Source organism: Centropristis striata, chromosome 12 (assembly GCF_030273125.1).
Source record: "Centropristis striata isolate RG_2023a ecotype Rhode Island chromosome 12, C.striata_1.0, whole genome shotgun sequence".
NCBI classification, from domain to species: domain Eukaryota; kingdom Metazoa; phylum Chordata; class Actinopteri; order Perciformes; family Serranidae; genus Centropristis; species Centropristis striata.
In genome coordinates, this window is record NC_081528.1 from 24,369,528 (window position 1) to 24,480,479 (window position 110,952).

Here is a 110,952-nt window from a genome sequence, read left to right on the forward strand (position 1 = left end):
CAGCCCAGCGTCAGTTATGATGCGCAGTGACGGCTGCCAGTGCAGCTGTCACACTGAACACCAGTGCAGTTCAGGTGGCCACTGGCCGGATATGGCTGACTGCTACCAAACATTACATTTTACAAACAACACTATCACACCTCACTAAAACCTAATTTAAAACAGATAAAAACCAGGTGGCATAAAAGTAAATGCATTCAAAGAGGAAGCCAGACGCTGGCTGTTATTCACATAGTGTCAAAGGGGGCGTGACTTTATGTCTAAAATAAAGTAGACATTTATGCAAATGGTTGCTTCGTGTAACGTTTAATTCAAACCGGTGCCTGTATCCTTATCACATATTCATAGGGCCACTCAGCATGCTATGAAGTATTTACATTAAGTCCCTTTGAAAAGCATTCTACATACTGGAGCACTTCAAGTTAGTTGCACCGCCTGGGGCAAGAGCAAAGGCAGGAGGTCTCTGCAGATGCCACCAACTCACTGATTACCAAAAGTCCACAAAAAATAAATAAATAAACCACTGCTGCCGCTCGAAAACAGTGTGTGCTCTTCATTTTGTTGCACACATATTACTTTGCAGTCTGTCTGTCTGGGGCAGAATCTATAGGGCAACAAAAATTACCCGCACGCAGATGTTTGAGTGTTTCTCCGAAGCGTTTAAGGCTTGATGTATGCTATTATAAAAGCAGTGTGACGGCGGCTGCATTGTCAGCACTCTGCTGTTCTGCTGGCTGATGGGGGCTGGGGGCTGTTTGAGAGCGGGCTGACTGAGGATATGACAAGATAAAGAATATTAAATTACACACTTCCAACAATAATTACTTTTTAAATTAAGCATCTATGTATTAAGAGATATTGGTTAATTTTTAATGACTCTCTTGCAACAACTTATACTCCTCTTTTCTCTCTATTTACATTTGACATGATAATGGGAGCATCTCGACATTTAAATGCATTTTATTCGTAATCTTTCAGCTGGAAATAAAAAATCTGATTTACAACAGGACTGAGTTGCTGCTGAAAAAGCCCTGCATACATTTACTGATCCAATGCATGACAGACAGACTTGATATCATCATGTCTGTCAGATCATGCTTACAAGAATCCCATTGGCTGCTTTTAAATTGAAGATATGTCTGCAGCGTCGTCCACAAAGCAGTGTGAAGTAGTCCTAATGAGGCTGAATCATGTTGTAATAGATGACTTCATCCTAAGCCTATTTCTGTGCGACGGAATCAATCTCCAAGAGAAACAGGATAGGACTGTTGGTGTGTGTCTGCGTCTGTGTGTGTGTGAGCGATGCCACGACAAGTTCACTCAACCCTTAGACGAATTTAATAGTACTCCCTCCCTCTACTTTCATATTGAACTGTCGTCCATATTACACAGCCTTCGAGGAACACGGAGCAATCACGGCAAGAAAGCAGACACTCCTGAGGCACTGTTCCAAAGCAGAGCCTCATTTTTCTGTTGTTCTGCACGCCGCTTCATCACGAATACAGACGGACAATCACCTCGATTCACTCGCCCTGTTGCTGGAGAGGAGGAGAGGGGGTAAATGTGCAAACCAGAGTCAACATTATGGGTAGATAAATACTCCCTTACTGATAAATACTGCTTCTCAAGTGTGCATGATGACTGAAATCAGGCGTGGAGAAGAGCACCAGGTCGCGCTGCGAGGCTGAGTCGAGTTCATGGCACCATCACCACAGAGAAATTATTTAACATCACTTTTAATTAAGTCAGCCTACACAGCAGCTCATTACAACGGAAGGTTGATTTACTCAGTGAATTTCTAGCTCGGTGCAGTTCAGTGGCGTTTACGCGTCCATTCAGGCTCACCCCATGCTCAGGGGTGTCACACTGCAGGCCTGCAAACATTACAACATACATGACAGCGGTAATATGGGAAGTGACAGCAGAGTAAGAATAGCACTGGTCTTTTGCGGTGCATTAGTCTAAATGACCTCCAAAGAGAGAGTAAGTAAAGGCTGCGTCTTGTGTGTGCATTGTTTTTGTGAAGGTTAAACTTCCCCCTTCATGGAATTAATTTGTTGTGAATGCACCAGTCTGGTCCTCCAAATGCTGTTGAGCAAGGATGATGCGTGCTCCATGCACAACAAGTGAGAAACTTTTCTCAGCATGAAAGGATTACTGCTGTTGTTTGACACTTCAAGTAAAGTGCAAAACAAGGGTGCTGTGGTTGGAGATATGAATCATCATAAGCCTTTATCTGCAGCTTCTAAACTTGGGTTTAACTCCCAGCATGCACCATGAGTATTTTATTATGCCTGAGGTGGATGTTTTTTTAGTAAATTATTTAACATTGACCAAAACCTGACATTCACCTTAGTCAAACCTTAAAGGATCATGAGAATTGTTCAGGCAAGCCTTAGTTTAGACTGACTTCAGCGCAACAGTGTGTCATGTCATAAAGTACAGGTCTGTATATATTATTAAAACAGATCACAATGAGCCACACTGCTGTTATTTAGCCTTTTTTATGTTACAATATACTGCATTTGTAACTTGTCAAAGATTTATATCTGCAGATATGTTTTGGTCTTTGGGCTGACAATAAGAAACAAAAGTGAAAATAAAACCAGACGAAGGTTAAAATAAAAGTGAATTATTCTTAAAGGCAGCATGGGAAGGATTTAGCTGTTATGGTTTGCATTATGGTTTGGTTGATTCTGTTCTGCATCTATGGGGTCATAGAGCAAGCACACCAGAGACTCCAGCTACATCCGGTTCTCTCTCCGCTAACTTGACTGGGAATTAAAGGATTGAATTGACTCCTTTGATGGTAACGGAGTCATTCCATTGCAAGGCTCCTAAAATGATCAATAGGGAACACCAGTGCTCCTAGTGTAAAGTTCATCTGGAGCCCAGGGGTGTAACGATCATTGATTCAATAATCAAAGATCCAATATTATTGATGCAGAGGGAAAACATCAATACACATTATAAGGACTGTATTGGTAACCACATTACCACGGCCATGTGACAACACATTGGTGGAGGCATTTATTGTTAACCACAAGTGATCACAGTGATCAAAAATACACAGGATAGGAAGATTGTTCATATGAACACCCTTGTTCACCCGTGTATGTATATGCTGTCCCATATGTGCCATTATGAAAACTTTTTTACACAATATATAATGCAGAAACTGTTAGTGTGATTTAGAAGTGGTGTCAGCTATTCATTTATTTTATTAATCTTTTATTTCATTTCCTTCTTATGTATTCTTTATTTTTCTCAGTTATTATTTAGAATTGACTGACATTATTATGCATTGTCTGTATAAGTTACAATAATGTATGACATTGTTATATATTATTTAATAAAGTTTTATGCTTGAGAAAGTAGCTCACTGGGTACACTTGCAGAGTGGTGAGGAATTGGTGCACAATCCACATAAAAAAGGTCTATTTTCATTCCAGCTCACAATATGACAATATCGATCACCATGTATAAGAATTTTCTCTTTCTAAAATCAGTATCTGTCTCAAAAATCTCTCAAAAATCCCATATCGGTTGGGCCCTATTTTAGATACAACCTTTAATTTGAAATGCAATCTTGTTCATCAAGTTCTTTCCATTTTGATCGATCTTCTGCAGTTCTTGTTGCATTATAAGGTGTCATATTCGTCCAACTTGCAATATTCGAGAACCAGTTTTTCGATTCCGTCCTGCGACGCAACAGAAGACGCAGCCGTTGTTAACCCAGGCCACAACCGATCCGCTATGTGGTCGTCTGCTGAATCAAGTGTTTCAATAGACAAGATAATCTCTTGATGAGCTCATCGGCCCTTTGACAGGTCTTATTTTTCCGTCCTGCTTTTGTCCTCATCAAGTTGAACCTCATGGGGTTGACGGTTTAGTCCACGTCAATTAGACATGCTATGCAAGGCAAGGATGCTTAGTTCCTTGAGGTGTTAATCCACCCACATACCCATTTCTTTTTCTTCATTCTTGTTATTTAAAAGAATAGCTTTCTACATTTGGCACAAACCAAATAGCGACCATAACTACATTTCTTGTGGTTGCCTACACTGAACTAATGCTTCCACATTCTCCACAGACTAAAAATGACTTGTCCAATTTATATTCTTGCCATAATCCAATTTGTGTTGGAGGAACATCATCTTCATTTAATTCCTGTCCACAAGAACTAATTTGCACCACAGAGTTTTTTGAGACTTCTTTGGAAGCATTGGCGTTTAGCTCATTAAATATTGAAATACACATAAAGTGTTAACTCCCCACCTGAGGGCTGCATTAGGCACTTCCATTTGGTTGCAGATAATTTAGGCCAACACAGCAAAATAGCTGCTTATAAAGTTGGCAGAGAACGCATTCTTAGTGGGGGAAAAAATACAGAATAAACAATTCCACCAGTGTAGAGGGACAGGTTTCACAGCAGATAAAGTTGAGAACTGAGGAGGGATTATTAAGTGAATAATAAGCCGGGTGCTTTGCTGCTGGAGCTGTTGTTGTTGCAGGTCTCGCTTATGATAATTAACATGTGACACCAGCAGTACGCAGCATCATAGGGAAAGCAACAGACCAATTAGTGATTTATATCTCCACTATCCCACTCCATCACTCCTAATTCTGGCTTCATCAGAAATGATTCGAGACTAATAAATTGGTTGTCATGCGTGTTCCTGGCTGAATGTCACAACTTCACAGGTAACCATGGTGACAGAGGCAACTGTTCGATTGGTAAATCATCTCTGAGAAATGCCACAATGCTGCTCTCCCCTCTGGTGCAGCAGTAACTCCACGACATGCTCTTCTTTTCATCTGCCCACTGTATGATATGTGATAGGCTTTTCTTCCTGTCTACAAAGGAGATCTGGTCCCGCTGTGCTTTGTGGCCCTCACCACCGGCCAACTCGATGCCCCCGAGCAAACATACATTTTTGTGGTCTAACTAACTCTCGCCCTAATTAGCCACAAATCACTGAGTGCATTTGAAAATCATCACTAACCTTACCTATAAAGAACACCAATAAAAATGAGCAGGTCTTCGATTAAAGCATTTAAAGCCCATATGTAGAGTGGGGCAGTAGAGTACATTAAGTGATTGTACTGGATTTCTATTGACATTATGCTATGAAGAGAGAGGAATGCACACACACCCACACAATGCTGCACCATGAACTATGAGGTCCACGGTTCCTCTGCTAAATTACTCTATTATGTAGTGCTAGGCTCTCTGCCTCTCAAAAACAACCCTCAATCAAAGGAATTTTTTTGGTTGCCCTCCTTTTTACTTTCCAAGGTCCAGAATAATAATCGTTGCCTTAAGAACAAGTTATCATTCAAAACACTGTGTGCGCTCCGAAATAAAAGTTTGTAATGTGTTTTTGAACAATGACAGGACATCATTTTTAAGCCTTTCTGTACAGTCTAAAACACCCAACAGAGATGGATTTCAACAGTCCCCAAGTAAAAGTAACTAAATGTTGTTTCTTTCATTTGTTATCGTCATCTGTAGTTGTTACCAGTACAATAAAAACATTCAAAGGTTGAGGGAATAAAAGGAACATTTGTGTTGAGCCCAAGCAGCATGTATGACACTTCCTAGTATAGTCTGAGAGATATATCTGTTGACTGATATTATCGGCCGATAATGAATCTGTATCAGGATCAGAAAACTTTATTGTCAGTCATGACAGAAAATCGTCTTAGACGAGGCTGAAATACAACAACAAACAAGCAAAAAGCAAACTCAATAGACATACAACATGTGTACATAAAAACAGAATAACAATCATAATTAATTTAATTGATGCAGGATAAAAAAGTACAATTTACTGTATGTGCAAATCAGCAAAGTGCGCGTGTGTGTGTGTGTGTGTGGACCATCACCTTTTATTTAAGATGGTTATGCCAGTGGGAATGAAGGACTTTTTATAAGTGGTTTTCTTGGCTAGGGGAACTTTATAACACCACCTCAATGGAAGTAACTGTAAAGATTTGTGCATGGGTTGTGTGGGATCTTTTGTAATGGCCTATCAATCTGTAATAGGTGTATATGCTGTCTGATTTATTTAGTTGTATTTTCTTCCTATTTATTCTTCATTTTCACTGTTATCATTTATATAATTATCTAACAATGAATTAGATTGTATAATTAATAACAAACTGAAATATTATTAAATAGAGTTTTATGTTTGAGAAAGAAGCTCTCTGGGTGCATTTGCAGAATTATTGAAATCGGTGCACAAACCACATAAAAAGGTCTGTTTTCATTCCTGCTCAAAAAATTAAGATATCCGCCACCATATCAGTTACTTATGAATTATCCCCATTCCGTTTTCAGACACTGAGCTGTGCTTACCAGCTGCAGACTGTTCCCAGTGTTTAACCAGGTCGAACCACGTTGCACTTTGATGGACACAGTAAAAAACTGTCCCTCCCATCCATCGCCATCACTCAGAAACTACTATTCAGGGAACTGCAACTCCAGAGGTGATAAACTAACTAGCCAACTAGCCAGTAAACAGTTCCGTCAGCTGTCAAAGTGCAACAATATTCAACATTTGGAAGTGGTGGTTTCATCTAAATTAAGTTAGAAAAAGACTGTTCCACCAGTAAAAAGTGACCTTAACACAGCATCTCACCTGGATTTTTAACGGTATTAGAAATAATTCTAAATAGCCTGATTTACCATAATACCTTGAAACCGCCCCCCTCCTCCCTAGCCCAAAGCACATATCTAAATAACCTTCATGTTGGCTCCCTTTCAGAGCTCTCTGCAATCCTCCTGACCTGCGAAATCTGTGTACAGTAAGTGCGAGACGCTTACTAAACAAATAACTGTGCTGCTCGCAGCCTGTTACCACAGCAGACGACATGTAGGACACATTCCCTCAATCTCCAAATGCGGAGAATATGTCTGGCTATTTGATTAATGCTGCAGCTGGGAGCGAGATCTAATTGTAAAAGCAGGATAAACACTTAGTCGGAGAAAGGAAACGGTGCAAATCAGACCACTCCCCAGAGTATTGAGGACGGAAATTGGTTTAAGGATGAGACACAGGCTTGCGTACCAATGCAAAGCCCTGTCACCCCTCTCTCACTCTCTCTATCTAACCTTCTCCACCCCTCCTGCAGCACCTTTGATTCAAATTTTCACAAAAAAAGTGGGGATGTGACACAGCTCCTTTTATTTTGCCTCCCCTCTGAATTACCTATGCTTGTCCAGCGAGCACAAAGTCAGATCCTTGGATCTGATTGTAACTGATGACTTGAGAAGATATAAATCACACTTGAATTGCAGCCCTGAGATGTCAGCCATTAAAATACAGTGCTGGGTACCTGGAATACATATGAGATGATTGGTAGTCAGCAATGCTGTATGACACTACTGGATTACCTTATGCAAAGGTGTTCGACTGAATGTTTAATACCCAGGTCTGTTTAAAAAGCTGTCAGGATGTATTTCAGTGAAGCACCAGAGGGTATCACTGAGGGAATCTTAACACAGAGAATAAAGAATATATGTTTGAAGCAGTTCTTCCTTCGGGTTACAGAAATCACCTCCACACAAGAGAGCTGAGGAGCTAATCGAACAAGTCCGGCTCAAGAAACTGGATTTAGGTGTTTGCAAATAATCTACTGGCCTTGACTGGAGACAACACCGGGCCACGGGGGAAAACCTGATAGCCACAAATCACTCCAGCCAAAAGTCAATTAAAGAGCCAGCTAAAAAGCATTTTACATCTAATTACATCACACAAATCGTCCTGGACAGCACACACATGTACACCACAGCCATTTATTTGCAATACAATGACAGCAGCCTTCACTGCAAGGCTTACAGTATTAAGCTTTTTTCCCCCCCAAGCTTGCGTTGTGAAAGGAGTTTTTAACATAATTACCTATGTCTGTGCCACTGCTGATTCTATTACTTTTTACTGCCTTTTTTGTGATTCCTTGGGAGCTGATTATAAAAAGTGACTCGAAATGAAAAGATAGTGCTCTTTTCAATGCTGGCACCATTTCACTGGATTACATAGCATCCAACTCTACAATGTTTTTCAGACTCACAACCCCAGGGATAAGTACCCGGGGCTCTGCACTCACATTAGAAAGAGGTGATTGTGGGATATAGATTTTATGTGACTGGTCTTAGAAGCCATGCCATGAAAAGAAGAAGGTATGAAAATTGTGTTAAATGAGGCGTCCGTGTGTGAGGGTGCTATATGAGGGGAAAAAACCTAATGAATGTTATGGCTGGATAAGATATTTCCACCTGTAATTTACTTGTTTAACCTGGAGTCTATGTTTCTTTTCATAACTAGGCTAATACCAATTTCAAGAGCATCATATAAAAACTCTCATTTTGAAAATTCATTACTGTAGCATTCAGTCACTGCTTTACCACCAGCAGCAGTGTTGGAATGTAACTAAGTGCATAAACTCAACTATACAGAAGTGGGAATCATCAGAGGCCCAACAATACGTTTTTACCCTAATATTTGAGTCACGCCACGATATTATTATGATTTTAACCATTTTGCGTTTTGTTGAGTATTGCGATATAAAATATTGCGATTTAACTATTTAACTGCATTTTGTGTCCACAAAATTAAATTCATTCAAGAATTGTTTTGTCAAATTAGAGAAAATTCTCAGTCTATTCACCTCACTTTTTATTTCTCCACAATGAGAGTCAAACCCACAGACTGACCAACATAGTATTCAGTCAAACTGAACTGAACTGATATCAAACACGTATGGACGACAACAACTGCAGCATTTTATCAAACTTTTCTCAACTTTAAGCTTCACTGCTCTGGATTTTTTAAATGAAAACATAAAAAAATCCTAACTTTGCAGCATGATTTCGACAACTTCCCGACATGATATTCTGACCAACAGATGTCTATATATTCCTTAGATCTTCTAGTTTCATATGATTCCAGTATCTCCAGTACATTCCTTAAAGTGTAGTGTCCCACCACAGCCTCTGGGGGGGAAAAAACTGCGGAAATATTGATGGCTCGCCGGAACGCTAAATATCGATACTTGGCTGCCATGAAACAATATAATATCGCCACACAAAATATTGCGATACTATGCTGTATCGGTATGGTGCATTCATGTGCTCCTCAGATGGTCCCATGGCAGGTAAGCCATGAAATATAAAAAGGAATATTTCAGATTATTCCAACACCACATGAATGCAGCACAATTGCCGTATTGCAATGTTAACGAAGGTATAAATAACTGCACAGTGTTTTGGATCCGCTCCATGATTTCACAGGTTCATCCTCTGCCTGTGTTACAACCTTCCACCAAGCTTCATGACAATCATGCATCAAGTTTTTCTGAAAAACTAAACAAAAACAGACATATGCAATATAATTGCACAACTGTATTTCTTTGTCAGCTTAGATAGTTACTTTGCAGATTCAAATTAATACAAAATATAAATCAACTCATGTTTTATGTAAAAGTAGCAGTTTTAACATTAAAAAAAACTGTCTTTGCATATTTTTTTTTCAATTGAGATGAATGCATTCTGCTTTAGTTATGGGTTAGAGAACTTTTCTGATCTCCGGGTTGTACTACTAAGTAAAAGATTAGAGTACTTCTTGCATGACTGATAACAGTGCTGAGCAGCTGAGTGGAAGCACTGCATGTAATGCAGAACTCCTCCTGATCTGTAGCTATCATGGCCCGCCATTGGCAGACTCATGCCTATAAAAAGACTCAGCAGCCGTAAGACTCAGCAGTCACAATAAAAATCTCCGACTAGCCGAGAGGAGAGGAATTCTACACTTTATGAGATGAACGCTGAGGAGATTGAAAGCCCCATACCACATCACTAATTACACTACTACGAAGAAAAGCAAAATGAAATCCCCCCAAAGGACAATACTTCCATTAAACATGATAAGTGGGTTACTGTGCCACTATAAACCCAACACAGACAGGCCAATATACAATTCAGCACCTCACAACTGTTACCATTTCTCCAGCTGGCCCTCAGGTAATTAATGTTCTCCCAAATTCCCAGCTCTCAGCCCGAAGCTGTGGCTTTAGGGGACTTCTGGAAACCTTTTTCCTCCAGACAGCTCCTGGCGAAATTTTTTTTATTAATGTGGAGATGTCATTATTAATGACGCCTCGGAAAGGTTAAACCCAGAAGGTCAGGCGAACTGATGGAAGACCTTCAAATTGGATTAAGTACATGCAATCTACTCCTAACTTTCTCCTCTTCTCAGTCGCCTCTAGTGTTTGTTAAAGGGACATTTCACTGTCTGTGCTGCTGATACTGTTGAGTAACTCATCTGAATGAAAAGATTATGATCCAACACCTCGTTTGGTTTCATATTGTACATCTGAAAACGTCACCTGTCAAATTATTCCACCACAAAGTCTCTCAGCGCGGCCAATAAAAGAGCCGCTGTGATGTATTTGTAGGCACTGGAGAGCACTGAAACCTGGTCTCCCCGGGGTGTCCAGCTGAACTCACTGGCCTCTTAGATCCTGTGTAAAGCTATTGACATTTTAGTAAGGACTACCTTATTTGGCATGATTGCACTGTGTGGTGTGGTTCACTGGTCCTTTCAACTAGTCATATTTAACATTTATCCTCCAACAGAGCCAAGTCTATCTATCTGAGGCGTCCACCATGGCACTGACAGATTTGCCAGTCCAGCAGCCTGTGTTTATTGCCTATTCGCTCTCACTTGGTTCAGGGCTAATACTTCAGAAGCCTCTCTATTCCTGTGTTTATGTACAGCACGGCTCAGACAGCTGTAAGTCCACCCACCCCATCCTCAGCAACCTCCACCCACGTCGTCCCGCCTCCCCCAGCCCAGGCCCTATAATTTTAAAATAATGGGAATCTCTGGGAAAAAAAACTTACTCTATTGATTAAACTGTCACGCTTGACCACCGTGATTGATAAAACTTCATTCAAACATGTCATGCGACGACAGCAGTTTGAGTGACACAGCAAAATACAAAACGGTAGGGAAACTAGCAGGAGGGTGGGTTGATGTGAGGGGCCGGTCTGTGCTGTCACCTTTGCATCATATCTGCATTCAAATGTCTCGTACAGGCACACTGAATCGTTTTACTTTACAAAGCCCTGGGAGATTTAGGTGTCCTGTTTCACAGCAGAGGAGAACCCAACCTCTTATCTGTCAAACAGTCTCTGGGGACCAGCTGCTATATTTACAGATATATAGTCTGTGGTGGGCTCTGGCTTAAACATGAGGTGAGCAATGAAACCAGGTTGAGATTCTATAAGCTCAGCCACATACCCTTATGCATACATTTCTAACATACCAGACAACTGTACTGCTAACTGTGGTTTGTATGAGTTTTTCATTTAAAAAAAATCAATTTTCCTGTATAACTGTGATGGGAGATACAAAGCACAAACCATTTTGAGGTTATGCCCCGAAAACCTGTTCTGCTGTTATAAAACTGAAAAAAACTTATAAAACTAAATATTGCACTGCGACACTAGGTCTTGCCCATCAGGGCTGTAAAAAACTACCCATACACTTGATATTGTGATAATGCATCAATTCTCAAAAGCACTGTTCATTTTTAATTATTGGTTAACATGCAAAGATTTGTAGCACACAGATTGCACAAAAGTACTGCCATGATGTTGGATGTTACAAAGCCTCTGATGAATGGAAACACACCAAGCCTATAGTATGCTTTTTTTACTCCGATTTTATGCAGATGATAGTATATTCTTTATACTGTACAGAAGAGGATTGGGGCAAGGTGGGAGAAAAGAATAATGACAGGAGGATTTTTTATATTCATTATGCAGTTTGAGAAAAAAGTTGAAATGTTGAGAATCAAGTCAACTTTTTGTGTTCTGTAAAGTTGGAAAGATATTCACAGATTCGTTGTTCCCATGTCAATAAGTCATCAGAGGAACAATGTTTCAGAGAAATGGCACGTCTATCCGAACAGTTAGGTAGACTGCAGGCTATAACCTGATTTTTTATCAATGTCATAAAATGAGCAAAACCACAATATTTAAGGGTGTAGTCGTACTAAAATCCCCTTGGTAGTAGGTTAATACAATTCTGCTTCAATGTATTTATGTGAATTTTTTAGACATAAAATTTGACATATTGAGGAAAATCAGGTTGTAGCTTGGAGTCTAATTTACCAAACTTAAAAAGTGAACTTAATTCTCGACTTTTCAACTTTTTTTCTTATTTCATTTTATTTTCTTAAAGCAAGGTGTTTCTTTTTTGCTAATGTTAAATCAAATTTTACTTTTAATAATCTAATAATCTAACTAATTAATAACCTAATTAATTAATTAATTATTAATAACCCCCTATTCTCTATCTATTTGCCAGTATGGATAAAATCCTCTATCACATTACATGTAATGTTTTACAGAGTTGCATGTTTACAAAGTTGCAGAAGTGCTGATGTATTTCTTTGAGCTAACACTTGAAAAAGACAATACATAAACATAAATAAAGAGGCACAGTTTGGTTTAATCTGAAATAATAATTACTTTGCATAAAATGCACATTCATGAATAAAAATATTATGGCTTGGATCTAGCTTAATCTACCCATGTTTTCTTGATAAATCTCTTTAATCATTTGGTCAATAAAATGCCGAATTTTTTTTTTTTTTTTTTAAATATCCATCTGTTTCAAGATCTGTAAAGATTTGTTATCTGTTAAGAAAGCCAGCAAATATTCACCCTTTTTTTTGTCATTTTCTGCTTAAAAATGACTTAAACTTATTATCAAAAGTTGATGACTCTTAATATGACAAATGATTCTATGTGTATAGCTGAAGCTGTGCAATAGATTCATCCAATTCTGACTGAAAAGAAGTTACTCTGCCCAGATAGTAATCAGCACCACAGCAGACTGGACAGCTCCACCTCAAGCAAGGCAAGTTTCACCATAAGCCTAACATTAAATAGAGAAAGCAGCTTGTAGTACAGGGCTATATTCATCTGGGATTAAAGGTATAGTCCTATGCATGTGAAATAACCTACAGTGTGTAATCTGATATGAGCCTATATAGTAAACAGGGAGAGTTGTGCTGGTATGGAATTGCACATTTTACACAAGACAGGAACACCGGACACCTGCAGGGGAAATGAATTGCAAAGGCAGACAAAAACTACTGTAAGGGATTGCAAAAGTTATTTTAAAATCCATCCATGGCCCTACAGGGACTCCATAAAACAAGGACAGTATTGCAAAGTGTTATAAGTGTATGCAAAATGTGATGGAGAAGTCAAAATAATAAACATGTAATACATGTGTAAACATTCCCACTGTGACCTCCAAGGGAGGACACTGATGGGGCAGAACACAACAGCAAAGAGTGTTTATTAGAAATCAATCACATTTCTGGGTACGTTGGCTTTACAACATTGTCTGTACATTGTGTACTATTTTAAGTCCCTACAATTTCATTGTCCTGTTAAGTTTGTTACCCACCTCTGCACGGTCCAGTGAAAGTAATGACTTTGGACAGAGTGGGTTACTTTTTTTAGGTTGGTTTTGTTTTCTTCATGCTCTAGAACACTGTCAACACGAGTCAAAGGCTACGTCAACACACAGGAGTCACTGAAATACATGGAAGATTTATTATCACCATTAACTGATGTGTGAGGCTTTTACAATTCCAGATTTTACTGCTTCTTTTCCTACAGGCAGACTAGTTCAAACCACCCCGGATATATTAACATTGTAGGAAGCAGATTTACTCCTTATGTGGCTACGAGTAATAGTCAGTGAGGGCCCACTTTACACAGAGATGAAGTGGAAGATTTATACTTTAAAATTCTATTCATGATAATGAATATGGGTAATATTAAATGGGTCATTATGGAGCTCCAGTCCTACAATGAATTAAAGGTACAAGCCTAAATACCACGGAGACAAGTACAGCCCATGCTGACTAGGTCAGTCCAGGCATTTTCTTTTCCCCATTCTCTTTCTCTTCTTTTTTTCAGTCAACAGTGTGTGCATGGTACCCCATACTGATTCATTTTGTAAAGTAAGAGTTCAGTAAAGATGTCAGGCCCTGGTGTCAGTGACATTTCTGGTGTGAGGAGGATAGTTTCAACTTTGTGTGCTGGTGCAAGTAATGTTCAGATCCTTTACTTAGGAAAGCAACAGCACAAAACTTTTCCTTGAAGCCGTTTTTGTACGGTTCTTGTTTACTAAAGACTCCAACCTCATAGAATCAGACGCCGCTTTACTTAGCAGATGAACCAGATGTGAGCATCCCGCTCTGTGCCACCAGCAACAAGATTTATATGGAGGCTTCAAGGCTGCTGAACAAGGAGAAACAAGCATGCTTCAAGGCCATCACGGGTTCTGATATCAAATCAGAAATGCATATACACAAACACATCAAGCACCAACATGCATGTCCTTCAACTGCACAGAGCAATGTATACAGCACATTCACATTCAGACCATGTGAGCAAAATCTGCAACACAACAGCAGCACTGTAATACTAGTGTTAAAAATAAAGCAAGTTTCACTTATCATTGAGCAGGGCTGAGGGCAGTGAGTGTAGGTGTCGAACCATCTCAGGATCACATCCCTCCAGTCATTAACTGGTAGAGCTCTTGCAGGTAATGTTTCTCTCAAAGGTCAGCTGGACTCCCGGTTATGCAACCAAGCGGTCCTTCAGTGTGTAAAGCATGACTTGCTGCTGTTCAGTGAAAATGTTTTTTATGAGTTTCTAATAAAATTTCATAGAAGAAATGGAACTGAAGGTGTCCAAAGTCAGGCCATGTGTGGTCAGTATTCCTTGTAGGCAGGTTAGGCCCACTGATGTGAGATATGGAAACACAACCAGCAGCATTTCTGCCACAGCACTAGCGAGCCTGACAGTTATTTCAGTCTGTCTCTGTCCTGATTTTGTTAAAACTGTGTCTCCAGACGTGGTTTAGATTGTCTTATCTGTCCAAATGCTCCACACAGAGCTCACCCTGATGATGCTATGGGGTTGGTTAAGCAGAACCGACCGGCGTGGTTTCGTAACATCGCGAGATTTCAGCTACCATCCGTGACAGGTAAACAAGAGAGAGGAGAGAGTACGGCTAGCCATGGCGTTAGCTCCACTGAAACGTGTTTATACTAGCAGTTAACGTTGTGTTTAACTTACAGTAGCCTGAGGTCTAGGTTTGTAACATTTTACGAGCAAATGATCCCGGTTTTTCGCCACATGTCGCTGTCGACTTGCGCATGTCTGAAGAAAAACAGACTTGTCGAATGTTCATTTAGTTATTTTTCTAATAAAGTACACGAAAGCACTCAAACATACTTTGACTTTCATTGAGCTTTTGTCCTAAGAATTCAAAGTAAAAAAATGACTTCACACCATATGTCAAATCAGACATGTCCAGTGGTTGAATGTAACTAAGTACATTTACTCAAGTACAAATTTGAGGTACTTGTACTTCACTTGAGTACTACTATTTAATGTGACTTTATACTTCTACTTCACTACATTTTAAGGCAAGTATTGTACTTTTTACTCCACTACAATCAGCGATTAAAGTGATTATTATTATTATTATTATTATTATTATTATTATCATCATAATTATTATTATTAAATCTCATTACATTATTTTAAGTACTTTAAATGAACCCTGTGCATTAAAACGCTGCTTACATAACTGCATACATAAATCAATCCAAATAATCATATTATATATTTAGAATATATAAAACAATCTGATTGGGTCCAGTCTGCAAGACGAGTACTTTTACTTCTGATACTTTAAGCACATTTTGATGCTCATACTTTTGTATTTTTACTTAAGTAAGTTTTGAATGCAAGACTTATACTTGGAGTTAAATAATTTCACAGTTTGGTATTTGTACTTTTACTTAAGTAAGGGATCTGAATACTTTTTCCACCACTGGACATGCCATGAGTATGAATTATTTCAAATAGCATTATCCACTACTGCAAAATGTGCTTGCACAGACTGTATGTGTGCTTGTGAAGTCAATGAATGCAATTTGGCTTTAAATTATCAGCCGATAATCTATCAGCTATATTTCCATTGTCCTAATAATAATGTTTGTTGAGTCCTTCTGCATCCTTCAAATTCATTGCTGCAACTATACACCCAGTTACTGTTTGCTGAATTGAGATGAAATATCTTGTTTTGTAGTTTAGACACAACACTGGGTCACAGGGGATGTAATGACCTATAATCTTACCCAGGGATTTTGTAACATTTTCCCAAAAGACCTTCATTATTGTGCAATCCAAACCATGTGTGAAAAGGTGCCAACAATGGTCAGCACCCATCTTATACAAGTTGACAGGAGTGACGTACGTTCTATTTATAGTTGCACACCTCTTAAGTATGATTACAGTTTTCATTTTCAGATGATCAGTATTGCTGCCATATGTTTTCCAAATATCTCAACCTGCACTTGAGCAATTGAGTCAGTGTTTTATGCGAGGCTACTCTTCACCCCTGGCTTTGTAATACTTATGCTGATTTATTAGTGTCAGTGCATTTACATCTGATGTGATAAAACAATCTGTAAATTACATCCTTAAGTAAGGCAGCGTTCAAGAACAATTTGATTGCCAAAGTCATCAGGCCGGGGTATTAAAATATTCTCGCTCTATTGCCACTATGATGCTGGCCATCCATTCCATATCCATTTTCTGTGAGTTGTGCAAAGTTATTCTGGGAAACTTAAGAAATCAAAATTTAAGTGGATGTAGATGAGTTAGGGTAACTTAATAAAAACTATCACAAACATAGTGCTACTCAAACTGGCCTGCATGTGTAGAAATTCGCTGTCCTCTCAATGATGAGTCACACTGACTCTGATGTGCGATTACTACAGCACTTTGGGAAAAATAGACAATTTATCCCGAATGCTTCCTTGCTTACAGATACATTCATCTTCACATTGTGCTCATTCTCCCACTGCATATTCTTCACAGGCTGGTAAAGAGACACCACTGAAAACTGAAGAATGTGTTTGATGTTAAAAGCTGCACTTATTTCTTTTTAAGAGAAAACAACCCTGTAAACAGTAGAGCAAGCCAATTACAGAAGTTACAAGAGCACACTGTATATAGCCCTCAAGTCAGTAATGCAGGCTGTATGGGAAGCATGTACACATAATATAATGCCTTAATTATGCACAGTAGCATATTTGGGGTTGTGCTAAAACTCATTTTACCTTTGAGAGCGAAAATTATTCTTTAGGGCTTTCGCTTTCCTTGTTACTACGCCACAAATCTGGTATATTGCCAAAGCAAAGGATATAAAAAGGGTTCAAGGGAGGAGATTAACATTACCACAGTCCGCAGATAAGGAAAGAAACTGGTTTTGTTTTAATTGTTTATTAAGATATAAAGCAGGCACATGAATATAAGAAACGTGTGCACTAATAAGTCAGCTCTCAATAACAAAAAAATCCACAGCAAAGTAGTGTGATATCACTCAAGATTCAAATCCAAACTCAAATACAGCAAAAGACAAACTGTCGAAATGCTTGGTTCTACAGTAAAAAAACAAAAATTCCACCTGTCAGACAATCATACATGCCCATCCTGCTATAGTTCACAGATGTCAATCGAGCAAAACAAAGATTCATCCCCCAGACCAAAGCAGCAGGGTTTCAAAGCCTTGCTGAACACCAATGCACCACTATGCAGCAGAATGCTATGTATGACTGGAAAACATCCCACAGTTGTTACTCTCTCTCCCGTTTCATTTTAAAGCTCCAACTTCTGGCAACTTGTTTCTTGCTTTCTATAAAGATTGTGCCTGACAATAAAATCTTGATTAGTGTTCAAGCGTAGGGACAAGGAATATAAACAATAAGCAGAGTTTAAAGTCAGTGAAATCCCCTCCTCTTCCTTGCCTGCCTCAAAGCTGTGGAGAGAAAACATATTGATCCCTCAATTTGGACACATTCTTACATTGTGGAGGGGTTTGGTCTCATTGACAGTTAATGAAGCTTGTCGGTTTGGAGAGTAACGACACAGGGTCCACTCATTGTTTAGCCCACTGGGTTCTCCCAGACTCTAAGGAGTTGAGGCTTATTTACAAAGTTTGACTCAACTGGGTGGATCTGTGTGCACATGTACCAGTTATGCTGCAAAACAGAAGGCAGGAAAGAATACTCTGTCACCTTTGGTTTGCTGCATGATGTTAACATGGAAAAAAGACAGAAAACACAACTTGAGATGCCTAAATTATATTTAAAAATGACATTTAGCAGTCCAAATGTTAAAGGGGGTAAAATAATTAGTCATTCAGCACTGATAAGTGTTTAGCCCAGTATAACCTTTTATATTCATAGTGGCATAAAGTATGTATAAAGTAAATGCAGGCACACATGGAAATATATCGACTTTGGTTCCTTAACGCTGAACCAAAGCATATTTAAAATCTTACCAGTTAGCCCAGCACATCCAAATGAACTACAGTTATTGCTCAAGTTAAAATAAGGCAGACAGATTTTTGCATAGTCGATATTTGCAGTACAGAAGATATTTTTTTACCATAATCAAACATTGTAGTGGAAACACCAGCGACGCCATTATAAAACTGGTTAGAATACAAAATAATCAAAAGCCTCTTGGAATTAGTTCTTAGTATTTCTATGAAATCCACTTCCCTTACTCCCATAAACAATGAAGTAAAATAAATGGATAATATATTTTTTTGAAAAAGAAAAAAAAAAGAATGCATTTGTCCAGTTGATTTCCCTCTAACTGCTTTTTCCAGAGAAGAGACAGTTAATGCTACAGACTAAAGCAAATCTGAACTTATGGAATAGAAATGAGGCAGTGTATGAATATAATTGGTCAAACAGCCAAGCTGTCTATATGCAAAGGTGGAACAAATATGATAAACCTTTTTCTTTTTGATAGAAGGACAAGCTCTATCTATATATAAACTCATTGGTCAATATTTTGTGTTCTCTTGAACCAGAAACAGGGGAGTTTAGATGCTATCCATGGCTTTGAACTCGCTCAGAGCCTGCACTGGGTTGATGTGCTTCTTGTGAGAGGATCTCTTCACCCTGTTGGTTTGGCCGTCGTCCTGCTTCTCTCTCTTCACCAGAGGTTTCTTCTCGGGAGCTTTCATCCTCCAGGAGATAGCCGGCATGTTGAGGGCCTCCATGTTTTTGCTCTTCTGGTACTTAGTAGATGCGACGTAGGAGGCCTTGACGGTGGACACCACTGTGTTCATCAGGTTCTTGGCGGCTTGGATGAGCGACATGGCGCTGTCCAGCTGAGTACGTGGAAGAGACGAGACAGAGCAGAGAAACCGTTAGCCTCTTATTTTAAAACTTTCATCTGTTTTGAACTTGTGTCGAGTGAAACCATGATGTTCCTGTCTTTCTAATGTCTTCCAGTTTTGTACTGCAAGTTTTCTAGGAGACTCGAGTGTTTGTACGGATGAGTTAACGACCTTTCTGAGTTTTTCTGGCATACAAACAGATGTGAGAAATTTGAGAATATTGAAAAAGGTCACACTAATTTAATCTGCACAATTTAATAGCCTCAGAGACACTGGTGACACTTGACTGGAGGTGTTGGAAACACGGGCTCATTTCAGCCCTACAGAAAGGAGGGAGGAATTCATTATTTCCTGCACACAGCGACAGCCTATTTGTAATCATTCCCTGGCAAGTAAGTAGTTAATAATGTTTAAAGGGTCTGTAAACACTGAGATTGTACAGTCTTATCTTAAGTAGTAAAAGGTTAAGAAACAATTGGGCAATATTAGTTCTTTCCTGTGCAGAGAAAGCTATTATGTCTCTTATCTGTTTATTCAATATAAAATATAAGCTGCAGATTACAGTCCAGAGAATAAATCATTAACTAATCACAACCAAAAGTCTAGTCTTAGTATTTTTTTAATTTATGTGAGCAACACCAGATAATAAAACTTTAGAAAGTACCTAATGCATTCTATCGATTTAATCATGTTTGGAGCTAAAGATTCCATTGTTAACAAACTCCAATTGTGTTTATATTCATTGTTTCCCATTGTGTGCATTCTGGAGGCTTCAGGGGAAAAAGACAATGCACTTCCTACCTTACTGTGCATGTTTACCTTTGTTATGTGAATGCTTTGAAACCTGCACTGTTTGTGGCAGCTCTCGGTCTTCTCGCTCTCCTCTTTTATTGCTATGTTGCCACCTTTGAAGCTACATTACTGCGAACAATTCTCACCGCCCGCTGAAGTCCTCAAAAAATAGTTCAGCACCCCATTTCGACTGCTCTACTACCCTTTAGTTACTGTGGGGGCTTTGGAAAAGTGAAACCTATAAACAATACACCTCGTGCAAGAACTACTTGTAGGAACAGATTTGTTTTTAAGTGGCTTGTATGGGTGATTTAGAAGAACTTGCACCAATTTTCTCTGATTAAGAATTTTCTGTTTAGCACAAACACAGTGAGTGGTCCAGAACTGCTGTAGGAGTTATGCACAGTTTTGCACTAATTGATTGTATTTCATTACTTTAAAGCAATTTTAGGTTTGAAAATCAAATATAAATCTTAAGTAAGAGAAGGTTATGTTTCTGCATTTGTCTATGTGTTAGAATGATGTTAAACTTACCCCAGAGACAACCAGCTCCCCTCCCAGGTTCTGCACCTCTGCCTTGACTTTGCTGCAGATGTTGAGCTGGTGGCAATACAAAGCAATACGCTGCAGGTAGGCCAGCAGGTCCTGCTTACAGGTAGAGTCTGGGCACTGTGAGGAAGAAAGACAGCTCATGTCAACTCATGTGCACAAACAGGTTGGTGGTTATAACACTACCTTACTTGCAGGTTGTACAATCAATCAATTTAATCATTCGCTGGTACTACACACTATATCAGGATGAGTTAGTAGCAGTGTGACAGGTAAGGTAGACACCCACATTAGGGCCGTGCTCAGAGCCAAAATGACAAACGCACGCCCACAACCTGGTAGATTGATAACTCATCTTCACAGGGTTAAGCACGATCAAGTCACACAGAATGCAAATTCTATTAGGAGGCAAACACTGCTGTCAATCAATCACTTTCAGGTGCTAGTAAAAATTTTGTGTGAAGTCTTTTTGGAAGCAAAAAAATGCTTGATCCAAGGTGTAAACAGCAGCCCTGTTTCTAGATAAGAAATGTTTTAAAAATGTAACAGAGTCGTCATCTTGCATCCCGCCAGGAGTTCTTGCGAGAAACAGGTTTGTGAACCCACCATCCCAATAGCTTAAACTTTGAAACTTTGAGTTTAAAAAGTGCAAATAAACTGCTTAGGGTAGAAGAAGCACTCAAACAGGCTTCAATAAATACAATTAATTCTCGAAGGAAACAAGCAACGGATGAGAGGAAGCTTAAAATCCAAGTGGAATACAAGTTATGCCGTCTTTAGCTTCAGTACTGCGATACATTTCCCCTCTTAAACAAATATTGAATGGTATATAGTTGCAAGAGGGATTTAAATCAAATCCTTCAATTTTGAATAGACACAGAGGCTCCAAACAAACCTCCTCACCTGTTGTCAGACTAGAAGGACAACGGGAGAGATGAATGAATGAGACCTCCGCCACATTGTTTTAGAAGTGATATCCAAGCACACATCCCCTCGTGTTGCTCCGGTAGCTCACTACGACCAACAAACAGTGAAGTGCAGTTTTATCTGTCTCATTAAATTAGATTAATTTTTGTAAATGCCTGAGTGCAGGATGAGTCATTAAACACTTGAAACGGTTTTACAGGAAGAGAAAATAAAGAGATTTTGATGAAAAGAAAAATATTTGATACAGATTAATTTTAACATATATCTGGCATATAACAACAGATAAATAATTAACACTGGGACCGTTAAACTGGAAAAAAGTATTTGTCATTTCACAGTGTTTAAAATGCGTGGCAAAGAAAAGACCGTAGATTCAATACAAAGTTGAAAAAGCCTCTTATTCTTGTTCAAACAACGCATTACAATATTGTAAAAAGTCAGCTAGGAACACAGAAAAACAAAATACATTGGAGCCATAAAAAAATCCATCAACTTCAAGAAATCCAATAAATTATCATAAAACCCACTTAAAAGTGGCAGAATGCAAAGAGCTCCACAAATGCATGTCATTTAGCATTGGCAATCTTTCTGAATTATTTCATCTCATCATAATTAGACTCTGGTTTTACCTTGAATCACCATTTCCAGTCTCTTTCCCTAGTTTGCTAAACAAGCCCCCTGCCAGCATAGTAATTAGGCCACAGTACTCTTGTTAGCTGCTCATCAAATGAAAGATGTAAACAGCCTGATGGGGCTGTGACGCTTTACATCAGAGTGTAGATCTCGGCAGAGTGACCTGATACGCTAACGATATGTCAGTAGCGATCAGAGTTGAGACTGACTCTGTTACAGATAATCAGAGGCTGGCAGCTTTTCACATCGCCTACTAAACTAACTATACCTGTGAAATGCACCGGGATGACCATGTGAGTGAGCGTGCCAAGAGAAAATACTGGCTCAAACACCAGTATTTGCAGGTGCTTGGCAGTCTGAAGGAGGAGTGCTTTGGCAGCTGTTAATTCTGAATGGAGGGAAAAGGTGAAAGGGAGGCAATAGCAGCCAATCTTTTAATTGATGGAATTTCTGCAGGAAGGAGTTGGAGAGGTCAGTGCTGACGAACAGAAGAGCGCAATAGAGTTTGTGTGTGTCTAGACAAACTGGGGAGGCATTTTGTCTGGCTGTAAGTGAGGAAATGACACAGAGGGGACATCTCTCAATACTGACCATTACCATTATTAATGTGCACTAAGTCCACAACGGGTAAAGAAACCCCTATTGTTTTCATTTTTCTATACAAAAGGGAGGAAGAAAAAACACCTTTAGTATCAAGATTTTGACACTTCAAACAGACCAGGACTTATGATGCTGCTAATCCTGCTGAGCGCGTCAGTATCCCTGGTGGGAGTGTGGAGCGCTCTGCTGAATATAGTGCACTCACTCCCAGTCATACAGGTACGCCTGCATGCATTTACACAGCCAGCACAACTGTGCTCATTCATACACACCATACATATAGTGGGGTTCTATAGAAGAATAAGAACATAAAAAACAATACAAGAAAAAAAAATTTCCCCATCATACTCAAAGTAACACACCTTATCTACATTAGGGATGGGAATTAAAAAGTATTTCCAGTACGTTTGGAATAGCTTCCATCAGTCCGATCCATCAGAACCGTATGCCTCTGAGCTTATCAATTCATTTTTATCAATGCTGGTATGTTTTTCTGACAGCTGCGCATTACAAAACAATGGCGTCAAAGTTGTGTCTGCTGCTTAAAGAATTTCAACAAGAAAGAGTCATGGCAGAGAGTAAGAAACTGTTCAAAGCTTGGCTTCATTTCACGAATAAAGATGACGAAAATGCTGCTTGTAAAATGATCATTTCAAGTGAGGGTGGAAACACCGGCAATAAGTTGAAACATCTTTCACATAATATGGGCTTAAACTCCAAGACAGCTATGTGCTTGACAAACTGAGCTGAAAAACTGTGCATGCCTACTTTTTTCCCACAAAGGAAATTGATCAAAAATCAATAAGGCAATAAAGAATCGGACCAATAAGCAGAATAGATAATTGCATTGGCCCATCCCTGATCTACATCCATAAAGACAAAGTAAAGATCCCAAACACAAATACAACTAAGCTCATTGCAATTATGTCTTCCTTTATTGAGAGCTCTATAGATGTCCACTGACAATATTAATAAAACCCCTCCTCTGTCCCTACCAGCCACTCCTGATTAATAGAAGGGTGGGCTAAGTAGAGAGGAGGGAAATGTAAGAGTTGACATTCTATTAAAGAAAGGTATGCAAGAGGAGATGAGGGGAAAGAGAGCTGGAGGGGATGATCATCATACATGGCTGAGAGACTGGAGAAAATGGGAGAGGGAGGGAGGTTAAAAAAAGAGGAAGAAACCAGAGAAAAATAAGTAGTTGGAGAAAAGACGAGAATGAAGAGTGAGCCAGAGGGGGAACAGTATGGAGGAGTAAATAAGGGCGAGAAATCCAACTGGGGAAACGGGACGTAGACAGGAGGATTCGACTGTAGTTGGGAGGGGGTTTAAGTAAGTAAGAGAGAGCGAGCGTGTGTATGTGTGTGTGTATGTGCACAGACACACACGTGCAATAGCAGAGACCTGGGATGAGGCTGAATGCAGCAGCCATGCTAATGAGGGCTTGGGGAAGTATTCAGACGGCTGAGAGCAGGGCACTGTGAAAGCATCACTTGTGCTCATACTCAGCTCAGCTGCTGGCTTCACTCAGCACTCAGGAAACTCTGCAAGGCTGCTCTGAGTGTGACATGTGAATACAGAAGTTGCACAGAGAAGAGACAAGAACACCTTGGATTGTTTTTGGTAATGCAAATAAAAACCCCTGTGTGTGTGATTAACTCTGGAGTTATTCACAAGTGTCTCGCTGACTACCAGCACTGTGCTCTCAGTACATCCACAAACCAGATGTATCAGTAGGTAACTCACGTTGCACAAAGAAACCTTTTAGCTCTGCTTTTATACTCAATCGTATGAATAATTAATAATGCACGTAACAAAAAGGGCATATTATGTAGGTGTGTTTGTTCACTTTGTATATGTATATATGTTAATGTATCTGCAGGCTGTGCAAACACTATTACACAGCAGTCATGGAGAAAATCACATCTTGCGTCACATTATTCAAACAATTCATTTTCATTTCACAAAATAAAATTTGCTCCGGTGTGAAAAGGAAAAGGATCATCGCTCCTCTTCCCACTGACTGATGCTCTCCTCTAATAGTGACTTCAACTATTAGAGCCCATCATTGTCTCTTTCTTTCCTCTGGGTGCTGCTGTAATATGTTTCTCAAGCCTGATGATAAAGCCTTTTGCTTTTCCCACATGCTGTGTGGCCAGTTATGGACTGGGACAGTTAACCTTGCTTGGTCAGCTACTGTTGAGGAATGGCAAAGGAGGGAGCTGGCCACTGGGGATATCTTTTCAAGGAAAACTAATAGAAAAGGTGAGTCACCATCTTTCAAAGGGAGCTAGCAGTACAGGTAGAAATGTCAATGATTCTTGTGGAGTTGTCCTTGTCTCTTCATTGCTGGCTTCAAGTGCCTCCTCAGAAAATAAAGGTGAAACGTCAAAGTTGGGTCAAATGTTAGCAGTTCATTATTCTAATTTGCTAATTGAATCTCTTAAGGAGCAATGCCTTACATGACTTTTAGTATATTCCATATTCATGAGGGTTTCACTTCATAAGTGTCTGGGTAGCTCTTACTAATTTTGCATCCCTTAGCATTTGAGCTATTGCTCTGAAAAAGGCTCAGAGCACCAAAAAGTAGACCAAAGCAAAAATCTTTTCTCTTAACACCACACAGCCCACGGAATAAGAAAAGGAAATGAGGCAATAAGAATGACAGAGCAGGATGTTGAACAAAAGGATTTCACTGAGCTGTGTGTTGGGTAATGTCCATGATATAAATGATGATCAGGAAGGTCAGATCCCATCATTGGAAATGCCACGCAGTTTCGTTGAATTCCATTATACAGAGACAGAGCCACTGTGCGGCTGCCGCCCAGCGCTGACCTTTCAGAACGCATCACCCAGAGGAAATGCCAATTTCCAATATTTACTGACAAGGCAGCATTCTAATGTGGAGCTGCCAGCAACCTGTTGGAGGGTGCCACAGGGTGGTCAACACAAAGGTATTTTCTGATGCGCTTTGTTTTTCAGTCAATTCCTATCATGAGCAAATTGATATTCCCACTGTTCTCAGATCCCAGTGAGGTGATTCTGAGTGTTTTGGCTTTGTGTTCTTATTGGAGGGACTTACTCTGCCTGTTGCTTTATCCTCCAGACTTTGGCCCTGTTGTTGACAGTATGGCCAAACAGCTCAAAGGAATATGCCTTTTTTCCCCAAAGGTAAAGCGATAACTATGCCTCAAACCTATAAATCACCCCATGTCATAATGCACTGACAGCTAAATTTGTTCTCCTGCCACAGTTAAAAGACAAGTTCAAAACAAACACAAAACCTTCACTTAAGCAACCTTCACTGTGTGGTGTTGTGGCTGGATTTTCATAGCTCAAAGGGAAGGGAACAAATCCAAAACATTAGACCAGCCAGCACGTTTCACCACGTGGCTTTAGCGCCGTGACATACAAAACATCTACCAGGGGGATATAAAAAATAAAAAAACAGACATTTGTGTGCCTGTGTGTGCGGTAGAGGGTTGTGGATAATCAACTGTGCCTAACCCGAGAAAGGACCTTCAGGACAAGAAGCCATTGGGAACCTTTATCTGTCATTACACCTCACAACTGCCACGGGGGCTGCAGGAATGCAGAGATACATGTACTGTATATGTGAGTGTGCTGACTGGAATTGGGAAAAATACTGTGACTGAGATCCATGGAAGGGTTTAAAGGGACAGTTTACCACTAAGTCACAAATACATAATTTTCCCTCTTACCTCTAGCGCTACTTATCAATCTTTGAGTTGCATTGGAGATGTCCGTCTTCTCTCAAATATGTGGAACTACATGGCGCTTTGCTTGGGTCAAAAAATACATTTTAAAAACCCAACAGCCATATTTAGTGGGGAAATCATGACCCAGTTCTTCCAGAGAATCTACAGACCATGTAGGAACTATACTAGAAAGAAATTAGCTCTTCCATAAAACTCCTCACAACAAGTTCTATTGTTTATTGGGAAAAACTGAGTTGTGATTTCTGTAAAGAGACATGGCTGAGTATTTTTTTCTTGAAACAAAAGCAAAGCAAAGTTCCATTATATTCAAGAGAAGGCAGACATCTCTACTACCAATACCTCTAACAATATGCAACTCTCGACTCAACCCCAGAACAGCATAATGATAAATAAAACAGGTGAGGATTTTTTTTTTTTTTTTATCTATTTTTGATTTTGGGATGATCGTTTCCCTTAAGGAGATACAGGAAATAAAGCAGTGGAAATATCATTCAGTTACTTTAGGCAAAGACTAAAGTAAAAGCTGTGGCATCCCAAGGATAAGAAATGATCGATTCCAAGTCTGTAGACACTTCGAGTTCAATACACTGTAACAGACAATATTTTAATACATTAAACAGAATCGAAAACTTGAAGAGTTAGAAGTGACAGTGAATACAATGGTAAAAAAAAAAAAAAAAAGACTGAAAATTGTAAGTGAAGGTAGACAAGATGGCTTCAAAAGCACTGAGGAAAGTGAATTATAAAAAACCCTGCACTAAGAAATTTAAAAGTTCTACTGCTGGATAATAACTTCATAACTTTGAACAGAGCAGACTTCCTATTCACATGACCCCTGATGTAGTTCAGTATGCCGATTCTTTCAGTGCACGGCCTGGTTAATGGGCTTTACAGTTAATGTGCTGTACATTAGATTGTGTCAGTCTGGTGCTGATAATGTTCCTGTTAAAAATAAATCTGCCAAGCTCTACCAATATCAATCAAAATTCATTTCAAACAGAATGATGATAGCCAGATCTCCTCTCCTCACTGCATCTGCTAAAAAGATGCTCCATATTTGCGTGGGGCCAATTCAATCACACTGGCTCTTGGGAATGTTAATGTGACACTGAAGCAGAAAGAGAGTCTGGCTATAACAGGAGGAAATCGAGCTGGGAGCGAGCCAAAAAGACTGACTTTAGAGGTAACCACGGGGACCAATTAAATGGTCCTCATCAATTTTTAATGTTAACGCTGCACCTGTCAGTCAGACATTTGACTGTAGTACTTGTAAGCAAAACTGATAACTTAACACGGGTGCAACAGAAAAGGTAAGTACTTACAGGCATGTTAAAACATTTATACATTAACTTTTTCACATGCAGACTTTGACTTAAATGTGGCCTGACCCTGTACTGCTCTTTGGCTCAGTTTATATCTGACTGATATCAACTGAGCCAAAAAGCAGTGGAAACCTTAAAACCCTAGACTTGCACTTGCAGGTTAAAAGTTAAAAGACTGTACCCTAAGGCCTTTAAAGCTATAGCTATACAATATTTTGCCTTTTCAATCTATGGTCATAAAACCATCTCAATACAATGCTAGGTTATTCTTTTTATGTGCCTCCCAAATGTATATCCACCTCTGGGAGCACTTTTGTTAGCAAAGGGGAGCTCCCGCAAGAACACACTCTTTTTAATGGGCCTTCAGGATTGACAAAAGCATTAAAATATTGAATTACCATGGGTAAACGCCTTTCAAAACAATCAATTGGGAGTTGATAAATTTTCTCAACCAGCAAATAAGGTGGGCTTCACTTGGTTGGGCTGAACTGCAGTTTGGCTGAGGGCTGACCCTTGAACTGCTGAGCTGAGAATTTGTGGACTCTCTGGGTGATTTTGCTTCTCCACTGCAGTAGGTAATTTACAACCCTGTCTGCTGTAAAGCGTCTAGGGCCAGAGCCGGGATTAGACTGTGACCAGCAACAGAGCCCATGGATCACCATAAATCTCCACTGATTGAATGCAAATTGGAAAAGTACACTATGTATGTCAGTATACATCATGAGAAGAAAGCTCGCACAACAAACACACACAAACGCAGATTGCACATGCCCATTCTCTAAATATGCAAGCCTTATTTTATGTGCATGTGTTTGTATGTGTACATGCAAGTGTTTATGTGGTGAGCAGGCAAGCAGCAGAAATTTATGGGCTACATAGTGGCTAACACATTTGCATTATAAATCTCAATTACATAGCATTATTTGTTTACCAGCCTGCTCAGATGGAATTCTCATAAGGTGCCCTGCAGAGGAGGGTCATAAATTCTTAATAAACTGCAGTGCAGACCTTTGTACGGCACTGACCTACATCCTGCAGCTCATCTCTGCACTACACTCATTTCTTTAAACTTTAATAAGGCTCTATTACACATATTTAACTGTTTTCCAGTAACCCCAAACTAGACCATGTCAACCTAAACATCTCAGTTGAACACAACATGCACATAAGAAAACACGCCATGACACAGTCTTGCAAAGGAAAATGTGTTATAGGATGCTGTGCTATCAGTCTGGGACCATCTGCCGATGTGTTTTATATGAGGAGTAAACCCTCATGGGCCCTCCAGGCCAGAGGCACAGAGCACAAGTGATTAATATGCCTAGGTTAATGAGCAGTCCCAGCATTGCCTTTGCTCCTCTGACTCTGTCAGTATGTGTGCATCTTAGTGGTGATTCACTTAACTGTGGCTGCTGGAGTATGTAGACCATCCCAACATGCCATGCCTTTGCTTTAAGTAGGCCTGTGGCATCTCCTGCTTTGTTAGAGATATGGCCCTAAATATAAACTGCCTGCGTAAATAAATAAATTGAAAGAAACCCTGCCACCTGGCAATTATACTGCTAATTAAAAGGCGAAGCACTCTTAATGGATTCATCTCTCAGGAGGGATGTTCCTCTCTCCACACAAATGCACTCCCCCATCTTTCTCCTATCTCTCCATCATTCTCCTCCCCACCCCATGTCCATCCCTGGGAGCCCAGTCTGATGTGTTACGGGTGAGTGTCGCCTGGTCTGCTAGTGTTTTGGTCTCTGCTGAGAGAGAAAGGCTAAGAGGGACAGCTGGATGGGTTCAGAGGCTGGAGGGGTCCTCACTCTTGGCAAAGACTTCTGTTCCAACAGCCAAAGCTCTTCATTTATTCATACTTTGAGTGCTTCAAACCCCCAAATCCCCTAATAGTGTACACACACACATACACAAACATACATATACACAGAAACATTTGCCTACAAATAGTTGACAATGGGAGAATGAAAGAGTGACACAAATCTAACACATCCATACACATGTGCTTGTGGAGAGGCGGGCCAGTCAACGGACGTGTTCACATGTAGTCATACACACAAACTCATACGCACACTCACACACCTGCACAGATGCCCATCTGTTTTCTTTGGGGGATAACACTGTTTTCATTAAAGTGAATAAGCATCTTCAAAAGCGGCAGTGAGGCATTAAAAAGTCACTTTCCAGAACGGCTTATTCCCTATTCAGATGATTCGGATGCAATTAGGTCAGAACAGATAGGACTTTTACTTTGTGATAGACGTGGGTTTGTACTATTAAGGATCTGAGGTCACCTTAAATAAAATATCAGACGTGCAGGGCTTATGGAGGCCAGTAGCTCATTATGTCAAACTATGAGGGAGAAATCTAAATGCAGATGTTTCCAGTATGTGTTAGCATAATTGAAACCCCTTGTCATGCAAAAGTGCTTAATATACCTCTTGAATGTATAACCATTTCTAACATTTTTTATAAGCGTGGGTTATTTTTACCAGAATCAGTACATGTGGAATATACTTCACCCCAAGTGCTCCATCAACCTCAAAACATCTCTTTTCATTATACAATAAAGACCTAGATAAAAGCTATGATGTAAAAGTACAGAATCCTTATATCAATTTTTAACCACTGCCTTGTGTAAGCAAACCTGGACTGTTTAGAGAAAAGTATTCAATTATGGTGCTAAATAGATTCAAACAGATTTGTTAATGACCAATGCATAGCATTAAAACCCATGTGTTGTAGTCAGCCCTGAAACATTCAACTCGAATCAGCTCATTACTTAACAAAGAGGCATTATGCTGTTTCAACGTTTTGCCAACATATCAGTAGAGATGTCAACAAAAGCAGAGCAAAAGAGACTGGCAACGCCTCCAATGTTATCAAAATTGAAATCTTACAACAAACATCTAAAGCCAGTGTGTGCCTTTCTGAGCGACTGTGTGTTCTTGGATAGAAATAGAAGAAACCCACAGCTGCTATATCTAAACCACAGAAGCAACCGATGTCTTTACAGGAGAAGACCTCAATCTGACAACCATGTCTTGTTGCAAACATCACAACTAAACTCTTCCATGATTTAACAACAAAATGTATACATATTGCAGACACTGAGCCCATAAGTCTCTGCCTAAGAGAAGGCAAATGAATAAGTTGGGGGATAAATCATGTACAGTGTCTCCCTGAGGAGTGGTACAGTGCAAGTATTTAAGTGAAATATGAGGCCATGGATAATTGAATGTGTGTTTCCCAATGTCAAGGACCATAGTCTCTGGGGTAAGGCATAGATGTGGAGAGATGATGGAATCGGGAATTGGGGAGTGGGAGATGGAAGAATGAGACAGAGGGAGTGAGTGTTTGATCCAGAAAGAAATTGGCAAAGACTGGTAAGGGGTGTCTCATGAATAACACAAATCATAGCAGTTGTTAACATCTGAAGGGCTCTGCTGCGTGAGTCTTTTACTTGGATTTGCTCCAAAAGGTTAAAATGAGACAAAATGTAATAATAAAATAAAAAGCATTTGTGCAAAAAAGAAATGACATGAACCGGATGTCAGTGCGTTACTTTCTTTTTGTATACAGCTTCTAAAGTAATAAGGGCACCGAATATTCCATGAGAAAAGTTTGCCTCCTTTTCATTGGTCTTTAAACCTTGCTTGCACTCAGTGCTGCTAAGGACAACATTTAAAAACAAAAGGAAGGGGTGTCAAGATGCAATCAGTATGAAAGCTTTGCTTTTTCAAACTCTGCGTGAGCACAACAGCACGCAGCAATGTCAGTTCCTTCAGCAACACAGGAGCGGAGAACAAGTTGTGCATTTGGGTAATGAAAAACTTGTGTACCGAAGTCAAAACATTCATGACTTAGTAGATAGTAAATGTAAGTTCCTTGCAGTGAATTAGTGACCATCACAATGATGAAATGCAGCCCTAATTGATATACAACTGATTCCCATTATGTCTCACAATTTGTGCAACAAATTAGTAATTTTCTCTTATTTGTCATTTGTTCTGCTGCACTTGTTGCTAATTTATTGTGGCCTTACAGTGTCAATATGGCACAATTCTAATTACAAATTGGGGTCACTGGCACAAAGGTGTAGTCTACATCAAACCCTTCGGGACAGAGGGTCATTAACGACTTACATTGTCAGCGATGGTGCGGCCCAGCTTGTCCATTCGTGATCCTGCCTCGGCAATTTTCTTGGCAGCGCTGATGACATCAGACGTATTCTTCAGTGGCCCTTTCCCCCTGGAGAGAAAAAGTGGAAAGATCAGTCACTGTTTCTGATCTACAGCAGCCTCATTCAATATGCAGGAGAAGCATCTCACTCATGAAGCATCTGTTTGTTTTGGAAGGTTGTTTTCTTCGGTCAGAGGCAAGTCTGGCTAGAGAAGCATGAATTATGGGAGTAGTTGAGGGGAAGCGTCACAGAAATACATGTGTATGCTGGTACACAAATGATTCCACACATAGAAAACATTCTGGCACCATATTACTCAGTCAAAGCTGAGTACATTTCATAAGCCAGGGGCAGCCTTCACTTTCCAGGCGGTCCTTAAATTCTGGGACCATGGTGCCGTACTATCATGTGCTTTTGTTGCAACATCTACCCCCTTACAAAATCAGGTGTTTCTAATTTTTTCTTGTAATTTGAGGATAATATAGATGAAACATGTATGCAACATGCTTTACCAAAAACCAACAGCACTATCATATTCAGGAATGATTTTGATTTGACCAATCTATCACCCAGAGTGGCAGGTAAACAAAGGGGGCATTTGAGAAACGACTAAATTGTTCTGAGAAAATGTCAACCTAGTTATCAGGAGGCCAACCTAAATCTGGAATAGCAGGTGGCAACATTGCACCAATATCTTGGATGGCAACCGGCGTAAATCTAGGAGAAAAGGATTAACAAAGATATGATGGGCTATTTAAACAACAATGTGGGGTATTATTGTGTGCGTAAAGGAAGCAGCCCATGAGAGAGGTTATTTGCAAGAGGATACTATTCACCTACCAAAAGTAAAAAGGTGATTTTTCAAGTGAAGACAACCCCATGGTGGGGAGTTATATGAGAATTAAAAATGGATAAACATAAGTTTATATATCCACAAATATTAAATGAAATTTTTTTTTATGGGAAAAAAATCATTCGTTTTCATTGGTAGGGGGTAAATAATACAAGTGGCTGGTAGAATCAAAGTTAATTCCCAACACTGTTTCTGTCACAACAGAAATTCTCAGTTCAATCTACTTGGCCCCTTTAATTCAAGCAGCTTTGAAGGGTTTATTAGAAGGCTAAGACACAAATCCTACTGGTTTCATGTCTGTTGGCAAATAAATTTGCCCCTAAAAAATGCTACACACACATTCACATAGTCATTTGTATGGGACAAAAGGAGGCGAGCCAAAGAAACAAATTAGAAAAAAAGAGATTTTAAAGAAGTGGGATGAAAGCATATTTCTATTTAAAACATTGGTCATTGTCCTAATATTAAACATCCATCTTTGACACTTGTATAGCCAAACAAAGCCTGTCCCACCACAGGTCAGTCCAGCCTGACCTGACCCACTGTAAAGCTTGTCAGCCATTTGGGTTTTTTTCTGCCCCCACAAGGGACTCTGGGACACAGTTGGCAAGAGGCACAAATTGGATTCAAAGCTGCTCTCTCCAGGCTAAAAAATGAGCCATCCAACCCAGAACAGATGGAATTTTGTGTTCTGTTCTCTCGCTTCCTCTTCCCTCCCCTCCCATCTCCAACCCTTCCCCTCTCTTGCTCTCCCTCTGCTGCTCTGCTGTAAAGCAAAAGCAAGTCAGGGTCCTCGTGGAAGAGGCCACGCGTCAGAGCACAGACTGGAAGCTCCCCGGGGACAAGTCAACCCCTGGAGACAGAGCTGGAGGCATTGTGATGGGTTCTGGGGGAAAAAAGCCTCAATGGAGTGTGTTTAATAGAGTGTTGCTAGTATAATATTGTAGTTTGCCTCAATAAAAACAGCACATCACAATGCATAAATACAGCAACCACTGATTTCTCCCTAACCACTGATTCCCCTCCTAAAAATATCCCTTGTTTTAGCCTTGAGAAATAAATGGCCAGCTGCTCAATTTCCTTTCCAGTCCTGCCTAAATGGCTAAGTACTAATAGGGAAAAGAAAAAAAAGGGACACAAAGATACAAAAGAGAACACCTGACAGCACAACACCCTTGTAAGATTTTTCATAGTGGATTTGTTTGTGGAGAAGAAACTGGGGACTTCAGGTCTGGTGACAGCTGCAGGCCTCCAGATGGGTGTTAGCCACATCGGACACAACACTCCACAGTACAGGACGCTTAAAGACAGGTGGCTCCCAAATATGTTGCATGTTTCCAAACCACACATGCCTTATTCATGATTGCCGCCATACAGCCATAAGGGATGCAGGAGTCGAAGAGAATCGCTCTCACTCTCTGCAGATTTGTCAGGAGAGAGGTCCAGAACAATTACCTCACACAGCATTAACCTTGGCAGGGCTTTGTGCCAGCTCAAGGTTCAGAGGGGCAATAATTTGGGCCCGGCTGAATTAGCCAGCAACTGACCTTCCTTGTGCTACTGCCGCATATGAGAGTCAAGGCATAATGTGAAGATATATATTCATCCTGACAAACATCTGTGTGTGTCAAGTCAAACACTCACACTGGCATATACAGGCTGCAGCCTGAGAGTGCCAATAAGAATAGCCACAGTACCAAGTTGTGGTATTAGTCCATAAATTCAAACTCTTAGAGTAACTGCATTATTAACAACACAAGCACAAGAAATATTCCCACAACTATCTTTAATAAACTATTTCTTGAGGCAATAACTGGGCATCGAGAATATAACGTACTTCAGCATTGAATGTGGCTTTATTAACCATCACTAAGATCAAAGGCATTAAATAGAGACATATTATGCTCATTTTCATACTTTAATTTTGTGTTTCTTTTATAATGTCGGTCTGAATATACCTTTATTCATCCTCTGTCTGAAACACTTTTTAAGTTTTAAGCCCCCTCAAAAAAAAGACAGTTTGTTCTGACTGGTGACTGCAGCTGCACTCTCTGCACCATCATTGCAGCAGGTGAAAGACTGTAGTGTACTGCACTGTAGTGGAGCTTTCTGTCTATATTCAGTATAGGTGTGACATCAAAACAGAAGTTACAGAAGTTGTCAAAAGCCATAAGATGTGTGCATTTCTCCATGGATTGAGCTTTTTGATACAGAATTTTGATATAGCACCTGGACTTATAATTTAAAAAAAAAAAAAAAGGACTTTGTAATTATGACGAATAAAGAAACCGGTTATGCATTGCCATCTTAGTCAGGATTTTAAAATGGATGTCCAGATCCTAGAAAATAACATACATATTGCTCATTAGCTTGAGACCTCAAATGGTTGCAGTTGCTAGGTGACAATACCACGGGTTAGCTATGGCGCATTTACAGTACACATTTAATTCAGAAAACATTAGCTGCTGATATCCAACTACATAAAGGCACTCCAAATTAAAAACACCAGTTTTTTCCCCAAGACAATCAAAAGTGTTGGTTTGTTATTAAATCCTAGATGTAATATGCAGTAGATAAGAGGGTTGGATATATTCATGGATTAAGATACAAATACTGCCTATACAAATGCTTTGTTGGGCATTTCTCTTCTTGTATCGCTCAGATGTAAGCTACGGTGAAGTAGCACACAAGTAACTACTCTCTTAAGCCCAGCTGGCTAATGAAAATAGCTAGCTGTTGGCCAATGACGATTGCTTGGGGACACCGCTATGCCACGGCAGGTGTATTGTACAGGACCAAAGAAAGCACAATGTCAGCTGTTAAGTTATTTGGATGAGCAGTTCTCAAAAAAAGTTGCAAGCAGCAATTCTGTAGGCAAAATAACAGGGACGTTTGGATCGGGCACTGCACTAGTTTAAGCAAAAGAGATACCTGATGTTCAGTGCTTACCCAATATCTTTGTGATTAGTATAAACAGCCAAAATGTGACTAAACTTTTGTATCTTGCATTCAGTGCTTAACAGTTTGATACCAAATTGGTTGTTTTTTTTCTGCCAGTTTAGCTTTGTTGTTTTTAAATTGGAAAATGTCCAACAAAGCACAGGTTTAAACTACACTTTGAATCATGCAAAATTAATTTATTTACCGTACTTGATAGGAAGTAATATTCAGCCAGTGATGGTCAGCCTGTTATTGTGTACATGATAAAAATGTTTTCCAGTCAATGCAGTATGACAGAGCTTCTTCGGGCTGTTTGATCTTTTTCATTTGAATTCCGTGGGTCTGTTTTAAGTTGTAAAACTGAGCGAGTAGCAGCCTTCATGCTGATATAAAGATGTCACTGCAATCAATAACCTCTTAAAAAGTATACACACAGCTGACGCCGTCTAATAAAGAAACATGGATGGTACTCTGAGATGGAAGCAGCATCATTTGCATTCCATTTACATGCGTGTCTGCAGTGGATGTACCGCAAAAGGCAGCAATTTTTTTTCTTGTCCTTGAGATGAATAAGCAGCAACTAAAAAATTGCAGGGTTCTGTGTGACCCCAGTCAGATCACTGGCTGTGTTAGTATTTCAAACTCTGCTGCAGCTTTCCAGTATTGTCCTCCTTTGGCCGAGGAGACGGGATCTTTGACCCATTCAGCAGATGAAGACAGAGAGGCAGCATTTCAGAGTCATTACGGATGTGACTCAGAGTTAGGCACAAAATGTCCTCTGAGTAATTCACTTGAAAATTTAAAAAGGCACAGTCATACGAATACAGTCAGGCGCAAATAGAGTCAGCTAGTCAAAATGTTTCCTCACGTCCTCCACACACACCAACACATAAACGCACTCACACTGTGTGAGCTAGACAATCATGTAGAGATAGAAAGGGTGTCCAACTCTTATCAGAAAGTGTCAATATCACCACATCCAGCGACAAATTCTAAGGCCATGTACACAAACTGAATAACAGAACTAATATATCCCAAATCATTTTAAATAATGCTCATCCATCTTGTATTTTCTTGTTTTGTTTTTAAGGGGTTTTTGGAACCGTACGTAGGAAAACAAACATTTTACAAGAGCAGAAATCCTTCCATAAATGTTTTCTGGGCTTGAGTATTGATTAATTTGGGAGTGACAAATTGGTTCCAATCCTCTGTTTATACTTTGGTGGTGGTGCCATCCTTTCGTTTACATTTGGATCATTGATGTTATAAAACCTTTGTGACGCTGATTAAATTCAAATAAATTTTTCATCCCTCTCAAGTAGTTGGTTACACTGTCGAGATCTGCCAAACAACAGCTTTTCTGCAGAAATCAATACTTCTGAAATAAGTTTGCAGCAAATACCCTGCTTGTAACCGCAGACTTCAGACACACAAAGACATATTTTGAAGTCATGTTTACTGCAAAGATGTTTCACACAATTCTAAGACCCATCATGATTGCGAAGATGTTTTTGCTTCAACCATTTCTCTACCATCTTAATTTTCCCAACAAACCACTGGCAGGGGTGAATATGACCACCTTATAGCAGCTCTGCTGATTGGGACTGTCCATTTAAGATTTACAGTGCACACCCAGCTTTATTCGTGTACCAGAGAGAGGAAGATTTGATGCACTGCTTATGGTTGTGCATATTAAGATTAGGGGAGGAAGGAAAAATAATCAAGAAGAAAATCCTACCTACAGTGCTGCTTAAGGAAAATGAAGAGCGTTGATGCATGAACAGCAGTGTTAAACTGGGTGCATAGTTTTGTGCAGATATGGGCAAATGTTGGGAAACAAATGTAGGCTTATTGGGTAATTGTGTTTGGCTTAACTTAAACGTGCATTTCTTCTTGGGGGCATTTTGCTTCAATTGCTATTGGAATATTGATGTGAGGAAGGTAAGATGACATATGCATATGGGCCCTGTGACACAGACTGCAAACTTAAAATGTGCAGCCACACTACAAACCATTTATTCAGATGTCTTCTTAGGCAAGAAAAATGTCTACAATTACAAAATGGACCATCATTTGCTCGGTGAAGAAAAATGGCTCTGGGTGGGAGCCAAGCTGTTAGTCCAAACTCACCTGGTGAAGTCTGTCATCTCCATCATGATCATGCACATCTGTTTAGCCAACACAATGATGTCATTGCCGCTGTCATCCCACTTGGATACTTCAGCATCCAGCTTGTTCTTCTCTTCCTGGAAGCTAGCCACCTGTTCGGCAATCCTCGCCTTCTGCTCCTGGGGCAACTGTGCCATGATAGCCTGGAGGAGGAATTATGGGAAAGCATAGAGGGGTTAGCACACTAGACCTCAACATACTGTTACGGAGGCAATTTTCTGTCTTGAGATCAAAGCAGAGGACCACTATGGTCATGTTTTTCTTCCATAAATTCTTACTTTATTTTTGTTTTACAAATTAAATGATCACTATACTCCCTGGCCACTTCACTGGGTACACCCATACAATCTAATGTAATCCAGTACAACAGCACTGCCATAAAGTTCAGTCTTTGTTAAAACCTTCCAAGACGTGTTTAATATAATGTTTATTTCTGAGGTTGCAGTTAGTGTTGGACTTGCATTGGACTGTGATGGATTGAAATGCATTTTTAATATTCTTCTATTATGGTTGTAAAGGCAGAAATAATAGCTACTGAATTGGGTTGCATTAGTTTTTACAGGTGTACTTAATAAAGTGTCCATCGAGTACATATTCATTATAACAGCCATTTGATTTTTTAATTGTCAGTGTAGAAATTTAGTTCACAATGCATAATAAGCATGTGTGAGCGGAATCCAAAGACTGGGGGGAAAAAAAGACGACAAATTTTGATGTTGTTTCTTTAAATTAGTCATGACCAGCAGTGATGAAAGATAGACACTTTGCTGATTGGTCCAGGTTAAGTGGGGACTGTTAATTTTTTATTTTATTTATTTATTTATTTATTTTAACAACACAAGCCGAGTTCAAAAAGGGGTTCACAGCCACTAAGCAGTATTATGTGACATCATCTGGAAAAATATACATTCATTGAACTCTATGCCTCTGGCCACTGAAGTAGATCAATATAAGGGCATTTGTTTAGCGGTACTTAATATCATGTGCAAATGTGTTTACCACCATTTCTATCTATTCTCTTGGGCTTGACGGTTAAAGGGCAGTTTCCAAAGAGGCAATCAGACATTCAATGAATGAGCTTGTGAGGCCGAAGTGGGCAGACACTTAAGAGCAGGAAATCGAATATCATCGCGAGAGCGGCCATTCCATTACTGGTAAATAGGACTCTCGCTCTCTAGAGTCACCTAAGCTTGAAAGAGCTGTTTAGCACAGTGCAAAGATGCAAAGCCCTTTCTTAACAAAAGCAGTCAGATAATCTTCAGTAAACAAAACAAACAACGTGGTCAAGTGCTAATGGATTGCTCCATAATTAGGGAGTTTTTAATTTATTACTTTCTTCTGTGAAGAGGGAAAATAATAGAAGAATCATCTGCTGAGAGTCCTTTTAGGTAAAAATGTCAAAATTGGACATTCAACAGATCAAACTGCTAGCACAAATTTACTGGTTCAGAAGAGGACATGATATTTGGTGAAAAAACAAGACAAAGAGATGGCACACATAATTGAAATTTGTGTTTATTTATTTACTAAATATATAAAAAGTGTAAATGTATTTTCTACAATTACAGCCTTGATAACTGCTCTTCTAATTATGCAGTATCCTGAATTATATTTAACTGAACCAGGCAAGTGATTTTTCTCTAATACTTTGTAAAACATACCACATGACCTTACTAAAAGTTTGGTGGAGATATTCAACTCCATAATTGAAGCATACCACACAAGCTTGTCAGTCAATATTGAACAAGGGATGGGAAATTATATGATTTTTTTTCATTACGATTTCTGGTTATGGGTCCAGATCTGCATCAATTTCCTCACTGATTTGATCTGATCAATTTTCTGTGTGGGAAATAGTATGCCTACACAGGTTCTCAGCATTAAGCCTGATCACAGTGTAGATTAAATCAAAGAACATTTGTAGAGCATTTATTTGCAAGTAAGAAAACCCTAGTGACACGCAACAGTCAGAAAAACATGCCGGCGATGACAAAAGGAAGTTATAAGCTCACAGGCATACAATTCAGATTCCAATTTGAAAGCTCTTTTCGATTCCCATCCCTATATTTGACCATGTTCAAGTACTGTGGTTCACTAGTGAATGCAATCTATATGGAAAATATTAAGAATATAAATGTGTGTACTTTCAACGTCAGTTTTTTTCCTTTGTTCTTATCTCCAATTTTTCATCAGGTATTGTTGATGCCATTTGACAAGGCAGGAGATCATTTTCAAGAATGTCTGTAAATACCACAAGAAGTGATGGACATCTTACCCGTGCACTCTGGCCGGCAATAAGCTGGTCATCCTCTGTCTGCACGCTGGTCCTGCTGCGAACATCAAAGTCTTCAGTCTCAAAGTCAGAGTCGTCCAACTCCTCTGGAGTCTGTGATGGATCAACAGAGAAGAAGAAAGGGAGCAAAGGAGGGGAGAAAAAAAACAAGAGAAAAAGGTCAGAAAAAACAGCCAGTTGTAATTGGAGAACATAAAATAATGTTGGCACACTACAGCCTTTTGAGCACTATCAAATAACCAACCTGCTTACTATCTATGAGAAATGCCTTGACGCTGCCAGCCAGGGCAGCATCAGATAAATGTCCCACCCCCCCACCCCCCATAGCTTGGTACAAGAAACTGTAAACTCTAAATGAATTTGTAAATCAAGTGTAATGTGCTGCCTGTGCATTTTGAGAGGGAAAATGAAGGTACAAGCTGGTATGAAACATATTGGGAGCGAAATGCTTCAGAGTCCCATCTGTCGCTGCTATCTGTAGAAGGGCGGGTGAGGCATGAGTTGTGTTCTTCAAGAGTGTTCCTACTTCATCTATGATCCTTCACCTCTTCCGCAGCTACAAATGCAAAACAAGCTACGAGCACGCACCTTTTCATAAATATTAATAGTCAAAAGAATTTCTATCTCAACAGGTCATGCTTAAGGCAAAATACAATGCTGATTGACAGGAAAATGTATTTGGTGGCGATATGGGCACAGAGAAGATGATGTGGACAGATAAAGGTGCATTATCGCGCCTGTGCCGCTACTTGTGCTTATCCAGCTGTCTCAATACCTCCCTTCTGTAATGGATTTGGAGCCCTCACGTCTAAAAATAGCTGAAGGTCTCTGAACAACCTTACACTGCTTTATGAAATGTAGAGATGCTCTTGTTCTCAAGGGAATAGGGGTATGGTTTCAGATACAAAGCTGTAGTGACTCATAGGCATCTCTTTCAACCCAGACAATGCTGTTCAGTGGGGCAGAGATATCACCTCCTGTGGCCTGCGCAGCTGATAACCTGTGAATGTGGGAGGCTCAGAAATGATAGCTCATGGTGGGCACCAATGGGACACTACCGTAGAGATGTGACAATAGTCTGCAATTTAATTAAAAGGGGTTTTGTTATGGTAGTACTGTTGGCACAGTAAATTCAATTTTAATATTGTTTTCATCCTGTGGTAAATACATTAATCAATATTTAATTGGGTAAAGTCCAGACTATCCACTGCCTGTATCACCTTTACATGGCACATATGACCACATGGTATCTGCAGTGTGAAAGTAAAAAAAGGAGAATTCACAGATTTTCAACCTTATCTTAGTTAGGGATATAGTGTGAAAAACACCTGTAGTTCTTGCCGATGTTCTCTGTGTCTCTCTGCCAACAAGGCAATTAAGCTGGTCTTTGCTCAGTGGAAGAGAGACTTGAATGCAGAAGATATATAGTTCAATTGTTCTGTGAAATTGAAATAATAGTTTCATCCTTGACATTTTGTTACCCCTGTCTAATAAATAAACAGAACAAACAATAAACTCATAAAATCAGAGCAGGTGCAACATGGAAAGTCACAACTTTCAGCTCTCTCTGTCCATATAGTACGCAACTACAATGTTTTTTCTTAATTAACTACATTTACCATAAGCACTGATTGGATATCCATGTAAAAGGAGGGGGATTTTCCCTTTAAGAGAGGGAGAGACCTGAAATTACAGTTTTGTGGCTATGCTAGAAAGGATCTTATCTAGTATTTCTGTCTGCTGATGTACATGTGGACAGGGCAGTCCAGCCGTAAAATTGCCCATTGCCATTCTTTTTGTGACATTCTCCTCATAGCCTATGTGAGTCGACCAGACTTTTTTTTTTTTTTTTTTTTTTTTTTTTTTAAAGGACAGAGCCAGCAAAATCACCTTGGGCTGTGACGCACAGCACAAATCATAAGGTAACGACAGCTGCCCCCTGTATCTCGCTGTCAGCAGCTCCCTGACTTTGAGACAGTTTGATGTCTGGGAGGCATATTCTCTGATGTCGCTGTAGGTGGGGAGAGGGCTCTGTCCGCCTGTCAAATATCCAATTGACGTCCAACATAGGCTGCCGGTGCACCACTTACAGAGGTTAAAGACTTGTCTATCTTAAGTAGCCCCAGCAACACACTTGTCTGTTCTGATTTAATAGTAGGCCACTGTGCCACACATGCATGAGGGTTTGTAGAAAGATGGCTGGAGAGCGAGCATGTGTGCACGTGTGCGTGTGTGTGTGTGTGTGGACATGCCCTCCAGAGAAGTTGCATCATACTTTTCAACTCCGCTGACTTGCATTTCCTTTGGACTCGTTCTTTTGAGCAGAACATGCCCAGTTTCACATGTAAAGTGTGTCTCTAAAGGACAGTTCAGCCATGCAAAGGGTTCTCCTAGGTAGAAATTATAGTTCTTGGTACACTTGCCTAAACTCATTACAAACAACAGCCATTAAAAGTAAGCTTGAATAGACTGCTGTGCAGATGTTGCTGGAAATTCCTTAACTACGCTGCTGAGCAGCTGAGGCATTTCCCGCTGAATAAACAGCACACAACCTGTCAAGATTACCTCTAAGACCTGATCAAGAAATCCTGGGAAACCCATGGGGAACTGCATCTTTTTATTTTAAGATCATGGACAATGTTCGAGTTGTGTTGTCTCAATATTATCTCTCACTATCTTTGTTTAATTAAGAATTGCACAATTAATCTGACGGATTAATCACAAGAGTTTTCACAAGTTATTTTTAACACACGTGCACAGCGACACACACTCTGCCACCAGGTAGTGTTCAGCCTGCCCCACAGGCCCAATGTTAACAGCTTAATCAATCTGGATAACAAGAGTGGAGCTGGGGCAGATGGAAAGTGAATGTAGTTCTCTGGCTCGCAGTCCAACTCAAGAATGCTAATTAAAACCTCCATCTTAAATCAATTGCTTATTATAATGCAAATACTACATAATGGTCCCTCTCTCATTTGGTTCTTGTCTGTCTGAGCAGCATTATTCATGGGAGCCCAGGCACCGTTTTGGAGCACCACTGTCAACACAAAATGTGCTGTCAAGACTAATGATTCCTATTCAAAAAACTAAAGTGTTGAAAATAATGGAAGATGGCATAATACAACCAACCAGCACATTGAATCTCAGTGTAGTAAATACATAATTAGGTGCTGTTACACATTAGATGTGGTTTAAACAAATCTACTTACTTCTTAATATATACAAAATCTAATTTGGCAGTGTTGAGTAGTCAAACTAGTAATACTCTAAAGCCTTAAGAACTATCAATTTCTTTTTATGACTGGAATAGGTTTTGTTGTTAGCACATTGTCAGTCAATTAGGTACCCAACTACCATCTGTCTCAGTTATAGTTCTACTCAAGCAAAGGCCATTAACCCACAGACAACTAAGGCTGTAGTTGCACTAGATTGCAAGTCTGGCCAATTAGGTCTGCTCTTGCATGAGACAAGTTAATCATTGGCTTCTAGGACTGCACGCATATACAGTTTCTCACATACCATTAAAAGCAGCATCTGGAGCACAGACCAATGGCCATACATATATAATTAGATTACACTACAATAACCAAGGGCTTTCACAATGTTGTAGATTTGATGATTATATAGGGCTTATTTAATTTTCAGGGAGTGACAGTGTCTAAATGTGGCCAAAATGCTTTCTATACATGTGAAAACAGTATTTATTTACAACTGACAGTTTCATGCTCTTTTAAGTAAAAGGTAGAAAGCACTGCAATCTATCACAGAACAGAGAAAAGAACAAAAACTATTTGTTTTTAGCTCATTGCAGTGAGAAGTCATATGCTGCAGAGGCAGAACAAAAACAGTGTGACTTACTCTGATCATGAGAACAGCCTTGCGGATGTCACGGATGCCATCATATACCAGACGGGATGCGTCGATGAACTCATTCTCATCCACAGGTAGTGAGGGGTTTGCACTCAAGGCCTCCACTGCAGACTCCACCTGCTCTGTGAACCGTGGCATGACTGACGAAGGTGAGATGAAGGGTGGGGGGAGCAAGGGAAAAAGGAAAACAATATTGATGAAGATTCACTTCAAAAAAGCAGAAATAAAAGTACATAACCAAGGTAAGCACAGTGTAGAGGAACAGGCAGTAGCCTGAATAAGAAATGGCATGTGTTATGCCACAAGAATATTTGAAAAAAGGAAAAAAGCACATAGACCTATGTGTTGCAAAAACCAACTGTTCATTTACCACATACAACACAAAACCAACACAGAGCCAATGGGTTTGTGAAAACATTATCACCCAGAAGGTGAGAATTTACCAGAGCTGCTCAGCTTTCTACTTTTTCTACTCTATATCCATGACATTCCTCCTGAGATTGCAGGTTATCAACAACTACTTGACATGAACAATCAACATAATCAGTCTTCTGAGGAAATTATATTTGAGATTATCATAAATGATTTGCTCAAAAGATACTAACAAGGTCTTATTTTGTTCTGACAGAAAAAAAAGAACCTCTTTGTGTGCCAGTGAAGATAGTGGCCTCTGAATGATTAATTAAAAATGTACTCATTACATTCAGCTTTGACAGATGGAATTCTGCACTGTTGGTCTGCTTACTTACTGCCTTCTTGGGTTGCATGAGAAGTAGGCAACAAATGCTTGAGGGAATAGATCCCACATTTGGCATTACAGAGTCTTCCGATAGGAGGTTTTACAAAGATCTCCCAGTAGGCATGTACTTTGCCTCATTGATGATATAATAACAGCTCCAGAGGGCTCTCCAGCAAATCTGCATTTATAGCATTTCAAATGTAGTATTTAGGATTCAGCTGGGCATTCACGGCAGGATGGCATGAGTGTCAGGATGCAGATGTGGAGGCAGTGAGCAGCAGGAGCAAGAATGGAAAAAAGGAGGATTTAGTTTTGTGCTTGCAGTGCACCTGCAGGCTTCTGTGTGGAAACGATGTTTAAAAAAAAGAAAATATGGTAGGACTGTGATTGTTAGTCACTGCGATTACTTCCCTCAACCTTTCATTGATGAGTCTCAAGACAAAAGGCTGCAGCAACGCAGCTAATAACTCCAAGGCTGCAACAAACTTTCAGCCACATCTTTGTTTCTCAGAGGCAAAATCCTACTACCAAACCCATCACAATTTATAACATAAACACAAATTGTTTTTTTGCAAATAGATGCCTAGCGATTGTTTCACTGTGTACAATAGTTTCTATTCTATCAGCAATCTCATTCATTAATAAGCCTTTTGTCTTAATGAGATTGCTTTAATTGCTCTTTTTCCCATGCTTTGTATTTCTCAATGTAAGAGCCTTTTGCAAAAAGGATTCTTAATAAATTGACAATACATAAACAGGCATTTACATAAAATTACCACTCATTTTTATTCTTAAATTAATGACAAATGAAAGAAAAAATGTCTTTTGACATTGAGTCAGACAGCATTCAAACCTAGGAAATGTCTGACTCATGACACAGAAATTCTTTTGATGTTCATTTGATGCAAGTGTCTGAAACTTGACCCCAAGCATACCTAAGAAAACCTTCAAATTCTTGCAGAGTTACAAGCACAAATACTTGCCTATATCTGTCACACAGATGACGGTGCATGTCAGAGCAGAATTTCTGCATTAAAAAGTGACTCTGTTGAGTTTGAACTTGAATGCCGTCACTTTATTGTGGAGCAGAGAAAATCTGACAAAAAGTCTCATGACAGTCTATGTCTCCAGAGCTCAGCCACGGAAAAAAATCCAGCTTGAGCTACAGCCTGCATTTCCTGATTTTTAATGGGCCCAACCTCAAGAGAACCAAGGCTTTTCAAAATCTGACAACCAACAAATCGTTCTGCCATCTTGTTAGCTTGCTAGTGATGGAAGCTAACACAGCTCACACATGCTGGCTGATAATGATACAGCACATAATACGGACAAAACAACTTCTATGATCCAACTCGGGTTAAGATATTCAGGGCTATCTGACAACTGAACAGTGCCGGCTGTGCAGATTAGTAGTGTTGGTTGAGTCAGAGGTGGTTGAATCTCACAATGCAGCATTCATAATACATACAGGAAGGGCTGAAAACAAGCCTCAACTTTACTAAACAGAAAAATGCACTTTTCCATCCAGTTCTGGAGGTTTCTAAAAAGCCAATAACATTCAAACTAACAACAGAATTCGCAGTAGGGACACAGAGCTCTTTAAGAGCAGACTTGTGAGAAATAACTGTAGCTTTGGTCATGACACAACACAATGTACCAGGCATTAAGTGGACCCCAGTGTCACACTCTTCCCAAGAGAAATGGGTTCAGATAATTGGCACATTCTGAATCCATAATGAGCAATCAACACTTCGCAAAAAACCTTGAGGAGAGTTAGGTATGTCACCATGACCGCCTTACTAACAGAGACTTATGAGAATAGATAAAAAAAACAGATATGAATGTTTGAGCCAAAACAAAGTAGCCCTGGGAGCCCATTGTACTCTAGTTTAATATATATTTAGTTGCATGAAAATAAAGCATAGCACCTCCCATTTAAATGTATCCATGAACGGTCTTCTGTGTATGTCAATACAGAAATAAACATAACTATTCTTTGTCTCATTATATAAGTGAGTTTCTGTGGTACCTTGGTCAGTGAGGAGCTTAGTGGCCTCCAAGACCTTCTCTGTGTAGATTCCAGGTTCGTAATTGTCCATTTCAGAAGTGACCACATGGACAACTCTGGCAGCACGTCCTCGAATCGCCCCGGCGGTGCGATCCAAACCATCAACATCTTTCTCCTGCAGAGCGATGACACACTTATTCACATCCTCCAGGATGTGGTTCTCTGGGGACAGAAAACAGTGTCGCAGTTAGTGGTGCATACTTTGTATTACTCAAACACTTTAATCCTAACATGCCATCAGCCTGCCTGGATGCAAAGAGGTAAGTGAGGAAGTTAAACTTAAAATGGTATTTTCCTTTTTTTTTCATTCAAGATGTGCATTAATCGCAGATGAAATATTTTAATGTGAGTTACAATGAGAAAATGCATATAGTCAGGAAATCCTCCGCCTTCATTCTGTGTTTGCATAGCCCTCAAATTAAGAGGGCCACTGGGAAGCTCCAAGTATAGGATGGGGAGGGCTGAAGACAAATTCTCAGACTGCTTATTAATGGGAAGCCTGTAAAATGCAAATGTCCACTGTGTAAATTACAGTCTGTCCTTGGCTGGAGGTGAGAGAAGTCACTCTGCTTAATGCTTAACGAGAACTCTTTAAGGGTATGCCCGACAAACCATTTGTGCGCTTTAACACACGTGACAGGATGTCAATTTCAGATGTAGTGCTGCTGATGCTTCAGTGCTTTCCTCTGTAGAGCCCAATCAGCCTCTGTATGTATGGCTCTCATCAGAAAAGACTAATACCACAGATACTTTACAGCTATTTACCTCCTCTTAAGAATGGTCTTAAGTGCTTCCTGCATATATCGATCTTAATACTGACCAAAAAGCCCTGTCTACCGATCAACAGTGCACTGTCCATTTTCACATCGACAAATAAATCAACAATGATCATTCCAACAGTATGACACATTTATTTTCCCCCTGTATGGCAATGCTATGCAAATGAGTTCCACTCACCTGACACACAAAGGAAGTCATCAATGGATGTAATATCATCAACGGCATCGGTGAGGACGCGGACCTGCTTCTCCCACTGCTCCTTGAACAAATCCATATTGTCCTGGGCCACCTTACTGTTGGGCTTGGCAGCAAGGGCTAACGCTGCATTAATCACCTGTAATCACCCAATTACAGCCATTAAAGCTCCATTACAGCATAGCCCTCAGCCACAACATTAGCATAGGTTGATTGCGCGAAGCCCCCCACTCTCCCACCCCAATGTTGGGACTGCAGCATGAAGCCAATTCATTCCTGGGAGTGATTATAGACACTGAGTGTTTTGAAGGACTGAATGAAATGAAACTAATAGCTGCTTGTTTTTGGGGAAGAAACATCTGCGGATATCAAAGCTCAGGATGAATAGGAGTCATTAGATGAGATTAAAAGGAGGAGCAGCAGCAGCATAGTGGAGAGAGCTGGCAAAAGATAAGAGACTGGTAGTTAAACTGATAAGGGGTATTAAAAGATGGGCTCAATGGTGGACACATCGACAACAAGACTTGAGTTATTGATGTTTTTATATTTTATCTATCCAACTTCTACCCTATAGCCACTATAGTATGTTTGAAATTGAAACTACAGAAATGGATCAAACTATTTGCAGTTTTAAGAAGAAGAAGAATGCATGAAAACTGTTCAGAAAAAAACTTCTGAAAATAGGGATGGCAAATTAAAGACCCAATGGTGTTCAAAGTGTCAAGCACAGATGAAAGAAGTGACTTGGGGACGCAGGAAGTGAATTAATCAATACGTCACTTTTCTGTCTGTACCTTTGAATCGGCCCACTTCACTGAGTGGACTGCTTCATCTTGCATCATAACATGAAACATCAGTTTCTCAGTTGAAAAAAGGATTGAGCAAATGAGCGCTGCGGGGGGATTAACGCTTAGCAAATCAGCTCCACGGGCAGGACTACTGCCATAATCAAGCTGTTGTCAAGCTGTGCACCGAAACCAATGAGGACTAATATCAACTATTGAGACAGTCTTAGGCAAGATAGATGCTAATGTATGTGTTCAAAGTTTGACAAAGTCTATTGCTTGGTGTAAGTGCCCTAACTTGTATCATGCACAATATTTAGTAATGTAACTTATGTATATATTTATTTATACTCCATAGAGAAAAAATACACCAGTAATGTATTCCTATTTTGTGTGCAGAACCTCTCAGTTTCAAAGGGGAGGGGGGTAAGCAGGTTGCACAGGGGTAAGTTTCTACCTCGCCAGTACAGAGACCTGGAATTCAATTGCAGGTAGCAATAAAGTTGGCATGGTTGTGTGTTCCAACAAACAACAAAAGTCAGGTGGGAAACCAGTGGGGGATCCAGTCCTTGTCTCTGCACTGGCAACTCATTATAATTACCACTAGCTATGCCATTTTTTGTGTGCTGTGTTTGTGACCATTTTCCATATTCTATTTAATTTATGACTGTTTAAATGAATACAGTGTGGGATGAAAGACAACACCCACACGCAGTTATGTGTCCAGTTCCCTTCACCACCCTTCCAGCACAAATGCAGAATCACAATACTGAGAGAAATTAGAGAACAGTGTGCTCATACCACCCTAATTCAAAAGACTGAAAAGAAAAAAACTACATAATTAAATTATGCTAACTATGATTTAGACATTTATTTAATGTCTCAATTCAAATGTGAAAAAAAAAAATTAATATTGTCCTAATCTGGTCATAAAATACTTTGCTGCATGTAAGTAGGCTTGAATGTTCAAGTCTTTCCATAAAAATCGGGATTTGAAAAAATAAAAAAATTAAAACATCAGAGCAGCAATTGTAATTGCAATCTGCAATTAGTGAGCCACTTTGTGCATGAACTAAATATTTTATATTGGCAACGCCTCGTGCCCATATTAAAAGACAATGTGGAAGCCTCTCAAAGAGGCACACAATCAATGAGCAAAACAGCCAGGTACCTGGGGGCACAGAGTTTCCAGTTGAGAGGCTGCCATGCGGACCAGCTTCACTCCCTCTTCATTGTTGGAGATGGAGCATGCCAGGTTGGCCACCTAAACAGAAAACACAAAACATCTACTTTTAAGCCACATACAGGAACTCTGACACAATCCTATTTTGAGAGAATACAAAGAAAGCATAATTAAACTTAGAGTAGAATCCCTAACCCGGGCTATAATAATGAATTTATCTATCTGAAATGGAGCAGCTCTGCAAAACAACCAATCCCTGTGGAATACAAACCCACTGTTGAGGATTAATTTATAAAGCTGCTAAAATGATACAATATGATAGCACAGAGAGGGGGGGCAGGAGGAAAAACAAAAGCTAAGCTGTTGAATGAATAGATAAAAATGCATCAAGTTTTAATAAGTTTTATATTTGTTCTCCAAAAAATAGTACATTTCTCCAAATGTAAATGCAAGTTGTAGCTGATGACTCAAAGTCGTGGTTATTCTCCAACTAAATCACGAGGCTGCCAGATTGCCATTACACTCCTGGATCAGAGAGGCAAATATTCCTGACACTTTCAAAAACGAGTGAGAACATGAGTGCTGAGCTAAGCAAGTCTTCCTCACAGCTGCCAGCATTTATGGTTTGCGAGTATATTTTCTTGTATTGACCAACAAATCATGTCCTCGCACAATTATTTCTAAATATTCTTGCATCTTCCAGAGTAACATTATGCATCTACTCATATTCACAAAAATTTAGGTCAGAGACTTTGAAGATTCCCATTTGTTGGTTGGGATGGGCTGGCAACAATGCTGAAACAGAATGCCTGGGATGTGAGGAACTGTGCCAAAGTGGGATTATCCAATGGACAGAAAATGTGCTGAAACATAATCAATTACAAAGGAAAAAAAACAACAACAACTCCTGATTGCACTAAAGCAGGAACAAGAACTGAAAGGATTTCTTTTTATAACAACCTGGTTTCTTTTTTGCATAGTTTTTGCAAATCAATCTGTTATATTTTACTCAACAACTGAATTGCTGAGATCTGGGTCATGTAGCAACACAAGCAGCAGAGACTTTCACATGGAACAAACCTCTAGTTTAACCAGAATATTTAAAAACTATGTGCAACAGAACTGTTTGTATGATCGTACACTGCATTCAAACACTACATTCAATCATACTATACAAGTTGGATTGGACAATGCTAAAGTGGAGGAACATGTAATCAAATGAAACACTGACAACGCATAAAATCATAATATTTTTCTCTACAGAGGTGCATTTTCAACCTATGTGATCTTCTGATTAGTAATGTTTGCCCTAATGAACTCTTCTGGGGCCTGGGAGCTCCACATTTAAGCTAGTAGATAAAATGTTATTTGAAAGCATAGAAATGTGAAGCAAATCTATAAAAAAAAATAAGACTCTGCTTGTAAAAATTTTTTCCATTAAAGCACTGGTGGTAGAATGCATCACTGGCTGCAAGAGTGGCAGAGTGAATGAGAGTGTGAAAGATCCTCTCCTCCCCCTCAGTCTTTTCAATTCTACAAGTAGATGCCCACCCCCACCCTAAAAATTCTTGAGCAATGCTGCTGATGAGAAGCACTTATTCCACTGCGCTGGCGAAGCCCTGAAACATTGATATAAACACATCCTGCATCACTATGCAAACACATGCAGGGACCACAGGGAGAACATTCAGTAACCCGAGAGGAGGGGTAAGAGGGAGGTTACATAAAGGAAAAACTGCCACTTTCTGGAGAGAAAGTCACTTTCATGATCTTTCACATAAGCTTTCTCTTACTCTAACTGCAATTCCACTGGGAAAGAAGCCATTTCAGCATAAAGAGAGTGTAACAAGAAAATTCTACCCTCAAGTCAAGTAATGCTATTCCACTTGCCATGCTGTAGCTATACCATTAGAAGTGTCAGGGGAGTTGAAGTTTGTGCAAACAATTATCAAAATGCACCCATATTAATTCTCACTTTCCTTCCACAGAAAAACAACTTCATCAGGCTACAACGTTACACAAACCTATTTACTTTATCATTCAGTGCCTACTGGCTTAGTAGAAATGTTATGTGTGTGAGTCTATGTGTAATGGATATTATGCAAATCTAGACAGATGAGATGACAAACACGTGTACCACTACCACCGCATTATTCCAAAATTATGCAATAAAACTGGGTTCTATGATCCACAGTGTGTCTCAAATATTATTCCTAAAAGTATGCTATGAAATGCTAAGAAATGCAGACAGAAAGCTCAAGGAGATGCAGCCAAACAGTATTGGATACTAGATCTTAAATATGCAATGTAACAATTGCATTAAATAAAATCAGTGGTAGAAATCTAGAGCTGCATTTATTTTTTAGTAGCTCACCAAATAAAAAGGAAGCTTGGTATAAGGGCAGGTTTAAAAACTGACAAGGTTTCGTATCTTCATTTAATTCCTTTTAACAAAAGTCTCTTTCATTATCTTATCAAAGCAGAAAAGGAACTAGATTTCAAAAAATAAGTTATTTATCATACGACTCTATAAAGAAATGGATTAATATTTTATTATGTTGGGGCATTTGGTGTTTAAATGCATTGCAAACACAATAAAGAGGAGGATTCTCCCAACACGTTTCCACTGCTGATTACACTTCTCTATTGGATCGCTGGTCACACCTCAATGGAGGCATCTCTGCATCTTGACTTGTCATGTTCAAGTCTCTAAGACTTATAGCGGCTTTTCACTCTGAAGCCAATAATCAAAATAGGACTCACAACAAGCATCAACTTATGCAAATAATGTGAACCAACCCCCCTTATCTAATGTCACTACTGTGTCTGGTTGAGAGCCTCAAAGAAGACATGCTGCATACACTCAGCTGTTTTTCTAGGCTACACTCTTTCTCTGTTAACTCAGTGCTAAAATCTCCACATCGTCCTGAGCACCCTGGAACCTTTAAGAACATGGCCTTGAGGCAACACTAAGCTTAGTCTATTTTTTCCCCTGCTCTTAAGATGATGAATTTCACTGCTTAAAAGACCTAGTAACATGGGCCTCAAACACTAAACTACTGGATTTGGCAACAAATAACGTTTATGGCTATAGTTTTATGTCAGAAGTGAGCACATTTGAACCTAACAATATTATGAACAAAGTGAACAGATTATGAATGAAATCTCTAATATTGTGTCCTGATTCCTGAGAGTGAAGGGCAATGGCTGTGGCACTGTCTGCTGTCAAGTCAGATTATTTCGATTCAATACATTTTGAAAACAAATGAACTTCGTCATTATTCAATTACAAGCGGTTGTTTGATTTGACTCTTCAAGTAAATTAAATCCCTAAAGTACAACCTGTAATTATGTTATATTTAACGATATAAATACTAGGTTTCAAAAGCATGTTGTTCTGACAAACAAGTGTACAGGAGCTGCTTAAAGGGGCCAGCAAATGAATGTGGGTCAGTAATAATGTTGCTTTCAAACAAATGTGTGTGAACTAATGGACCATTTGCCTTAAGGCAGCCTACACGTGCTTAACTCATGATGTCATACAAACAGAGGGAGATTGGTGGCACTTTGCTGTTCCTTCCTCTGAAAAAGGGACATATTACATTTAAAACATTCACTCCCAATATGATAAGGAGCCAAACATTTTGTTGCTCCTAGCTGTGGACATTGCAACTCTTTTTATTTGCATCTGTAGTGTTTGGCAGAGGCTCATTTCCAGAGCAACTACAGTACCATTCAATAACCACTTTGCACGATGCTTTGCAGGGAAATGTCAACCATTTAAGTCAGAGGTGAAAACCAAGTCCTACTGTGTCTCACATATTGCTCAGACAAGTGTGATATTGTTGGCTTGCTCTACAGGAATGATTTTTCTGAAAAATGATGCAACGCTTGACTGGCTATTTTGGCAATGAATCAGCTTGTGCTAGAATAAATCTAAATGATCTAAAATGTAAATCAGGCTGCTCCCAAAAAACATTTCGCTTTTTTAACCGTAATTAAGACAATATGCTATCAATTATAAACAATTATAAATACATTTATAAGAAATAAATAATACTGAATTAGTCACTGAATAGGTGGTGAAATTTGTATTGAATCTATTAAAGGATTGTATTTTTCAAAAAAGAACATACATTGGTCAATTTGTTTACTACACTCTTTGCGTTTTTGCCTCAATTTACTGAAGCAAGAACAAATCACCGCCTGAATGCATCTGTGCCTGTCTCTGCATTGCTTAATGATTAATGATATGATCACATGTCTACAATTCACTTGTCACTGGCCAGGTAATGTAATATTTTTGACTAATCACCTGATAGTGAAAACTATCACTATCATCAACTACACAAGTATAACTGTGTGGTGGTTTTTGTATTCTTGCAGCACATCTTTTCTTCATTTCCATTTTGACATTTAATGGGTTGATCAAGGACAGTTTGTTCTTTTTGTCACTAACACAGCTGAAAATCACTTAAACAGCCTTTATCTTCTACGCTTAGATTGACACCACACAACACTGCCTATTTCAATGCTAATGTCTTCAAGTTCATTGTGTGATGAACTCTATCACCATTCAATAATGTTTAACAACTAAAAGGAATCTTTCCCATTCAATGCCATTCATACATAACGAGTGATTTTTAATCCAAGCAGTGCTTCTTTGTGCGTCTATTCTTTGTGTATCCCATCCAAGTGTTATAAGCAGATTTCACTGCCCGAGCATTAGGGGAGTCCACCAATGTCATGCTTTAATGCCACTTCTGACACTCAGGCCTTGAGGGTCGACTCCCCAGTGTGGTCCCCTTTTCCCTCTGATGCTTCAGTGGTTTCCCCAGTGAATGCTTGTGCTGCCCAACCGATCCAGATACACTCATGGTCATCTGCCCATGGGAAGAAGTCACTTTCAAATGTCACCATATGATGCTCTAACACAGACATTCAAGAAACTAAAGGAAATACCACAACTGACGATTACTCATATATTTGTTTGCTTGTTGCTCATGCAAGTCCAACATTTCCTCCAGCCTCTTGCATCTGCATTCTTGTTGCCGTATAACAGCACAGCAGACATAAAAATCCTTGTTATTCCAAGATACACACCTCTGATACGACATGAGACTGGCCACAACGAGAGCTAAGAAGCATGATGCACCAGGCCCTTTTAAATAGATTTATCTTTGTAAGTATCACTATAGCACACATGTGGAGTTGGCCATAAGAAATAGTACATCAATCTTTTGCGGCAAGGACAACACTTTCCCAGAGGTAGCACTTATCCTTGAGTTGTAGCTACTTAAGTTCTGCTTAAAATGTTGATCTGTTGCTATAACCACACATAGCAATGCCCTGCTTGTCTGCTCACTATAGCATCACAGAATCACATTAGAATCAGCATCATCTTCCATTTAGAAAATGTCTGTCAATAATTTCAATGTTTACGTCTTTGTTCTCATTAGGGAAAAAGATCCCAGATTGCTGTTCTCTGAGATGCTTTATTCCTGAAGTTGTATCACAAGGGAATCTCTGAGAAGAGAGTCACAGAGAGAGAAGAGAGAAGCTGGAGTGAGACAGATTTTTTACTATCAGCTCAGGTAAAATGTCCATAACCAATGGGATGACAGAAAACTACTATGTTCTGTATTTGGGTCACATCATGTTTTGACTCAGAAAAAAAAATCTAAATTCTACATTACCTCAATCAGCTTGTTGGCATGCTCACGGAACACCTGTGCATATTCCTTGACTTCTTTCTCGTTGCCATTCTTGGCAGCTTCAATCAGGACCAGGAGGGGAACATTGGTCTCCAGGAAAGAGTCAGAAACATGGTCCATGACAGCTTTACGCAGCTGGGAAGGAAGAATAAAAAATGGGGGAAAAGGGAAAAAAAGGAAATAGAAAAAACACAGTTAAAATAATAAATACATACTAGGACTGCAAGCAGTACTGAACGGGCCCTCGCAGAGTGGAGCCGTCAATATTGACACATGGGTGTGTCCCGGGCTGGACCCTAATCACGTGTGTGAAATTTGGGACAGATTGGACAATGTATGGTCAAGTTATACAGTCTCGTGTTTTATGGCGAGACGCCATATTTTGCCGCCATGCCACGCCCACATAGTGTGACCGTCGGTAAAGATTTATACAACTTTTGATCCCAAAGGCCTTGTGATGGTACTGACCAAATTTGAAGTGAAGGGGATTAAATCTGTTGGAGGAGTTATGTAAAGTATGCAACGTGGTCATTTTATGAAAGGGGGCGTGGATATAGCATAAGGGGCGGGGCTTTATGAAATATTGTCATTTAGAAGTGTTAAGGGCTGGACTCTGATGAAGCATGAGAAGTTTGGATCAGATCGGACAAAGAATGGAGAAGTTATAACAATCTCATGTTTTATGGCGAGACGCCATATTTTGCCGCCATGCCACGCCCACATAGTGTGACCGTCGGTAAAGATTTATACAACTTTTGATCCCAAAGGCCTTGTGATGGTATTGACCAAGTTTGAAGTTGATCGGGTAAAATCTGTAGGAGGAGTTCGTTAAAGTATGCGACGTGGAAATGGGCCAAAACAGCAGGAAATGCCATTTTCGATCCAAGATGGCCGACTTCCTGTACATTTTAGGGTATGAGTTCTTGAGGCTTTTTGGTGCGACTTCCCATGATCCATGTATGTACCAAATTTCGTGTCTCTACGACATTCCTGTGCGAGGGGCTGAATTTTCTTGACTTTCAAGGGGGCGCTGTTGAGTCATTTTGCCACGCCCATTCCCGGGACCACTAGAATACGTAAATTTCACCGGAGATCTATGTATATTCCAAATTTGTTGGGGTTTTGAGTATGATAAAGGCGTTTTGCAGGCGATTCATTTGGGAGAAGCGGAAGAATAATAATAGACGGACCAATTACAAGAGGGTCCTCGCACCGTTAGTGCTCGGTCCCTAAATATATAGGGGCAGCTTGTTCACCTGAGTACACATTTCCTCCACATTTTATTTCTGCTTTTTTCAAAAGAAAAAAATAACAAGCAAAAACACCTGTCTGCGAAGGTCTCTGGTCTTCTTTGTCATCCTGTCAATGGCGGTGTTCAGAGCATCACTCCTGTCCTTCCTTCCAGCCTGAAATATAAACATTGGAAAGGAATTAGTGAGTAGCATAGTGCAGTGAAAAAATGTTTTCTAAGAGTGTTTGTTGTGGATTCTCCTTTAACATGCAGTGTGGTGACCCGAAAGATGACATTGCATTTCAAGAGCAATTCTGCAGAAACAATGTAGTTTTAGCAGGTTGCAAGGAATTTCGATAAAAAATAAAAAAATTCATGTCAGCTGTAAAAACAAACTATCAATATATCAATATTTGGGTAAAAATGTGGGGTTTGTTGTGAAATAAATAATCAATAAGGGATGCATCATGTTCATGACCAGACATATAAAAAAAAACTTCATTCATCCATGTATTTGTATGAAAAAGTCCCAGTAAGAGTAAAAGCAATCTTCACATTTTAGTGCAGCTAGCGATTTCCAGATACCCAGCCTGATCCATTTCTGACCATTTTATTTATTTTCAACAATTGTGGTGCACCAGCTGTCAAAAGCGCCCAGTTGCCCTCTGTTGAAACACAGGATCATTTCCTAACTGATAGGACTACGAGCAAACCGGGGAGCACACAAACAAACAGTGTCCAACAGTTTCAATTAATAACATGCACACACACATAAAGCAAGCATCAGTAAAAGGCACAGCTGCTTTGGGTTAAAAAAAACAGCTGATTTGCATCTATATCAGTACCATAATTCATGGGCACCACACCCTCTTAAGTGCTGCTGTTGCAAACTGCATTAAAATTTGAATTTTTATTCATGCAGGGATCAAAAGAGGGTATCCAAATCCTGCTCAAGAACTTCCTGTCACACAGCTCTTTCCATGAATATTGTACAGATAGATACACAGATAGATAGAGCTCTGACATTCCTTTATCTAAATAACTATATCTGATGTCAGCCTGCTATAAATATTTAAAGACTCCAATGAGGATAAGGCTAAAATAAAATTTGATTCGGACATCCCTAATTTTTAATAGGTTTGTATTTTTAATCCACCGTTGCCCAAATCATTTCTGACTGCAGGAAGCCGGAGAACATTGTTCTCGACAAAGCAAGGTTTGGCTTGGCTTTTATGAGTGGACTTCCTAACATTTCTGCTCACCAAAAGCACTTTGACCATGTTGAGGAAAGGTTGACATGACATTCATGTCAGCATTTTCACAAAGGTCTCTTCTTCAGCACTTCACCAGGTCTTTGCTTTGTTCATAAATAAAATGTAGCTGGAAAAGGGTTAATTGCTGTGAGCACTAATACAGAAAATAATATTTTAATCTCTTTCACACATATATTTTTTTCTCATATCGAATGAGAAATTTGTGGTAATTAAAAGGTTCCAATTTAATACACAAGGCTAACTGTGTAAATTTTGTACAATAATATTGCAACACACTGGCTGTAGTCACAAACGCAGCAGTGACAGCCCTAAATACTGGTCCCCACTGAGAGCAGAGAGATGTTCTGTCACATTCTGAAAACTGCTCAAGCGAAATGTGGAAAATCTAAAACTTTCAAGAAGGATGTAGAGTTGGGAAGAGAGAAAGAGGATGAGAGACAGACAGATGGACAGATACTGGAGAATAATAAAATTAGAGCAGAATTAGATGAACAGGAAAGGGCAACAGAGAAAAGGCAAAGAAGCAGTTGGACTCAGGGCTGTTCATTCCCCTTATAATGCTCAAATCAACTGCGACATAACACCATGGAGGGTGGTGGCATTGACCTGCCCCATCCCCCACTGCCCTTTGCCCATTGGGGGGTTGTGTACATAGTTAGGGGCCGGGGGAGCTCCAACGGCACTAATCCACTGTGATTTTGTGCTGGTTGGATGCAGTGCTGTGGTAGGGCTTTCGTCTGCCCGTACTCTCTCAATCCTATTTCATTCACGCCTAGCCTATATTTCATTTCCACGCCAGAGGGTTCTAAAGCACTTCTTCAGGTGCTTATTATGAAGGCAGTTTCTCCGCGGCATCTTTTATGATACTCAAGTGAGTCTCTATCCATCTCCTTTAGGACAGATTTAGGAACATCCCTTTTCTACAAAACCACTAGTCCGCTGGATTATGGAAAAATTCCACGGAAATAAAGTATGCTCCGAGTGTCAGATGATCGCAGAGTTCTATTATATTGTTTTTTGATATTTCAGTGATTCCATGTTCAAGTTGAACGACCAACACGTTTTTTTCTTCTAAGAATGTTTTTTAAACATCTTGAATGCCAAATGGGAAGCTAGCACATATCAAATAGAGGGAATATCCATCATGCCCCTCGAGATTTAAGAGTTTCTTCACCCATGTTTTTCACTCTCACATTCTGCAGAAAAGTCCCAGCGGGAGATGTAGTCTAGCACAATAAATGTGGAGAATGACAGCAGCATGCTGGTCAAGTGACCTGGAAAGACATAGCTAGATGCATGTTTTGTCTTAAGACCTGATAATTATGTAATTAATTAGGAAGGTTACATTTAGTCACACTATTAAAGTAATACATATTAATTTAAAATTATATAAATGTTTTTTTTTCTGTTACCTTCACTATCATCTAGTGGAAACGTAATTCTTCGTTTTCATTTAGTAAAAATCAAAAGACTGCAGTAAAAGATGCTTGGGTGAAATACAGGATGTTAAAGTGCTAAAGTTAAAGTCAACTGTAACTGTGCTTTATGTTGTCTCCTTTATCTTGTCTAGTTCATTAAAATTGCCCTCACACCTATCTCCACCCACATCAAATAATTAAGGAAAAGTCAGCATTTTCATGCATTGAACGGCACACATCTCATTCAGTTTAGCACTGCTGCAATGTAGCCTCCTTTTTCTAAAACCACAAAAAAATCAATTTCCTGAAGAAAACCAAAAAACATTTAAAAGTGTTTCTTGGATATTACCTTGAGGTTCATTACATCAAGTAAGTATTCAGACTATTACATGTTAAAAGCTAGCCTAATTTAACTCCAGAGCAGCTGGCCATACATCACATGCCAGCACTGCACTCAGGATATGTAAATTATGAATATAAGCCAGACGTTCTATGCTAGCATTGCTATAGCATAATCACCCCTGTAGAGACGAATGCAGCAAATCTTTACTCATCCATGTTCATGTTGTCTAGAGCCACATTGCAAACTATGTTTTTCTTTCTCATGTTATTTTGTTTATGTCTCTGGTATACATTCATATATATATATATATAGAGAGAGAGAGAGAGAGAGAGAGAGAGTGCATGCAGAACAACAAGGCGAGGCTGAGATTTACAGCTGTGGTTAATTTCAACAGCAAGCTGCCGCAACACGTTCAAGATATCAATATTCTGATGGTGACGAGCCAGTGGGAGGGAAGCGGGGATGCAAGAGGGAGGTGGAGGAAGACTGAGGTGCACAAGCAGTGTGTATGAGGCAGAGAGCAAGTGACTGAGCAAGAGAGTGAGAGGGTGTTTGTGAGTGTGGGAGAGAAAAAGAGAGAGAGAAACAGTAGTGATGATCGACGCCAGGCTGCCACCACTCTGTAGCAGTGAGTGGCTGCAACAAAAAGCACAGAATAACATCCCTGACTCCCTGCTCTGCTTTTTTCTCTCTCCCTGCGTCTCAGCTAGCAGACGAGGGCTCCGCTCACAGCTCTGCAGAGGCTATGCCGAGACTGAGCCGGCGTCGGAAGCAGGATCTCTGGCTGCCATCAACAAGTTAGGGTTGGAGGACCACAACCATGAAAGAGGAACGCTTGATCTTCAATTAACCATCTGAGCTGACATCATTGCGGTGGAAGGGAAACAAAAGGGCAAAAAAAAGAAAAAGAAAAAAAGGAGAGGAGGGGGGGGTCTGTTCACCGGAGTCGGTCTGGATGCAACTGATCAACTTAAAAAAAATATATAAATATTTATTTCAAGGATTCGTGGGATGAAGGAAAAGATTCAACCCTTTCTTTGAGCTTGGATTTTAAAAGGACTAAACAAAATAACCGGAATAAACATCATCTTGGGACATGGAATTTCATATTTTGTTTCAATTGGGTGGGCTCAGAATTGCTTTACTTCCAAAGAGGCTGATTCCTTTTGTGCTTACTCAAAAGGGTTTTTTCCCTTTGGATTTTTCTTCCATCTGGTTGCTCCAAGAGTCTGCGGAAAAGGACAGTTGAATGCAGCCTCCGATGTGCACAAAAGAATGGGTAAGTTAGTCCCTTTATATGGCAGGTCTGGGCATGAATAGGGAATACAAGTAAGAGCGAGGGAGGCAAAGGACTAAAAGCTCTTCAGCCTAGTCTATTTACTGCAATTGTCCTTCATGTTTCCTCCTTCACCGAAACACGGATTGGGATTATATACATCTTAAATACCATTTGTGCTGTATAGCACAAATGGCAAGTGTTTAAGAAGACTTAAGAAAAAAACTCAATCAATTAAAATAAAACTATGAATTCAAAAGGACAACAGCATATTTGAGCTGCTAAAAGGGGGGAAAAAACAAAAAAAAAGATACAGCAGTAATTGATGGATGACAGTAATCGACAAAAATGTCGTATTTAAGCCAAATTACAGATCCTAAAATGTGAAGATTATGACTATATATAAATAGCAAGGGTGTGGAAACAAAGTCCAGCTAATGTATGTAATTAATCATTAAATGGCTACGTAAATTATATCTCCATTAAACTTATGCTTGAAGAAATCATGTTTATACACATTATGACAGTTGTCAATTTAAAATTTCTAAACTGGTGAATGTATGGGGGAAAATGAGAACACACTGAAAAAGCACAATCGTCACCATGAATTAGTAATAACTGCTCTGCAGTGATAAGCTTTCCCGCCCCACAGTTCATTTTGTTATCTTTGAACCCACCCAGGTTTCCATTCAAGGTGGCCATTGGTGGGACCTGCACCAGCGGCTCTGTGTCTGTGTGTGATCAGCATGCTTCTAGTGTGCCTGCTGCCTCCTGCATCGTGCACGACCTGCCCTCAAAAATGCCGCTGTGAGGACCTGCAGTTCTACTGCGACACCCAAGGGCTTCAGGCACCCCCAGATGGTGTGGACAAGGGGGCCCTGGGGTTGTCATTACGCCACAACAGCATCACTGAGCTCAGCCCTGACCAATTCTACGGCTTCAGCCAGCTCACCTGGCTGCATCTAGACCACAACCAGATTACAACAGTACAAGAGGATGCCTTTCAAGGGCTCTACAAGCTGAAGGACCTCAATCTGAGCTCCAATCGTATCACCAAGTTGCCCAACACAACCTTCATCCACCTCATCAATCTCCAGATACTGGACCTGTCCTTCAATCAGATGACTGCATTGGAACCAGAACTGTTTCATGGACTGAGGAAGCTCCAGATACTCCACCTCCGCTCCAATTTACTTCGCACCACACCTGTTCGGGCATTCTGGGACTGTCGCAGCCTGGAATATCTGGGCCTGAGCAGCAACCGTCTACGGAGTCTGGCCCGGAATGGATTTGCTGGGCTCATTAAGCTTAAAGAGCTCCACTTGGAGCACAATCAGCTGACCAAGATCAACTTGGCCCATTTCCCTCGCCTTGTTGCCCTCCAGTTTCTTTATCTGCAGTGGAATAAAATCAGCAACTTAACATGTGGCATGGAGTGGACCTGGACCACTTTAGAGAAACTGGACCTCACAGGAAATGAAATTCGTGTCCTGACATCTGACGTGTTTCAAACGCTGCCAAATTTAAAGATTTTGCTGCTGGATAACAACAAACTAAGCAGTCTGGATGCCCAAGTCATGGATATGTGGCAGTCACTGGGTACCATTGGGCTGTCTAGCAACCTGTGGGAATGTACCAAAAGGATTTGCTCTCTGGCCACTTGGCTAAGCACCTTTAAGGGAAGGTGGGAACACTCCATTCTCTGCCATAGTCCTGAATATGCCCAAGGTGAGGAGATACTTGATGCTGTTTATGGATTCCAGCTTTGCCAGAATTTTTCAGCGCCGGTTGTTCAAACTATTAGTACAACCACAGACGCTACTATAGCTGCAGAGATCACAAGCTCCTTGTTTGGAATTATGCAGCCGACCCCTACGCAGGACTATGCAGAGGATTTTGGGAGCTTTACCACAGTCACTACCACAACAACCACAACAACACCACGCACTGCTCAAGCAACTACCGCTACATTTGAAGAGGCAGCTGTAACGGAGGACTTCTCTGCAATGGACAACACTGTTATGACTCATAGGGTTATCATTGGAACTATGGCCCTTCTATTTTCATTCTTTTTCATCATTTTCGTTGTGTATATCTCACGGAAGTGCTGCCCTCCCACCCTGCGTCGGATACGCCACTGTTCGGCTATTCAGAACCGCAGACAGATGAGGACCCAGCAGCGGCAGCCTATGGCAGATCTAGCTACACAGGTACCCTATAATGAGTATGAGCCCAGCCATGAAGAGGGGGCACTCGTGATCATAAACGGCTATGGGCAGTGCAAGTGTCAGCAACTGCCTTACAAAGAGTGTGAAGTATGAACTCTTATTTATTCCTAGAGCATATGGTTTGCCATTTGACCATTTCAGATGATACAGGGTTTGCTTTTTTTATTTTTTTTCCAGTTTATGTAAAAAGCATAATTTCTACAAGTGAGATTTGAGAATATGTGCGAAATGTTGAATGCTACAATGACAGAGGTTGGACATGACAGTTTAGGGATGATGTAGAGATAGTCACAAATTTATTTTTCTATGAATGCAAGGTTGTTCATATCAGGCAGGGGCAATCATTTTAAACAAGAAAATTGTAAACTGTGAGATTTGTCTCCACATTGTCTCTATATTCTGCAGCACAGAGAAAATACTTAGCCAAATGGCCCTCTGCTAACAGAATACATTAAGTGGAGAAATGTGATTTATGTCTTATTTCTTTTAAAAAGTAAATATTTGAAATCATGTTTCTAACTGCACCACAGGCATTGTAAGCCAATCACTCAATCACTGGGGTAAATTAATTGGATACATTTATCAGATTGTCTTTGTTTTATAGTCTCATTGTTTTAAGAGAGCTATAATATACATAAAAGGCCTCTAAGACCAAAATCTAATTCTGAATTATAACTGAAAAATAAATGTCATTATTGTTATGTTATCAATAAAAAATAAATCCTCTCTTGTTGAGAGAAGAACCCTGAAATTCTATTTCGTATATACAAATGTTATTCCATTTACCAAATCAGATATGAGTCAGTTAGGCAAGTCTATGATCTTCCATCAGATCAAAGGCCTTTCAGTGTTTCCTGTTTGCAGAATTTATTTGAGGTGTTGGCTCAAAAGACTAAAGGGATTCTTTTGTTGAAATTTGGATTTCTTCCAGAATTTCTTCTGTGTGGAAATGCAACGGCAAATTTGTACTGATTGAAAAGACTGCAGAAATTGTGAATTTATGTTCAATTATATATAATGGAAAAATGACCTCTTTAATCAGATGTTAGCTCGTAAATGCATAGCTGTTTTGCAGCTTGTTGGATGTGGGAGCTCCTGCCCATGAGGGCCAACCACCACAAATAAATTCTCAACCTGTGGCAAACACAAAGCCTTGTTCATCTGTGGTTAATCTACAATATACTATACTGCTTAGCAAAAACACATGGATGTCTTCCCCATTTTGGACATCAAGGACAAAATTATTATAAACCTTTAAATGTATAACGACCTGTATACGGATTCTCTAGCCCCCCCCCAATGCCATACACACTGTGACCATATTTCCAACTCTTTAACCGAGGAAGTAGAGATTGCTGATTTGCTATTATATACTACGATCAATATACAGAGGAACTAGTGTGAGGTGTGAGGGTAGCAAGTGAAAGGGTAATGACCAGCGCAAATGCCTGATAGGAGAGCATTTCATTCTGTAAAAATAAAACCTTTCCCAAGTAGCCCAGGCTCTTTACTGCTTACACACTAATCAGGACTGACAGGCTCAAGATTGAACCAATTAAGGCAAGGCAAAAAGAATCTAATATTCTGTCAGCCACACCAGTGATCCAGCAACATTTAGCTTGTTCAGCCACTCAAAAATATTTCTCGTAGAATCGTCCTCTGTACCACATAAAAACATCATTGAACCTTTTACTTTAGGACGTTGTTCTTGTTAGGGACAGCAGGTTGTCATTCACAGTATTAAAAATGGGATTACGGTGAATAATACATATAAAGTTCCTTGGTTAGCAGTCACAAGTGTCAAGTTAAACTGCGGTCAATAGCCTGAAAGCAAATGGAGATCCAGTGATAAGCAAACAGCAAGCCTGGGTCAGGACACATTTGTATGCAGCAGGGAGAGGATGTGCATTAGCATCAGACTAAAGCTGCTGCCGCAGCTCCGCACTTCTTTGTGTTCAGTTTGGTGGTGGGGGCAGGGTGAAAGAGAGAGGGATTGAGAGGAATTGATGGGACGTTGGAGAGGGGTAACGATGGGGTTATGTCTTGGTTTATTAAAACCAACCAGTCTTTCTGGCCAAGTAAAGGCAGTAGAGAATACAATGATAAATACTGACTGACAGCACCTTGAGCTTGAAATGCACACTGACCACACGGCAGCAGTAACTAATGGGCTACCAATATTTGAACAGTATAACAAACCAAGTATTATTCTTAACAATGGAAAGCAAAATATGGCCTTTTCTTGAATTCTAAAACACTGGAAACCATAATATGGCATTTTCTCAACAGTTCAACTTTTCACCAAGTTATCAAAAACCTTATGATAGCACAGCACCTGGAAACGCGATATCTTGCTTTGAGCAATTAGGGTGAATTGTGTTGGCTTATATCCCCCGAAGGTAGCCAGGAGGTTCCATCCGTGGCTTTGCCCTTTTTATGAGGCTCTCAAAATTTGGCTTCAATCTTCTAAATGAATGCTTGTGTCAATGTCTGTGTGCACATGGTCATAGGATGCCTTCAACAACTTCTAAGAAAGTCTTTGTGTAAACCAAAATTGTTATACTTCACATTTGAATTCAATGAAAACCATAGCATACACTGATCGTACTGATTTCCAAAGTCAAGCACCTCCACTTTGTTTCTAATTTTGTTTTCTTCCAGCTTCGCACTGCTTTTACTACTGCCCTTCTAATCTGTCTTGCATGTTCAAAAGTCAATTGAGTTGAATATTTCTCAATGTCATTCAGCAAACATTATGGTGAGACCTCATTTTTGATAACTCCAAGAATGGGGATGTATGTGGAATTCCTATAAATTTCTGTCAATCATTTGACATTTCACTGTTTAAGACTACGGTTGTACTAAGTGACTGAAAATCCACAAAATTTGTAGAAATATGCATCCCTTTGCACTCTCTGCTCTTTGTAAATTGTTTTTGTTCCTCTTGTCATCCTCTAGCCCTGGTCCCCACCCTGCCTAAAAATAAAAAAAGAAGAAAAAAAAACAAGTGAACCAATCCCCTCTCTCTTACCCAACCTATTTGTGCAAATGAATGCTTTTCTCTTCCCATTTTCCTTTTTTATTGTAATATGTAATATTTCATATCTGTATAGTGGATAAGATGTGCCAAACTGAAAAAAAAAAACATTTTCCCCTCAAAACATATATTTTTTAAATAAAATGGTTATAATTTACAGAGTGTTTGCTAACTGATGGATGCTCACAACTTGGTTTGGTCTTTCATTACAGATTGGTTTAAGGCTTAAATACTTAGGCACCAAATCAAACCTAACCCTTGATGAAGTTTGATGCATTTGTATACCATAAGTATGTTTAAAATGAAAGAATTTCCTAGTCTTTCTAGGAAAAGTTCAAAACACTAAAGATTGTGGGATTCCTTGACATTTTAATTCCCTTCTGTCAGTATATGTCCACATCTATGATCAGATCATATACTTTACTTTATGGGATAGACAATGAGAAGAAGCTTGCAAGCCCCTGCTTTAGGCAGAGTGACAGTGTTTTTACACTTGGATATGGACATAATGGGTGATGCAGACAAATGCTGTCATTGTTATCTGTTTGTTATATATAGAAGAGGGGGGTCTAGAAAGCTGCAACTATTGATTGTTTTCAATATCAATGACTATAAAAAGAAATTCAATTATTTGGTCAAGTGTTGAAAAGTTGTGACGAATGCCTCTCACACAAGTATCAAGATCACATGGTGATGTCTTCAGATTACTAGCTCAGTTTAAAAAAAACATTACTCATTGACTTTGGAAACATCATGTATTTATGGAACTGTGAAAAAAAGAAAATGTCTTTTTAACAATTTTCTTAAACTTTAATATAATTTGAAAGAGGAGCCTGCAACACTGAAAACACACAAGCACTAAAGTTTCTGTAAAAAGTAATTTGATCTGCAGCTGTGCATCAGCATGAGAAATAACACTAATAAAGTAACAAGGGATAAGGACTAGGCTAAAGCCAACTCCCTATTGGCAATCATTACCCAGGTATTTTTCTTGCCAGTGTACCGTCTCTGGCAAACAGAATGGATGACCTGCAGCTGTGGATCACCACTTATGAATGGATTATGGACTACCACACCATGATTTTCACAGAAACTGGTTAACAATATAATACGAGATGCAAATTGCATCACTGTAAAGGAAAGGCTTGCGCTGGATTTAAAACAAGACAAAATGATCACTGCCAAATAAAATGTGGCACAATATTGTTTTATCTTGATTAATTTGTTTTCAGAATTGTTAAAAAAACAAAATTTTCATTGAAAAATGATATTCATCACCCACCACAGTTCAAACAGTCCAAGACTCAAATGTATTGATTTATAAATATACTTAAAAAGAGAAAAGTGTTAAATCCAAACATTTGAGATGTGTGTCTTACATGTCTTGCATTTCCTCTATTGTATAATGTTTAGTATAAAATGTCAAAGTCTGGAAGAATACTATGAACTTTGTAGTATTTATATATTTTTATTTTTTTGTAATTTAACCGACTTAAGGTTTTATCAAATTAAAATTTGATTTGTAAATAGTGCAAGCAAGTGCAGTAACAACTACAGATTATCAAATTAACCAAGGAAAACCAAACATGACCAAGAGCAACAGATAAAACATTCATTGCCTGTAGGGTGTTCAGGGGTAAAAAAGATTTTTCTACCTGCACAGATCCAACTTTGGGTTTCCAACTGAGCAGATTGTATGCATATTAATCAACTCTAGATATTCTACCATGTGGCAGTTTTACAAACTGAAGCTGCATGATATCCAGCAGGAGTGCCATAGACGCTCAGCATTTTTGACTACAGTATCATTTTTCTTACCCACACACAATGTGAATTGTTTGTTACAATGTAAAGATTACAGTAATCTCTCCCTATACCAATGAGGCCAAGTAAAAATTCACCCATTTTTGGGTAAGAATGACCGTTTTCCACATTTAATGTTTACATAAATACATTGTGAGAAGAGAACACCCACATAGCCTCTGGTAAGTCTAATTAGCCCTTCAAACGGATGTTTTTTTCCATTAGGCATATTTTTCAGAATGAGGCAATTCATAGATCCAACGAAGAAAAGCGCATGTACCATTCCACTAGTCTGACCTATGATGCTCACTGAAAATATTTTAGTATTACTGCAGTTAACTTTATAAAGGTGAGAAACAAAACTTGTAAAGAGGGTTAAAATTTGAGTTCACTGCACATCAGAATACATCTGCGTATTCCTGTTTTTGTTATGACTTGTTTTTAACAGCAATGCATGACACAGACCATCAGGGGTTCTATTGCATAATAGCATGTCTATATGCAAAAGTCAGAAGTAAAGCATGAAGAATACACAAAAAAACTTATGGAAATGGGAATTTGGGCTGAAACACTGCACTTTGCACATAGCTGACAGATAACTGCCTGTGTAGTCACAGTGTTATATTGAGAAATGTCATGCAATATTTTGTTATATTATACATAGTACTTAATTTTCCCTTGGGGATTTCTCACCCCCATTCTATTGTTATATTTCCTGACACACACAGAAACATGCATTAATGTGGGGAGATGTCAGAATGATGAGTTGCCTCTGCGCAGAGCTCTGAGACGTCTGGGTTTCGTGCCTTGCTCAAGGGAACCTCAGCAGTGCCCAAGAGGTGGGCTGGCATCTCTCCAGCTACCAGTCCACACTTCATAACTGATCCTAACTGGGACTTGATCCAGCTAACCTCTGGTTCCCAGGCCAAGTCCCAGAGCGGCCAGAGGACTGTGCTACAATAACTAAGCTACTAAAATTGAGAAAGAACCGTGAAAAGGTTCTGTTTAAGTCTGTAATTCCTTATTAAACAGTCATTCTTCTGTCAAACATTCTTCGGTTAGCCTGGCTATCTTAAGGACATAATACACTGCTGTATAACATTGTAATTATCCAGACTTGGAAAGGCAAATATTTCATATTTTATTACTTTGATCGGAACCGTTTCCATCAGAGACTCTTGTTTTATTGATATGCTTTATCTGAAAGCAAGCTACTGTACAATAAGCAGTTTGAAGTTTCATAAGACGCAAACATTGTGAGGAATATTGGCTGACATTGCTAATTGCCACTTCAATCTTACCTGCTCTTTTTTTTGATGAGGCCTACAGAAAGCAAGCTTCAGTAATTAACCTGCAGAGTGTACCCAGGTGGGGCAGGCACTAAACTGATGAGTCTGACTACATGGCATCAGTAGTCTGCAGGGTTCAAGGACTCAGAGCTCATGTATGCTTCATGTACTCATTATAGGGCCTCCAATAACTCTAGAAAATGCTTACTAGGAAGGACATATTGATCTGGACTCTCATCAGCAAATACCTTCCTAATATATTTATTGCTCAAGACATTTGAAGCCAATCTTTAACTGTATCATTGGGGGATCCAAGTACAAACAGAGGGATTAGAAAAACCAACTAACTTCAAAATGCTAAATTTTCCTGTTGATATTTTCCTGTTTAGATCCCAACATTGCCTCCCACACATAAAGAGCATTTTGGCAATCTACATCTTTGCATTCTTACTAAATCAATTTTTGAATCAACCATTCTTGAACATGACGCAAAATATAAAGCAACTATACAAACCTTAAACGCATTAAAGACACAATTAAAGTTGCCTGAACAACAATTACAGCAGTGATTATCCCAACAAGCAATGCAAAAACATTGATGTGAGTACTGTTAAGCCAAGGAGCAACAAAAGCAACATGTGGGTTATGGTTAGTGTAGTCTTTAAAGCAACAGCATTGCCACAACTTTGAAGATTATTGCGACAATGTACAAGAGAAGATATTAAGCTAAACGTATCTGAAAATAATTACTTAAATGCAGAGACTAACAAGCCAAATGTGGTAGAAAGTTAAACCATAATACAAAACACTCATCAATAATTTATAACTGCTGCTCACTTACTCATGCAGGTAGTGCTGTGCAATATGATCAAAATCTTCTATCCAATATAGGTCATCTTTATAACGATACATCATGATGATATACCATTTTGTTTCTGGTCATTTGATAAATGACTAATCAGTATGAAATGGTAAAGCCTTATTTTGTCTACTCCATATGTAAGCACAACAGCACCATCATAATGTAAAGCATCGTCCAAATTAAGTTAATATTGCTGTAATTTAGTTCCGCTGCTGCAGTTTCTACATCTCTGTAGAAAAAAATATACCGTGATACAGCCCTCCACGCAGTAATCACAGACCCCAGTTATTCTGATATGTTCTAGTTTTTCCTTCCTCCCCTTTCCTCTTCGTGATGCATTGGCTCGTTAAAAATGAAACAACATTTGTAATAAAAAATAAAACATTTAAATAAATAAAATGAACAGCAGTAAACATGCATCTTTACAAAATAAATGTCAGCAAATAGCTAGAAGCTAGACAGCTAGAAGGTACTTTTGTTCCAATACAGACTACAACTTTTTCCGTGTGGAATCTGCATGTTTTCCCCGTTTCTGCTGGGGTCTCCTCCAGGTGCTTCAGTTCAAAGACATGCAGGTCAAGTGAACTGGAAACACATACTTCCCTGCAGCGTGAACATGATTGTCTGCCTGAACATCAATGTTCGTCTGTATATCACTGTGTGTTAGCCCAGTGATAGAGTGGTGACCTGTACATAGTGTACACCGTGTCTCACTGAATGTGTGCTTTGAAAGGCTCCAGTCCCCTAGGCTCTGACCAGGATAAAGGTTACGAATGGATGGATATTGTTAAATGTTACAGCAAAGAAATATAAACATCTAAGTATGTGTTACATACACTCATGCTACAAAAGCAGGAACATTTTTAAAGAAATTAGTTAAAATTAATTATTTGGGTAATAAAACAAAGTTAAGCAATTTCCATTCTGCTTTGACATTTAACTCACTTCAATATAATATAATTCAATATCAGAGATGCAAAAAGTAATTTCCTGTTGCCAAGGTCGGTGGTATGCTTGATGAATGCAAAGGGACTTGCTACAGTGTCTATGTGAATATGTGTGCTCATGTTAAAGCGTGCATACATGTGGTTTGCTCCTCATTCAGAGATATTCATCACAGCTCAGCTCACTTCAATTCAATCTCCTTCACCTACAAGCTCATGGAATTGTCTGGCAAAACACACCTGCAAACAGAAGATTCCAATTCTGTTTTTCTTGTCATTTTTAACAATGTTTGTGCCATTGGCTTGAGGACAACTGATTCAGAAGGTGTAATAACGTTAAAAAATGGTTTTGTTGATTTGAATCGATTTCTGCAAGTGTTAATTAAATTAAGCATTACAGCGCTCTTAAGAAGACAGTCCTAAAAGATTACGTAATATCTCACTTTAATATCTTGCTTTATTTAAAGTTTTTATGTTAACAATTGATCACATAATTACTTGTATGTAAATGAACCAACAGACAATTGTCACCTGATCCAGCAGTTCCCCTCAGCTCTACAGAGCTTTATAGCATGTCATTGTTTTGGTTTTCCACTCCACATGTTTGTTGTTTGAGGTTTATTCTCGCCAGCCTCGAAAGAAGCTCTAAAAATCCAATGCCTGTTATGGGTACTGATATTATTTAGTGTAAGTAGGCCATTGCTAACAAGTTTACCATATAAGTTAAAGATCAGTTTTGTGATTACAGTTGGCTTCAGCTTTTACAGGTTTATTCTTGAGCGTACTGTAGCCTTCATGTTAGTGTGACATAAATTAATTGAGTTATGAAGTAAGCATTATGAAAATGTTACTTGGTCCAATCTAGTAAGATGGCCAAACAACTTTAAACTTTGGGGTCATTTACAACCACAATTTCCATAGCCTATAAGGATATTGCTCTCTACGACTTCAGTAATTTGTCACAATTGAGCTTGGGCACATCCAATGACATTTCTGCATTATACTTTATGCCAAACACTAAACACAATAAAAATAGGGCTTTACGTCTTATATGTCTGCAACCCTACAGCCACTGAAACGCTGCGTGTCCAGAGCACCAGGTTTACAAAAAAATACATTACAGTGCATCTCCTTCTTAATCAGAAAATAAAGGGCAGTTAAATGAGAACCATATGCATTTATGCTACTTTTTTGCATTGTTAAACTAATTTTGTAAAACTAAAAAAAGATTAAAAGCAACAACCAATTTCCGTTTAACCTTCAAATGTACTTTTCCTCCTCTCCTTAGCAGTAATAAAACTCCAATTCAAAACAAGAATGCAAGATGAATGAGACTGTTCTGCAGCATCACATCTGCCATGTGTGCACAAAAGGGATATTTGGAGGAATTAAGTAATCCCAAGGGCCACAACAGAGAGCTTTTTAGGATGGAAGGCAAATTGCATACTTAAATCAGTGCTGCAGCTTTATGTGGTGACACATTGTGCCTACAACAAACGGGGACAAGATAAGACATGCCGTTCTTCTGATTAATATTTCATATTTTGCCTAACTATTAACCTGCACAGACAAAGGTTGTCGTATTTCCTAATCACATTATTAGTGCTGTCAAAATTACCATGTCCATTTTTGGGATTCATTTGAAATATTTTACATGTAAAAAAGAAAGCAAAATAAAAGGTCCGGCCTGTAGCAGGCCGATTTCAAAAAGATACAGTGAAGATATTGGTATCATATGAAACTAGTAGAGCTAAGGAAGGTGATAGGCTAAATTCTGGCAAAGGAAAAACTTGCTTGGCAATTTTCAAATGGTTCAATCTCACCTCAAGTTATCTAAATGAAAATGGTTCTATGGGTACCCACAACCTCCTCACTACAAACAAATATCCATTATTATGAGCTACGGTGTTGAGAAAAAAATAATTGTGAAATGTCGTAGCAAATTGTGCTATCAATTAGCATTTTTTTTTTTTTTTTTTTAAATCAGTTAACAGCCCTAAAAATGACGTATTACAAAAAGCCACAGACAAGCCTTACAGAACATCAAGCACGTTCCCATGGGGTAAGTTCATTCACCCACACAACTGTATAAGATAAGTTTAATACAGACTTCAGTTGTAGCATCACAAAATGCCCATTTATGAGCCCACAGCATTCCTCATCCTGTTCAACTGTTAGAGATGAAAAGGGTGCATCTTGCCATCAAAAGCCTAGAATTCACCAGCAAAAGATCAAGGGCCAGGTCTGAGAAACGTTGCCTGACAGGCTGTTACTGACAGACCAGTGTTTTATGGAGGCTGTAAATATACGAAAAGCCTTGGGGACACTAAATCTTTTCCCTGTTACATTGTGTGGAGTGTAATTTGTTTTAATTATGCATTTAGATGAGATTACAACTAGATAAATTGAACTGCTTTCGCGCTGGTCTTGCATTAGGTCTAGCCTTTGAATCTTCTTCCACTTTTTCAAAAGAATGAGTTAAAAACACTTGGATGGATGTGCATTATATTCTCAGACTCTGGGACAGACATCGTACCTAACATTTTATAAACTTGTCCCAGTACGAATAAAAGAGCTGAATACTTCCCACTGGTATCACTATTTGAGCTAACTTTTTTTCTTTTAGGTTATACATAGCTTATAGCAGGATCAGGTAGTCAGGGTAGATGGTCAAAGATCCCCTCGCCCCAAAATGTGTTTAAAACGAGTGGCAATCATGCAGGCACAGAGGAATAAGGATAAAGCTAAATTCTGCCACTCACTGTGGATGCCCAAGGCAAAAAGACAGCGCCAGTCGGGGAAAGTGAGCTGTCGAGAGAGAAAGGGACACAAACGGGAAGAGAAAGATTGCAAAAATGGAGAAAACGGAAAAAAGAACTCAGCAAGGAGAAAGCCAAGTGTAAGGGAAATGCTAAAGAGCTCTGAGAGGGAGGACTATACTGTGATATAGGGGGGAAAAAAGGTTGTGAAGATAGACGCAGGGGTCCAACTGCAGTGGCCAGGCAACTCCTTTTCATGCAGGTCCAAAAGATAAACTATCACTAAGTTGAGGCAATTTAAATGTCAGCAGCTTAATATGTCATAGCAACAGAGCACCACTCCCGTCTGTGAAACAAAACCGTGACAGATGCTGGGAACTAGAGATGCATTATTAATAAAAAGTGGCAGAAACAGTTGCACTCAACACGTGCCATGCCAAACTGTCATGAAAATACCGAGTAATTGAGGCCACGCTGTGTGGCAGTGCTGGGGCAACATTACCCCCACCCTTCTTTCCATTTTACTGGTTGAGTAGACAAGCTCCAGTCTTGTTAAATTATCATCGTAACATAGTACACAATTTCTACTCAAAGTAAAAAAATGGCTTTATCTTAGCAAAACAACAGCATAATGTGTTCTATTACATTTAGAAATTTGCCACATTTTTGTTTGCAAAATCAGTCTTTAGTCTCTAGAGTTTAACTAAAGGGTACTGTTGCTTTTTCAATCAATATGCTATATGAAGGTATAATAACGCACAGCTTGGAAAGTTCAAAATCAGAGATAAATCATGACAAATATAAAAGCAATGTTTTTTTTTTAAAAGACAATATCATATCAGCTCTGAATCAAAATGAAAAAATGTTCAGACTGAAATTGAGCTCTTTTTTTAGCCACTGTACTGATTGGTTTTATAAATCTACTCCCTGTTCTGTCAATCATAGACATTTTTTTTCAGATCACATTCCAAAGTTCTCTTTAAATAATCCATTAAATCTGTTTCGACATGCCTACTGTGCTGCTTATTCCTAGACAGATCACTTGTACACTGTTTACTGGGGTTAATTCAGAATTTGATACAAACACCCAGTTGACTGGGTCAGTATAGGGCTAGGGAAAGGATTAGAATGAGAAAACATTTTTGAGCCAAAGCTTATAACTGAAGAACTGCAAGGCAAAAAAAAATGTATGTGACTTCATTTGAAAGGTAACCGCTTCTCGTCTGTGTTGTGCTTGTTAAGTATGTGAATAAAACACAACTGAGACTACATCAGTTAAAAACACATTTTTTTGGGGTCTAACCTTGATCTGAATAGCTGAAAGCCAAATGGGTTTTAAGAGGTTTTTGGAGTATATGTCACAAAGGATTATGAAATTATCACATAAACAAGGCCCCATTTTTTGGAATCTGTTTTAAAAAAAAACCTATACATAAATAAATGAAATAAAAGCTTCTTTTTTATGTGAATGGCAAGAAAATGATACCTTTTGTTCTTAACTCCCTTGTTTGAGCTCATTTGAGAACATACACCAAACCAAAAACACAAAATGTCTGTTAGAGTAAAAGCACTGAAACATTGTCCTCTCATGTGAATAATGTCTGTGCAAGAGTCTGATCTCTCCTATTCAACCAACAGATGAGGAATTCTAACACTTTTCTATGCATGTGTTAGTGTGTTTATTCTTTCATGATCTTGACATTATATAGTATACACTTTACCTTGTACACCACCTTGATATAAACTATAAAGATATACCTGTTAAGAAAATGGACTATATTATGGCACACAGGCTAAACAGCAGACCAATAGCCCAAGTTTCAATGCACAAAATGTCCTACTAAAAAGATGGTGAGGTAAGGATGTCCAACAGAGTGCTTGTCAAAGAGTCTGAAGGAGAGGAAGAAAATTGAGAAGGGGGGTAACCACAACATGTAGCTGGAGGGCCTGGAGAAGCAGAAGGGATGGGAGAGAGAAAGAGAATGAGTTAGGAGTCCATCCAACAGCCTCAGCTGTGAGTGTAAACCCATATGCTGTAATGGCAAGATACTGTTTAATCACTTGTTCTGCCCCATCTACAATCAAAATAATATGCAGACAAACATGGCCATCTAAACACATACAGCCAGATCTGTGTTAAATATGGCCCTATAGTGTATGATCCCCTTGGGGAGCACAGTTCCTTTCCTGGATGAATTACATATTTCATCACACCTCTACGGCTCAGCTGGAGAATGAGAGCACAGACGTCTTCATCAAGCCAATGTTAGACTTGTTTCGTCTGCCAGGTTTAATCACAGATACAGTCAGGTTACCTGTCACGCTGTCAACTATTGGTTTAAGGCACCAGGTCGAGACATCAGCTATCTCACTCGCCAAACTACATGTCATCCACAGTTCTAAGAGGCCCTACCACGTCATTAAATGCACAAGGTGGACAAAGACACATTATGCTTCCCATCGGTTGCCTTCATCTGACCAAATGAGTATCCAAATCCCTGTCATGTCCACTCACCATCACTGCGTCGATGAGATATTCCCCTGTAAATCTGAGTTTTTAAGTCACACAGGGCTACATGAGTGGCATTGAGGAGTCCAGTCAAGGAGAAAACTTGTTTTGAAGCAAACCAGAGATGCTGCATGAATGGCCTGAACCTTAAAATAAACTGGCAGTGCTCTGGATGAGCAATGAGAGCAAACCATAGCTGTGATGGCTGAGCATGGACAGTATTGAGAGAAAATGACATAAAACTTAGTTGACATTGTCCTGTTTGTCATCTCCAGTGAAAACACACACAAATAAGGGATTTGTAACTGAGCCGCACCATCAAATCAAACACTGTACACAGTCAGTTTTGGAAAATGCTAATAAAATCATACATTCAAAAGTCTGTACCACTTCCTTCTTCTATTTCTTGTGCTTAATGCATTACAGGGACTCCAAACAACACATCAATACTGAAATCAAATAAAATCATTTTCCATTTGAAGCAAAAACAAAAAAACAGATTTAGTAATTCATTTATCATTTTGTATCAAATATTTGCCCTGAGGATTACCGAACTGAGCCAAAACCCTGGTGTGCTACTACAAAATACTACTTTACCATACTTAAACAAAGTCACTTGTTTACAACTGCATAGTTACTGCATAAATAATTAAGGATCACCTTGATGTGCAGTTATCATGTAAGTGGTGGCGTTTTTGGTCTTGTATGTTTGTCTGTTGCTTGGCAGATTTCCTCAAAACCTATTTAAAGGATTTAAGTGACATTGCATGGAGAGTTTGGTCGAGGGCCAAGAGGACCCAGATTACTTTTGGGTGCAGATTTTCCCACTTATTAAGCAGGCAGGCTTAGGACATTGACCAATTCTCCACCATAGTAAATAGCCTGACCCAGCAGCCAAGCAGCTATGGGCCAATCCTAAATTGCCCTATTTATAATATAACCTACAGACCCACAAAATACTATATTTATATAATGTTAGGTTACTTCTTGGCTGAGGAAGGTCGTTACTATAGTAGTAAGTAAGCAAGTTAGTCAGGCATGCTAAAATTAGCAGGCACCATTTAAGACCAGAGCAGGAACTTTAACAAATTAGAAATCAATTGCATTGTTAAGATATTTGTGCTCTGGCAGAGTAACTGCTGCGTGTGTGGATAAGAGTTAGAATCTGCACGACTATCACACCCTGCCTGGCCAGACATCCATTACAGCCACAGGATCACTATAACACTTTACTAATGAAATGGGAAAAGCTGTGCACTTTATGATTTTACCTCGAAAAGACAGCAAGAACAGCAGAAAACAGATAAAGTTCAAGCTCATAGAAAGACATAAATAAGGCATTACCAAAGCAATGAAATTTCCCTGGGTGACTGGCTCACCTTGAAATTCTGCCGTTACAGGGAGTGTATTCAGGGAGTAGTTAAACAAAGCTGTTTCCAAACAGAGAAAGGAAAAGTTTGGACAACAAACAGGGACATGGGAACACAATCTAAAAGAAAATTAAAATCAGTTGAAGGACAGAGTAGAAAAATTAGTTTTTCAGGTTCATTGCTCCTTCTTAACAGCAGTCCTCACCACAACAAGACATACTCCTAAAATGATCTCTTGGGGTGGTTCTAGTAACAGACACAATCCAAATGCGATTTTCTCTTTTAAAACGCAATTGAATACACTGGCAAACGTGCTGATGGGAAGCAAAAGGTCGACTATTGAGCTAATAGAAAAAAATCCAGTGCTCTTTCTTGTTACCTATGGTGTTTAAAGCTGTATGCCTCAATATAAACACACATTTCCAATCAAACATAGAGACAACAAAACAGTTGAGTTTCGATTACTGAAACTCTATTGTTTAGTAATACAGAATGTATTTTTGAAAATATTAGTCAATAATACCTTTAGAAATAAACTCAAATTTGCACTTTAGGCATAATCTGTTGCACTACTAGGTGTACAAAGTTAAGTACTGTACTAGAGAAGTTATGATATTTAGAATATCTACTGTCAGATAGAGACACCTGACTTTTGATTTCTTTGGCTGAACTAAACCACTGACAGTGAGACGGCATCAAATTTCATAATTTTGCGCTAGTATCACTGTCACCCTTGAAAAGTGGTGTTGATTTCAGTGGCATAATCAGCCACATTGTAGTTAATTAAAAAGGTGTAAATGCATCCATCTCTCATATTTCATCTGCCCATGGTGTAACCATGTCAGTAAGCAGTCAATGGATAAAGTAGCTTACAGCCTGATTTTCTTAATTAAGTTTCACCAAAATTATACTGAAGTTAGCCAATGTTCTCAGTCTTATCAAAGCAACAAGGAAAAATAGCTCCAGCGATTTCTGCACATATAATCAAAAACAAGAAGATCAGAGCTGCTGCTTTTGATCCCTAATCAGTTCCATCACTGAATGATCTGTATGGGTGAGGGAGCGGTATGTTTTTGAGCCTGTGAAGACGATAAAACCTTTGTTCACAGTTTATAAAACAGGAATCATTCATGTGTTTGTATTTAGTTTACATGGATGTTAGCTTATACCTGCTAAACTGTTGACGTTGTAACTGTTATAATGCAGATGGGTTGTTTTTTTTTTTTTTATATTTTGTTACAAAACTGCTCAAGTGAATTATCACGACTTTTGGACCGGAAGAAGATTTGCATTTAGCCTATGAAAACAAAGAGGTTTTTTTAATCAGACCTGCGATCTGGCTAATTGAGAAGCACATATTTGGATAAGCGCCAGGAATCTCATCTAGATCTCATACACATATTATCCAGCTAGCCATGTGGTTTGAGGAGAAATATTCACTGAGTGTAAAGTACAATAACAGCAGCAGCTACAGCAGCCAGCCAATTTAACAGCTTGAAATCCAACAAGATCAAGTCAGATCAAAACATTCCACATCAAAAACACCAAACTCCTACTCCAGTTAAAAGCCCAATCACAGAGCACACATGTCACATAGCCTACCGGTCACAGAGGCAATTAAGAAGTGTGCCTGGAGCTTCTGTTTCCCTTAGAGGTTGCCCCAGGGAATTTGAGTCCCTGGGTTGAGCCTCCCAGTCAGACAGTCTTCTACACTATTCTGTATACAAAGCCCTTCTCCTTTTTCTGGAATTTGCAGAGCCTAACCCCAGCTATGGCCCTAACCTGACAATCTACAGCTCAAGGCATTTGATGGGTAGAGTTATTTGGAGGCGGCACACTCCCTGAGAGGTAGACAGAGGGATTCTGTTGTAAAGTGTTTTCTGTTTGTACACTGAAGCAAAAACACTGTATAGTATGCACTTTAAAACCACAAATCACTGCACTATTGATCTTAATAAATAGCTTTATAGTAACACAAATATTATTATTATTATTATTGAAGCCATACCCACTGTATGCACCCATGGGGCCAAAAGCCATTTTCCTGAACTGAAAAACACAATGGAGTCTCGATCCGTACTGGAATCCTGATTTGTTCTACACATATGTAAAGATGGTTGTGGTTAGGCATTGACCTCGAATGGATAAAGTCAGGGGATGAGACCTTAAGGTTTAACATCTAGTAAAGTCTTCTTTCCATACATGCCATACAGAACTCTTACAAAAGACTTTTTCAGCATTGTACAATTTAACAATGACAAATGTTCCATTCCACTGAGTCTATTTATATGTAAAGTATAAAACCCTGATTACAAAGAGACACTGTTGATTGGTAACAGTGTTAATTTCCATAGATTAATTATGTAATAGGCAGATATGCTTCTATCATCAAGACATTGACCTAAGAGAGAGGCTTTCATTTGTTCTCAAACAACATTTACTCTCAGCATTGGTTTGGTAAAGACAAGGTAAGAAAGATGCAAGTGTAGAAATTGTTTAGAGTTAAATGACTGATTTTTCTTTTGGACAAAAAGCAAAGTACCTGAATGGGCAGATAAAAAAAAAACCTATGGATACAGAGTAAGAGGTAGGTGTGTTGGTAACTGGTAGGAAATGGAAAAGGTAAGACACTTACATTGCCCATATACTCGGACAGAAGGTCTTGAAGAGCCTGGCGCACAGAATTGCATTCGGCCACGATGCGCTCCCTGCGGTCATCACGTGTGCAAGAAGAGTCGGCCATGAGGGCAGCGCCGCTGATAATGCTCTCAAGGCGCTCCTCCAGGGAGGGACGGAATCGCTCCTCACTAAACGCCAGGGGGTCCACGATGATTTGTTTCTGTAAGGAAAGGGTCAGAGGGGATATTACACAGGGAAGAAAAATGCTAAAAGTCATCATAGTATGCTGATCTCCCCCTCTGCAAGACTGAAGAGGGAAATCTGCCAGGCAGGAGAGGGACAGATTTGACAGGCTGACAGGTTGGCTGGAAAATCTGAAGGGAAGAATGTGTTGAGCTGTCCCTATTGTGTCCATAGACCAAAAGACAATCACTTGGTCTACAGTTTCATCAGCAGTCCCGTTTCTTGGCTAATTAATGATATGACAGAGCTAGCAGAATGTTCTCACTCAAAAGTTTAAAAAAAACAACAGAGAACAGACAACAGATAAAAACAGAAAATAAAAAATACAACATTTGTTTCCCCTCATCCCCTTCCTCTCAAATTCAAACACATCCTGATCAGGCATATTTTCATAGTTTCACGTAATACAGCCCAGTGTTGGAAAAAAAGATAAAACTGTGCTCTATTAATTTCAAAACAATTCAAAGCAAGGCTAGGTGTCCTTATTTAGCCAAACCTATTAACCCTGATGAACAAAAGCATGAATCCAAACACTGTTGTCAGAAAAGCACGAATAATACAGTTGTGAGAAGTACTTAAGCCTTCAGATAACTCTGTTTTAATCATTGAAATAGAATAGAATTAGAATGAACATGGCACTGTGCTGCCCTGTTTGGCTCATTTTCTGTAACTAGTGCAACATTAAAGCAGTGGTGTCAAAGTGATCCGTGATGGACCAACTATTTGATTGGCTTCACCAAATTGTACCCAGGACTTCCTTTTTTTGTCTGTTTCAGAGAAAACAACAATGGCTTATCCAAAGTACTAAAGTTACCATTAGTGGGGACATTTAGTTGTATTTTCTCTTCCAGACTCCTCTGCTCTGCTGATAGTCAGGTTTGTTGACTTATTGAAGATGAAAACAGCTTCAAAATTCACTTTCTTAGTGCCCTTACTAGAGAAAATAAGGTCACGCTATATAACCAATCACTTTGGAATGATAAAAACATAGCACCAGAAAAGTTATTTTGAGGGTCTGATGAATGAATCAAAGCAAGTAAGCAGTAGTACCATGTTTGCAATGTAGACTACAAGATCCATTTCAGACAACAGATGTGCCTATGAATATGTAATTATATATAAATATATAATCCCTTTTGTGAAAGGACTTTGATTTTATAGTCTTTGCTACCTTTCTTTTGAGACACAGAAGTGCTGTATCAAACCACTGTCCTCCCTTTTATATCTGCGGGATAAGAGAGAACACTTAAATGTCTGATTTCACAGGGCAAGCCTGCTGAGAGAGGAAACTAGTTGACATGCTGGAGAGGTACTGCAGAGGGTTAAGGTATCACCGTTATGCTTGTGGCAGCTAAAGAAAGAAAGCCAACTCCCCAATGACAAATGGACTCTGGGCTTTCACAGATGCCTTATTGCTACAAAATATTAAACAATTCATCTGTTAGAAGTGTGGTTTATTAGGCAGCACGCCCTCTATCACAGCCACCTCCAGCCCCCTCCATCCCGTCTCATCTGACCTCCTCTGCTTGCGTGTCATATCACCATAGCAACAGGCACACGAGAGAGACACGGAGGAGGAAGCGGAGAGAGAGACAGAGAAGTGAGGGGGGGTTGACTCATTTGCTAATTTTGCCTTACACTTGAAATTGGCCATCAGAAAGGAGCTACTCTGGAAAAGGCCTGCATAAGAGTTTTTTGGGGAGTGACTTTCGGCTAGCTGAAAAATATTTACTGATGCAGATCAGATCTGAGAGACTGCATTGTTGACACTTGTTTTATGCAGATTAATCATTTGACATACCATCTGTCAGAGAGGAATGCCATTATAGTTTATAACAGTGGAACATAAATTTATGTGACTGTAATCCTGTCAGCCTGTGTGGCCAGCCACCAGTCCATTTCTGAACACAAAAACTTGCAAATCACTGTTATAATACTTGCAAGAGCAACACAGATTAAAGCCAACTGCAGTATCAGGTACACAAACTTTCTCTTCCTCTATCAGGTTACCATTCACTATAAATGCAAATTTAATGAAAGCAGAAGTGGCATGGTTTCATATAGTCAGTACTAAGACTATTTTGGAAAGAAATGCTCACTTGATGAAGGATGCTTTAAGAGGAATGCCTAAAATACCACATTAGCTACTTAAAAAGCTTAGCTTTAGTAAATTTTTCATTAGTCTTGCTAAGAGCTACTGACTCTAATGGAGAATTTAAAAGGTAGGCCTAAGCAGTTTTACTGACAGAAACAGGGCATAGCATGTAACTTGTAACCTAGAAGCAAGAAAAATGTCATCTGTGTAGGTATCATTGCGTTTCAAAATTTAAATTGTCCTATATATTTTCTAATCTCTGTGTGTTCACTTGAGGAGCATCATGCGTGGAAAGTGACAGTCACATAGATCCTATCACAGCAATCATGTCGTTGACAGAGGAATTACACATGTAAGTGTAATTACATGTGTGAAACTGGGCATCCGATAAATTGCTTGAGATTCCTATCATTAACTTATTATAAACATCTATGTACGACAACGGTTGCTTCTCCTCTTGTCAAACAAATACAAACATCCCATGCACCATCAAACTGAAAACATTGGTGTTTAATAACCACCTTTAAGATGCCTGCAAAAGCCATGAGTAATTAAAAGTGTGTCATATTGCCATGGGCTCATAAAACATGAGCATGCAGATTACATCAATCACACGAGTAAACAACATGGAGCAGGTTAGCTTTGAGGATCTGTTTAAAATCTTTGGAAGCTGTCTGAACATTAACAAATGTCCTGTAAATAAAAAGGTGCCTTGTCAGTCTGATGGAAGTCAGAGGCAGTAACAAGAAAAAAAATCAGGTTAATCATCTTTGCATTTATCACAACAGGCAGCATTAAGATGATTAGCTCAATGTTTTATCCAGCTGCGGTCTTGATGTTGTTTCATGTCAATATTATGATGACTAGTATGTCATAAGTTTCATATACATTTATATTTTTGTTCATATCAAGCAATCGTTGACTGATGGTCTTAAAATTGCATTCAGCTTCAATCCAGAGTTGAATTTTTAACTCCAGATTTTCAGGACATGCTGAATATACTTTGAATACACACTAGATGACATTCATTTACTTTCAAAATGTGAAGGTTTAAACATATATAAAATGTTTTGAATATATGAGGGACTAAGAGGCAGCATGACAAGTGTTTTTAGTAGATTAAGGGTCTTTCCTGTTCTAAATGTCAAATTAAGTACACTTCTGTTGGCAACATAATGACCATGTCTTGCATGTTCTCACCTCTTCCTGAAATGAGGGTATTAAGGTGCTCAGCTCGCCATGCTTTTCCAGTAATAATGACTCAAAATAGGCGTCTGCTGTATTCTTTAGAACCGGCCAACTGAGCAATGGTGGAGCAAAGTTCAGTAGCTACCAGCAGAAATGTGGTTCATTCAACTTATATACAAGAGGTCTTATTTTATATTTTAAGTAGAGCCTTATGTATGCATCTTTCTGAAAGCTAGAGCTGTGTAAATCTCCTTCATTTGACATAGAAGCAAATCAAGGAATGAAGTAGTAGTCACGCAGGACCATATTCAAAGCACCCCAAAGCCATGTCCCAATTTGTCCGCATATCTCGTCCTAATTTCCAACTCGACCCCAAGCCCTTTAAGGGTTTTTGGTCATTTTATGATTCAGTTGGGCAAGTTAAAAATCAAACTAAAAATCTGACCTAACTAAAACTATTAAGAGAGATGGATGATGGCGTGTTCGGAAAGGTTAAACACCTTTGGAACCAAACTGTTGTACAGAAACATCGAAGCTTGTTTCTTTTTTCCTTTGATATTTTTTTTATGTTCTTTTTCTTTTCATGATCTTTTCAACTTCATGTTTTTATGGTTTTGGCAGATACCTAGATGTCTGGCCTGAACTCGTCAAAAAAGGCAAATGGGTTGTGACTTGTGAGCCAGTCATTTGACTTACATCAAAATTGTTGAGGGCATAGGCGAGCTCTCCACCTCCTGCTGGCTGACTGAGTGCCGAGTCCTCGGTGGCAGTGGCCTGAGCGGCGTTGGAGATGCCAGAGACAGCATGCTGCAGCTGCTTGTAGATCAGGTCACGGTTAGCCTTGTAGGCTGCCACGTCAGGGTGCTGGAGGCAGGCGCGAGATGCTGTGTACAGCATGGGGATGTTCCTCTGAAGGACCCCGCGAGCAGCAGCCATTTGGTCCTTGTGGTGGACGTCCTTTAGCTCCTAGCAGAATAAGATGAAAAGGGAGGTAGAAAAGGATGAAAAAAAGAATGGGTTAAACTGGAGGATGGAGTACTTAAAGGGGGCTGGGTGGTAATGTACTTTACATTCAAAATGGGCCTGTCATGCCCTTATGGAGACACTAAGTGTGACAGAGTTTGTTCTGGATGACCCAGATTTATTTCTGTCCCCTGCGGTAACACAACATAGTCATAATCAGGCCATTATAATATGCCTTTGCAAATTAATGCGCTGCTATTCAGACCTCAGCATTATATTGCAAATACATCTTCTTAGAAGAGAGAAGAGGAGATAGTGATCACTGGCATAGATTTATAGCATAAAAAACAGCTTGCACACACAAATTGAAAGCCTCCCCCCAAAAGAACACTCCCAGGGTTGTTGGGGTTTTTTTTACACTGTTGCCTGAGACACGCTCTAAGAAAAAAAAGTCTTTAAGCCCCATTACTTCCCGCATTCACTTTGGTTAAACATATTTTGCTATCCATAAAAAGTGCAATTACATGTAAAAGCAATTTCCTCACAAGATAATCACTGATCATTTGGGCAAGTTTTCCATTTACAGAGGAGGGGGGGTATGGAGAACAACAATTGTCTAGACTCAGAGTAGATTTAGCAGTTTGAGACACAATTTAAGTGCATTTGACGCATGAAGCTGGCACTCGTCACTGATTCAGCTCTCTGACTTGATGCAATATTTTCAGTCATATATTTTGCGTGCTTAACCAACCGGAAAAAAATTGCATTATGATAACTTATTAATAAGAACAACTTAGTTACATTAACTACAAAATGTAATTGTTTGTATTAAGTTTGAGGGGGGGGGGAAACCACATAGTATAGTTTTTCAGTGGTAAAAGTTGTTGGGAAGATTTGGAAACCAGAAGCATGGGGTAAAAGGGATAGCTTAAAATACATTACTAAATTAGGGCTTTAATGGTTCATGTATTTTTGTTGAAACATTACAGGGGTTCAGGGGTCATCGTCGAGCGCACGCAGAATACTCAGTATGTAGATTGATGCAGCTCTGAATCTTTTAGCGATGCGAGTGCAAATAAAACACCAGAACTGGAAGGCTCACCTGCGGCTTTCCAGTCAACTACAATAAATCAGAGAATGCTGTTCACATGACGAGGACGTTGTTTCAGCATTTCTCTGTGGTTATAGTTAATGTGAATAGAAACACATTCAACACGATGATACACATTTGACGGCATCACCAAGATTCAACAATCACAGGGACGAAAAAAACAACCCCTATTTTGTTTTGTCAGTTTTACAGCATAAGAGATGCTTTTTGTAGTGAGGTGCTCAACGGTTGTTCAGTGTTCATCAAGTGTGAAATAGAATTGTCTGGAATGTTCCTTGTTCTGTTTTTTTATACAAAGTTTCCTTGCATTGATTTATTTGAGGCAGCTTGCCACAATATCAACAAAGAGCGGGCGATATGACAGCATATATTGTTTAAGACAGAAAATTACTAATATGGAAGATTTCAGCCATATCGCCCAGCCCTGTGACAACATTGTCTGTCATGAATTGATTTCTTTTACTTTTTAAATTAGATACATTTTTATTTAATTTCCCTCTCAATGACAACGACCCCGTCTGTGTGAATAGCCCCACCTCTCCTTGCACACCGGGGATTCGGTCGGGCACAGCTGCGACGTGGCCGCCGGCAAAACCACCACACAACAATACTTGTTGGACCGGACGCACCGCAGCACGTTTCAGAAGGATCCCAGAAGTGGTTCTCCGCTCTGCTCTACAAACACGTGCCTAATCTATTTTTGACAGAGCTGTGGTGCGGCTCTCTGAAGTCTTTCAAGATGGAGAAGAAATCCAAGCGTTCCTCTTCTGCTAGGCACAGTATGTCAAAAATATATAGGCTACGAAATAATTATGAGTATGAAAGTATTTTTAACAACTATACCGCAATGTATTTTTACCAACTGAAACACAGCGCCAAATATTCAACCCACGTAATTCATAATCTGCAGACACCACCCAACCCACCCCAGCCTCCACCACAAACAGTCAAGTTCTTTGGGAAAGACTGGTTTAACAAAGTTTCCAGTGGGCGAAATATTACTCAGTCCACAGAAAGAGGATCTTTGACACTTTTGGCACTACCATCTGTCCAAATGTATCTTGTTATATTCTATACCTTGACCTAAACTGGGGCATGAACTAAATCTTGACTTTTGCATACTGTTACATCCATGTAAAGCATATAGTACATCCTTTGCAGTTAGTTTGATGATAACTTGACAAATAATGGTAAAAAGTAAAAATGGTATCTAAAAACATTATTGCCTTAACTTTCTATATTTCCAGTAATTAGCAGGTATGTGCCTCTCCTGGAATTGCACCAAGGAAAACTATGAAGTTGTTTCATCTGGAGAAGGAAATGGTTTTTGTCACATTTAGTTTCAAACTGTTAAGCTCTTTTCTTGCACTCCCACTTTACTGCAATCGGAAATAAGAAGCTTGTTCATGCTTACTGCATCTAATCGCCCAGCAAAGTCATGAGGCACACTTCTTCCTGTTAACTCTCTCCTATTGTTTTTCTTTCCTCTTGCTGTGTGGGTTGGAGAGGTTTATTTTGTTATGAGTGACAGAGAACATTAACACCCATTTAGGTACCTGAGAACCTCCCAACCCAATTAAATCAACCAGACTCCTCTGCTCCCACGACCTGACTTTTTTGCTAACTGTACATTACCTGCTGTCTCTTGGCGGCCATGATGTTCAACTTGTCCACCTCTGGTTTCAAGGCTTTATATTGGATCCCAAGGTCCTGCTCTGTTCCTGCATTACGCACTTTCACAAGATTTTCCTCCACCTGAGCCGGGAAGATGCAAAATTTGAGCAACACTTTAGAAAAAATACAGTGCTTTGCTGTAGGTTATCAAAATTAAAGAAAATGACTGATCAATTTGAACATCACTAAACGATAACTGCTACAATATAATCAATTTGAAAATGTTTGCACTGTTTTATAATGTCCAGGTGTGAAGCAAGGCAGAACACATCAAGATTTCAAAGAGCAATTTTCAAAATTGCAATCAAACCAAGCCGATTAAGCTGTAGCTTGTCTTCTTAAGTTTCAAGAGGTGACATGTTCCAGCCGATTGAAATGATAACAACTCAAAATGACATCAAAATTGCAGTAGACCCACAGAATACCCTTTTTGTTTGTTTTGATACATTAACATTGGGCTTTTCCAGAGAAATATAAACTTTTAGTTTCTTTCTTTAATTTATTTTTTATTATAAAGGAATAACTATATATGAAAGGAAACGTTTGTTCAAATTGATACCACACCTTACATCTGTCCATTTGGTTAAAGTATGTTTATACCTTACAAATCAGTCTTAAATCAAGAAATATTGTAAAAATCTTTCTGAATACTATTAGACATCTCATGTAAACTTGCACTACTGGGGGAATTGCTTTAACAAAATGAACACCTTAATGCAGTCAACCAGTATCAAGTTGATATATGCAAATAGAGTACAATTTCCATGCTCAAACTAAGTGATCAGTTCGTAATAATGTTGTTGACAGAGCACATACAGTCACACTTGTTTTAATTGAGTAGAATAACTATTTTTTTATGAAATTAAGCTTGCTTGCAGTTTAAATTTAATGTGAAAAAAATAAACTCTCACCAGTTTAAGCTGCAGAAGAAGTTTGTAGACATCAGACATGTCTGCCAGCACCAACAGATGTGTGACCGCTGACAGGAGGGCTCTGGCAGCGCGAACCATATTGCCCCTCTTCACAGATGAGCAGGGGTCTTCTGCAAATTCTCCAGAAGCCTGCCGCATTGCCTCACCTGAGAACAAGTGACAAAACAGAACATCTGCTGTAACTTGAAGATTTAAACTGAAACTAATCAAAACTGCATAGAATGTTATGGATTCACAGTTTAGACAAAATTAACATTTGTAACGACAGTGCTTAACCGACAGTGTCCTGGTATTCATCCACTAACTAGAGTTATTTGGCACTCAATGTAGTGAACATTGTTTTATCAGTGCTTATTAAACCTCCAGCTCTGACCAGACATTCTGACAGAATGACCGGCAGATGATTCGCTCTCATCTGCACCCCTATGAACTGCTTTTGCAGGACATGAAAATTGTATTAATAAATTACAGCACAGCGTCCCATCCCATGCGTCAAGTTTATCCACATGCTCTCGACACTGTGTCACAGGGCAAAAAGGCTCTGTGTCTAAACTGCGTATAATGACAGGAAAAAACCTGCATCCTTACATTCCTGCTAATAACTCATGACAAGAGTTTGTTCTCTGGGGTAGACAGCGTTATGTTAGCAAAAGAGATAGACAGGTCCATTGTCAATGTGTTTGTGAGAGAAAGAGAGAGAGTCAGTCAGCAAGGACGGGCTCACACAGCGCTACGATTTAAATAGTAAATAAACAAAATCAATATATGGCAGTCAATGTTTATAATGTGGCGGGCAGCTACAAATAAATCAATATATGGGAAACACTGGTAGCAGTAGTAGTAGTAGGAATCTACAGGAGCATACAGCAATAGTAGGAGAGCAGTCATGTCTGTTCCAGGCTACAAGTTAATTGCCTCGGGAGTCTTCATTTGAGACAAAGAGGAGTGTGCGGTAGAGAAGCAACAGTCTGACGCATTTCCCCTGGCCCGCTTAGGGTCAGCACGTGTCGCACAGAGCAACAAAGGCCCACACAGATACACACACACCTCTTCAATGTCCAGTAATAATTTGTGCCTGCACACGGACATGCACACACAGCCCTCAAAAAAAAAAAAAAAAAAAGGAGGTCAAAGCCACAACAAAGGAATCACTGTCTGGTTTGTCCAGCACCATGCTTTGTCCCACATTGGATGGGCCTGCACAGTTGACTGGGCACACAAATAGACTTTGTAAGCTCACATTATGAACAAGACAGTAAATCCACAAAATAGTTTACTTCAGAGGAGGCACAGCCAAATTCAAACTCTAAAAAACGCCTTATAACAGCTATGTCTGTATTGGAGATCCAAGGCCAAAACAAGACAAGTACTTATCTTGTCTACTTTTCTATGATGTGGTGCAGTTCTATAGAGTGTACCAAAAAAAAAAAGACAAGCAGCGACATGAATCATTCTCTAACAGCAAGGTGATGTGTTCTAGGTAAAAACTGAAAACTAGTTTTGCAGCTTTTCATTCTCATCAGTTGTTACTGTTTTGCTAAATGCTTTTTCTATGACAATCTTGTATAAATAGCAGCTCTGCTCTTTTGGCAACACTGTCTACAAAGACATGCCATCAATAGAGAGTTTACTTTCCTTTTACCCAATGTGTGGTGGGATGGACTCCAGCCACAACTGAACTTAGCAGGGTAAGCAGTTTAGACAATTAAGGATGGTTTTCAAAACAATCAGTTATAAGAAGTGATGTAACAAAATATTGCAGCATGGTATTTCATAACACAAAAAGGTAACACTGAAAAATGGATTGCAATATCGACTAAATCTTTAAACTGGTTATGTGAACGTGCAGGGTAAGAGCTGAGAGCTGTGGAGTGTTTTTTCATTCAACAACAGTGTCAGTGTACTGTATCGCTCCAAGATAACGAGGATGCTGGATTTAGATACAACGTTAAGTGCGTGCTTGGCTTTGACCTCTGGAATGTTTTCTGCATGCTTTGGTCACAAGCAGTCAATGGATGAGTCTCCCAACTGATGTTCGCTGTGAGAACAAAGGGTGACTGTAGGTGCAGCTCAGACAGGTTAATTTCCAAATGTATCAGAAACTCCAGTCTTCCTTATTTCCTTCAGATGACCATCTCCTGGCTGCCCCCGTGTCTGAACATTCATTGAGTCATGCAACTCAGAATATCTGCGTATTTTCACTCGAGTAGAAACATCTTCAACTTGAGCAGAAAAAAATCTGCAGACTATAAAGCAATCTGCCTGTTTGTCTATGTTCAGATATATCCGCTAAATTCTGATGCCATATGCATTAATGAAGGCATTACCTGCATTCATGCCACTTCTAAATAAGACATTGCAAATGTAAAGTCAGACTGTCAGCATTTGCTTTGGTAATTTGAGTTTATAAATTGGACAATGCGTTTAGATAATAGTAGCCCAATCAAGTATATACATTGCCTTTTAACCCTCATGACCTAGCCAGGCTAGTCATTGACTACTGCTTTCAATCTTTATGATCAGCTAAGCTATTTGTGTCAGGCTCCAGCTCCAAACCTCACACACAAAGTGGTATACATGTTCTCTTTTTTTATTCATTACTAGCACAAGATGTTTTTTAATAAAGACTTCAATTATAATCAAGATTTATTGTTTAAGATATATCATGTACGTCACTGTGACTCAATAACAAAAAATGAGTCACCTTACTGATTAGAAGAGTAAGCTAATGTTGCAATTCTACAGGCTTGACTGGACTGAGAAACTTCAGTGTGAAGAAAAAATAAGCTACTTGGCTTAGTAAAGGAAACATCAATAGCAAGCCATCAGTAGCATCCCCCTCCTTGGAGTAGGTACATTGACAACTTGTTAGAAACCCATGTTGCTTGCTGTGCTAATACAACCCCACACCAAAAACCTTTGCTAACGGCAGCATCATGCATGCCCCCTAGCACTTTCATAAATAAAATAAATGTGCACTTCAACAACTTACTTTTTGAAACACTATAGTCACTGACTCAACAATCAGAGGGTTTGATGTGTGCAAGCACTGCTACCAACCCGAGAAAAACATATGTAACTGCAATGTTGCAATTCTAGTCATCTATGGATGAAAAGACCTTGAAATCCATAGGGACATCACAACGTTAAAACAATTAACTTGTGGAGTGCTTTGCAGGGATCTAGTGAAATACTATTTTTATAGATGTTTTTGAATATTTGATAGGATTTTCTTGTGTACAGTATTATGGTATCATCCCAATTACTCATTTATGCCACTGGATAACAATTTGCCTGACTGAATCCCTTGTGAGTGTCTGTGTTAAATTTCTATTTTAGCTCATCATCACATCCATGCATATATTTCTAGTATTGGAAACACTTGAAGTGAAATGTCAAACAAAACAAAACAAAAAGATAAGCAAACAAACACTGCCACTGCTTTGCAGCATCTGAGCAGGTTTTGACAGGTGCCTCCTTTCTGTAAGTTTAAGCTACTTTCTTTTGTTTTGGGAGAATTGTATTTCTGTCCACCGTTTTATTACTGCGGTCTTGCTATGTCAACTTGTCTGTATAACTTTACATCACAGCTGAGGCCAATCACAGGCTGTGTTTCATTATATTTTATACAATGAATTGTAACCTGATGCTTTCACCTGTGTTTTCTATTACATAAATCAAGACATTTCCACTGCAAATTGATAAACAGGCACAAATTGGTGCATAAAAAAATTCAAAACCCAAAGATATTATCATTTAGAAGTAAAAAAAAAAAGTATTAAATCGTCACATTTGAAAAGCCTGTACCTGAGAATGTTTGGCAGTTTTGCTTAAAAACCTACAGAAGCAATTATTCGATATTGAGAATAGTTGCAGATAAAGTTCTTGGCAAACAACTAACCAATTAAGCAAATTTGCTTTTCAAGAGTCAAAAGACACAGTGGTGTCTAAACAGTAACCTAACTCTAGTCCTTGCATTGCGAGACAAAGTGTTGTTTGGTTTCTTTCATTGGGAAATTACTTCAGTGACTGAAAATGTATTGGAATAGTAATGGGTGATTAGGATTAATTCATTTATTTTTATTTTTGTAATCATTCAAATGGGCATTTTGTGGTTAATTTTTAAAACCCAGTAAGGCAAAGATTTGAGGAAAAAAAGTTGCACAATCAAACCTGTAGAACAGGGATCTCACACAGCTTCTGATCAGCTTACCCAAGCAGAGAGCTAAAACAGTTTGTGCAAATGATCGACAACAAGGACCTCAAACACAGTCCACACCTTCGGGCTGTTATCCCCCCCCCATGTGAACAAAATCAATAAGGCCATTTTCAGGGGGCAGATAGTGATCAGTGCTCCTTTAATAAACTTCCATCCATCTAACGCTCACCTGCGGCCCACCAAGTGCATGATGAAATGATTAAAATGTATATCACACAATAAGACCGCCAAACAGCAGGACAACAGAGACACAGACAGGGAGGGAAGGGCAAGACAGAGAGAACAAGGACAAGAGCAGACAGAAAGGGCAGCATAAAGAAAAGTCTTTAAAAAGAAGGTAAGAAATTGATGCATGTGGTAAACATGCAAAACAAAACAGATACGTATTCAGAAAACATAACTGGAGAAAAACATCCAATACATTTTAAATGAGAAAAAAATATAGTGTAGTGTAATAAAAACATAGTCCACTAGTATGCATAGTCATTCTTAATGATCATGTCAGATCCCCCCCCCCCCCCATTCAAACAGCTGGTAAGCCACAGCTGGGTGAAAATGCTTTCTGAATCCAGGGGATGGGGGGGTGTTACTCTACTCAATAGCCGTATTATCAGTCCAGGCACGCTCCACTGAGCAGCATGGCATAGCTGACAGCCAGACCGAGGCACCAGCTAACAACAGTCAGTGAATTCCAGCCCAGTGACAGCTTACCACAACTACAGTAACATTCCTGGGCACTGAGCAGTGCACAGGCTATCTAGCAACATGTCATCTACCTCCCAACTACTCGGAGCGGAGCTTGAGCAGGGGACATCTAACTCGCTGGGCATCTGGGGGAAAAAGACACAGTGACACAGATGTCGCTTCACAAGGTGATAACAGCCACCCTCGAGTCATAGCTCCCTGGTCTCAATGGTCTGCTAGTGTGTCAAAATACAGTCAGATATCCGAAGCGGAGAGGAATAAATGAGACCTGCAAGTGTGGCTGGTAGATGATGGAATCCGCTGTCGCAAGCTAAATGGTAATTTAATTGGGTAAGTGGCTGGTGATCTGATGGTGGATTCTGGTCTTAAGATGCACAAGTTGTTCATTCTGCCACACAATGAACCAGAGCTCCACTTAGACCAAAAAATAACCTTAAACACAGCGTGCCAGACAAATCCCCACCACCACGCTCCCTCAATCGTCATAGAAAAGATGATTTCACTTTGTCATCATCAGTATAGAGAACTTAAGCTGCACATGGTTAAAGCTAACACATCTAACAGGCTTGGTGTGAGTGGACTAACACAAGTAAATCAAGCTGACTATATGCTCCTGAAAAGGGTCTTTTAAAGATCAGACACTGCTCAAACAATAGTGTGAAGGTAGTTTCATACAGTAATTAGTTGTATTTCTGCGGTAGTGAAGTGAATAGTGAAGGTGTGGACGAATGGCTAAAATCATTACCAATATAATGAAGGATATGTTCCTATTATAGATGTAAATCACTGTTGATCTCTTTGTGTACATCAGAAGGAAACTCACTAAACATGTTAAACAAAAACACTGAATATTTTATGCATTAATATGAATTAGATCAGTGGGTTTTTTTTAACCTTTTTTTAGGACAAGAACTCACAAATTGAAGTTTTTGACACCAGAATCCTACAGTTGTCAACTATATGTGAGATAGATAGGCAATAATATTGAATTATTGCCCAGCCTTATTTGAGGAATATTTTCCTTTATAACAAACGCTGCAATTTAAATTGGAATGTTGTTCTGTTTTTTGTTTTTTCTAGTACCCCATTATTGGTGGGCTGTGACATATTCTTTGTTTTACAAGTCAAGTCATACCAAAGTCTCAACAAAAAAGTGTACACATAGAAAGCCATACAACAAATATTCACCATAATGGTCTTATTTCTCTAATGGCATAAACTTAAGGCTTAGATGATCCCCGTCTTACTTTTCCTCACAGAAAAACCCAAAGAAGAGAGGATATTTTGCACAACAGCCTAAACCAGGGATGTCAAACTGATCCATGAGCGGGCCGGTGTGGCTGCAGGTTTTCATTCCAACAAAGAAGGAGCACAACTGACTTAACTCATTCAATCACCAGAACTGTCTTCACACTGTTGATTTGTTGCATCAGGTGTGCTCAGTTGGTTGGAACAAAAACCTGCAGCCACACTGGCCCTTTCATGGATCAGTTTGACACCCCTGGTCTAAACTCACTAAAAAGACTGAGGTTTGTTGTGCTTTCGTCCAAATACCTCCTGGGCGACCTTAAACTGGGATACAAGAACACACACTCTTCCGAGGGGAAACATGGTTAAATTGGATCCTTGGAGAAGGCAAGATGACGACAGTGTATATCTTGATATGAATGTGAACTGTAGGCTTGTTTAAATGAATAGTATCTATTAATGGGCTCCCTGAATACCCCATAGCAAAAGGAAATCTATCAGGCTTAAAGCATGTTCTTTTTTAAAGGTCTTCCACAGGGGGCAGATGATATGTACATAGTTTATGATTTATTTATCATCCCTCCGATCTTAAAAAGCACTCTGTACAAGCTGGAAACCACACGCTACTGCAATATGCATTTTCAATATACCTTGCTTGCGGACATCTTCCACGGCAGCAGTAAGCTCATCCTTAAGGAACTGACTTTCCTTTGCAATCTTTTCTCCTTTCTCCAGGAAGTTCTGGGTGGCATTCTCCACAGATGCCGCCAAAACATGAGCCTTCTTGGAGCGTCCTTTCTTCTTGTTGGATGGGCCTTTGTTGCTGGAGTTAACCAAGGTGGTTACCTATGGCAGGGATATAAAAATGGTTTAACAACAGAAACAGCTGCCTCAGGAAACTGTGTCACTCACTTTAGCTTTAGAAAATGTAGCTGAGGTTTTTTTTTATTGTTTTAATATCAACTCGGTTTTAGCAGCTGCTGTTCCACCTTTCTAATGCCATTTTATTTTTCTAAATAAAATCACACACTGTGTTTACATTACCTGGGTGACCAGGGGCTCCAGCAGCCTCTCCACTGCCAGTGTACGGATCTCTAGACTCTTTGGGTCCCATTTAAAGTTGATGTTAGCTGTGTTGATGTTTGTCATGTTGTCAGAAATTCTGGGGGGGGGGGGGGGGGGGGGGAGTTGGCATAGTCAGAAAAAAGGTTGAAACAGAGAACTGGTGCTGAGTCAATTTCATTCTTCGGATGCAATGATAAAACACAATTTAGATTGAACAGCTTTGTATTTTAATGAATATCTATATCTATCTGACATGGTTGTGGCTTTATGTTACAGAGGGCAGGCATGTTTGTCAAGGAAAAAAAAAGATGTTTGTTTACTAAATGAAGCTTTCCTTTGCATTTCAGAATAGTCTCTAAAGGTTTGTACAATAGTCAAAATATTTAGGTCCTTCTTTGAGCCAGCAATGCCCCATCCCTGGCAGAATGACTGCCAAAGGCAGAGCACAGTAACACTGTGGCCCAATTTCGATTTCTCTTTTCAGGCAGTGACTGCAACTCCATTGATTAGCTATCTAACATGGAGGGGCTGGGACAATCAGCAAGCCCTGAGGGCTGAGGGACCTCAACTGAAAGTTGGTCAGCTGAATTATGAGAAAAATGTCTTAGATAGCCACTAACCTATATTGTCAACAAAAAGGATAAAATATTAAAACACCAGCATTTGGATGACTACCTTATGTTAAAAATATTAATATTGAACTGTTATTTATTAGTTGGGTGTGGTTTAATTTTTGCCTAAAAAGCCTGACTAATGTTTGCATTTAGATGGAGTGTATTTGTGCTGATTTATGGCCCCTTTTAACTTTTAATCAAAAATGCCAGGCAGTATGGATGGATACAGATTGGCTGGCACAGTTGTAACTCATTTTATCATTGACAAAAATCTTAAAGCACTTCCCCACTACTCAGGGAGGCTTTAATCCACAATTACTTATCAACCACTGCAAGGTCTCTCATCCAGTATAATTCAAAAAGGTCACTTCACACAAATCACCTAAAAATATTTCTCCTGGTGGTACCCAATCATGCAAAAAGTTTTGGTGTAATATGCTGAGGTGGGGACCATGTCCATTTAAGCAGCTTCTACCTGAGTAACTGGTCAATGGATTATTCCAAGAAGAAACGTTAACTGGGACAGCGCATGTACCTCCATCTGTATGAGAGTGGCAGTTTCAGACACAGATATCTCAGAATTGAGTCAAATGAAACAAAAACTATCTGCAAGGCGTGACACCACTAGGGGAACTTGGGTGTGATTTAGGGGAAATAACCCTTTAAACCCTCAGCATTTAACCAAATGAAAATTTTGAGGAACAACAGGGAGATTGTGTATTTTATGACAACTGAAATGCCCATTCCAAAAAGAGAAACGTCCTACAATTAATATTAACACGTTGAAGCTAACACTAATTACGAGTAAAAAAGCAAAAGGGTGGGTCGAACACCTTTAGTCAACAAGTGTTAGCCAGACGCTAACACGTACGTTAAGTAGCTTAAGTCGCACCTGTTGTGGCTAACTTTACCCAAATGAACGTTGGTTTAACCAGCTAAAGTGACGTTAATTGACATTGTGATCAGTACAGGATGCGACTATGCTTGCTTTAAAATGGGTGTTGACAAAAGTAAGTTTTCGTCAGGCATTTTGCTATAAATATGTCACCAATAACACATGAGCCAATGTAGCTTAACGTGCGGAATGTTAACGTTACCTGCTAACGAACAGTGTGCCAAACACTTTGCTAATGCTAAAGCTATCCGACACAACAAACATCAACGCTAGCTCCATTTGCCCACTGAAACAATGCGGAAAACTTTACCTGTCGTGTTAATGAGCTGTCCAATGAGCTATTCCACGTTATAAATATAATATTACTGTAACGTTTTAAACTTAACGAAAACAATCCACTAGCGAAACTGGAGTTTAAAAGTTCAAAATGGAGGAATGGGAATTACGGAGTTCCTGGCCACAAAAGTTTTCCTCCCTTTTCCTCCCCCTCGCTGGCTGACTCTAGTTATGCTCCTGGCCTTACAAGCTGCTTCCTCACGAAAATGACTACACGGTAAACACAAGAGTGGCTTAAAATGAGTTTCAGCATTAAATTACCTGAAAAGTTTCGGTCAAGATTGTTTCGATGTCGCAGACAACTGTCCAACAATGGATGAGGCGGAGGGGGCTGGGCGGTGACCGGGCTCCTGAACTTCCTGGCAGCGGGGCAGGGCGACCACAGGACACAACAAGCCCGCAAACAACGAGGTGTTTTGGGCGTGGCACTAACTGTATGTGCCCATATATGGAGTAATTATTGCTTTCATAAATCTAGCGTTTGACCGGGCGCAGCTGTGAGACGACAGTTTTACCTACTTAACATTTAGTCTGCAGTAGGAACTAGACACCAGGAATGACAAACCTTGTGACAGTGTCGTCACACTGTTAAAATAATCGCCTATGTCGTTTTTGTCAAAATTGTTTTTTTGTTTGTTTTGTTTTTTGCCTAAATCATCTCTCATGACGCCGGCTACCTAAAATCGCCTACATCCTCAGTTGATAAGATCATGTGATTTTACCCCTTTAAGATAATGGCCTGTGTCAAGTGTGTGATTTAACCGGATTTATTATGCCTAAGTCAAAATAAAATTTGACTTAGGCAATTTTTTGAACATGCCTTTGTGACTTAAGCAAGATATGTTAACACTTTATTTTGAAGGTGTCTACATAAGAGTGACATGAGCATGTCATAAACATGACATGGGATGTGTCATGAACATTAATGACAGGTAACATTAATGCTCATGGTACTTGTCATGTCATGTTTCTGACAGGCTTGTGTGATTCTTATGTAGACACCTTCAAAATAAAATGTTACCATATATTGCTTAAGTCACAAAGGCATGTTCAAAAAATCAAGTAATTTATTTCTCTTAAATTACACAATTCACACACAGTGTTATTACTATGCCAATAGCCATCCTTTGTTACATCCGTTTTGAGTGAAATGATCAATAAATGTCATATGTTACACTTTTGGTGAAGTTTTTTGTGTTTCCTGCAAAACTTGAAAAAATGAGTTAGGTAATTATTTTGACAGGGTGATGATGTGGGACAGGCACGTTAAAGCTACAAACGGTATCCGTTAATCTGGGAATATGTTAATTCAAATTTTTAAAAAAAAGTTAAATGTTTACTTGGATTTTTTTCAGGACTTTCAGTGCAGTAGTAGTGCAGACAAAGGTGAGTAAGTAATTTGATCCTAATGATATTAATTCACATAGTCTCTATTCACTGAGTAACTACAGGGGAAACCCTATAAAAATTCACATTTTTCCTCTTATCTGTTGTGCTCTTTATCAATCTAGATTGGTTTTGTTTTTATAAGTTGCCAAGTGTTTGGATATCATGGCCATAGAGATGTCTGCCTTCTCTCAAGTTTATTAGGACTATATGGCACCTTGCTTGTGGTGCTCAAACCGCTAAAAAATACATAAGGGAGAAACTCAACAGCAATGTGTCTTTCCAGAACTCATGACCCTGTTATTCAAGGTAACCCACAGAGCTTGTGAGCTGTTTAATGTTGAAACTGCTCACAACAAAATACAGACCTTATACAGACCTTGACATCTCTATGGCCAGTATCTCCTGCATGCCTCCGGCATTTAAGACCAAAGCAGTCTAGACAGATAAATAACACTACAGGTTAAAATAAAAATATGCAGGGTTTTTGATTTTGGGGTGAAGTGTCGTTTAAATATTAATATTAATCTACAAAGTAGCCTGTCATATTGTAACCTTGTAAATAATTTCACGGTTAGGGATTCTAATTATATTATTGTAAGGAATATGAATTACGTCTTTGTGACTTCTTTTCAATTTTCAGATACCCTCTGGCTGTACCATGTCAAAATTCAAAACCCAAATGAACCCAAAAACTATCCCATTATTCCGGCCTTGGAATAACAGGATGATACCTAATAAACTATACCACAGCACTTGTTCACCACAATAAAAAGCCTGTTGGGTCCTTATTGTCTTTTTTTCTTTTATCTTGATGGTTGTGTATGGCGTACAGAACAACCAGTCACGTCATTTTTCACTCAGAGTACCATATTACCACCTTAAATCATTACATGGTGAGGGATTTCAATTCTTTTCGGTGGTAGGGGAATTTAATTGTGCCTTTGTCACTTCTCTTTAGTTTTCTAATACTGTCCAGCTGTACCATGTCAAAACTCTTAACCCAAATTAATCAAAATATGATCCCATTATTCCAGCCTTGGAATAAATGGGATCGTACATAATACGCCTTAACCCCCATAACACAGCATTTGTTAACAGCCATAAAACTGTTAAGGCTTTCATTTTCAAGCAATATGTATCCACTTGGGGGAAATCTTTTTTCTATTACTAGATCATTTCTAATCACAGGCAACTGTTATCTTCAAGACCTTCTTCCTACGCTAATTGGCAGACCACCTCTAATATTTTGTAGAGTAGAGAGTTTGTTGTTTTCAATGTCAAAGTGTTAAATGTTTATATTAAAAATATGTATTTATTGCTACCATATAACCCATTTTGTTCCTTATGCGTCTTTCCTATTTAGTTTGTTAATGTAATTTAAAGTAGCTTCACAGAATACAATAATATTCTACTGCATTCATCATGCCATTAACTTAAACAAACATTATATGTGTGTGTTTGTTTGCTTGTTTTAAGTCATTGGGTTCAAATGTTGGATTAACAAATTCAGCAGAGGACCCCAGAGAATGACAGTGCTCCCAAGTCAGCTGATGCACACACAAACACACACACACACACACACACACGCACGCACACACACAAACACACACGCACAAACACACACACACACACACACACACACAATGGGCACGTTGTATCTTCTGTTTCTCATATTTTATTAATGCATAACAAACATCCAACTACAACAGCACTGACATTTCAGTTCAGACTTTTATTCAGATAGCTAGAGATGGCTTGCAGATGCCACACATTTTACAATTTCAAGGTCAAAGAAAAAAAACAACTATATAAGCTGTAATAAGTATGCAGTTGTCTCACTTTTATGGTTTGTTGCATCTGTGACTGATAACATTGAGACATTTGAGAAACATATTCAAGAGCTGAGTATTTTGGTTTGGGCCTAATGAAGTGTGAAAGCCATAAATAGATTATCTAAGGAGACCAGGTGCCACCCCTCCTGCCTCACTTTTCCACCTTACACACACACACACATACACACACACACACACACACACACACACTGGATCCACTGTCTCTTTAAACAGTAGCAGCGCACTAATAGATTTTACCCCATGGTCGTATAAAGTAACTGGAAAGACTCTGACAGTTGGTAATTTGGTAATTAGGTGAGGTTTATACACCCTGCATCTTTTTTAGCACCTTCCTGTTGGTGTGTATGCTGTCTATTTATGAAATAAAATATTTATTCATTTTATGACAAAGCAATACAAACACATAGGTTATAATTCCAATTATATATGTAGAGAAAACCAACAAAAAAAAGAGCGAGGAGACAGTCATCGGCAATTCAAGGAGGTGGCCAGCCACAAAGAACATTGCAAACAACAATGGTGTTTTGTTCTGCAGGCAAGTACAGCTAACACACTTCTATTTGTTGGCTGGAGTAGGTGTTAATTAAGAAGCTCCACCAGTGCAGCATGAATTACAGTCCTGAAGAGAATGAGCTTACAAATGTACTCACAAAGCTCTTAATGAAGGCCTCAGAATATAATTATCTTCTGGAAAGACACTCCTGAATACTTTTTTTCCATGCAATAATAATTTGCCAAGTAATTGTTTTCTCAGTAGAGTTTTGACCATGCCGAAACTGAAGGGTCATGCATTAAATTGGCATATTAAATTTCAGCAAGAAATATCAGTGAACTATCTTGTGTGTAATATTACTTTCGGTCAGACACAGGAGGACCTGCCACTTACATTGTGTAGCAGAGATTTGTTTATTCAATTAATACTCTGTCGTGAAGAGGGATTAGATGTGGTGCAATTGTGTGCTTGAATGATGAATGTTTGTCCAAGTAACAGCTTGTGGGGAGGACAAGTTTGGGTGTCCTTGAACTTCAATCTTTTTGTACCTGTTGGGCCCGACAAATGATAAGAGCACAGCATGCTATAAATAATTCCTTCTCATTATGAGGAAGTGCACATGTTTGTCACACACTGAATGTATAATTGAGCACATGCAAATTTGTAGTGTATGGCATTATGGCAAATATAAAAGGTAGGAAAGATGGTAAATATATGTTGCTTTTGAATTTGCAATTATAATGTTAGGTTCCAACACATAAAATATATATTTTATGTTGTTAAATGTGTTGTTTTTTTCCCTGAGTTACTGCTCAGTAACAGTATAGATTAATTTTACATTTCTATTCAGGGAGCACAATGTCTTATCGAATGGCAGTCCTGGCACTGCTCCATGCTGATAAGAGAAACACTTGTGATTGCAGCCACAGGTGAACTTCTTTCATAATTGTGTTATCTATTGTTTTGCAGACATGGAAGTTACTGTACGAGCATTGCTTCCTGTCAGAGTAGTTAGTCAGACTTTGACGTTGACTGGACTGGAAGCTCCCTCACTGAAGGAGGATTTTGTTCCCTGACATTACGAAAACAGCGACTTTCAATCTGCCCACATTCACCTGACTCATCCTGACAGCTGTCCATGGAGCTGCATGATGTCATCTGCAGGCTCTCCCTTTCCTGAGTAAAACCTTGTACCTCCATGATTAGGAATGAGTGTGATGCAACGTGGGCGCCACTCTTCCACAGCAATACCTGAGGGCTGGAAAGGAACTCCAACAGGCCAGACACTAATGATTGTCCTCAGTAGCAGGCGCTCACTGTGAGGTGAAAAGAAACATACGTTATTTCAATGAATTGACAAAAAAAGTCCCTTGGGAGGACATGATTACATTTGTGTTGGGACGATGATGTCATAGTTTCAGAAGGCGGATTTGCCGTCTGATTGGGCAATTGAGAAGGTTGCAGTTCTCATGACTCAACCGCTGCTCACCCATTGTCAGGCAGGCTGAGCTCCACCTGCTGGCTTACACTGCTGCCTTCTGTTCTGGTGTAGGGCCTCTCCAGCCGCTTCAGTCAGGGCAGGAAGTAACTGAATGACGTGCTGCTGTGTGCCTGTTGCTGGACCGCTGAGTAACATTTGATACTGAATAATTTCCCTCAGATGGTCTGTTTCTGTTCTGTGACTCTTTGTAGCTGTTACACATCTCTCTTTGGTTTTGTTTCATTTTTGTATGTGTCTTTCTATCTGTAGTTGTTTTTTGTCATTTTGTACCTGCTTTGGTCTTGTTGTAGTTATTTTGCATCTTTTTGTAGTTGCTTTATGTTTTCATCTTTCATTTTGAGTCACTTTGGTTGTTTTGTTGCTTCCCATAGTCATTGCAATTTTTTTTGCATGTCTTTGTAGTTGTTTTTGGTCTCTTTGTAGTCCCTTTGTGTCTCTTTGTTGTTGTTTTATGCTTTTTTTGTGGTCATTTTTGGGGAAAATTAGCTGTAGAGACAAAAAAAAAACGTTTTAATGAGGATTGAGAGTAAACGAAATTTTTTGTAGGCCAGCCTGGAGGTAGGCTCTGCATGGGGCCGATTCAGAATTCGTAGATGGGATTTTTGTATTAGATTTTGGATCATGGCAGAAAATAAGCTCTGTGGCAAACACACGTTTCTGATGCTTACACATTTTGTTCAGCGGGATAATCTTCACAAATGAACACCACTTTTCACTTAATGTTTAAATCGTTAATGCAGCCAACAGAAATAAAAAGCTAACATTATGCTATAGCGAACAACACCACGATTGCATGACTCCTATGTCACTACTATTAGCTTCTGATGGTCTCCAACAAGCTAACCATCGGTTTTGACAAGCTAGCCAAACCATACCCTAATAAATTGTTAGCAAACGTCTTTTTTAAGACGCATAAAACTCGAAAGTGGTGGTATTTACTAAGGTATTTTATGTCGGACAACAAAATGCGACAGCTCTTAAGCTTGACCTTTTTTCAGGCATCTAACCAAAAACCCATTCAAATTCCTCATTGAGTTTGAGAGGATAGACCCCAGGGCGCTAACATGCTAACTTACTTCAAGGTTTTAGAACTCATTTCTGCAGCGCCCTATTGACTCCCTTTTGGAGTGACCCATAAGTGGCCTTTCAAGGAACTGCAGCTTTTAGCGCTTCCTCATTAGCTTCATTTTTCAGCTTCCGAGGTTAGCGCTTGGTTGGAACATTGAGTTTCAGTTGGGCCACGTGAAGAGGTGATGTTGACTTTTCTGGGAAACAGCGCTGTTGACAATATTTAAACAAGTGTCTATGATCTGCTGTTTCTGCAGTCCCTGGAATTGTTCTGTGATCATATTACTTCTGTTTCCTGGATATGTTTTGCAAATGGGGAGACAATAACATATTCATAATCATTTTTCCACAATGAATGATTACTGACTAAAATGCAATTACCAGCAGACCACCGGTTGAAAACACACTCGTCGCTCACAGTGCACACACTATTCCAGAAACCTTGTTTTATTCGGAAATTCTTCAGGGAGCGACTGCCCTAATTTCTTGCTTTCCAAATGGGATTGAAGCTAAAAGGAAGGTGAAGAACGTGGAAGAAGCCACAAAATGAAACATAATGCATTTCAAAGCTGTAATGAGTTACAGGTTCAGACACCATCAAAAGCTTTTAAACCAGATGTCTGTGTGCTTGAGATACACTGTGTACGGCGCTCACGTTGTTGTTGTGAGGACTAAACACGCACAAGGTCACAATATTACTTGCACTGAAGAGCTGGAGACAGCTTATATAACATCAGATGGTACATTACTGTATGGCTTTCATTTTTTAATAAGAAGCTCTGAGGACATCTGTGTTCCACAGGCTTTAAAAATAAAATTTAATCTGTGACTTTTGGAAGCTAAGTACATTTTTTTATACACAGAGTCTGCAGGTCTGCCTGTGCAGATGTATCTGTTGAGCTTTCATTTGACAACTGAACAAAAAATGTTACATCATCATTGTCCTCTGACCTTTGTAGAAGGTCCTATACCACGCACAAATTATTACATGAAACTAGTTTGGAAATAAGAATAAAATAGAATGCAGAGGAGGATTTGAGCTGATAGAAAGTAAGACTTCTTTGAGGTTTCAGAACTAATTATGGCTATAAAAGTAACTCTGTAGCCTCAGGTTCCTAATTAGAACACTACAAAGCAGCCTAAAGAAAATCATTTTTGGGTTTGTTTTGAATTTGTGGAAGAATTTCAATGTGTTTTTCCTTATGACTTCTAATGTGCAAAAATAGCTGAAGTATGTCACCTATGTAAGAAATAAAACAACAGAAAGCGGATCTAAAGACTGGCAGCAAATCTGTGTTCATGACTCAAAGTAATACTGAACTGTTTACAATACATGTATTTTTTACACTAAATCAAAGCAGATTTCTATTTCTATATCTAACACTATTGTTATTTTGAGCACAACAAACATTTTTGGTCAGTTTTTTATTTTATTTAAAGACATTTTTTTGGGCATTTTCTTGCTTTATTTGATAGTGACAGAGAGAATGGAATGGGAAGATTTTTTTTTTTTTTTTTACATCAATGGTTTTACCTTTTCAGGTCAAAATTTTGGACACACATTCTTATTCATTCTTATTGGTTTTCATTCAAAGTGTTTAACAACCAGAATATGTTTTATATTTTAGATTCTTTGAAGTAGCCACAGTTTTTTTTGTTTCCTACATGATTCCATACGTGTACCATCATTTTGATGTCTTTAATATTAATCATTGAACGATAAGGTATGTCCAAACTTGACCGGTACTATATGTGTGTGTGTGTGTGTGTGTGTGTGTGTGTGTGTGTGTGTGTGTGTGTGTGTGTGTGTGAAAAGATAAAAATATTGATATAAAATTTCAATATAATAGAGAAAGAAGAAGAAAGAAAGGAAAGAGTTTGACTTGGGTCAGACCATGGTGGGGAGACAGCTGGCAGCTGGTACATTGTGCTGCCTGTCCGAGTCAAGGACTCCATAGGAAACAATAAAAGAAGTCGTCAGCTAATTTCCAGTGGAATTTTATAACACAGTTAGGAAGTCTTTTCCCAGATAAATAGTAGGAATGACCCAGGCAGTCTTGTGGCAAATTGGAAATTGAACCCAGCATGTGATAGACACGGATTCCAAGTAGGGGAAATGACCTTTCAATATTAATGATGCAGAGAGCAATGACATCATCCTGACCTGTCTGAGTCCATGTGATCCATAGGAAATTAATAGATGAGACTGTACGAGAATACCAGCTCACCCACAGCCCCATTTACGCCATATTTACTTTAATAAAAATGTATCAAACCAACTACCACGCTCTAAGCTTGAGTCATACTTTATTGAATGCAGCAGCAGAAGTGTAGTAATTCAATGAGCACATCCTCCCACTCTCCACACAGCTGATGATGTCTTGTTGAAACGCAGTCATTTTTTTCCCTTTTCTCTAGCTCAAGCAGAACTCATACCCCTAAACATTTGTTTGTTTCCTGGCCTGCTTAGAAACTACCTCACACAGTGTATTGCAGAATCTAATTTTCTCTCCAAACATTACAAATGCAATCACCTTGGCAGAGCCACATACATTTTTTCAGGCCACAGAACAGCGGAAAAAGGGTGGAAGTAATGTTGCTCTTTCTGTGTACTCGGCCGAGTCTTGTTTTTGATAAAGTGCAAAGCATGGGTCATTGAGAGAATAAAATTCTCACACATGACAGAAAATTCAGCGAGGGAAAGCGATGCTCTGCCGGTCTGACATTGATTCTTTCCGATGTAAGGACTCCTGGTGGGGAGGATGTCACCAGTACGATCGTTTATTTGTGGTTTCCATCTTGAGCTGTTGTCAGTCACTTTCGCCTGATGTGCTGCTGTGATTTGAATGGATAATGAGATGTAGTTTTTTTAGCAGCACCTGATAGCAGCAAAAGGCATCTTCCCTCTTCAAGATTTTAAAATTCAAGAAGCAGTTCTTGCAAAAATAGCCGTGTTTTGAATAATGAATACGAGTTTGAAGAAAAGCTGAGCCACTGATATGCAAAAATCTTGTACAAACTAAAAAATACACAGTACAAGTACAAAATCCAACTGAAGTGATTACCCATTGAATGTTTTACGTGCCTACCATTTCCCAATACCAACATGGTAAACAGCGTTTTTTATTCCTCTAAGTGTACTTAGAAACCTGAAGGGAATTCAGCAAGAATGTTGATCGTCATGCATAATTACCCATAAATTATCCAAAATGACATTCCTTATTCTCTTTGTAAATGCAATATACCTGCAAGTGAAAAACACCAGTTTGAAGAAGCAACAGTAAACGCACACAGAGGAGGTCTGTGCTGCAGTTTGGTAACAAACCGGTGCTGCTTACTTGGGAGTGTGTGGTTGCTGTGAACCTGCTTGCTGATGACTCTGAGGAGTGAGATGCAATGTTGAAATACTGCTGGACCAGACAGCAATAAACGCCCAGTCGTTGCCAGGGTCCACCACAGTAAACAATCGCTGGGTATCTGTCAGCCCGATGTCTAATCAATCATGGGGATGTGTCCACTTTAATGCACTGTCAAGGGATGTTTATGGATTTCTATTTTGACACGTCAATGTTGCCAATAACAGGGAATCCCACGCGTCTATTATCAAAATTTCACGATATTTTATAAGATGAGATAAATTCTGTTGTGGCATAAAATCGATGGAAAGATTTCATAGACTGGACATTTTTAATTCCCTTATTTTGAACCAGATTGTGGTATCCAACTATATAAATTTGAACTCACTACAAGTTATTTTTATTATTGATTAATCTGCTTGCTATCTTGATTAAACATTTGGTCTATGCTGCATCAATCAAACCTTGAAGTTATTCAGATTTAGTTTCAGAGAAGACATAAAAAACAAGCAAACAAAAATAGATATAAAAAAAATACATTAAAAAAAGCTATATAAATATAGCCATGACAGTAATGCTTCAAATATTGACATTGCTGCAAAAAAAAGCTACAAATTATAAAAGTAGGATGCTTGCAAATCTTCAAACTGGAAGCACAGAAGATCTGTACAATCAGTACAGTTTCAAGGTGGACCACAAAGATTAGTGTCATCAATTCGGTATCCCACAAAATGTAAAATAAAGTCAGAATCTCCCCTTCTTCCCCTGAGTTATGGTGTAAAATGATAAGCAGAAAAGTGTTTCTGCAGAATATGATGATGTCCCAGTGAAGTTGACCTGTGACCTTTTGTATATAAAATACAAGCGGCAACCTCTGGGCCTAGAAAGGGAAGTCAATGAAGAATAGCCTTAAACCAGCATTCTTTCTAATGGCCAGTAGGGGGTGACTCCACTTGTTGCAAAAAGAAGTCTGATTGTATGTAAGTCAACAGGAAAATGAGCCTACTTCTCACTTGATTTATTACCTCAGTAAACTTATCATGAGTTTATGGTCTCAATAGCTATTTTCAAGTCTTCTTCGATACAGCATTATGTTAATTTGGTAAATTATGGTCCTATTTAGATTAAAATAGAAAATAAAGCAGGATATGCTCCAAAATCTAATCAGTTCATTCTTCAGTCCAAGTTGACGTTTATGCAAAATTTGAAAAATATCTTGACACGAGTTCCTGAAATATTATGTTCACAAGAACGGAAAGGACTGATGGACATTCTGAAAACATGATGTCGTCTAACAATGCTACAATGTGAGAGAAATCCCTCACTAGTGATAAACCTACAGGGAATTATCACCTGAATCTGCAGTTCCTCTTGGCTTTACAGAGCTTTATAGTGAGTTTCAGCTCATTATTTAGCCGTCTGCCACAGCTTTACTGTTTTGATTCACTCTCACTGTCATTTTCGGCCGAGCAGGCAGATGCTTTCAGAGAAAAAGCTGTAAAAAAAACCCCACTGTGCTCTCCCAGCTCAGGATCAAACACAGTAGCAGTAGTAGCAACTAGCCGGTGAACATAGCAGAGCATTTATCAGTTCATCAAGTGGCCTAAAAACATGACTCCAAATAGATGTTATAGCAATGGCAGGTCTGTTCAAGAAACCCCAAAATAAAACCAGTATTTTATTATAATAACATATTTGCTATGCAAAACAACACAAAAGTCAAATTGTGTCAGAAAATGATAGGCACTACGTGTAGTTTTGTCATATCTCTAATTTTCTACTCAGATTGCAAATTTGAATGCAATTCAGATGTCTGGCAAAGGCTAAATACCAAGGTCCTTACACTGATAAACTGTAATCATTTGTCCAGTAATTAGGGGTGTTGCAAAATGACATTTTACTTACTGACCTTTCATGGAAAAGTCCTCTAATTACACTTGCATACAAACAACCTAAACTGAAAGACAAGGATTAATGTCCAGAAGAAAAAACTGATCACAGCTTGTCAGTTTACATTTTGTGTGACAGAGCTGACATCCACTCAGCACATCCACAGCAGGATAAAGTACATGGCAGCGAAAACTAATCCCAGGGTTAAACTACAGTTGACTGTAACACTGACATTTCTTTGAAGACAGACAAAGGCAAGACAAAGTGATAATAAAAGACACTGTCAAATTACAATTTCATCGGGGAAAGAACTATTGTTGCTCCATTTAACATACCAAGGTTATCTAGTGACAGGAGACAAGCCTGAAAAAATACAAGCAGCCTGTGACGAATAGAATGCAACTTATCCAAAAATGTGTCTTCTCTTAAGTATAATGAAACCATTAAGCATGAAGCATGAAGAGACGAGAATAACAATTGAAATGAGAAGAATGACCCAGCTGTTTTGTTACAGAATCAGAATGAGGAAATGGGTTTAGAGGAGCAAAATAAAAGCAGAACGCAAAGTGAGGGATAGTCCTAGTTAGGAGGAGGCAGTGATCAAAGCACAGAAATATGTAAGGAATCTGCCGTCAGCCTCGGTGTTGCAGCATCAGGTCCCCCATTGCGTGTGTGTCAAAGAGCTTTGGTCGGCCCCTTTCTCACATGCAGGACCACATTCTGCACCTTCGACTTCCTTCTTGCTGATTGCTCAGCTTCATTTCACTGATTGTGGTAAATGTTTCATACACTATTGGAGAGGGTATGCCCACAAGGAGGGCTTCCTTATGAAAAATTTATCCCAACAGATGTCTAGGTCTGCCTCCACTGCCACGTAACGCTCATGTAAGCCAACAGAGAATTGATTAGAAAGCTATCTATGCTCACTGTGAGGACAAGTTCTTCAAGTGCTGCTTGCATCCCGTTGCATTTGAAGAACATAATTGGAAATCACTAGTATCAAAGTTAGTGAGTCATTAAGTTCCAAAATCGATAAATTCGGCTGGAATAATGCATACATGCTATTTGAATATTGTGAAATGAAGATCTTTTTCTTAAACATGAATAAATCAGTTTTTCGGAGATTAGCTTTCTTTAAAGCATGTTTAATATAAAAGGCGTTGCTCATGACAGCACTGCCACCAGGGAGGGTCAAAGGTCACAGATGATGCAAGCCCAAAGCCTGAAAACACAAATCATAGGCATTTACATTAATTAATTCATTATCCTTAACCGCTTATCTGCACCCTGGACAGGTCGCCATGCTATCACAGAGCAGACACATAGAGACAAACAATCACACTCTCATTCACACCTATGGGCAATTAAGAGTCACCAATTAAACCTAAGTGCATGTTTTTGGACTGTGGGAGGAAGTCGGAGTACCCAGAGAGAACCCACGCTAACACAGGAAGAACATGCAACTCCACACAGAAGAGACACAGGCTGGAGTTGAACCCTCTTGCTG

General features: G+C 39.2%; 2 protein-coding genes across 3 annotated transcripts; one reads left to right on the forward strand and one right to left on the reverse strand.

The window, feature by feature from the left end:
- Window positions 1-17,376: 17,376 nt before the first annotated feature.
- On the reverse strand, window positions 17,377-98,277 carry ctnna1 (catenin (cadherin-associated protein), alpha 1). 2 transcript variants are annotated; one of them, XM_059345638.1, is made up of 18 exons: window positions 98,157-98,277; window positions 96,030-96,147; window positions 95,636-95,831; window positions 88,793-88,959; window positions 87,843-87,962; window positions 84,830-85,099; window positions 80,624-80,827; window positions 56,971-57,051; window positions 55,628-55,780; window positions 49,920-50,012; window positions 47,946-48,102; window positions 46,950-47,150; window positions 44,170-44,321; window positions 40,294-40,404; window positions 37,980-38,161; window positions 32,019-32,124; window positions 20,631-20,765; window positions 17,377-19,295 (listed from the first exon to the last, which is right to left on the reverse strand). In XM_059345638.1, the coding sequence occupies exons 2-18, from the start codon at window positions 96,132-96,134 to the stop codon at window positions 19,005-19,007; spliced, it is 2,724 nt and encodes a 907-aa protein (XP_059201621.1). In that variant the 5' UTR covers window positions 96,135-96,147; window positions 98,157-98,277; the 3' UTR covers window positions 17,377-19,004. The 2 variants fall into 2 exon arrangements, with proteins under 2 accessions (XP_059201621.1, XP_059201622.1); XM_059345639.1 differs by lacking the exon at window positions 98,157-98,277 and adding an exon at window positions 97,870-98,019.
- On the forward strand, window positions 60,424-64,079 carry lrrtm2 (leucine rich repeat transmembrane neuronal 2). The gene is made up of 2 exons (XM_059345640.1): window positions 60,424-61,190; window positions 61,869-64,079. Exons 1-2 carry the CDS (start codon window positions 61,187-61,189, stop codon window positions 63,506-63,508), a joined length of 1,644 nt encoding a protein of 547 aa, XP_059201623.1. The 5' UTR covers window positions 60,424-61,186; the 3' UTR covers window positions 63,509-64,079.
- Window positions 98,278-110,952: the final 12,675 nt, after the last annotated feature.

What these genes read in the sequence shown, in the direction of transcription:
- ctnna1 (XM_059345638.1), bottom strand. Translation starts at nt 96,134, where the DNA reads ATGACAAACATCAACACAGCTAACATCAACTTTAAATGGGACCCAAAG. An exon ending in TGACTTCCTTTGTGTGTCAG is followed by an intron (nt 47,151 to 47,945) that starts GTGAGTGGAACT and finishes TTCTGTCCCCAG; the next exon opens with AGAACCACATCCTGGAGGAT. An exon ending in TTGCCGGCCAGAGTGCACGG is followed by an intron (nt 38,162 to 40,293) that starts GTAAGATGTCCA and finishes TTCCTCCTCCAG; the next exon opens with GCTATCATGGCACAGTTGCC.